General features: G+C 37.5%; 11 protein-coding genes across 20 annotated transcripts; 7 read left to right on the plus strand and 4 right to left on the minus strand.

Annotated features, from left to right (window-relative positions):
* Nucleotides 1–5,465: 5,465 nt before the first annotated feature.
* Nucleotides 5,466–7,343, plus strand: LOC130725828 (uncharacterized). The gene has a single exon (XM_057577016.1). It carries the CDS (start codon nt 5,466–5,468, stop codon nt 7,341–7,343), a length of 1,878 nt encoding a protein of 625 aa, XP_057432999.1.
* A 26,210-nt stretch (nt 7,344–33,553) lies between these two features.
* LOC130721838 (uncharacterized) lies at nt 33,554–36,534 on the plus strand. The gene is made up of 3 exons (XM_057572417.1): nt 33,554–34,440; nt 35,176–35,640; nt 35,725–36,534. Exons 2-3 carry the CDS (start codon nt 35,356–35,358, stop codon nt 35,869–35,871), a joined length of 432 nt encoding a protein of 143 aa, XP_057428400.1. The 5' UTR covers nt 33,554–34,440; nt 35,176–35,355; the 3' UTR covers nt 35,872–36,534.
* A 536-nt stretch (nt 36,535–37,070) lies between these two features.
* On the minus strand, nt 37,071–45,717 carry LOC130723403 (MACPF domain-containing protein At4g24290). The gene is made up of 8 exons (XM_057574442.1): nt 45,477–45,717; nt 44,809–45,093; nt 43,912–44,150; nt 41,263–41,464; nt 39,522–39,590; nt 39,250–39,436; nt 38,621–38,787; nt 37,071–38,160 (listed from the first exon to the last, which is right to left on the minus strand). Exons 2-8 carry the CDS (start codon nt 45,067–45,069, stop codon nt 37,465–37,467), a joined length of 1,821 nt encoding a protein of 606 aa, XP_057430425.1. The 5' UTR covers nt 45,070–45,093; nt 45,477–45,717; the 3' UTR covers nt 37,071–37,464.
* A 7,576-nt stretch (nt 45,718–53,293) lies between these two features.
* LOC130722252 (uncharacterized) lies at nt 53,294–54,265 on the plus strand. The gene has a single exon (XM_057572930.1). It carries the CDS (start codon nt 53,513–53,515, stop codon nt 54,062–54,064), a length of 552 nt encoding a protein of 183 aa, XP_057428913.1. The 5' UTR covers nt 53,294–53,512; the 3' UTR covers nt 54,065–54,265.
* Nucleotides 54,266–54,463: 198 nt separating this feature from the next.
* LOC130722250 (uncharacterized) lies at nt 54,464–57,762 on the plus strand. The gene is made up of 2 exons (XM_057572929.1): nt 54,464–56,691; nt 56,784–57,762. Exons 1-2 carry the CDS (start codon nt 56,547–56,549, stop codon nt 57,557–57,559), a joined length of 921 nt encoding a protein of 306 aa, XP_057428912.1. The 5' UTR covers nt 54,464–56,546; the 3' UTR covers nt 57,560–57,762.
* A 649-nt stretch (nt 57,763–58,411) lies between these two features.
* LOC130722248 (stromal 70 kDa heat shock-related protein, chloroplastic) lies at nt 58,412–61,648 on the minus strand. Its single transcript, XM_057572926.1, has 8 exons — nt 60,990–61,648; nt 60,630–60,882; nt 60,469–60,548; nt 60,235–60,377; nt 60,036–60,134; nt 59,691–59,880; nt 59,122–59,520; nt 58,412–59,026 (listed from the first exon to the last, which is right to left on the minus strand). The coding sequence occupies exons 1-8, from the start codon at nt 61,524–61,526 to the stop codon at nt 58,616–58,618; spliced, it is 2,112 nt and encodes a 703-aa protein (XP_057428909.1). The 5' UTR covers nt 61,527–61,648; the 3' UTR covers nt 58,412–58,615.
* A 544-nt stretch (nt 61,649–62,192) lies between these two features.
* On the minus strand, nt 62,193–69,220 carry LOC130722249 (shaggy-related protein kinase kappa-like). 2 transcript variants are annotated; one of them, XM_057572927.1, is made up of 13 exons: nt 68,938–69,220; nt 68,659–68,851; nt 68,425–68,556; nt 68,263–68,322; nt 67,884–68,156; nt 67,366–67,440; nt 66,059–66,115; nt 65,834–65,974; nt 65,677–65,727; nt 64,544–64,639; nt 63,371–63,454; nt 63,168–63,270; nt 62,193–62,551 (listed from the first exon to the last, which is right to left on the minus strand). In XM_057572927.1, exons 2-13 carry the CDS (start codon nt 68,830–68,832, stop codon nt 62,463–62,465), a joined length of 1,335 nt encoding a protein of 444 aa, XP_057428910.1. In that variant the 5' UTR covers nt 68,833–68,851; nt 68,938–69,220; the 3' UTR covers nt 62,193–62,462. The 2 variants fall into 2 exon arrangements, with proteins under 2 accessions (XP_057428910.1, XP_057428911.1); XM_057572928.1 differs by having other exon boundaries at nt 68,659–68,858; nt 68,938–69,199.
* An 874-nt stretch (nt 69,221–70,094) lies between these two features.
* Nucleotides 70,095–76,583, minus strand: LOC130722523 (regulator of nonsense transcripts UPF3-like). Of its 2 annotated transcripts, none has more exons than XM_057573272.1 (13): nt 76,188–76,583; nt 75,946–76,052; nt 75,769–75,864; nt 75,587–75,685; nt 75,409–75,473; nt 75,092–75,205; nt 74,201–74,345; nt 73,888–73,961; nt 72,150–72,558; nt 71,855–71,950; nt 71,635–71,759; nt 71,496–71,547; nt 70,095–70,941 (listed from the first exon to the last, which is right to left on the minus strand). In XM_057573272.1, exons 1-12 carry the CDS (start codon nt 76,316–76,318, stop codon nt 71,509–71,511), a joined length of 1,500 nt encoding a protein of 499 aa, XP_057429255.1. In that variant the 5' UTR covers nt 76,319–76,583; the 3' UTR covers nt 70,095–70,941; nt 71,496–71,508. The 2 variants fall into 2 exon arrangements, with proteins under 2 accessions (XP_057429255.1, XP_057429254.1); XM_057573271.1 differs by having other exon boundaries at nt 75,409–75,485; nt 76,188–76,582.
* Nucleotides 76,584–81,183: 4,600 nt separating this feature from the next.
* LOC130723385 (KH domain-containing protein At1g09660/At1g09670) lies at nt 81,184–85,595 on the plus strand. Of its 3 annotated transcripts, none has more exons than XM_057574406.1 (8): nt 81,184–81,333; nt 81,616–81,741; nt 82,039–82,124; nt 82,679–82,818; nt 84,116–84,250; nt 84,328–84,447; nt 84,793–84,936; nt 85,027–85,595. In XM_057574406.1, the coding sequence occupies exons 2-8, from the start codon at nt 81,635–81,637 to the stop codon at nt 85,183–85,185; spliced, it is 891 nt and encodes a 296-aa protein (XP_057430389.1). In that variant the 5' UTR covers nt 81,184–81,333; nt 81,616–81,634; the 3' UTR covers nt 85,186–85,595. The 3 variants fall into 3 exon arrangements, with proteins under 3 accessions (XP_057430389.1, XP_057430390.1, XP_057430392.1); XM_057574407.1 differs by having other exon boundaries at nt 84,331–84,447; XM_057574409.1 differs by lacking the exons at nt 81,184–81,333; nt 81,616–81,741 and adding an exon at nt 81,773–81,966 and having other exon boundaries at nt 82,062–82,124.
* Nucleotides 85,596–117,502: 31,907 nt separating this feature from the next.
* LOC130726583 (uncharacterized) lies at nt 117,503–122,677 on the plus strand. 3 transcript variants are annotated; one of them, XR_009014912.1, is made up of 10 exons: nt 117,503–117,675; nt 117,755–117,887; nt 118,631–118,700; nt 118,907–118,979; nt 119,942–120,639; nt 120,771–120,814; nt 120,889–121,114; nt 121,284–121,350; nt 121,442–121,529; nt 122,427–122,677. XR_009014912.1 is itself a non-coding variant. In XM_057577886.1 (10 exons), exons 5-9 carry the CDS (start codon nt 119,976–119,978, stop codon nt 121,490–121,492), a joined length of 1,011 nt encoding a protein of 336 aa, XP_057433869.1. In that variant the 5' UTR covers nt 117,505–117,675; nt 117,755–117,887; nt 118,631–118,700; nt 118,907–118,979; nt 119,942–119,975; the 3' UTR covers nt 121,493–121,529; nt 122,427–122,677. The 3 variants fall into 3 exon arrangements, 2 of the variants coding, with proteins under 2 accessions (XP_057433869.1, XP_057433870.1); XM_057577886.1 differs by having other exon boundaries at nt 117,505–117,675; nt 120,889–121,073; XM_057577887.1 differs by lacking the exon at nt 118,907–118,979 and having other exon boundaries at nt 117,505–117,675; nt 120,889–121,073.
* Nucleotides 122,678–127,298: 4,621 nt separating this feature from the next.
* LOC130723909 (kinesin-like protein KIN-6) lies at nt 127,299–133,697 on the plus strand. 4 transcript variants are annotated; one of them, XM_057575053.1, is made up of 20 exons: nt 127,300–127,740; nt 127,822–128,006; nt 128,654–128,777; nt 128,866–128,960; nt 129,393–129,528; nt 130,458–130,523; nt 130,670–130,732; nt 130,829–130,879; nt 130,993–131,075; nt 131,165–131,297; nt 131,683–131,728; nt 131,830–131,948; nt 132,026–132,160; nt 132,359–132,465; nt 132,539–132,590; nt 132,701–132,807; nt 132,876–132,945; nt 133,097–133,176; nt 133,255–133,358; nt 133,482–133,697. In XM_057575053.1, the coding sequence occupies exons 1-20, from the start codon at nt 127,351–127,353 to the stop codon at nt 133,499–133,501; spliced, it is 2,166 nt and encodes a 721-aa protein (XP_057431036.1). In that variant the 5' UTR covers nt 127,300–127,350; the 3' UTR covers nt 133,502–133,697. The 4 variants fall into 4 exon arrangements, 2 of the variants coding, with proteins under 2 accessions (XP_057431036.1, XP_057431037.1); XM_057575054.1 differs by having other exon boundaries at nt 127,301–127,740; nt 131,683–131,725; XR_009014390.1 differs by lacking the exon at nt 133,482–133,697 and having other exon boundaries at nt 127,299–127,740; nt 132,701–132,784; nt 133,255–133,359.
* Nucleotides 133,698–143,007: the final 9,310 nt, after the last annotated feature.

Below are 143,007 nucleotides of genomic sequence, written 5' to 3' on the forward strand. Positions count from 1 at the left end.
TCTCTTGCCACCTATAGACTCAGTTTTCACTGGTCCAAACAGGTCGATATGCAGAAGTTCTAACGGCCTTGAGGTTGAGACAACATTCTTTGCCTTGAAAGGGACTTTTGTGAATTTGCCTTTCTGACATGCTTCACAAAGAGCGTCTGAAGCGAACTTCAGATTGGGTAAGCCCCTGACAAGGTTTAGCTTGCTCAGCTGAGAAATCTTTCTCATACTGGCATGCCCTAACCGTCTATGCCATACCCACTGCTCTTCATTAACAGACAGAAGGCACTTCACATTCTGAGCCTCCAACTCAGATAATCTGATCTTATAAATGTTGTTCTTCCTCTTGCTGTTAAACAGAACAGAGCCATCGATCTGACTTACAGCCCGGCAGGACTTTTGATTGAATATAACATCATAACCCTTGTCAGCTAATTGACTTATAGACAATAAGTTATGTGTTAAGCCGTCTACCAATAAAACATTATCAATGCATGGACTACTATCTACACAAATAGTACCAGTACCAATAATTTTACCCTTTTCATTTCCTCCAAAGCCAAATTCGCCTCCAGGCTTAAGTTTCAGCTCTCGGAACATACGCTTTTCTCCCGTCATGTGACGCGAGCATCCACTGTCCAGATACCATGATTGGTGTTTCAGTGGAGCTATCAAGGATATCTGCAACATAGATAATCTTGTCCTTAGGTACCCACTTTCTGGGTCCTCTTTTGTTAGTTACCCCAAAGGTTCTGATCACCTTGGGTGTCTCAACATGATATTTTAAAGGAATATTTGCATGATATTTAGTCATAGAGAAAGATCCCTTTTTAAGAGGGTTTTTAGCAACTTCAGCAGGTACAGGATCAGGCAATATGGTACCAGAGGGAACAAAGCATTCATACAAGGATTTAGCTTTAGACACAGAAGGCTCATTTCTAATTGGTTTAGAATAGCCAATGCCATGCATTCCATTTCTGCTTACACCATAGATCATTGAAGCCATTAAGCTTCTATCTACGCTTTTAGCCAGGAATCTTTGAAAAGATTTTTCATACTTAGATTCATGCTTACTATCAGAGGCATCGCAGGCAATAACTTCTTCTAACTTTGCAATTTGATTCTTAAGCACAGAGTTAGAATTAACTAAAGCATGGTTATCATTTTTCAAATCAGATATGATTTTCTCATGTTCAGAAGGAGTTTTAGAACCAGCAGATAAGTTCTTTTTCAGCTTCTTATGCTTAGACAACAAGGAGTTATACTTATCCATGATATCAGACAAAGCATGTTTCAGTTCAGAGGTAGAGAAGGAAGCAAATACCTCATTTTCATCGTCAGAGTCTGGATCTCCTTCTGATTCTGAGTCAGAGTCAACAGCTTCCTTTGACTCTGTTCCTTTGTCTTTGACAATAGCCATGAGTCCTTGGACTTCACCATCAGAGTCAACATCCTCTGACTCTGATTCATCGAATGTCACCATCAGACTCTTCTTGGTCTTGAAGTGCTTCTTTGGCTTCTTGTCCTTCTTCAATTTTGGACAGTCACTTTTGTAGTGCCCTGATTCTTTGCACTCAAAGCAAGTGACTTCCTTGATTGATGACTTCTTCTGACCTGAGGATTCAGACTTTCCTCTTGCCTTTCCAGAGCCTTTGAACTTGCTCTGCCTGTGCTTCCAGATGCGGTTGAGTCTCTTGGAGATCAGAGTCAGCTCATCTTCATCAGAATCTTCTGATGCTTCTTCAGATTCTTCTTCTTCAGCTTGAAGAGCCTTTGACTTCTCAACCTTAGCCTTTTCAGATTTGGATTTCAAGGCTATGGACTTTTTTCTCAGATCTTGCATCTCTGAGCGCTTCAGCTCATGGCATTTCAAAATGCTGATGAGTTCTTCTAAACTCATATTCTCAACATCTCTCGTGAGCTCTATTGAAGTCACCAAAGGCATCCAACTTTCAGGAAGACACCTGATGACCCTTATGACGTGATCTTTTGTTGTGTAGCTCTTGTTGAGAGGACGTATGCCAGCTACAAGCAGTTGAAATCTGGAGAACATTTCTTCAATGGACTCATTTGGCTCCATGATGAAGGATTCATACTTTTGGATCAAAGACAATGCCTTTGATTCTTTGACTTTCTTGTTTCCTTCATGAGACATCTTCAGAGAATCAAAAATGCCTTTAGCAAACTCACGATCTGTAATCTTCTGGTACTCCTCATAGGAGATAGCACTTAGAAGAATTGCTCTAGCTTTATGATGTTGTGAGTACAGCTTCTTTTGATCTGCAGACATCTCTGACCTTGGGATCTTTTTGCCATCTGCATCAACTGGACGCTCATAGCCATCCACAATAATATCCCAGAGATCTGCATCGAAACCCAGAAAGAAACTTTCCAGTCTATCTTTCCAATATTCGAACCTTTGACCATCGAACATAGGAGGCTTTGCGTTGTAACCATCTCTTTGAGTTTCACTGGTGGTGGCAGCCATTGTTTTTCACACCGGCCCGGATCACTGAACACTGTTAGGTGTGGTAATCAGAACTTGCGCTCTGATACCAATTGAAGGTATGAAAAACGGTAGAAAGGGGGGGTTTGAATAACGTTTTCAGTACAAAACTACCACCTTAAAGATTTTAACAAATCTTTTCGAGAATTAAGTGCAAAAGATAGAGATAGAAAAGCACACAAGGATTTTATCCTGGTTCACTTGATAAATCACTCAAGCTACTCCAGTCCACCCGTTAAGGTGATTTCTTCCTTCTTAGAATGAAGGCAATCCACTAATCAGGTAAGAGTTACAACTGCACTTGAAACCTACAAGTGACTAACAATTACACTGACTTAGCTCACACTAAGATTCACTCTCTTAGTCTTCTCTAGGATCCGATCAACCTTGATCTCCTAAAGGAAAAATCAAACAACTGTTTGAGGTTGGTGTTTACAAGGGTTTGCTTCTGAATAAGCTGAGTGTAAACTAAGATAAATTACAAGATGAAAGAAAGCTTAGAATATTTTGAATATCTTGCGCGTGTGTTGCTTCTTGTATTCACTTCACTTCTTCTAGCCGCTTCTTTCAATCTTCAGCCTCTATATATACTCCAAGGATTAGGGTTGAGCGTTGCATGGGAAATGCTACCGTTGGAGGGCAGTTCTGGAAAATCCAGCTTCTGCTGTGGCTGAGAACGTTAGGTAGGTCGTCAGGAAGGTACACTTGCTTTTGTACTTGGATAGCGACTTGACCTTTTAACCTAGGAGACTTCTGATCAGAGGAATGCTTCGTATTGGAACTTGTGAAGCCGGTTGATCAGAGTCAGAGGGAAAGCACAGATCCTCTGACCATTGTATCTTCTGATTCTGAACTCAGAGGGAAGAACATGGCCTTCAGAGTTTCTTGCTTCTGGACATCAGAGTTTCCACTATTCAGCTTCTGGATCTTCAGAGTCTTCTACACCATCGGAACATCTGAACCTTCAGTGTTTCTTGGTTGTCAGAACTTCTGGATCATCAGAGCTTCTAGCGACTGAGTCCTCATCAGAGTTTGTATAGCTTCAGATCTTCTGAAGCTTTTCCACTGTTCATACTGAACATGGTGAATGCGAAAGCGTTGCTTGGGTTACCCTTTATACACAGTGCTTCTGATTTGTGTGAAATTGAGTCAGGGTCAGAGCCTGTAAATAGCACACTCAGAAAAACACGTTAGAGTACCACAATTGTTCATATCAAAAGGTTAACTTGTAATCATCAAAACATAGAGTTGTACTACTAGATCAAAACTTGATCTTACAGAGTTTGTATAGCTTCAGAACTTCTGAAGCTTTTCCACTGTTCATACTGAACATGGTGAATGCGAAAGCGTTGCTTGGGTTACCCTTTATACACAGTGCTTCTGATTTGTGTGAGATTGAGTTGAGGTCAGAGCCTGTAAATAGCACACTCAGAAAAACACGTTAGAGTACCACAATTGTTCATATCAAAAGGTTAACTTGTAATCATCAAAACATAGAGTTGTACTACTAGATCAAAACTTGATCTTACAAGGAGTAGCATGTTTGCTAAAATTCAGACTATATCAAATGGACGTCAAGAGTGCATTCTTGAATGGTTACCTGGATGAAGAAGTCTATGTGGAACAACCTAAAGGGTTTGTAGATCCAAGTTTTCCAGATCATGTGTACAGATTGAAAAAGGCTCTGTATGGCTTAAAACAAGCACCTAGAGCCTGGTATGAAAGATTAACAGAGTTTCTGATCAACAATGGTTATGACAAAGGTGGCATTGACAAAACCTTGTTTGTTAAGAAAAATGGCAGTGAACTCATGGTAGCTCAAATTTATGTTGATGACATCGTGTTTGGTGGCATGTCGAACCATATGGTGGAACAATTTGTTGAACAAATGAAATCTGAGTTTGAAATGAGTCTTGTAGGCGAATTAACTTACTTTCTGGGACTTCAGGTAAAACAGATGGAAGATACCTTATTCATCACTCAAAGTAAGTATGCCAAGGGAATTGTTAAGAAGTTTGGTCTTGAGAATGCTGGCCATAAAAGAACTCCTGCTGCAACTCATATCAAGCTTTCAAAGGATGGGAAAGGTACTGATGTGGATCCTAGTTTATATAGAAGCATGATTGGAAGTCTTTTGTATCTCACTGCCAGCAGACCAGATATTACTTTTGCAGTTGGAGTCTGTGCTAGGTATCAAGCAGAACCAAAGACTAGTCATCTCATTCAAGTGAAAAGGATCATTAAGTATGTCAGTGGTACAAGTGATTATGGCATTTTGTACTCTCGCAACACTAATTCAGTGTTAACAGGTTACTGTGATGCGGATTGGGCTGGAAGTGCTGATGATAGGAAGAGCACATCAGGTGGATGTTTCTTTCTTGGAAGCAATCTAATTTCTTGGTTCAGTAAAAAGCAAAATTGTGTCTCTCTCTCTACGGCAGAAGCTGAATATATAGCTGCTGGAAGCAGTTGCACTCAGTTGATGTGGATGAAACAAATGTTAAAGGAGTATAATGTGCAACAAGATGTTATGACATTGTTTTGTGACAATCTAAGTGCTATCAACATATCCAAAAATCCAATTCAGCACAGCAGAACAAAACATATTGATATTCGTCATCATTTCATCAGGGAGTTGGTTGAAGATGGTACTGTTACTCTGGAACATGTCTCAACTGAGAAGCAGTTAGCAGATATTTTTACCAAAGCTCTGGATGCCACACAGTTTGAAAAATTGAGGCAGTTATTGGGTATCTGTTTATTTGAGGAATTATAGCAATTAAAGGGATTTTTGTGTGCCAACGGCTATTTTGTTATTACTTCTGAGACACGCTTAATCAGGAATTTCCATTGTTTCTTGATAATCTCTTCTGCAACTTCCACTGTGCAACTTCCAATCTCTGAAACTCACTCCAAAACCGTCCATTCCTTTCTTGAAGACCCGTGTTTCCTTCTGTGTGTTTTCTTCACCATGAGTCAAGATTCTAGCAAGAAACTCACTCCTGAGATGAATGCTTACGGGCTAAAGGTAATGGGTCTGAAATCCAAAACCCCAAAATCTTCAAGGGTATCCAAATCCTCTCCTCATACCAGTGAAATCGCAATTGCTCAAGGTATCTCTCAACCATCATCTGATCCGCACAAGAAGAAAGGGAAAAAGGCACGATCCAAGTCAGATGCGTCCAAAGCAAAGAGGAAGATGGTAACGAGAGGCTCTGAGGCTACTCAGAGAGTGAATTCCGAGGCTGAGATCAACCCAAGTACGGGTGATGATGTTGATGATTCTCGTATCACTGAAGTGTTGGAAACTCCTCTCAAGGAAGTTTTACATGCAAATGTAGATCCAATTGTTCCATCACCAAGCAACAACCAATCAAGCCACGGTGTTGATACTGATTGCAACAAGGATTCTGATCATCTTGAGGAAGAGGTAATGGTTCCCATCTCTACTCCCTCTGTTGATAAAACTATGCATGTCGAGGATGTTCAGGATGTTATTGAAAACTCAGAATCTGATGAGGTGTTGATCAACACCCTTGGTGCTTCTGCTTCTGTTGCTTCAAAAAGGCAAAAGATGACTGTTGTTCGTAAGTACTCTACGCGTTCCTCTGGCAAGAAGTTAGGTTTGGGTTTGAGTGAGAACAAGAAGAGCAAGAAGGTCATTATTCTTGATGATGATACTCCTGTTGTCCAGAATGTCAAGAGAAAGGTTCACAAAGATAATGCTGCTCCTGTTGTTGATGAGACTCCAACTGAGGAGTTGGATAAGTCAGATACTTGTTCTGCTGCTCGGAAGCGCAAGATTGGGAAACGAATTCCAGAAAATGTGCCTGCTGCTCCTTTGGATAACATTTCTTTTCACTCTGAAGAGAGTGTTGGTAAGTGGAAGTATGTTTATCAGCGCAGGATTGCTCAAGAGAGGGAATTGACTGGTGAGATTCTGCATTGTCAAGAAATTATGAAACTTCTTGAGGCTGTTGGGTTATTGAAAACTGTTACTGAGATAGGTGGCTACTATGACAAGTTGGTGAGAGAATTTATTGTGAATGTGACTACAAATTGCACTGTTTCTGGGCATCCTGATTTCAGGAAAGTGTTTGTGCGTGGTAAGTGTGTCCATTTTTCACCTGAGATCATTAACCAGTATTTGGGAAGGAGCACTGTTGCCACAGGAAATGAAGAGCTGTCATTGAGTGCTATCACTAAAGAACTCACGGCTGGTCAGACTATGGTATGGCCTGCTAAAGGATTGCTGTCTTCTACTTATTTGAGTGTGAAGTATGCTATCTTGAATCGCATTGGTGCTGCAAATTGGGCTCCTACCACTCATAGCTCAGATGTTTCTTCAGGTTTGGCAAAATTAATTTATCTGGTTGGAACTCAAACTCAGTTTGATTTTGGTGAATATGTCTTTGCTCAAACTATGAAGCATGCTGAAACTTTTGCTGTCAGGCTTCCTATTGGTTTTCCTTGTTTAATTTGTGGGATTATTTTGAGTCAACATCCTCAAATTCTCCTTGATGATGAGGTTCCTAGCCAGAAAGCTAGTCTTCTCACTATTGATTCCAGGCTGCTAGCTGGTGCCCATGTTTCTGATGTTGCTGGTTTGGCTGAGATGACTCAGGGGGAGGGTACTTCCTCTCAGAAGACTCCTGAGACTCCAATTGCTGCGCTTATTGCTGTGTCTAAGATGCTTCAGGACACAATTACTAGTTGTACATTGAGGAAGAAGAATGTGGACACTCTCATTCTGCAGTTGACTAAAGGCAAGAGGCCTCTTGAAGACAATGCTGCTGCTCATGCTCAAGATGATGTTGGTACTTCTGATGATGATACTACTAGTGATTAGTGCCCTTGTTCCTTCATCTCTTCAATATGGTTGTACTATTTTGTTGACCTTTGTTGTTTCTCTGCACCCTTTGACAATTTCTGCTAATAAGGGGGAGAATGGTACTGTTGCTTGTTAGTACTGTTGTTTGAGTGTTTTTGTTCAGACTAAGTTTGATGTTGTTCAGTAGGGTGGTACGTTCATCATATGATGTGTGCTGTTGTGTGCAAATGGATGAGTTTGTTGTTTGGCTGTCTGATCATGTTTTAGCAAAAATTTGCCAAAGGGGGAGATTGTAGTTCTTTTGATTGGCTGCATTTTGCTCAAAACATGATGGGCAACCATATGTTCCAACATCTGGAGCAACATGGTGGAATTACATATGTTGCTTGTTCAGTCGTTAAAGTCAAGCTTGTTGTGAGGTTGCTAACTGTATGGTGATTCAGAAGTTTTTATCCTATGCTGTGCGTTTTATCTTCTGAAGGCGTGCTTGTTTTAATCTTGGCTGAAGTAACAAGATTAATATCGTATGGACCAAGTCTATCTCAAATTCTGTTTTACTTGGTTCTGTTATTTTATTCTGGCAAGATTTGATTCCATGAAGATTCTTTCCAGAAGTGTGTTAGTGGACTCTATGACGTTCAGCCCATTGAAGATCCAAGCCCCAAGTGAACGTCTATATAAAAGGAACTTGTAAACCCTAGCTACGCACGGATTCAGAGATTCAGATATTGATTTTAGGGTTTTGTTTGTGAGTCATCTTGTGAGTGTTGTACCAACTTAGTGCTTTAGTTCATCAAAGTACTGAGTTGAATTTGTTTAGTTGAGTTGTAATCTCATCAAACTGTTTTTGATAAACATGTCTTGATCACTGTGGCAGTGATTGTTAGGAGTTAGAGAAAGTTTTCTCATAGCTTAGAGGAGAAGGGCTAAGCTTGATTCACTTGTGTAATAGTGGTGAACATATAAGAGGCTCTATACTAAGGGGGAGTACTTAGGTATAGGAGGGACTTTTATGTGACCTGAGAACTATTATTTGATAGTGAATTGACTCCTGGATTGGTATCCTCCAGACGTAGGTGATGTTCACCGAACTGGGTTAACAACTCCTTGTGTTTTAACTGTTTGTTTATTATTGATACTCTGATTGTGTTTTGTTGTGCTACACATTGTTGCAACATTGTGTATCACATCTGTCCTAGGTGAATACGAATTTCAGAGGGTGGTCGAGGAGGTGATGAGGGTGGTTTTGGAAATAAAATTACATGTTAAATTTATAGCATTAGTAACAATTTCAACATCATTTTGTGCATACCTCCTCGACAATAAAGCAAGGACTTTCAATTTCCTCCATTTTCTATTCATCATATACTTCTTCCTCTTATCTTTGGGATTTCTTATGAAAAAAACTCATCCTATTTTTTTCTCCGTTCGTCTATTCCATGGTAAGTATTTTCAACCTTCTTCCATATTTTCCATACTCCTCTCTTTCCTCCCTTTTATTTTTCTGTTTCTCAAATCGTTATTCGATTATATGTTAAGGAACATTCACCTTCAATTTTTCTTTCATTTGAAACAACTATAGAGAAAAATAATTTATCAATCATGTGCAAGGTAATGCTTTCTATCTTAATGCAAAAAATAATTAATTTTGCTATGCATGCGCATTGGTTAGAATTTGTTTAATTTGCTCTTTTGAGACATTTCTCACATTATTTCTTTAATATATAACATTCTCTTTCACCTGTTCTTTGTGGCATTGTGTTTATCTTATTTTGATTTATTGTTTTCAGAGTTTTATTTCCATTTTTTATTTTATAATTCTCCACCACCACTGTATGATCGCAATATTATAAGTTTATTATTGGTTACATTATCCTCTTATCACTCCATTTTATTTTTGTGTAAAATGATTTATTTCATGTTTCATTATAGGGGTGTTCGCGGTTCGGTTTTAAAGGAAAAATTCATCCAATCCGATCGCTTCAGTTTTATAATTTAATCATCCAATCGTTTGTTTTTCCGAACCAATCGGATCCAATTTTTATCAGTTTGGATTGACTTGGATTTCAGTTTTTCAAAGAAACTAAAAATCTTCAAATAAATAACTAAATAGAAAATAAAATCATAAAACAAGAAGCACCGTAAAAGTTACAGAGACAAGATATCATTATTTTCACTATCATCAATATTGTATAAACTGAATTAAGTACGCACAGAATTATGATTGTTAAGAGATGACTGTAATTTGTAACACTACTGCATTTCATGGACAATATATAATTAACTCTATCTAAGTTGACTATCAAGCAATTTTACAATCGTATTGTTTTGAGTAAAAGGCAAAGAAGCAGAACAAGAGGGTTTCACTTTCCCTGAATGAAAAGCAGACATATGTCTCCTAACTTGAAAAAGGTTAAACACATTACTGTAAAGGTTTGAGTATACATGGAATAAAACAGTATAAGTATGGTTAAATGGGTAATTTATGTATGTCAAAATTTAAATAAAGAAATACTTTCGGTTTGGTTTGGATCGGTTCGATTTTGAACATGAGAACTGAAAACCAAACCGAGCCATTAACAAAATATCGGTTTTTGCGGTTTTCGATTTTTTTGGTTTTCGGTTTTTTAGATCGGTTTGAGCGGTTTTATTTGGTTTGGTTCGGTTCTGAACACCCTTATTTCATGATCCTATTATTTATTCATTCTTCCATTTTGTATTCACCATTATATATTGTTTCACCCATTTTTAAATCATGAAGGGGAAAGACGGAAATCCTTCAATTTATCTGCTTGGATTGATAAAATAGATTTTTTCTCCATTGTCCCTGGTAGGCGGTGGTTACCAAAGGTATGATCGAAGAGTCAAAGACAAAAAAGGGAAACGAGTTCAAACTTAAAAGTAATAGTCACATGAGACTTTATTCAAAAATAAGAGAAGCTTTTGGTTCTAAATAATTTTCGTAAATTATCTATTATTTTGGTTTATTTAATGTGGTGATTTTTTCCTATTATTTGATTTGAGTTTTATTAGAAGTGGTTCATTTTGTTGTTACATATTGATTTCTCTTCGAAATTAACATTTTGAATCAAAATATATGTTATTATTATTCTTAGTTATTATAAATAGAAACATTGATATGAAAAATGATCAATTAAATATTAATAATTAAACATGTATTAAAAAATTAAAAATACTGATTTAATATATATACAAAAGTTTGAGTGAATTTAAGTTTTATAATTTAAAATATTTAATTTTTTCATATTTAAATAAGTAAGAAATCATGGTAGATTGAAACAATTGTTAAAATATATTTACTAAAATGATACAAAACATAATATTACACAAAATTTAAATTGTAAATAACAAAAGTCACCCGTGCAGGGCACGGGTAATTCCACTAGTTAAATATATTAAATAATATAACCGTTGATGGACCAGGCAATTTCAATGGATGGGCAAAATGTATCTTGCCTACATGTGTTTGAAGGCACAAAATGGATACTGACTAAAAGGAAGCTTGAGAGATAAACATTAAATGAACAATGTGTGAAACGAACAAATTAATATCAACTTTTCAGTTGCACATTTCCTTAAAAGCCCCACGAGCTTGCTTTCCACTAATTCATTTTCAGTTACACATTGCCTTGAAGACCCCACGAGCTTGCCTTCCACCTATTCATGTTGAAATTTTTTCAGTTACACATTACCTTGAAGAAAGACTTACTAACCTAAAAAAAATTAATAACAGTAAAGCATCTACTTCAGTTAGATTAGTTTTGGTATGTCAATGGTCTAAATTTGCAGTCAATTTTTCTGCAGGAATATATCTCCAAACAAGGAAAGGAATAAGACATTTTTTCCCTTTCAATTTCTTAAACCCACAAAATTTTACAATTCCTTATAATAGCAGCTCCTAAGATAAACTAACATTAAATAATAGTGGCATATTGGCAATGACAGTTTCAGAAACTGAATAAAATTGCTAATGTCAGGAGGCTCTTCACCTACCTACATTAAATAAATAAAAATGCAATATATTAGATTGAACCATGCATCTATTGTATATCACTATATAAACAAATCAATCACACACTCAAATCATACATATATTGTTCCGGTATGGAACTATCCTCTCGGGCTAATCGATTTAGAACGAAAGGAATGTAAAATAGACCAATGAAAAGTCAAGCAAGGGCTAAGCAATTGAGAGCGATAAGGAACGAACAAGATGAAAAATGCGTGAAAATGATAGGATCTCGCCGCTTGGGCGGTCCTTCTTTATTTATAGTTGGGTTTTGATCCGGTTGGATCATGGGTTACCCGGCCCATCTAATACATGATTCGGTCAGCCTGAGTAATATACATATTGATCAGCCCATACCATACCACAAGCCCTCAAGACATTGAGGCTTAGTATAAGGCGAAAGTGTCTTTAATAAGCCCTCAACCATTAAAGCCCTCATGATGCAATTAGAATGGGCGTGTAAATCATAACATGTGTTCATTTGAGTAAAAGTAAATAATAATAATAACCACGTCAAACCAGCTCTTTCCCCTTCTTCTTTTCTTGCGTGTTCAACCTAACCTGTCAAATCTCTGAGCCTATTACCTGCTACGCCCTGACTGTGGAAAGAATCATCATTGCTTTTCCTGCTACAATTACATCAACAGATATCCACAAATATTTTGGAACTTGAGCCGCAGCATTACCGCGTCTTTAAATCCCATCAACATGATTACCATCATAAAAAATAAATGCGATTAAAAGCACATAAAATGAATTCAAACACAAAAGGTTGTGCCGTTCCAGCGACTCCTGGAACGTCATGATTGCCGGACTAAAATGTCCTTTCCACTTGGCCTTTTCAATGAATCACGCCCGTTCAAATTCAAATCCTTGATCGACGTGTCCTCTTTTAATACAAACATCAAACTTGACTCTTGAATACCCAAATGTAAGCACGTGTTCACTCATCTGGTAATCAATGTACCTTTTCATCTCACCCTTTCATCCTCCTTCCTTCTCTATATAAAGCCCCCTATTTTACCCCTCTCATCACTTACCTGCAATTCCTTACTACCAACGTTCTTTTCAAGTAAAACACAAACCCACACCCTGCTTCTTCTCTGCCAAACCCGCTTTCCTATTTCCTGCATTCGTCATCAACCAACCCAGCAAAGTCCTTGAAGTTCCAAACTTTCTCTCAGGTAACAATCTTCTTCCCTTTTCTTCTTTATTTCATACTTTCACATGAACTTGCGCATAAAAGTTTCTATTTTTGATACCCATAACTCTTTCTCTACCCAGAAACACTTCATAAACCTTGCATTGTAAACTAAAAACTTATACTCTATTCCTTCTTCATCTTACTTCTAAACCTTTCACTTTCAGGACACTTTGAAAATGGTTTCTAACCGTAAAGAGGCTTCTACTCCTAGTGTTCCACCTATTGCCGATTCCCTATGGGTGGCTAGTAAAATCAAAAAACAATTCTCTAAATACTCTACCCCAAAAGCTATCATAGATTTAGTCACTAAATACAACTTTAGGAAAGATGGCCTAGATGCACATTTGGACATAATTCCCTGCGCCCCTGATGAGCCGTGTTGTTTTGGGGGACCAGATAATCAGGGGCGAAACTTCACCTATCTCTTTGAAAACTTATTTTCCGATTTGAAGTATACTCTGCCTTTCTCTGATTTCACCTGTTCCATTTTAACCCTTCTGAATGTAGCTCCTACCCAACTTCATGGCAATGCTTGGGCGTATTTAAAAGCCTTTGAAATTTTATGCCTAACTCTAAAAATCGAACCCACCAGTAATAAGTTTTTCTACTTTTTTGAGACATGCGGGCGAAACGTTAGAGGTGAATACGTTTCGCTTGCTACTGCTAGGGGTTTAGGGCTATTCACTTTATTCAAAAGTCACTATAAACACTTCAAAGGAAAATTTTTCAAACTCCGTGAATCAGAACCCTGTAAAGATATTTTTTACTTTGATGACGGGAGTCCCCGATTTCCATTCTACTGGACGAACCAATATGAAGGCATCATCAAAATTTCCGAGGATGCCTTGACTGAATCAGAATTAGTAGATTGCCAACTTTTATCTGGCTTAGGATTGAACCTTGCAGATTTTATGGCCGCCCTTTCTAAGAATGAAGTGGGTAAATACATTGGTAAGACATCTCATTATGCATTTTACCTTTCCACTTTATATTAAAATCTTCTTATATTCTAACACCACTATACTGCTGCAGGTAAAATGGCTCGCCTTACTGAAGAAGATCTCCTCCGCTTTCGCCGTGAACAACAGGCCGCCCGTGAAAAAAGGAATCCTTCAAAGTCTGTTGCCGACCATGACACCAGCCATTCTGGCACAGAAGTTGGTCGCCCCGCCAAGAAAAAGAAAAAGACTGAAGAACCTGCCACTCAGAAGAACAAAGCTTCGAACCAGACTTCCTTAGAGCAATTTATGAACAGAAATGATTCGCCAGGGGCGAATAAAGGCTGCTCATCAAGCGCTCCGCCTATTTGCTGGAAGAACTTGCTGAAGGAGTTTGAAGAACTAACCTCCACTGAAGTAACTTCACTTTGGGATTCAAAGATATATTTCAACTCTCTGGTGGAGACAAACTTGGTTTTTGAAGCTGACCGTGAGAAGATGAGGAAGATGGGTTTAAAAGAGGCCTGCCAAGCTATGATGACCAAAGGCTTAGAAATTGCTGCAGTCGCCAAGATGATTGACCTAGAATCTAATGGATTCGATGGCCTCACCAATGCCAAACTTGTTGAAGAAAAAGAAAAAGAAATTGGGAAGCTGAAAGCAACGTTGAAGTTGTTAGATAAATCCAACAAAGCGAATGAGAAAAAGGCTGCTGATTTGGCTGTAGAGATTGAGGATGCGAAGAAGACTGCTGAAAATCACAAAGCTTCTATTCAGACACTAACTGAGGAAAATGACAAAGTGAAAGCTGACCTCGCCCAAATAACTACTGTTCATAACCAAACCCTGGATGAGAATTCTAAAATGAAAACAGAAATTGCTGAATTGCAATGTTCTGTTTTGGATCAATTTGAGGCTGGCTTCGCCAAAGCACTAAATCAAATCTCCTTTCTCAATCCTGACCTGGCGGTCAACTTGGAGGGTGCAAACCCTTATGCTCGTATCGTGGATGGAAAACTGATCAGCCCGGATAACGCGGATGGGAAAGGAGAAGAAGAAGAAGAAGAAGAAGAAGAAGAAGAAGAAGAAGAAGAAGAAGAAGAAGAAGAAGAAGAAGAAGAAGAAGCAGATAAAAATGAAGAGGATGGGAACGCCAACAACAACGAAGGCGAAGGAGAAAATCACTAGTTCCACCCCTGTTCAAGCATATGTTCTGCATGAATTATCCTTTAGTCTTTTTTTTTATTTTCTAAGTTAGTTAAATCTGCCTATGCTTTATCTTTATTTCTGTAAGTGTTGAGTCATTAGCTCCACAGTTTATCCTAAGTATTTATGTAATGTTTATCAAGCACTATTAATATGATGTGTTTTCTATATATCAACTCTCAAATTGTATAATTCTAATGGTTCTTCCTATCACATCTTAACTTAACATAGAAACCATTAAGTAATTCCTTCAATCTCAATAACAGGATTCATCCAATAACAACTAGATCAATCAGACAAATCAATATAATTAATAATACTGCGCTTTACTAACCTTTCAATCAGTAAGTTCAAAGTATAACTTAACATGAATAACTTTTACTAACCTTTCACCAAATTTGATCCGCCTTCGTCGTTTAGTTGAGTACATTATTCCCGCATTTTGCAGTACATAATGAAATATGCTTAAATGAATCTCGTCAAATGTTGTGAAGTTTAAACTTAATCAACTACTTTGGAATCATAAGGCCTTTGTGTACATAACTTAGTCAAATTTTTCATTTTTGACATAGTTACTCATGGAAATCAAAGTCAACATATTTGATTTCATTAGTATGCTCGCGTGGAGACTTGTGCTTAGTTTGGACAAGCTTAAATCCAATTTAAGACTGTGCTTATGAATTCGTGGCCGAATGCTCTTGTTTTAAGAGACTTACTTTTTTCTCAATTGTCTGACGTCGCCCAATTGATAGACCTTAGTTGATAAGTTTCCGCTATGGGTAAAAGAAATAAGTAAAATGATAAGCCCTTGATCATTTTAAAAAGGTTATGCCTCGTTAAAAACTCTCCCGCCTGGGGTAGAGAAAAGAGTGCATACCTGTTATTCATTAATAATTGATGCCTCGTTAAAAACTCTCCCGCCTGGGGTAGAGAAAAGAGTGCATCGAATTTAGTCTTACACAACAAACATAGTCTTAAACAATACAACCAACAAACGTAGACTTCAACACACACAAACTGAAACAACGAAACATAGTCTTGGATAAACATACACTGAAACAAACTGTACAAAACCAAACAAACCGAATGAACCACCCTGCACTTCAACTGTAATAATAACGGAGATGCTGTGCATTCCAAGCCCTTGGGACCCTTCGCCCCGATAACTCCTCCAAATGATACGCCCCTTGACCAAGCTCACGCAGAATCCTGTAAGGTCCTTCCCAATTAGGTGATAACTTCGAATCATCAGGCCCCTTTGTCTTCCTACGCAGAACCAAATCACCAACTCTCATTTGCCTCGGAACCACTCTAGAATTGTATCGCCTTTCCGACCTCTGTTTTACCATTGCCTGCCTCAAACGAACCTCTGCTTGCGTTTCCTCTGCTAAATTGAGATCAACCACTCTATTCATGTCGTTCTGCTCTTCATTATAAGTTGCCACCCTGAAAGTTACATCTTGTAATTCTGCTGGTATCATCGCATCTACGCCGTAAGTCAACTTAAAAGGTGATTCGCCAGTAGTTGATTGAGGAGTAGTATTGTACGCCCAAATGACCGTGATTAACTCTTCAGCCCATAATCCCTTAGCTTCGCCTAGACGCTTTCTAATTCCATTGAGAATGACTTTATTCGCTGACTCCACTTGTCCATTTGTCTGAGGGTGCTCAACTGAGGCGAAACGCATCTCAATTCCCATTCCTGCACAAAAATCCTTCACACTCCTGCTTGTAAACTGTGTTCCATTGTCTGAGACGATAGTTGCTGGAACGCCAAATCTGCAAACCAATTTTCTCCAATAAAACTTTTTGACTTTTTCTGCTGTTATTTTCGCCATTGATTCTGCCTCAATCCACTTAGTAAAATAGTCCACCGCCACCAAAATAAATCTGATTTGAGAACCTGCTGGAGTGAACGGTCCCAGAATATCTACTCCCCACATTGCAAATGGCCACGATGAACTCATTGAGCTAAGAGTCTCAGGCGGCGCCTTATGTAAATCTGCATAAATTTGACATTTACCACACTTCTTCACATATTCCATACAATCCCCTCGTAAAGTTGGCCAATAGAACCCTGCCCTGAGCACTTTCGCCGCCAAAGATCTTCCCCCTACATGACTTGCACACACACCTTCGTGAACTTCAAACATGATTCTTTCCGCCTCATCCTTAGAGACACATCTCAATAAAGGAACTCCAATCCCTCTTCTGTACAATTGATCGCCCAACAATGTGAAACGACTTGCCTCGCGAATTTGATCCTTAGAGAATGTCAACACATCAGAGCCTTCTGCCTCCAAACACTGTTTGATACGCCCCATCCAATCTGAATTCGCTAAAGTTAACACCATCATTGTCTCATCTTCTTCGATACTTGGGCTGCTTAAAACTTCCTGGATGACTGACTTATTATTTCCCGGCTTCTTGGTGCTTGCTAACTTTGATAGAATATCCGCCCTTGTATTCTCCTCCCGCGGAACATAATTGACCTGCACTGTGCCTATCTGCTTTATCAATCCCTGAGCTTCCAATAAATACTTAGCCAGCTGTGCGTCCCTCGCCTGATATTCACCCTGAATTTGCCTGGAAACTATCTGAGAATCTGTTTTAATCATTATGCTCTTGACCCCCATCTCGATCGCCAACTTCAAACCTGCAATTATAGCTTCATACTCTGCCTGATTATTGCTTGCTTTAAAGTCAAACTTGAGTGACTGCTCAACTGTCACGCCACCTGGCCCTTCTAAGATTATTCCAGCTCCACTTCCCTTGACATTAGACGAGCCATCTACAGACAAACTCCATTCGCCAACTTCCATATTTTTCTCACTGGAAGACATTTCATTAACAAAATCCACCAATACCTGTGCTTTAACCAGACCTTTCCTGTCAAAAGTGATTTCAAATTCTGACAATTCAACAGCCCAGGAAACCATTCGTCCAGCCAGATCAGGCTTTTGCAAAACTTGGCGAAGTGGCAAATCTGTTTTTACCACAATTGGAAAGCCTTGGAAATAAGGTCTTAATTTCCTGGCGGATATGATTAGAGCTAATGCAGCCTTTTCAATTTTTTGGTATCTGATTTCAGCTCCTTGAAGAGCATGACTCACAAAATATATGATCCTCATATCATCCTTATTTTCTTGCAACAAAACTGAACTAACTGCATTATCAGATATGGAAATAAACATTGATAATGAAATACCTGGAACTGGTTTGGCTAAAATTGGTGGCTTGGATAAATGATCCTTCAAACTTTGAAACGCCCTCTCACATTCTTCAGTCCACTGAAAAGTTTTGTTCTTCCTTAAGCATTGAAAAAATGGTGCTGACTTTTCCCCAGAACACGGAAGAAACCTGGATAAAGCTGCTATTCTTCCTGTTAACTTCTGCACATCTTTAACTGAGGTTGGACTCTGCATATCGAGTATCGCCTTACACTTATCAGGGTTCGCCTCAATTCCTCTCCTCGTGATCATGAAACCCAAAAACTTTCCGCTTTGAATTCCAAACGAACACTTTTCCGGATTAAGTCTCATGTTATGCTTTCTTAGTTCGCCAAAAGCTTCTTCGAGATCAGAACAATGCGCCACCATTTCCTCTGACTTGACCACCATGTCGTCTACATAAATCTCCATCTTCCGCCCCACCTGCTTGTCAAACACCTTATCCATCAACCTTTGGTATGTTGCTCCCGCATTCTTCAGCCCAAACGGCATAGTTTGATAGCAATAGTTCGCCTGATTTGTCATGAAAGCTGTTTTCTCCTCGTCAGGCTGATACATTCTTATTTGATGATATCCTGAGTATGCATCCATGAGGCTAAGCATTCCGAATCCAGATGCCCTATCCACAAGCTTATCAATATTCGGTAAAGGATAAGAATCCTTAGGACAGTGCTTGTTCAAATCTGTATAATCTGTGCACATTCGCCACTTGCCATTAGCCTTCTTCACCATAACAACATTCGCCAACCAAGTTGGATACTTTACTTCCCTAATGAACCCAGCCTCCAGTAACTTATTTGTTTCCACCTTTACAGCCTCTGCCTTTTCTTCGCCCATCTTTCTTTTAAACTGAACAATAGGTTTCACCCCGGGATTTAAAGCCAATTTGTGACATATAAATTCCGGATCGATTCCTGGTAAATCTCTTGCACTCCATGCAAACAAATCCATATTCTCAGATAATAATTTTACCAACCTGTTTTCCTGACTTGTAGTTAAATTGACACCAACTTTCAAGGTTCGCTCACCAATTTGGATCGCCTTAGTTTCCTCTTCTGATTTCATCTTGTACTCACTGAATCCTTCTCGAGGATCCAAAATAATTTCTGACTGTTCTAAATCCACCTCATAGACTCGATGCCCCTCTTTCACTGCTTTCTTACCCATGTTCCCATACTGCTTAAAACTTTCTGAATAACACTTTCGAGCAACCATTTGATCAGCCTTTAAAATTCCAACTCCTCCTTTGCTCAATGGATACTTCGCCGTTAAATGTCTTGTAGAAATGATCGCCCCCAATCTGTTTAGTGATGGCCTCCCAATGAGTACATTGTACGGTGAAGTACATTTTACTACCAAAAACTTAATAGCAAATGTCTCCGCATTCTTCCCTTCTCCAAAGACAGTTTTCAATTCCACATATCCTCGAACAAATACCTTTTCTCCAGAAAAACCCACTAAAGAACCATCATAAGGCAACAAATCAGATTCATTTAGCCCCAACTTTTCAAAAGCGTCACCATAAATCAAATCCGCCGAGCTTCCTTGATCCAGAAGTACCCTCTCAATTTCATAATCAGCAATCCTCAGCATTACAACAATTGGATCGTCTTCGTGAGGCTGTACTCCCTCAAAATCTCGCACAGTAAACGTTATATCGGGTTGATTGGTTGCCCAACTTCCCCAATCGTTAGAGTAAACAGCATTAATGGAGTGAACGTACCTCTTACGAGCTGAATTAGTCATTCCTCCGCCACGAAATCCACCAAAAATAGAATGAATTCGCCCCTTTGCTTTTCCATCCGATTGCCTATCTTGACCACCACCCTCAATCTCTTTTCCATCTTCGGTTCGTCTTGTTGAAGTTCCTGCTTCATCTGAATTGCTTCGCCCCTCCAGCTGCTTCATATACCCAGCCTTTATCAATTTATCAATCTCCTTTTTCAAAGTAAAACAGTCATCAGTATTATGCCCTGAAATCCTATGATACTCGCACCACTTCTTCTTGTCCACGTAACCCGTTGACGGCTTTGGCTGCCGTGGAAAACGAATAACATTCGCCTCCAAACACGTGTGCAAAGCTTCAGTCAAATTAACCGCCAAAGGTACTGCACGGTCATTTTGGTTCCGAGTCCACGTCATCGAATGTCCTGGCCCACGCACTCCATACGGTTGAGCATGATTTTTGAAATGAGAACGGTTATCAAATCGGCCGTCATAACGGTTACGATTATTATACCCTGCGTTGCTACGTTCGGTCCATCCCTTCGAATATTGATCTGCAACCGCTCCCTTCTTCGTCTCAAACTGCTGTTTCTGCCCTGGAACTGCTACATTCGGGCGGTTGTTCTTGATCCGATCACTCTGCTCCTCCCTGATGTACCCTTGTACCCTTTCGCGCAAATGCACCATTGTCTCCACAGGTTTTCTACTCAAATTACTGTTCAAACCACCCGGCTTCAAGCCCAATTCAAAAGCTGCAATGCAAATTTCTGGCATTTTATCCTCCAAATGAACAGATAATTGATTGAAACGCCCCATGTAAGACTGCAAAGTCTCATTTGGTCCTTGACGAACATTAAATAATGTCGTCGGAGTTACTTTTTGTGCACGACTAGTAGAAAACTGAGACAAGAACTTTGTAGATAATTCAGTGAAATTGACAATTGACCTTGACGGTAGAGTTGTAAACCAAATCATCGCCGATTTCTTAAAAGTTGATGGCAACATTTTGCACTTCAACGCGTCTGATGCGCCTACAATGACCATTTTCGTGTTGAAATACACTAAATGGTCCTTTGGATCTGAATCGCCATAGTAAGAGTCGAGTTTCAATGTCTTTAAATTGTCTGGGACGGCAGTGTTCGCTATTTCCTCTGTAAAAGGTTGAAAGTCCACCACCGTCTCAGCCATTCTTCGATCGCCCTCTCGTAAACCCTGAGTCTGATTGATATCCGTAAGTTGATTCTGTAACTGTTGATTATGTTGACGAAGTTCATTGAGATCGTCCATGATCCGCTGAAGAACATCGGGAGGAACATCATTTTGTTGAACATGATTCCTCTCTCCGTTCGCCCCGGATCGAGTCACCATTGCGGTGAAAATTGAAGCCTAGGAAAGTATCCAGGGCCCCACGGTGGGCGCCAATGTTCCGGTATGGAACTATCCTCTCGGGCTAATCGATTTAGAACGAAAGGAATGTAAAATAGACCAATGAAAAATCAAGCAAGGGCTAAGCAATTGAGAGCGATAAGGAACGAACAAGATGAAAAATGCGTGAAAATGATAGGATCTCGCCGCTTGGGCGGTCCTTCTTTATTTATAGTTGGGTTTTGATCCGGTTGGATCATGGGTTACCCGGCCCATCTAATACATGATTCGGTCAGCCTAAGTAATATACATATTGATCAGCCCATACCATACCATATATGTTAGACTCCATTAATGACAACTTAGTTAATCTCAAAACTACTTTTTTAAATTACTTATCTTTTATGGCTTAGTTTCAGGAGAAAAGAGGAATAGGATTGGCAGCGCGACAGAGATTGAGGTTGGATTGAGAGAAGTAGTTGAATGCGGGCATGGCGACATATTTCTGAGCGAGACAAATAGGAAAGTTCAACAGATCGAAAATGAAAACGTGAAATGAAGATGAAAGGGAGAAAATGAGGGTAGGAGTGCAGTTTGACTTCATTGAACGGAAGGAAAAGGAAAAAATTAGTGATTGTAGGGAAGGAGAGGTGGACTAGAAGGGAATGTTGTTGGCAGTGATGGCGGAAGAGAAACGACGGTTGTGATCGGATCCTTCTCTACACTTCCCGTACTCAAAAATCCCCATCACTTCTTTTGACACCTGAAATTCGATTTGTACATTACTGATTCGCTTCTTCCCCATTGAAATTGATGATACCCTATTCTTCTCTACAACCATCACCACCGCAACTTAAAACTATAATTTAAAATAATCAAAATATAAAACCAAGTTTTTATTTGTACTATTTAAAAAAAGCTTAAATATGTTTTTAGTCTGGTCAAATATGGGTGGATTAAATTTAGTCCCTCAAAAAGTTTTCATAGCTCTTAGTCCTACATTATTGAAATAAGAGAAGTTAGTTCATGTTGTACTTTTAGTGGTGGTTTTTATGTATTAGCAACAATTTTTAATCTACACAAATTACAAATTATTCATTTTTTATTTTCTTAGCTGTTAAAAATGCCACAAAATGTGATATATATATATATATATATAAATAAGTGAATCACTTTCAACCATTTCATTAATATTGAGACTAAAAGTTATAAATTCTTTAGGAAAATCAAATATGATTCATCCCTATTTTATAGAAACTACAAAATATATTTAACCCAAATCATGAAAACAAATATCATTAATGTTTATAATTTAATTTTTACAAAATATTATGTGCTTTACTTTTTAAAGCTACCATTATAATAACTTTTAAAATTTCAGTCCTACTATTATCATTAGTGCATATTTTAAAGTTATTACCTTTCTTTACCTTCATATAAATTTAAATATCACAACTAAAAAATATAACTTAAAAATTCTTTAAAAAAATATAATTTAAAAAAGAACCCGTGCAACGCACGGGTTTAATTTCTAGTACATAAGTAATAGCATAACAATAGTATAGAGATTTAGAGTCTTTAAGGTAGCTCATAGTTTGGCCCCTAGACAGATAACCTTCCGATTTGTTTCAATGTTTGTATTCGGTCGGATTTTCTGACTTATTTATTTCAATGTAAATTTTGGTTGACAGTAAAAAAAAAATTCTTTGAAGTAAATGTACAGACTATACAAACGTTAACTAACTATAAAAAATGTATACTCTATTCCTTCTTTCAATTTACAATCAGAATCACTAGACTTAATTACTAGGAGTAGAGTTTAATTTAACTTATTTACACTAATATGCAATTATTTCAGTGTCAGCTTAAACAATTATGTGGTTATTATGTTGATTAGGGTTTCTCTAAATGATTTAAGCAAAAACTTAGGTTAAATCACTATAGTCATATGTGAACTAATAATATTTAGACTTAATACATCAGAAGGCCCCTGGAATTGTAAAAGGAATCAAATCCAGAGCCTGCAATTTTTTTTCATCAAATTGGGTCTCTAGGAAATTTTTTTTTAATTCATTTAAGGAAAAAGTGTGTCTGATGCTGAAGTGCCTTCAATTTTAGCCTACTCAGCTTTTCCACGTGACATTTTAAAATTTTTTTAATTGAAAAAATTCTAAAACTTAATTTTTTAAATCCAACTCATATATTAAAGCATAAATAAAAAATAAAAACTTAATAAAAACCTAAATCTAATTAAAAAAAAACCTAATCTAATAAAATACTCTCTCCTCCTCATATAAAAAAACCTAACCTAACAAAATATAATATAAAAAAACCTAATCATCTTCTGGAACCTTCCTCCTCCACTTTCTCCTAATCAAAATTCAATTGAATACAAAACCCCTCGTGTCCCTTTCCCCTACCCTGTAATGCTACTGAGGAAAAAACCCCAGATTGAAGCTCTAAGAGAGGAAGAGGATTCTGGGATGGAGGCTTTGAAACAAGAAACGCAGCAGCGCTATGGTGGTGGTGCGATTTGTTGGGCTTGGCGGCACTGGCGAGGACTTCAGAGGAGGCTTGTTTGACGGTCTCGGTGGATCTGGTGAGCATCTGGACGACTTGCTTGAAGGAGGTGTCAGCTTGCACGAAGGTAGTCGGGTATGGGGTGGCGGATTCGGATCTGGTGATGGGTTTCTAATGAAGGTAGTCGGGCATGGGGTGTCAGCTTGCACGAAGGTAGTCGGGTATGGGTGTCAACTTGCATTGTTGCTGGCGCTGCTGCTGCTTGAGCTGCGAGGTGATGGGAGAAGGTGGTGGTGATGGTTGTTGTTTCTTGGGGATTTGGAATCCATGGTTGACTGGTTGTTGTTCTTGGTGATGGAGGAGGAAGGAGAGCTTGGTTTCTTGTCTGGGTTCAATTTGGGGATGGGGAAGATTTGTAATTGGGTTCAATATGGGGATGAAAGGGTTTAATTAGGGATGAGTTATAATTAGATTATTAGGTTAGTTTATTATTTAGATTATTAGATTGTTTAGTTAAGGATTATTAAATTAGGTTTTTTTTTAGTTTTTAATTTTTTTTCTGATTAAGTAATTGAGTTGGAATTAAAAAAAATTAATTAAAAAAATTTATAAAAGCCACGTGTAATTGATGACTAGGACAAAATTGAGATCTGGCAGCGTTTGGCCTTAATTGAATTAAAAAAAAATTCCTAGGGACTCAATTTGATGCAAAAAATTTTCAGACCCTGGATTTGATTCCCTTTACAATTACAGGGACCTTCTGATGTATTAAGCCTAATATTTAAGATAAGTGAAATTCACAACTCACTTATTTTAAATATTATTGGTCCAGCCAAAACTTTTAATTTAATTAACCTAAACTCTTTTAAGTTCATTTACACAACTCTTTTTATAAATTTTAAAATTTTATTTTTTGCCATCACAAATAACTATTAGTTATTTTACGTACACCGATGATACATATAGATTAAATACAAAGTAGATATGATCATATGATACGATCCTCTATCTATGAGACATTAGGGTTAGTGAGAAATTCCCAAAAAAGGGTAGACATGATATGATGAGTGCAAAAGGGAGTAAATGGGTACCATGAATCCATGAATATGAGCCTAGAGTAGGATGGTAAATAATTGGATGTTCCACTCCAGCTATGATATTATAGAATTGACCTTGATGTATATTGTGGGGCTTGAATTGGTGGAAATCCATGTCACATTCGAATGGGTTTGTCCCCCCCCTGTCCTTCTAGTAATATCATTGTCACTCATGCGCCCTCTTTCATTTTTTTTTATATTAATCTCTTTAATTTGTAGATCGATCTCAAAGAATACTGAATACATATATTACTTTCCAACTCATTCTCCATGCTGCAGATATATATCATTCACTCAAAGCTTTGCTTCCTCATCGGAATAGAGTAATCAGATTCCTATTTTATTTAGTCAATTACATAATCTTATGTCTATCGCATGATTTTAGAACCAAATAGTGTGCATATACCTATATATATATGTTCTGTTTTTGGTATATATATATATATATATATGTGTGTGTGTGTGTTCTGGTTTGTAACTCTGTATTGCACATGCTTCTAGTTCCCCTTAGATCAGTTAATTGCATACTCCTCTTTTAGTTTATTACTCTATGTACCTCTTTTCAATTAACTGCCTTGAATTAAACATCTCCGGACTGAAATTGTCTTCCATATAACCCATAGGATATGGCTACAAAAATCAGCAGATACAATAAGATTTTAGGTTTTCTTAAGGATTTTAACCTTCTTGAGAAAATAGCCAAATGTGAAGCTGTTACCAGTTTATTAAATATTTTTCTTATATATATGATATAATTTGAGAAAAAAAAAAACTACTGGACGACAACAGTTACAAACGTGTACATAAACAAACAAAAGAAAAGTAAAATTTCAGAAAATAATTAATAAAATTGTAATTATTTTATATAGAATAGAATCTATAAAATTTAAATAAACAATATCTTTTTTTTGATAATATAAGTAAACAATATCTTGAGTTTTATTTTTTGCATGATATTTATTGTTTTGTTTAAAATGCCCAATAAATAATAAAAAGAATAATTATAATTTAAGGGTTTCTTTTATTTATTTTAAAAATATATAAAATTAACTCTTAATAGATTTTATCTTTCCGATGTAAAAAAAAAACTCTTAATAGATTTCATATAATAGCACCTACTTTTGATTTTGGTCAAACAAACACCTCTTATATTTTTGAACCCAGCATTTTCTGGGCCCAATTTGGATACCTCAACATAACAGCACGTTTTTTTCTTTTATGTCCAGATATGATAGAACGTCTAAAATTTAAACATTGCGAAGCCCAATCATGTATAGTAACTAGCTAGGCCTGATTTGCATGAGTTGGTTCATCTGTTTTTTGGGTCAACCAATAACAATTCATTCAGACTCTTTCGAACAAAACCCAAAAAAAGAGTGTGACAATTCTTTTTCCACCATAAACACATCTATTTTGTGTTATTTCCCTTAATTAAAAAAATAAAGAATAGATTTCCATAATACCTTTTTCAACGGGAGAAACTTAGATCAAGTTCCTTAAATCCATTTTATCAAGTTTACCAATTATGTGATGTCACATGTGCAACAATTTCTAAATATAAATGTCATTTATTAAGAATTTATTGTCAAAATTTGAAAAATTACACATAAACTTGATAGAATTGAGGTAAGGAACTTGATCTAAGTTTTATCCTTTCATAACGTGCTCGTTTTGTTGATGGCTTTTTTTGTTATTATCAAATAATCAGATAGTCAATGGCAATGCAATTAGACATGGACACTCAGCACTAGGGATTGAAGAGTATGTGTGCATTGGGTTCATCGAGATGAAAACTCAACAGCAAATTGACTTGCTAAGTATGGGCACCTTTTGTCCCCGTGTGTTCGTTTTATTTCTCAGCCGACGAGTGAACTTCAGCTTCTTCTCCTGAAAGATTCTCTAGTTGTGCCCCTGTTTCTTTTTGTTCTAAATTATTAATTTTCCGATGTAAAAAAATAAAGACATGAACACATGCAACGCATGGGTGCCATAATTTTTTTCAGAATTTATAATTTTTTCAACGATATTCAATATAATAATGCGTCATTGATACACAAAATAATAACCAAATGAAAATTATAACATACATTTTTAAATTCACATCACATAATTTTATTAGTTGGGACATTAGTTGAAACGTAATATGAATGGAATGGAAGAAAGATATAAAAGGAATGTGAAAGAAAAATTAGAGTTGGTATTGAATTATTGTATGGTATCGAAAGTGTTACAGTATTATATATTTTAAGGGAAGTAAATAAAAAGGAGAGATTACCATAATGTGAAACTTGCATGAAAGGAGCGGCAAGTTGGGGGTGTCATCATGAGCTGAACCGGCAGAAGTAGAAGCAGGGGAAAAACAGAGCATGAACGTGACAGAGATGTGAGTTTTATCATAAAACATTGGTGGTGCATTGCACATTTGCACATCATGCTCATGAGTCATGATCAACTTAACCAATTATACTATCTTGTTTGGATTATGAAGAAATTCTTTGTTGTAAAAGTCAAGGTTGCTTAAGATGGACACTTTTATGCTTCAATCTGTTTTTCAACATTTTCTTTAGTGCGCTTTCTTGTCATGGGGCCATATCTTCTTTTCTTTAAAACATGTCTTACATGCAAATGGCAAACAGTGTGTGTAATTTAATTCTTTTTCAAATAACTGAAAAAAATTGACACTCTTATTATTTGTATTACTTTAAATGCAAGTTCTGAAAATCTGAGAAGTAAGGACCCCACAATTTGTCCGTGTCAACTGGTCAATAATTATTGATGGTAGTTCTTACATTTGTCATCTAAAACCAATTGATTGTCATCCTATATGGGACTGAAAGTGATGTTTGTGTCTATTTCCCTCCCATTCTCCTCAAATCCATCTCTTTTTACCAGTGTTATGAAGTGCATGTTTTTTTTTAACTTTTTTACAATTGATCAGTACATTTTTTTACAGGCAAATGTTAGTGGTTAGTTGTTAGTAATTATAAATGCTCATCATCAGAGTTCGAATCTTGGACCTCCATCTCCAACACTTATTTTTACCCTTAGCTCAACCAAGTGAGCTACCCGTCCTACCCGATCAGGAAATGCATGATGTTAAAATTTTGGTGTACAGTCACAAAACCTAAAAAAAATTGTTTACGTTCATCTTGGTTTACGATCCTGTATAAGATAAGCATTAATATTTCTCAACTGGTGTGATTGTCTTGACAAAAGATATTTAAGCTGAGCATTTGTTTTGAACACAATTAAATTTATTATTTGTTAGGTACCAGATTAAACAGGAAATAGAAAAGGAAATAGACTGGAAATTGTATTGATAGTGCATTGAATCATCTGGTGGAAACCAGAAGCAGTGTTTGAAGAAGGTTACAAGAAGAAAATGCAGAAAGTAAAGATAATAGAGCAAATTCGAGAATGCTCCAGCTCTCCCAAGTCCTAGCCAAAATCAGCCTACCTCACTCTCTCTCCGTAACAAACTTATATTTCCCTAGCTAGCAGCTGTGGTCCCATTCTCATCATTTAGGATCTGCCAGCTCACATGTGGTTATTTGGGGAATCATAGCTTCTAGAACATTAGTCATCTTAGTCATCAGATGTTGCTTGGGCCTCCTAGTATAAGTCTTGCCAAACCTGGGCCTAAGGTTTGGGTTTGCAACATCTCTCCCCCCTTGAAAACTCAGCTTGTCCTCAAGTTGATGGTCAGGAAATTGGTCCAGCAATCTACTGAAATCTTCCCATGAATCTTCAAATGTAGGAAGATTTTTCCACCTAACTAAGACCTCAAGATCCCCAGTTCTGTTTTCTCTGGTGTCCATTATAGCATTTGGTTCAACCTTCAATTCTCAGTCTTCAGTAAGATTAGCTGGTAAAGGCTGGCTAATAACCCCTGCATTCACAGCTTTCTTGAGTAGGGAGATATGAAAAACTGGATGCACTTGACTTCCCTCTGGTAGTTGCAGCCTATAAGCAGCAGGGTTGATTTTTTCTATGATTGGATAAGGGTCATAATACCTTGGGCTTAATTTCTGATTACTTCTCTTTGCCAAACTCTTGAGCTTATAAGGCTGAATTTTCAAATATACCAGATCTCCCACCACATACTGAACATCCCTTCTATGCTTGTTAGCCTGTTGTTTCATTCTGTTTTGTGCCTTTTCTAAATTACTTTTCAACTCATCTAGAATCATATTCCTTTCAGCAGTCAGCTTTTCTACTTCATCCACTGATGTCAAAGAGTCATTCCCTCTAACAATCACTGGAGGTTCTCTTCCATATAAAGCCTTGAAAGGAGTGGTTTTGATGGCAGAATGGTAATTGGTGTTATACCAATATTCTGCCCAGCTCAGCCACTTAGGCCACTGTTTAGGTTTTGATCCAGTTACACACCTTAGGTAAGTCTCAACACATCTATTAACCACCTCAGTTTGCCCATCTGTTTGTGGGTGATAGGCATAACTGAATTTCAATTTTGTACTAGCTAGCTTGAACAATTCTGACCAAAATGTGCTTAAGAAAACCCTGTCTCTATCTGACACAATGGAAGTAGGAAACCCATGTAATTTCACGATCTCTTTGATGAACACTTCTGCAACTTCCTTGGCATGATAAGGATGTGAAAGTGCAATGAAATGTGCATACTTTGTAAATCTATCTACCACTACCAGAATAATGTCCTTACCCATTGCTTTAGGGAGTCCCCCAATGAAGTCCATGGAGATGTCTGACCATCCTTGAGAAGGAATTGGTAATGGTTGGAGATATCCTGCAGGGTTAAGTGCCTCATATTTGTTCCTCTGACAGACTTCACACATTTGCACAAAGTTCTGAATGTCTAATTTCATGCCTTCCCAGTAAAAGAGAGCTGAAATCCTCTTGTAAGTTCTGAAAATACCAGCATGACCTCCTATAGATGTGTCATGAAACTCTTTTAGGATGGTGAGTATTTTACTTGAGCCTTTAGGAGGAACAATTCTGTCTTTGTACAGTAGTTTTCCTCTCTTTAATTGAAAACCAGCAAAAATGTTCCCATGGGTGGCTATCTCTTGCATGATTTTTCTGTACCTTTCATCTTCTAATAGCTCAGCTTCTAGATCATCCCATTCAGTACATTGAACTGAAGAAATTGCAGAGAATTGTAGCTTTCTTGATAAAGCATCAGCTGCTTTGTTCTCCACCCCAGGCTTGTATTTAATTTCAAAGTCATAACCCATCAATTTGGACATCCATTTTTGTTGATCTTCTCCCATTAGTCTTTGGTCTGCTAGGAATCTCAAACTTCTCTGGTCAGTGTGTATAACAAACTTACTGCCAAGAAGGTAATGTCTCCATTTTTGCACAGTCAGTACTACAACCATTAATTCCCTTTCATACACAGATTTTGCTTGAGCTCGGTTGGATAGAGTCTTGCTCATATAAGCAACTGGCCTCCCTTCTTGCATAAGGACTGCTCCTAGCCCTTTTCCTGAAGCATCTGTTTCTAAGATGAAAGGCTTATCAAAATTGGGTGGTGCAAGGACAGGAATAGTGGTCATCACTTCCTTCAACCTGTTAAATGCCTTGGTTGCTTCTTCACCCCAAGTGAAGCTATTCTTCTTGAGTAATTGGTTGAGGGGCTGTGCTAGCTTGCTGTAGTTCTTAACAAATCTTTTGTAGTATCATGTCAATCCTAGGAACCCTCTTAGTCCCTTTACCTCCTTAGGAATTGGCCAATCCAACATATCCTGAATCTTACTAGGATCAGCTGCAACACCTGCTTGTGATATGACATGCCCCAAGTAAATGATCTCTTGTTGACCAAAAAGCACTTCTTCTGGTTAGCAACTAGATGATTCTCCTTCAAAACTTGTAGGACAATCCTTAGGTGTTCCTTGTGTAAGTCTTCATTCTGGCTGTAGATGAGTATATCATCAAAGAATACTAGCACAAACTTCCTCAGATAAGGTCTCAACACTTGGTTCATGAGAGCTTGAAATGTAGATGGAGCATTTGTTAGTCCAAATGGAAGAACCAGATACTCATAATGACCCTCATGGGTCCTAAAAGCAGTTTTGGGAATATCCTCTTCCTTCATCCTAATTTGATGGTATCCTGATTTTAAATCTAGCTTAAAGAAAACCGCAGCAGCACCAATTTCATCCAACAGTTCATTAATAATAGGAATAGGGAATTTGTCTGGAACAGTAGCCTTATTGAGGGCTCTATAGTCTACACAAAGTCTCCACCCTCCATCTTTCTTTTTGACAAGAATAGCAGGACTACTGAAAGGACTAGTGCTTGGCCTAATGATTCCAGATTTCAACATGTCCTTAATCAGCTTTTCAATTTCATTTTTCTGATAAAAGGGGTACCTGTATGGCCTGATGTTGGGAATTGAAACCCCATCATGTAGTTGTATAGCATGGTCAGTAGCTCTCCTTGGAGGTAGTCCCTTTGGCTCCTGGAAAACTTCAGGATACTCTTCTAGAATTACTCTCATTCCTTCTGAAATCTCAGCTACTGTTTTTGTTTCATCTTCCTTGCACTTATAGGATAAGTAGTATCCTTCTGCTGCTAGTTGCTCTGTGATTTTTATTGATTTCCAGTTAGCTTCCACCTTGCACTTAGATGGTTCCCCTTGCAGAACCAGCTTCTGCCCTTGAGAATACCATTGTATAATAAGGTCCTGAAAGTTTGCTTCAATATTTCCCAGGCTAGCGAGCCAATCCATTCCCAAAACCAGTTCTGTTCCACCCAATCCCAGTATGAAAAAGTGTTGCATAATTGGAATTCCCTAAACTTCCAGTTTCAGGTTCTTACACACTCCATAATTTCTTTCTTTGGCCCCATTCCCCACCTCTACAACATACTCAGAAGTGGCTATGACTGGAATTTCTAATTCAGCCACCAAATCTTGTGAGATAAAGTTACTCGTTGCCCCACAATCAATTAGAATCAAGATTTCTCTTTCTCCTATTTGCCCCTTGACTTTGAATGATCTATTAGAGGTCAAGCCTTCCTTACTGTTCAAAGATAGCTGAAGAACCTTGCCTTCCAACACGAATTCTCCATCCTCAGCTTCCTCAAACACTTCTTTTTCTTCCTCCTCCTCCTTTACTTCCATGAGGATTAGCTGGTAATTTTTCATGGAGCAAACATGTTCCCTTCCCCACTTTTCCCCACACTTAAAACATAATCCCTTTCTACTTCTCTCTTGTAATTCATTTTGGCTCAATCTTTGTCCTCCATTCCACTTCTTTTCTAGGGGTTTCCCTTCAGTTTCAGAGTTTCCAGGGTTTACCTTATTCTGTGCTTGCTTCCCTTCATTGTCCTGATTTCCAGCTCCTCCTTTGGACTGAGAACTTACATAAAAATTTGGAAATCTTCCTCTGTTTTCCCCAAACTGGGAAAATTCTTTCCCCTATCCCTCCTTTGTCTTTCCACCCCCTTTTGTCATCCTCTCTGGATTTACCCCCTTTAATGGCCATATTCTTTTCTTCTAACAACAGGGCTCTGTCCATCAGCTCTGCCAGATCTTCAGCAGGGTATAACTTCATCTCCGCCTTGATTTCTTCTTGCAATCCATTCAAGAAACCACCCTTCAGTACTTCACTATCAACATTCCTCATGGGTGCTACTACCAGCTCAAATTGCTCATGGTACTCCATTACACTCCCCTTCTGTTTGATACTGAACAAGGGACCATATGGTTCTGAACCAGTGTTGGTTGGAACCTGCGAATCAGCGCTTGTTTGAAAGGTTCCCAAGCTCGTTCATGGGTTTGCTCCTCCCACCATTGGAACCAGCTGAGTGCTTGGTCTTCCATGGCTATCATGACGAACTCAATTTTCTCACCTTCCTCCACTCGGCTGAGACGGAAGAACCTTTCGACCTTCGTGATCCACCCATATGCGTCGTTGCCGTTGAACATCGGAATGTCCACACGCCGTCCGGTTATAGCCCGCAAATGGTTTCGGTGGTGACGGTGTTCGAAACGCTCTTGACTGCGAGTCACAGAGTGTGACCCGGTTCGCGACCCGGTTCGTGACCCGGTGTCAGTTCCTCGAACAGAAACATAACCATCCACTCGTGATGGTCTCCGATGACGAGGGGTGTGAGAGCGGCCTCTGGTTCTCCGTCGATCGCGACTCACGAAGAGTCGCCAGAGCTCCTCGAACTGCTCTTGAGCCACCTCCTTCATCTCTGTGAACGAACGCTCCAAGTTATCCACTCTCGACTCCATAACGCCGCGGGTAAGCACCATACAAGCTCCCTTTTGGATCGGGAGCTCTGATACCAATGTTAGGTACCAGATTAAACAGGAAATAGAAAAGGAAATAGACTGGAAATTGTATTGATAGTGCACTGAATCCTCTGGTGGAAACCAGAAGCAGTGTTTGAAGAAGGTTACAAGAAGAAAATGCAAAAAGTAAAGATAATAGAGCAAATTCGAGAATGCTCCAGCTCTCCCAAGTCCTAGCCAAAATCAGCCTACCTCACTCTCTCCCCGTAACAAACTTATATTCCCCTAGCTAGCAGTTGTGGTCCCATTCTCATCATTTAGGATCTGCCAGCTCACAGGTGGTTATTTGGGGAATCATAGCTTCTAAAACATTAGTGATCTTAGTCATCAGATGTTGCTTGGGCCTCCTAGTATAAGTCTTGCCAAACCTGGGCCTAAGGTTTGGGTTTGCAACATTATTCCTTCATTCTTTTCTGTAATTACTGTGTTTTGGGGATAAATTATTAAGAAATTAAGGTGTTCTTGTTAGTTAACATAAAATTCTGCACATGGTAATGGTCATTGTTTTCTTGACCTCTAGTCTAGTGGTTCTGACAAAAGCAAAGGTTTAGTTTATTTTGTGGTAAACATGAGGAAAGAATAAAAGTGGTCAACATCACCGCTTTGCTAGCTTTGTTCCTTTCTCCCGATATAACCATTTCTTTCTTCACTTCAATCATGGTTCTTCTGGTACTACTTAGCTGTCAAGTGTCCAACTTTCATTCTCTCACTCTCTTTTACTACATACTTATGATCATTACTATTATTTACTTATGTTGTATGAATTGGTATTTGCATGATACTGCACCAGCCTTTTTCGATCTATTCTTTTAATCAGGGGAGATTTTATGAGATTATGAAAGATTCACAGTGCAATCTTTCTCATGATTACAATTGAAAGAGAGGGGGATTCTAAACATTAGTTTTACTATCAAAGAGAGAATATAGGCTTTAGTCCTCAAGCCTCGAGTTTCTTTCTCATGATCTTTTAGCATTTCCCGACTTCAATAACTGTTGTGTCAATTTTATAGAAATAATTATGTTCATCATGACAAATTGTTGTTTCTCAATGCATATAATTATTAGATTCATATTCATGTAAGGAATGTTGTCATTTGTGTTAGGAGTGGTTAGAAATTATTGGTTGCACTTGTCCCACCATTAGCCACTATTCACGTGACTTAAAGGCTTGGATTAACTACAACAACAACAACCTTAGATGAATGAAATCCAATCTTTAAATATATGACTACTTTTAGATTTTAAAAGCACTTAATTGAAAACCAACTCTTGTTCTGCCTCTCCGGACAGCAAGCCCCATTCCTTTTTACTTGTTTAAGTTTGTTTCTTCTGACAAGGTATAGTATTCAATAAGATGGACATAGATACAAAAGTGTACCAATAGGATTATCATACAAGTTTGTCTTTACTTTTTTTATTGGCTATAAAGCTAACTGTGCTGAGCATCATGTTTATGTGAAGCATAATCTCATAGAGAAGTGAGCTCTTGCCTTCAAAGATACAAGTTAAGAAACTGAATGTAAGTTTATTCTCTATGGTTAATTTGCATTATTTTCTGTTTACTCACTTGATATGATGGGCATTGTGATAATCTTGCTCTTAATGTCTCAACTCCCAATGGCCTTTCTAAATGTTTTACTATGACATACTCTGCTGCATTTTCTGGGAACTTCAACTTCTGCATCTTTCTTACATGTTTTAGAGTTTCTGTTTTGAGTTTAGTTTGTAATCAATTTGTCTGGCCTTTGTGCAATTTGTTTTTTCGTCATGATTTAAAGCATAAGGTTCTATAGCATGATATGATTACTTTAGGCCATGATTATTTCATTAAATTTCTTTACTTGAAGTTTTCATGTTGTCCTGCCTTATAGGACTCCACATGGTTACTCCAGCAGTGTCAATGAATTATTTTCTTACTAATGCCTTTAAAATTCATGAGTACTTTAATTTCTCTTCATTTTTCCTGTTTTTAAACTCATATTTGTAGATGCTAAATGATCCATTAACTTAATAATGTAGTTTTGACTTTACACTAAACTCTAGTCTTAATTGTAGATCACCTCATGATTTATTTACTGGAGCACTACAAGTTATCCTGTGCTTGGCGATGTTTGAATCTTGCCTTTGATGATGAAATTGTGGCATAGATGCCTTATAAGAAACGTTTGATGTTACTTTGCATCTTCAGCATTTTCCCATTCTAATATGAACAACTTTCTCTACAATTCATGCTTTCTATTTTCATTTGTTTCAGGACAGAATTTCTCTTCAAATTAACTTGTATTTAAGAGATCTTACAAGTCGCAGCCTCATCTGATTTGGCTTCCATGACACTTGTTATTTGCTGCCAGAAATTCTTTATCTTTTCCTTTTCTCATTAGAAGAACAAAAGCAAAACAGATTGAAAACTAAGGAAAAATTAGTGATAGATATCATGAGCGATTTAAATAGTGAAAGTTCAAAGGCGTGGAACATATACACAGCTTCAAACCCAGGTCCATCACAAACAGGAGTTGATGAGGAAGGTCCATGGAATAACTTTGGGACATCAATGAGTGCTATTTCTCTTGGATTTGTTGCCACAGCCATTTTGATTTCAATGTTTCTAATAATGGCCATATTTGAACATTTATTTAAACCTAGCCAACAGTTTTCCATGCTGAGAAGGTATCAGGAGAACTCAGTAGTACCAACCAGAAAACAAGGAAATGCACAACCCGTAAGTCCATTCACTTCATGATGTTTTACCTTATTTTATTTCTATCTGGTCATGTTACTGACTCAGTGTGTATGTTTATGACAGGCTTCCTCACCTTATGCAGCATCTGATTTCTCAGTGTTGATGCCAGGGCAGCAGTATCCTACATACATAGCCCAACCAGCTCCTCTGCCTTGTCCAAGGGAAAGGATTTATTGGCCTTCTCACGAACGTCAATTTGTATTTAATTAAGAGAAAATTTTGATAACCTACAAATATTATCAGTGAATTTCTGTAAACAGATTCTTAGAGACCCACCAAGTTGTGTTATTTCATGCATTATGAAGCGGGCACATTATGAAGCCTGAACCCTTCATAATGTTTTACCTATGTTCTCTTTGCAAAATGACAAACTTCACATGCATTGTTCTTGGTACACCATAATTCTTTCAACAGATGGGTGACTTGATCTCATATGCCACAAATTAGTATCTACAACAAAAGAAATACTTTTGACACAGGAAATGAGATGTGTGTGGTGTGGGAGATTTTGGCTGGGGGAGGGTATATACAGGCCATTTTACATTCTAGTTGCACCAATAATCTTTAAGGCATTGGAATGCTGAATTAGACATGAGTGAAAGTGAAAAGTTAGTGTACAATTTAAGGTGGAAACTAAATTAGCTTTGTGATTGAGAGGAGGTTAAATTGGAAATTAGGCAAAAATAGAGCATGTGTTAATACGAGAGATGAAGAAATATGTATGACCACAAAATAGATGGCAATAACATAAGTGCCATTTGGAAGATTAACTAAATTTGGCGTTTTCTCTTATAGGCAGATAACCATGTAAGAGAAACACAAATATTGTCTAGGATCTACTCCATTGGAGTTGCATTACCATATCAGTGTCTTTTGATGCTACCATATTAGTAAACTGGTATTTCTTGCATTGGAGTTACACCTTTTAAAATCTCATTCTCACTTGGCGCCCACCTCACACTTCCCTCCAGGCTTTGAGGTAAATAGAATAGACTTTTAATTACTTTTTTGGTCAGCAGATTATATTTTAAATATTGAAGTAATAGAAAAGCCAGTCAATATCTATGTTTATTTTAAAAAAATATTCTTTAAATATTTTAGTTTATTTGTCATCATAAAAAGTATATTAATTTTTTAATTCCATTCTTATTTTTAATATCTTTATCAAATTAAATGAGATATATAAATAAATTAAGAACCCAAACATAGTAACCTAAAGCTTAAACACTATTTCAAGTGGCATTTCAGTCAAACAGTTATACTATGATCAAATAAGTTTATAAAGTAACTACATAAACTTTAAATTAGCTAAAATACTATGCCTAATTCATTCATATTCACCACTTCTTGTTCACTCCACTCCACCATAAGAAAAGTTTTGCTTAAGAACCAGCCAACTCAAATCAGTATGAGAATACCAATAAATATGACATAGCTTTTAAACGTATGGTAATTCGCCAGAGGCCTGTGGAAATGATTTCTAACACTAATTATCAGAAAGTTATTGTGCTAGGCATGTATACGTGTACATTGAAAGTAGAACTCCATTAGGAGTTTCACTCGTAAATAACTTGCACTTATCCCTACAGATCAGTCTCATCAAACAAATCTCCCTTTCTCTATCTCTTCGTGGACTTCATATGTGCATACACTATAAGAAGGCCTACACAATTGATTGGCAAAACTAAAACCAATGTTCTTGATGATAACTTCCTGCCCCTCTTCTCTCCCAACCTTCCACTTCTTAAAAATGAACACTAAGTTCTGCTGAAGGCAAGACCTAAAAAGAGTAGTATAAGTAAGCTACTGATCATCCAAGTCCAACATCTCTTCATCTGGTAATACCATAGTCAACAAAGAATACTTAACCCGTAGAGAAACTCTTCCCTTCTCAACAACAAGTCTAGCTCCGGAGACAACCCAATAGCCAGGATTCTCCTGCGGTCCTCTGGACATCTCAGTTGTGTCAACAAATTTGAGAAGCTTGGGAGCTTGGACCGGAACCGGAGGTCCGCCCGGATAGACAGCAGAGTTTATATTAACATCTGCAGCACGTGGAGGCGGCTTCTGAAATGTTGCTGTGAAGTGTTGGCTGATTAGAGTGGATATGAGTCCTGACTTGGCTCCCAACCCAGGAGATCCATCCCACTCAGGATGTTTTACCTCTTTAGCTCCCAATACACTTGAGAATCGAAGTCTTAAGAAGAGTATATTTTTTATGCCATAATTCTCAACTTGCAATTGTGCCCCAGTTACTATTGAAAGATCCTCATCAGATTCTACAGGAGCAGTGCAGACATGAGAGAAATTCTTCCATTGAACCTTCTCATAGAACCTCCTATCATAGGACTTCCGCCGGAAGTTTTCATTTGGATCATCAACAAGCTGGAAGATTTTTGGAAGAGATGAAAGATGCTGCAAATGGATGGCCAATCGATTGCTTTTCTTACCTTCAAGATAGAGACGGAGACCGGTCACTGGCCTCTTGCCTACATCAACCTGTTATAAACATGACGAGTATTCCAGGCTTTAGCATAAAGGATACAAGTTACCAATACCATAATGCATGAGCTGAGGATGCTTTCAAGAACCTTGTGATAGACTATTAGAACAAGAAATATAGTACTATAAAGTATAAACCTAATCAAGTTCCACCCAAAAACAAAATGAAATAGAGAATCAAAACAATCCATGACCATAACATTTAGAATGCTGGATTGATGAATGTTAACAATTGAATATACCAATAGTTTTAGCTTATACCACATGAAGTAGAATGACGCATCTTTGTTTTGTAAGACTAGGTTACACTGCATGCTAATAAAAATAAATCATAGAAGCTTCTGAACACAAACTTTCCTCCACATTACTGAAGGACATGGACTTCATTTATTTTGATCCATAGAGGCATAGCCACTGAATAACTAGATGCCAAGGACTAAAAAGAACAAACATTTACCAGAGTGGTGTTCACATAGAGCTTTGGCCCCATGAAGCTAAACTGTAAAGATGCAGAGCTCCGCTGCTTCCATTGTGGACCAAGAGGAAGTTCACTGAATACAGGTGCCCACTGCCTTGGCAGCTGAAATTCCAAGAATTGGTGGAGCTCTTCAATTGGTGGTTTATCTGCAAGTATCAATGCACAATGATGAAACATTTAAAACTGGTTAATTTAATTTACATGGAACGAACAACAATGAAGACAAACAAATAGAAATAATGGTGATCCATGGAAATTTAAATTTTAAGGAGCAGAAATCCCAGACTCGGACAATGCAACAATGTGGAAGCCATCAATATTTGATATTGCAAAGCAATACTTCTTCAATATTATTTGAGTCCTGGTGAAAGCCATCAATACATCTATTCACACCCTTAATGCTAGCACACAGATTTCTCCAACAAAATATCGTTTGTTTTGGGAAGTTGGATATTGAGTATTTTATATGATAGCATGTTAATTTCAAGGCAACCGAATGATTAGTGACTACAACATAATAGGAACATAATAGGAGCATTCAATTCAAAGGCAACCAGCAATGTTACCCACATAGAATATATGCAAATAAAAATAACAATTTTGCTCACATCGTAAATAAAGGTTTATGGCATGGCTCAAGAATCCACTCCCTGGCACTCCATTCAATAGAGATGTAATTGGAATGAAGGACATTGAGATCACATCAGGCTCCACCTGAACAGTCTGCAACCACTCATGATGGGACAGATTCCTGTCATCACTTCCGCCCCTCCTCTTGTAAATGCTTACAATATCCTGACATAGAAAATAAAATAAGGACAATGGATATTTTAAATATATATAGTGAAAACATTTTCAAGGTTAAATGTTCTAAGCTCACCTCCTTATGTGAATAAGAACTTGATGGACTAATATTAGCAAATGTTAGCCTCTGCTCCCTGACTCCAAACTGAAAGGAAGCAAAATTGATTAGGTGCCTCCAACCCAACAGTGGTGAATTAACATTACAAAGAGGAGATTAGCATTTGAGATCAATTTAGTTCGACACAATGATTCACAAACCCCACAACTAACAATTAATTTATTTGAATGCACAGATTGTACATAGACCTCACATAGTTTTCACTAGTGTCTGTTCCCTTTGTTTTTCCATTGTTTAACAATAATATATGGGGACAGGTGGCCTTGGAACCCATGGTAAATGCATGATATTGAAGCGGAGTAAAGTGTAAGACTTCACCAAATCTCAGAACCATTCACTCAGAAGAAATAATGTTCTCATGTTATCATGAAATGAGCAATATCTAAATAGCAAGATGAACAATGATTTATCCCTGGGCGCAGACTCAAAGCATTTTTTTAGCCATCCACCGAAGCCTACAAATCCTTGGATCTAGGTTTCAAATTCTGTTTTTTTAATTCCGGAAAACAAGATATGGCAAAAATGGCACAGTACTAATTTACTGCTTTTACAAATTTATCTTTGATTCTTTTCCATGGAAGTTCTTTATGACAAAGAGTGTTATTGTTAAAAAAGGAAAATATGGGAAGTCATGTTGATGTAGAACCTAATTAACCTAATTGTTAAAAAAGGAGTACTCCTCTTAGCAAGATATTCATGTGAAAAACCTAACGCACTCCCTTAGGTGTGGAGTACTCTTCCAACTTAATACCTTGGTTGCAGAATACAGAATGTTCTTCCACCTTAAGTGCTTCCTTTAGAGACCATGAGTACTCCTCCAACTCAAACTCAGATACTCTCTGAATAGAAAAGAGAATTTTATTCAATCATCTAACTCCCAATTACATAAACACCTAATGGGTATTGAATATTCATAACCCAATGATAATTATTAGAATTTGGGTTAGGGCTAACTCTACCCCAAATCCTAGCTAGGAAGGTGAGGATTGTTTTACCCTGTAGATGGACTTATTTGGCCATATCTCTAGTCAATGTGGGACTTCTCAAAACACCCCCTCACGCCCAGGGCTAGACATCTGGAGTGTGAAGTTTGCAGTACTGGACATTTGTAGGTGGCCCATTTATGGGTAGCCTAATAAACGGATTCATGATACGCTCTGGTACCTTCTCAGAATTTGGGTTAGGGCTAACTCTTGCCCAAATGTTAGCTTAGAGGTGAGGATTGCTCTACCCTATTTGTCGACTTATTTGGCCATATCTCTGATCAATGCGGGACTTCTCAAATAAAATCATAAATAAACTAAACTTTGAAATAAACCCTAATTAGATATATAATATTAATAAAATCTAAATATCCAATCAAAGATAACATTGTACAAAAATTTCAAATTCCTATACATAAGGAAAAATACCAATGTCCTGATAAAAACATAATAAATCCTAAACCAAATATCATAATTAACATAATAACTATCCAAGGTACAATATTATTAAACTTGCCAATAATATAAATAATCCTAATTCTATTTTGCATCACATGCACTGTTTCTTTAGTCATTATCTGTATAATTTGTGTATGCAGCATGAAAAGCAAATACTAAAATCAGAGACGAGAAGGTAAAAGAAAGATGCATCACAATGATTTTCGATCTTCTGATTCAAAATGTATAATGAAAAGGAAAAGCATAGTTTCACAAACCTTATCATTAGGGAAAACTTGATCAGAAGCAACACTGTATTGGCCATTGGCATCCATAAACCTCCTATCTGCCATCTCTTTCAATCTTTTCTGAACGTCAGCAGGTTGGAGAGCTGATGAGTGTTGCTGCTTCAAATATATTACATCCTTTCCCCCCATCTTCATACCGACAATAATATGGGTGCCAAAGGTCTCAATGAACCTGGGACAATTTGCAAATGTCAATAGTTGGCAAGAGTCCCAAATCAAAATATAGCTAAAAGAACTGCAAGAGTTAATCCTAATAGAATTAAATAATTTTTAGGACAGTCAATTTAAGTTGTTCCCTCTAGTTAGACTCAGCATGATTGGTGCATTCAGCAAACATAAACAAAAGTTTGACACTAAAAAACTAAATGAAGAGAAGATTACATATCCAAATCACTCTTAATCTGATTGTAACTATTTATTAAGTTTTTATGTTCTAAATTTAAATGCAAACAGACAACTGAAACCAGAAAATAAACATGGCAAAATAGGTTTCTATCAAGTAAAATGGGTTTATAGCTAGCTCAAATCAACAATAACCCAGCCTAAACATCATCATTGTTAGGAACCCAAAGAAAAAAGGTGAAAGATTGACAGAAAGAACTAAAATATTGAAATAATATTATTGAAAATTGAACAAGGAAATAGAGAATGGATTCTACCTAAGGGCTTCTCCTTCACAAAGGATCTCTCCTTTCACTCTAAAACTGTCAAATGGACTGGATAAACCCCCCCCCCCAATCTGATTTCCCCTTATTTATCAAACCACTCCCTTACCTTCTAATTGACTCTCTCCCTTCTAACAAACTTCTAACCTAATTAATGAGCAAGCTTATTTATAGAATAATACTTGTCCTTATTAGATCCTATTGATACATCCTAACAATAACCCCTCCCCCCCCCCCCCCCCTCTCTCAAAAATCCACCTTGCCCTCAATGTCGGAATTTAAATTGATAAACTTTGCACCATGCTTTAGATGCTTCTTCTATCGCTTCTTGAATCTTGAACATGCCCTTCGGCAGTGAGAAACTAGAACGCCCCCATGGCTTGTAATTCTTCCACCAAGCCTCGAGCCAACCACATTGCTGCTTTGTTAATATTTTCCGGGATATGGGTCCAAACCCCACACATCACTTCTGGTGTTAACCTGCCCAAGAAGAAACACAATTTCTTGTTTGTGAGTGCAGTTGCTTGAGTCCCCCAAGACTTCGAATTATTGCATGTACTCCTTTACAGTTCCCCTGGCTGCAAGGTAGGCATGCACAAATATACATTTCCCTTGCTTCTTCCGCTAAATCTCTGGGTCAGCGCTGTCATGACGTCTTACTATGTTAGTTCCAGCTACTTCAAAAATCAAAACCAGTGCAATACCATCTCAATTCTCATCCGTGCTGATAAAGATGAGTTGTAACATCTTTGATGCCTTAATTAGCTGAATCTCAAAAAACTTCTCGGATTACGAATCCATCCCAATGGATCCTTCCCATCAAATTTGCGTAAATGTGCCTTTATTGTCCAAGAATGGGCTTTGTCATAACCCATGACATTCCATGTCAGCACATTACCTTTCAAGAATTAGTGGGTTGCTGGTTCCTTCATCTTCCATAGGTATCCTCTGCTACTGTGCTAGTTGTCCCAGCAGAACCTTGATGTCCTTAATTCCGTCGAGAGCCGCTTTTATCTACCAATCCAAAGTTACCTTCTTCAGCATACCTGCTGACTCTTCCAATGCATGGCGTGATCCATCGCTCTCAATCTTTGAATCCGGCATGTCGGCATGTCAGACCAAATTGTTAGGGCTTAGGAACCCAGACAAGGAAGATGAAAGATTGATAGAAAGGACTAAAAATGGAAATGTATTATCGAAAATTGAACATGGAAATAGAGAATAATTCTCCCCAAAGGCTTCCCCTTCGGAGAGGATCTCTCGTTTCACTCTCAAACTATCAAATAGACTGAATCCCCCCTTCCTAATCTGATTTCCCACTCGAAAAAGTTTCTAACCGGACTAATTTGTTAGCTTAATAACAGAGTAATACTTGTCCTTATTTTCTCCTATTGATAAATCCTAACAATCATGACACACATTAAGTTGTTAGATGAAAAATGTTATTAAGCAATAAAAAAAAACTAGGTTAACTAAATGAAACTGAATCTCATTGAAGAATTGTTCAGATAGATGCAGCCACAGATCACTATTACTACTATCTCCCTTGATAAAGATTAAACACAGGTCGGTAACCTAATTCATGCAGTCACTATAAGAAATTTTAAACCACATGTGCTTAACATATAAAGGTGAAAATACATATCACAAATATATAAATCCTGGGCGTAAAACAACAGTAAATATACCTTCACTGAATTCTTGTAAAGAATATATATCTACTCAATTATCTTTAAAGGACTTCTCTATCCAATCTTTACATAAAGTGAGCTAAGGGCCCATAGAACCTCAATTCATTAAGAAGCTATACATTAAAGCAGGTACCACTGTCCACAATTCCAAGAAATGACCACTATACTAAAACTGGAATTCAGAGGGCGATAAATATCTCACTTGACATGGAAATAAAAAATATTTTCACCAATTGACCACAATTTAACAAAGATAAACTCACCTTGATAATGCGGGTGGGTCCCATGATGCTGGTACAGCTTTTTTGACATGGTCGCAGAGTACCATCTGAGACTTCTCTAATGCAACAGTGTAAAGTGTAATTAACACCCCATCAAAAGCGAGGGCTTTGGTATTGGCTGCATCTTTCTGCCAGCTACCAGAAAATTCAAACATTGAATTGAAAAGCCCTGAGGGAATTTTTCCAGTCAAAGATAACTCCTGATTGAACTGCTCTGACATCTGAAAAGAAGCGAGCAGTCAGTGACAGGGAGACGATGTACGCATTGCTTAAAACTTAAATTGTTGGCAAAAAGAAATCACCATCACCACTGTTAAATTAAAAACTGTAAACAAAAGAAATATTATGTTCTTTATTGAGTGGTTTGGACTTGGCACATTGAGCCAACCCTCATTGCCTTTGGGCAGTAAGTGTTAAAGCAAAGCAACAAGGACACATTACTCTGAAAACCAATTTCATCGCCAAATGACCAAGCGGAGAAAGCTACAAACAAGAGACAATAAACGAGAAGGGGCATTCGTTCTGATGAAATGAGCTGCTTTTCTTGCAGTATAGTTTTGACAGTGATGACAAGGGCACTTGGGAAATCTATGGCTAAACTGCTAAAGTAATGGCCTAATTGCATTTCATTTAATTCAAAACTAAATTTCCATGATAGTAAATTAGTTTGTTATTGTATCAATCTATCTATCTATTATCTAGCAAAGGAAAGTGTATTACAGTAAGGAGATCATAAGCAAAGCACTGAGAAACGAAAGAAAGTGTGTATCATGATGCATGAAAATGTTCATAACTTGTTTCTACATAATAGCCAAAAATTTAGTTCAAGCAACGCATGTTTTCAGAATTTGCGTCTAGAAAAACAACAGAAAAGTTTACCTGTTGAAAAGACAGAACGTCAGACCTGAACCTAGTACGTTCCCCTTTGTCACATTTTATTGATTTGGAAACATTTGATATTGAAACTCCACCAGGTAAAACCAAATCTCTTACATCATGTTCATCTATTTCAATCAAACGTGAATCTATGGAATCTCCTTTACAATACTTGAGTCTTAGATCAGCGGATATATCATAACCACGCCCGATGGATCCAATTGCAATCGCAGCAGCTTTATGAGCTGGATCTTTAAGTGCCATAATTCAGCACATCAGTCTCCTTCACTGAAATTAAAACCAAATTCCACAACTCAGGACTCTGAGGTCAGTTTAATCAGAAAATTAGAACCATCAATCTACTGTCTAAAACACACAAATCATCCATATATATTTGAACTGTTAATGGTTACTTGGGTGAGTAAATAAGCTTAAGACAAGACACTAGGAGATTTATCTCTAAACAGAAACATGACAAATTTTCAGGATAAGTTCATGCAAAACTAGTAAAGCAATTACCCTTTATGCCACACCAGAAATTAATAAAAAAAAAATGATTTATGATAGTGCTGCACAAATGAAAAGAAAAGGGCATGGTTACATTTCATCAAAACAAACGCATTATTTAGTCAAAACTTGTAAGAAAGCAAGATTTGCAGCTTAAAACATACATAATTACTGACTGTGCATGAGATGAGAGCTTATCACAGTTTCTGGGCTCGGAATCGGAGCGAACCCCGTGGAGATGGAGGTAGATACAATTGCTAAGCTCGATAATTGGCGATCAGTTCGTGTTTTCTAACTGGGATTTCGAAACCCTAACGTAAAAATTCAATTTTTAAGGGGAAAATGCAACCCTGTAGAGGGAGAGGAGGGGAGAAAGTTGAGTTGTAAATGAAGATTTTATTTTATGGACTCTCACATTTTACTTCTAGCCAAATTAATTAACTAACTAATCTTTTCAAAAAAAATTAATTAATTAACTAACAATAATCAATATATTTTATGGTTAATTGTATTTTACTTTCTCATCTATCACAATGGTGCGATTTGAATGTTTTTTTTATAGTAAAGAAACAAAGCAAAAAGTTACGCCCGGAAATGTTTCTCAACAAAATGTTCTACAGGCTTATAGGAGAAGAGAGGTGAATTAAAATGTCATTAGTGGTAGAAGCCTCAATTTTTTACAATAAAATTTGTTGTTGTGTTCCCTTCACAAGGCAAATGCTGCAAGGAAGTCTTTAAGTGCAACAGTCATTTGATAGGATCAATCACGGAAGAATCGCAGCTTTCACAAGTTAGATTGCCAACAAGGAATTCAAAGAAACCGCCACACATTGATATTTCCAACAAAGAGTACGAAGGAACTTCAAGATACTTGGCAAAAGAATAAGGCTTAAATATGTTGGGAGCCCCTATAAAATAGGGGTCCTTTGGTTTAAGCCCCTACAAAATTTTTTCTTGGGAATAAGCCCCTAATGAGAAAATAATATATAGTGATAAGCCCCTGTCGTCAACTTCCGTTAAAAAATATATGAGTCAGCAAACGGAGCTGACGTGGACCTTTGCCACCTCATCAAGTGGGCCCACAAGCTGCTGACGTGGAAATGAGAAGAGAAATATGAAAATGCCAAATGTGGGATTTGAACCCAAGACCTAGAGCATAATGGGCAACATCCTTCCCACTAGGCTACAAGCTGCATCTTTAGTATAAGTGCAAAATTTAATATATATCTTATTTAAACTGAAGCTGCTAATATTTCAACCAAAAATTTAAAAATGTCCTAAGCATGATTTGAACCCAAAACATAGAGGTTCATGGAGGAGGCTCTAACCACTAAGTCAATGCCTAATTTATGCATGTATTTTTAGCGCAAAACTAAATATATATTTAAAAACAAACTGATAATGCTAAATAAATTTGATGTGGTAGTTCTAAAAATTACATTTTTAGGCTCTTATACGCTCTTATATAATGTATCAATTGGAGTTCAAAAAAATATAATGTATCAATTTGAAACAAAATAAAATATTAAATGTAAATAGAAAAACATATTTACAAAACTTTAAAACGTAAAAAAGTTAAATCTTACAAATTTATTAGAGTTCATATATTGACTTCTTTTAAGTACTAATGAGTATATATACTGAAAGAACAAAATAATAGTTTTTTATGATTTAAGTGGGGTTGAATTCTTGTTCTTTTTTTTACATAATATATATATATATATATATATATATATATATTGTTGTGCGCATGAATAACAAAATGAGCTAGTGGCTCAATTGTAAGGACATTGAGTATGATCCTCCATGTATGGTGTTCGAATCCTGATTATGGTGTTTTTAAAAAAAATTGTAAGTTTAAATGAGATATATATCAAATTTTGCACTTGTATTAAAGATGCAGCTTGTAGCCTAGTGGGAAGGATGTTGCCCATTATGCTCTAGGTCTTGGGTTCAAATCCCACATTTGACATTTTCATATTTCTCTTCTCATTTCCACGTCAACAGCTTGTGGGCCCACTTGATGAGGTGGCAAAGGTCCACGTCAGCTCCGTTTGTTGACTCATATATTTTTTAACGGAAGTTGACGGCAGGGGCTTATCACTATATATTATTTTCTCATTAGGGGCTTATTCCCAAGAAAAAATTTTGTAGGGGCTTAAACCAAAGGACCCCTATTTTATAGGGGCCTCCAACATATTTAAGCCAAAGAATAAATGTATGAAGATTCTCCACACATTTCTTCTTTTTTGCCAAGTACACAAACTCGATAGCCAATAAGGTAAATTTGCTCACTCTAATAAGGTATATTTGCTCGCTTCATGTTTAATTTTTTCACATTATACTTTGCTATATTGTGGTTTTTTTTACATCGGAAAGATAAATTGCGTCCGTTAAGAGGAATCGATCTCTGGACCCCCCTACCCAACACATATGTACTCCAGCTCTTACCACTTGAGCTATCATACGAGGACATGAAGATGAAGACATGTTGTGTTTAGAATAATTTCTCAATTTTATGTTTCTCTTAATATACTTTGCGAGTTTGCCTTGTGTTTTAAAAATACTATTGAGTCATGGGCATTTAATGATGCCATGGTCTGTTAGAAGTAATGCAAATCAAGTCTTAGGGTTAGCAATTAATGTTGTGTGATTAGTGGGTATTAATTGCTATTAAGCTTTGGGTTTTAGCATTGACTATAAGTAGTCATGATGTATATAGAATACACAGGATATCAGAAATAAAATTACTCCCACTTTTACTCTCTCTCTCTCTCTCTCTGTTACTGCATCATTTACTCTTGAGATTCTTGTTCCCGTTTTCTCCAACAAACTGGTATTCAGAGCCACCGTCCTCGACCTGTGACTGAGTGCATCGTCTCGCTCCGGCGTTCATCACGGTGGCTACCACCGCGTCGTCTCTTTTTGATTCGTTTTGCTTCTGGGTTGTTCTTGATTCTGGATTCGCAATAAAGCGATGACATCGACGAACACAGGCATTCCGATGAACCTTCCGGTTCTCAATGGGAAAAACTGGAAGAGGTGGAGCGTTCAGATGAAGGCGATTATGGGTTTCCAAGAAGTTCTGGAAATTGTTGAGAATGGGTTCCCTATTCTTGGAGAAGCACCCACTGAGGCACAAACCGCTGCGCACAAGGAGAATAAACGGAAAGATTTCAAAGCTACTTGTCTTCTTCATCAAGGTGTTGATGAAGCTCACTTCGAGAAGATTTCAACGGCTAAATCTTCAAAGGAAGCATGGACGATTCTGGAAACATGCAACGAAGGGGCTGAGCAATTGAAGAAAGTTCGCTTGCAAACGATGAGAAGACAATACGAGCTGATGCAGATGGAATCGAACGAGAAGATTGCTCAATTTTTCAATCGGGTGATCACACATACGAACGCCATGAAGGCCAATGGAGAGGTAATGATGGATCAGATTATCGTGGAGAAGATTCTGCGAACTTTAACCCCAAAATTCGATCATATTGTTGTTGCAATTGAAGAATCAAGAAAGCTCGACACTCTGAAAATAGAGGATCTTCAAGGTTCTCTTGAAGCACATGAGCAGAGGCTCATGGAGAGGTCCACTGACAAGCCTCAGGATCAAGCACTGCAGGCCCAGACTTCCAAGAAAGGGGGTAGTTTCAGGGGTGGATACAAGAGTGGTCGTGGTAAGGGTAAAGATACCAAGTATGATTCCAAGAATAGCAACTTGAAGAATCAGGATCAGGACAAGGCTGAACACAACCCTGATGAAGAATCTGACAAAAGAGGTAGCTCCAGCAACTGGCGTGGAGGCAGAAGAAAATTTGATAGGAAACGTATCAAATGTTTCAATTGTGGCAAAATTGGTCACTTCTCATCTGAATGCAAAGCACCTCCTGGTCAAGGTTATGCTCACAAGGACAAGCAACATGATGAAGCAAATCTGGCAAGAGAAGACCGTGAGGTAACTTCCACTGAAACACCACTCTTGTTGATGATGGTAACTAGTAATGTACTAGATGGTGATGATAGATGGTGTTTAGACTCTGGCTGCTCAAACCACATGACTGGACATAGAGATTGGTTAATAAATTTTGATGAGAATAGAAAAAGTAGTGTTAGATTTGCTGATGGTAGAGTGTTGCATGCTGAGGGTATGGGTGATGTAATGTTTAGTGATAAAAAGGGTCAACAAGTATTGCTAGCTGAAGTTTGGTATGTTCCTAGCATGACTAGCAATCTGATCAGTTTGGGGCAGTTAGTTGAGAAGGATTTTGATATTAGCATGAGGAAAAGGTTCCTGGAAATCTTTGATCCTTCAGGGAGGAAGCTATTGAGAACTAAACTGTCTCCGAATAGGACATTTAATGTGCAACTCAAGGCTTTTGAATCTCAGTGTCTAAATGCTTCAGTTCTGGCTGAGGATTCCTGGCTATGGCATTGGAGGTTTGGACACTTGAATTTCAAAGATCTCAGCATGATACAAACCAAAAAGCTAGTAACTGGCCTCCCTCACATTACATTACCAAACAAGGTGTGTGACTGTTGCTTGATCAGCAAGCAACCGAGAACTTCATTTAGTGACTATACACCCTCAAAAGCAAATGGATTATTGGATGTAGTATACTCTGATGTGTGTGGTCCATTTTCAGTTCCATCTTTTGGTGGAAGCAAATATTTTGTATCCTTTGTTGATGATTGGAGCAGAAAAGTGTGGGTGTATCTCATTAAGCTGAAGAGTGAAGTTTTCTCTATCTTCAAAGAGTTTAAAACTCTGGTAGAGAAACAATCTGAGAAGTCAATCAAAGTTCTAAGGACTGATGGTGGTGGAGAATTTACTTCAAGTGAAATGGAAAGTTTCTGCAAGGATCAAGGCATTATACATGAAATAACAGCACCATATACCCCCCAACATAATGGGATTGCAGAAAGAAGAAACAGAACCATATTGAATATGGTTAGGAGCATGTTGAAGACTAAATCACTACCTCATAGCTTCTGGGGTGAGGCAGTGTCCACAGCAGTTTATGTTCTCAATAGGTGCCCCACAAAGAGACTTCAATCTAAGGTTCCAGAAGAAGCTTGGTCAGGGATCAAACCTTCTGTAAACCATCTGAGAATTTTTGGATCTCTATGCTATAGGCACATCCCAGATCAAAGAAGACAGAAGTTGGATGATAAGAGTGAAGCCCTAGTGTTTGTGGGATATAATTCTACAGGGTCCTACAAGTTATACAATCCCGAGACTAAACAAGTGTTATTTAGTAGAGATGTATACTTTGATGAGGCAAGCTCATGGAAGGACTTGAAAGAACAATCACCAACCATGACCAAGGTGTTGCTTGACTGGGAAGAAAGAGATTTAGTGCACACTGACTTACAGGAAATTCCAGCTGAGGTTCAAGACCAAGCTCCAATACCACCTCAAGTGAATTCACCAATCACTCCATCATCCTTGAACAATAGACCATCAAGAATTAGAAGTCTTCCTCCGCATCTCAGAGATTTTCAGTTGTTCAGAGATGACACTATTAATGAGGAGGGAGATCTTGTTCAACATATGGCATTATTAGCTGACACAGAACCAGTGAGTTTTGAAGAAGCTCACTCACAACAAGTTTGGTTAGAAGCCATGAAGGAGGAACTGAGGTCTATTGAGAAGAATGATACATGGAAACTCGTGACACTACCTATCAACAAGGTTCCTATCTCAGTTAAATGGGTCTTTAAGGTAAAACTTAAACCTGATGGAACCATAGCTAAACACAAAGCCAGATTAGTTGCAAAGGGATTTATGCAAACAGAGGGTCTTGACTATTCAGAGGTCTTTGCACCTGTTGCAAGACTTGAAACAGTGAGACTATTGGTTGCATTGGCAAACTGGAAGAAATGGACATTGTGGCAGCTAGATGTAAAATCAGCTTTTCTCAATGGTCCACTAGAAGAAGAAGTATTCATAGTACAACCTCCAGGCTTTGTTGTGAAGGGAAGTGAAGAGAAAGTTCTCAAGCTGAAGAAGGCTCTTTATGGCCTCAAACAAGCTCCTCGAGCTTGGAACAAGAGGATTGATTCCTTCCTCATCAAGACAGGATTTCTGAAATGTTCTGTTGAACATGGTCTCTATTTCAAGGGACTTTCTGATCAAGGAGTTTTATTTCTTTGCTTATATGTAGATGATTTACTCATCACAGGAAATAACTCCTCAGATATTGAAAGCTTGAAGAGCCAATTAAAGAAGGAATTTGAGATGACTGATCTGGGCAACTTGTCATATTTTCTGGGAATGGAGTTTGTACAAACTGAGAAGGGCATGTTTATGCATCAGAGAAAATATGTGATGGAAGTGCTCAAGAGATTTAAAATGTGGGACAGCAATGGATCAGACATTCCAGCTGAGGTAAATCTAAAGCTTGACAAATGTGAGAATGAACCTTTGACTGATGCTACTATGTATAGGCAAATGGTGGGGAGTCTAAGGTTTATTTGCCATACTAGACCTGAAATTTCATTCAGTGTTGGTATGATAAGTAGGTTTATGAGTGAACCAAGGCATTCTCACCTAGTGGCAGCCAAGAAGATCATGAGGTATCTCAAGGGAACACTATCCTATGGCATTTTATTTCCTCATCAGGATGAGAAGGTCAAGCTACAACTCGTAGCTTATTCAGACTCTGATTGGTGTGGAGATTTAGTGGATCGAAAGAGTACCATGGGGTATGTCTTTACCTTTGCAGGTGCTCCAATTTCTTGGTGCTCCAAGAAACAGTCAGTGGTTGCTCTCTCAACATGTGAAGCAGAATATATTTCTGCTTGTTCAGCAGCATGTCAAGCCTTATGGCTTCATACCTTACTCCTTGAGCTGAAAATTGATATTGGAGACTATGTGGAGCTACTAGTAGATAATAGATCTGCTATTGATTTGTCCAAGAACCCTGTGGCACATGGCCGCAGCAAGCACATAGAAATCAAGTATCATTTCCTTAGAGACCAAGTAAGCAAGGGGAAGGTGAAGATTAGTCATTGTAGAACTGAGTTACAACTGGCAGACATCATGACCAAGCCTTTACGGGCTGACAGATTCAAGGAGCTGAGAAGATTGATTGGTGTTACTTCTACTTGTTAGAACATCTCAAAGTTGAGTTGGTGAAGTAGTGGATAGGATTGGCAGGTTTTTTTAAGCATGTAAATGCTGTTTTTTTTACTGTTTTGCATTATGGGGGAGTGTTAGAAGTAATGCAAATCAAGTCTTAGGGTTAGCAATTAATGTTGTGTGATTAGTGGGTATTAATTGCTATTAAGCTTTGGGTTTTAGCATTGACTATAAGTAGTCATGATGTATATAGAATACACAGGATATCAGAAATAAAATTACTCCCACTTTTACTCTCTCTCTCTGTTACTGCATCATTTACTCTTGAGATTCTTGTTCCCGTTTTCTCCAACATGGTCAACTGAAGGTGCAGTGAAAGGTTTGCATATTTATTATGTCAGCAATTGCGATCCACGTGTTCTGCAGGTTCATACTTTGTGTTGTGAATACCTCACGAAGCTCCTTCCTGTTCCAAGGCATCAAATCACCCCATCAAAGCTGTCTGCAATATTTTAATCAAGAGCATGCATCTTAGTTATGAAATTGAAAGTAAAAATGTTAATTATAGATTGAGGGTTTTTAATTTCTTATTTATAGCAAGATATATATTGCGTGCAAAATTGCAATTTGTTATACTTGCAAATGTTTTTGGTAAAAAATAAGAAAGTAGAAAATTGGTGTTCATCTGCCAACCCAACCCACTCCACTAGGAATTTAGTTAGTTTTGAGTAAAGTGCGATCCTAATATAATTAAGCTTGATTTCTTGATATAGATGAACAGATTAAAGTTCCAAAATTTAACCTCCCCAAAAGTCCAAATCTACCTCAATCACTTACACATATCTTGTCATGTATAGTCAATGTGCGCTCCTCTCAACCACATGTAGTATTAATATTCAATATCTTTCCTTGCCTGCCGTATCAGTCAAATAATTGGTCTTGTTTCTCTTATAAATTTTATAGCTGGATGATATTAACCTATCCTTCCTTCCTTCCTTCCTGCTCCTGCCCTCTCTACTCTAGCAACTAGCAGGACTAATATAATTCCTGTGTGTGTGCAGCTAGCTAGCTAGTTACCTCCATATAAGTTAATTTTCCCCTCAAGGCAGCTGGCAGAAAATGAAGGGGTATTCCAAGATTAGTACTACTAGTGGAGCAACCCACAAATCAAGATCCATTGATTTCTCAGATTTGTTCTCCTCATTTCCTCAAACCCCAAAAGCAAGAACAAAAACAAAAAGTACTAGTACTGCTCACACAGCCAAACTACCTGAGGATGAGGAACAGCCTAATTATATCTATGCCAACACCCGTGAGGGAGAGGCTGAGGGTACTGACAAGACGAGTAGAGATGAAAATGGAGAGAGATTCGGAGTGATACTTGGCAGGAGTGGTTCAGTTTCTTCAGCAACGTCGACTGGATTTCAGGCCACAATGAAGAGGGCTTTCTCAATGAGAAGATCTTCATCGGTTTCAGACAAGTACTGCAGGATCCATGACCAGTTCATCGTCAACGTAGCATCATCATCATCATCATCCCCTGTTACTGTTAGAGATCATTATGATGATGATAATAATAACACAATTGCAGATCGATCTACCAACAACAACAAGCACAGGGGGGGAGGAGGCAAGATCCTTAGAGCATGTAAGCGCCTGCTTCGGCTCTAGTACTGTGTGTACCGTAGTACTCCTCCACTCCAGTCCTCTTATCATTCCCTATTAAGAATGGATGACATCGGATCTACTTTCAAGCTTTAATTGTTGAGAGAACTCACCACTCACAACTACGTACGTACTGCCAAGTCTTTTTCTCCAAAATATATATTTAATTTCCATAATTTAAGTACAATTGATTTTCAATAACTTTAACTTCTGTCTGTGTTAGTAACTTAGTATATATGCTACTTTCAAACTTTTATGCCTACTTTCACTAGATAAGAGAGTTGAGGTGAGTGAATGAATTGAACTTGTGGCTGTTTGTGTTTGTGTGACGACAATTAAAGTACTCCAAGTGCGAAAATTTAACTAATTAATTTCTGTGTGTACAAATTAATGTATGTAAATGGAAAATTTCAAGATCTGAAATAATCTTATGAACTCCGTAGGGTGAGTAATGATTGTAAAGCAGGGATTGGAGTAAACTCGATTTTAATTCAATTATATATAGGCCTCTTCCTGCAGCATCAAGTCACACAACACACAGCTAGAATCCCAAGAGGAAATGTTTGATCTCAACTCAAGTGTGCGAGGGTTTCAATTAGAATAATTAATGTCTGTTTAACGTTACTTGTTGCTTCAAGTTGCAATTGCAAGCAATCAAGCCCTCCATCTCAGTGTGTGAAATATAGATCTAAAGCAACTCTAACCATTGTATGTGTGAGGTCGATCTTTTGGATGGAAAATCAAGTGCATGGTAGTGTTTGAATGAGAATTATTGAGATTGAACAGCAGGGAATGGGATTGTCGATCGTTAGAGGGCAGAGTGAATGACACTTCCATTCCATAGAAAAATGTCATTTGTACTACTTGTTTAGGATAAAGTGGTTGGTTAGGGAACAAATCCTTGTTGAGAGTTAAGACACGAGAAACTGAATTTGATAAGTCATTTCAAAGGCGATACTATGAAGTGAAATCAAAGACCAAATTCGAACAAGCACTTGTGTAGAGTTGAAGAAGAATCGCAAAAATATGCTTAAGTATTAGAAATTGGGAGACTTATATCCAACCCAAAAACTAGCTCAAGAATTGAGGGTTGCTCTACCATTTATAAACACTTGATTGACCATATATCTCGCCAATGTGAGACTCTAACACACCCTCTAACACCTAGGGTTGGACATCTGGAGCGTGGGATGAACATCAACGGGTGACTCAAATATGGGAGGTCTTCACAACAAATGGATCTAGGACAGACTCTGACACCATATTAGAAATTGTGAGGTCTATACTCAACTCAAAAGCTAACTCAAGAATTGAGGCCGGGTTGCTCTGCCATTTATAAACACACTTGATTGACCATATATCTGGCCAATGTGAGACTCTAACATTAAGCTCCAAGCCAATTCGAGATCATACCCATACAACTCTCAGGCTAAGGTCAATGAGCTCTTCATATCAAGTTAAGGCAACAATTTTCGGGGTTGTTTGAAGTTATACACAGATTGAAATTTTCATGGTCAAAGACAAACATTCGGAAGCACATTCCCATGTCCAGGGCATTTACCCATGATCAGAAGCATCCATACATGGTCAGAGTTACTAGCCCACGCTCTAGAACAATTATTGAAGTTGAAGGAAAGACACATGGTTCATAAATTGAGTTCGAGCTTCATGGTGAATGACATAAGATTAGGCATCTTGCTTTGTTTTCGTATGAAAGATTAGAGTAGTAGTTATTTTATGGACACTATAAAACCCAATTCAGGAAAAAAAAAAAGTTGGACATCCTAATACTAAACACTCTAAAAATGTCTCACATCTATGGTCACGACAATGATTACTAAGAGTTGCAAGCATTGTCCTTTCCGCCGTAGCTGCACAAGAACTTCACTTTGTTCTTGTTTGATCTCCCTCCAATTTAGTGTTTTCTTTCTATCAATACAAATTTTTTTCTTTGTGTACATTTGCAAGTTTTTCTTAAACTTTTGTTGAATTTTGTTTTGACAACATCAAGACTCCTTGAAATGTTGAAGCTCATTAAGTTACCATACTTTAATTAGTATTCACCAAAGCATTATTTCTTCAATTTATCACCTGATAGTAAGTTACATTTTTTAAGGATTGATCTCGGGACTTTCTCATCTCCAACTCATATATCTTTCAGCTATCTTTGGGGATTGATATGTTGCTTTTGCTAATAAGTAAATATAATGTTATGAATAAGGTTTTATTGGCAAATATATGTATTAGCCGATAAGGGATGAATAAGATAGGAAGAGTTGAATTATCCCTTGAATTTAGGAGGGGAAGTTGTTGAGAAATAATAGGAAGGAAAAAGCCAAAAAGCAGAAATAGCAAACCAAATTCATCCATTCACCTTTGTCTCTAAATCCTCTTCATCCTAAAATCACTCACCCGCCGGTATTTTGAGTGATTCAAGGAAGAATCAAATTTAAAATTTTTGATCGGAAAAGATAAAAGAATAAAAAAAATGGGGGATGAGTCGCCGAAGAACAAAGTGAAGTTCTTGTGCAGCTACGGCGGAAAGGTTCTTCCACGACCCTCCGATGGGGTTCTCAAGTACGTGGGCGGCGAGACTCGTGTCATCTGTGTCCCTCGTGACATCACTTTCTCCGGTATAATGATAATGATATTCCATTCATCTCCTCTGTTTTCATTTCCTCTGTTTTTCTTTCCTCTGTTTTCATAAACAGTCATTCATTTTCAGAAATGATGAAGAAGGTGAATGGCATGGTTGATGGTGAGGTAGTCCTCAAGTACCAGGTGATCCCTGAAGACCTTGATGCTCTGGTTTCGGTTAGAACAGAGGAAGACATCAAGCACATGATTGAGGAGCAGGATCGCCATGAGAGTTCCGGTGGACCGCTGCTTCGTGCTTTTCTCTTCCCTTCCAAGCCTGTTACGCAACAACTCCAAATCCAAGTGCCACCTCCACCATCATGCGAACCTTATTTCATAGAACAACGTTATATTGATGCCATCAACGGCATCATTCGTACGAGCCCAAGGAGTTGTAAGGTAACCCCCGCTGCTTGCTCAGCTTGTTCTTCCCCCAAATCAACCTCCCCAGATGCTCACACTGTTGAATCGCCTCCTCCTTCATTCCTGAGTTCTGTTGCTCGGGTTTCAAATTCAATGCATAAAGTGCGAAGCTCCCCCAGTTTAACCAACCTCAGTCAGCATGATCATAGTACTAGTCATTACAACCACCACCATCACCATCCTGTTGCTGTTGCTTATCCATCATCATGTAAAAACCTACAAGAGGCCCATCTTGGCATGGGAAGACCGCCACAAATGATGGCAGAAATGAACACTAAAGGTCCAACAGGTCTTAGTTACTACTACCCAGCAACCAGAACCCACAACAAAGGCGGCTATATGTACCAAGATGAGTCTGCACCACCTAATGGTCATTATATGTTTGAAAGAGTTCACAGTGTGCCCAGGAGTCGAAGTCCTCTAAAGTCCATATGGGACTAGCAACAACCAATGTGCCTGTGCTGTGGTACTCCCTCCCCTGCCATGCAGCAACAAAATAGTGCTCAATAAATTAATTGTAAATATTAATAATGCCTTCATTTTTTGTTTTTTTCTTCAAATTTACTATGATTTAAGAATGTAACTACCATTTCAAAAAAAAAATGTAACTACAACTAACTTTTCATTTTGTGTGTTGAGTTCAACTGTTGTTTAATGTAAAAGATCCTTCATGTTACTTTCTGTGGTTTTTATCAGATTATTATAAGAGCAGAGAGAGAGAGAGAGAGAGAGTTGTTAACTAAGTTACCGGCTTTTACTGAACTTGAAACATGTTACCATTTTTTATTCCTTGAAGGAAGAGCAAATCGTTCGAAGTAAAAGGTATTATCTTGTTTTCAAAGAACAAAAGACTGGAAAAGAACCTTGAACTTTCTTACACAATAGCTGATGATGTTTGCGTCTGTGAGGAACGTGAAGCTAATTAATACGCATTTTATGTAAATTTAGAGAAGGGCTAGACTTTTTTTTTTTTTTTTTGAAACTAGAAGGGCTAGACTTAACCTAATTAGACTTACATGTCGTGTGATTATTTTTTTTCTTAAAGATGGCAATTTTTTACACCTTGTTTTTACAAGGCAAAATACTAGTCTAGCCAATGCCAATCATGTTACTTTTGTGATCATCATGTTTACTTGAGGGCGACTAAAATAACTGCCAACAAGCAAATTCATGTGTTTCTTTCTTCCCACTCAACTCACACGAAGCAACGAAATATTAGCAATTTTATCTTCTTATTTAGGTATCGGTAAAATCGCTTATATTGAATCAATAAGACATTTTTCAGCCTATGGATTTCACCCATAATATTACCCGTATTTCACAAACAAAATTTCCAAGTTACAAATACGAGCATCAATAAGCACCCTATAAAAGAAAACCCGTCTAATTTTAAATGGAAAGACGTCCACAGTCCACTCCATTCACAAAAATCACTAAGAATTTAGCACCAAAAAGAAAGAAAGAAAAAGAAAAGTATTAGATAATATTCTCTATAACTCATTTAGAGTCGGTAAAATCTGCATCGATCACATCCCCATCGGGTCCCTTGCCTGATGATGGTGATTCTGAGGAGCCAGACTCAGGGCCAGGTGGTGTAGGCCCTCCTGGACCTGTAGCTGCTCCTGGCTGGTTGTAGAGGGACTGACCAATCTGCATAACTTCCTGATTCAGGGCAGCCATGGCATCTTTAATATCTTGGGTTGAACCACCGGAAATTGCATCTTTAAGCTCTCCCAGTTTGGCTTCAACCTTCTCTTTCACAGGGCCAGGAACCTTGTCTCCAAGTTCCTTCAACTGTTTCTCAGTCTGGTACACAACAGAGTCTGCTTGGTTCTTTGTGTCGATTGCATCCCTCCTTTCTTTGTCCTCCTTTGCAAATCTCTCAGCCTCCTTCACCATCCTGTCCACCTGCATTTCGTACAAGATAACATCATTATTAGGCAATTCAAACAAAGAAATACTACTAACAGTTTACACAAGTGAATGACAGTTATAGGAGATACCTCATCATTAGGCAAGGTGCTAGCTCCAGTAATGGTAATATCTTGCTTTTTCCCTGTGCCCTTGTCCACAGCCGTGACAGAGAGAATACCATTGGCATCAATGTCAAACTTCACCTCAATCTGGGGAACACCACGTTGGGCCGGAGGGATACCGTCCAAGCGGAAGCTACCAAGAGATTTGTTATCCCTAACAAATTCTCTCTCACCCTGGAGGACATTGATCTCTACACTGGTCTGACCATCAGCAGCAGTGGAGAAAACCTCTGATTTGGAAGTGGGAAGAGTAGTGTTCCGCGGGATGATTTTCGTCATTACGCCACCTAGAGTTTCCAGACCAATGGATAAGGGAGTAACATCCAACAGCACAATGTCACTGACATCCCCAGCCAAGACACCAGCCTAAAAACAATTCAAAGATCACAAGATTTTCATCAACAGACATTATGCTACCTAGAAAACAATATCTCCACCAAAAGCTTTAATGCTCAAACAAGTTCTCTCACCCATTCCCCTCCCCTTAAAAACCCTGCAAAAATTAATCAGCCCTCAATGAACACAGGTAACCCCACCTGAACTGCAGCTCCAAGGGCAACCACTTCATCTGGATTGACAGTGACATTAGGGTCCTTCCCAGTCATCTTCTTCACCAGTTCCTGGACTGCAGGGATACGTGTTGATCCACCCACAAGAATCACCTCATCAAGATCCTTAAATGAGAGTTTTGCATCCCTTAACGAATTTTCCACTGGCGTCCTAAGCCTGTAACACAATTCATACAAATATTACTAAACCAGGGCATTTTTTTAGCATTAGTAAAAGAGATTCAAGCTAGCAGCAAAATTATATCAGCTTGAAAACCAATTAGTCACATTAAAAGTAAGAGCACTTAGGAAAAATAGATTCAATATCATTACCTGTCAAGGAGATCTGAACATAATTCCTCAAACTTAGCCCTTGTAAGGGTGGTCTCAATATGCTTGGGGCCATCTGCTGTTGCAGTTATGAACGGCAAACTGAAAACGCAGACAGCAGTATTTCAGTAGTTTGCATTAAGCTAAAGAGGGGCTCAAACTTTTGGAATGGGTGAAGATTGGTCAATGGTATGGTAAATACCTGATGTTAGTTTGAGTCAATGATGAGAGCTCCATTTTAGCTTTCTCAGCAGTTTCAGTGAGACGCTGAAGAGCTTGTTTGTCTTTCAAAAGGTCTATACCTTCATTTCTCTTGAAGTCTGCAGCCAGCCAATCGACAATTCTCTACAGCCAACAGATAAGATATGAGAAATGTTAATCATAAGATAAACCAAAGTATAAGATTTGTAGTTTAGGATGGTAAAACAAGTCTAACCTTATCAAAGTCATCACCACCTAAGTGTGTATCACCAGAAGTAGACAAGACTTCAAACACTCCATCACCAACCTCAAGCACTAGAATGGAGTTGGATAGAAATCAGGCTTAATAGAAATAAAAAGAGAATTGAAGCATGATGATGTGGTTGGAAAAGTTACCTGAGACATCAAAAGTACCACCTCCAAGGTCAAATACCAAGATAGTTTCATTGTTTTTCCTTTCAAAGCCATAAGCCAAGGATGCAGCAGTGGGTTCATTGATAATACGAAGAACTTCTAAACCAGCAATCTTGCCAGCATCCTTGGTAGCAGTTCTTTGGGAATCATTGAAGTAAGCAGGGACAGTAACTACTGCCTTGGTGACTTTATCATTCAAAAACTTGGAAGCATCATCTACAAGCTTCCTCAAGACCTATAATATAATATAATATAATATAATATATGACAAATGGACAATGAAATGAAAAATGAAATAGCTAGCTAATTAGTGCAGTGCAAAACAGAAAGCTGAAAATGAACCTGAGCAGAGATTTCTTCGGCAGCGAAACTCTTGCCAATAGCGGGGCAATCGAGCTTGACGTTGCCATTCTCGTCCCTGATGACCCTGTAAGAGACCTGCTTGGACTCTTCGTCGACCTCGGACATCTTCCTCCCAATGAACCTCTTGACGGAGAAAAAAGTGTTCTCAGGGTTGACCACGGCCTGACGCTTGGCGATTTGACCAACGAGCCTGTCACCGTTTTTGGTGTAGGCGACGACGGAGGGGGTGGTTCTCTGGCCCTCGGCGTTGGTTATGATGGTGGGTTTACCACCCTCCATGGCGGCGACGGCGGAGTTGGTGGTTCCCAAATCGATACCGACGACTTTCTCATTGACGACTCGGAGAGTGTGGGACCTGGTCCTCCTGGTGTGGTTAACACTGGTCTTGAGCTTTAGAAATGGAAAGGGTTTGTAATTACAAGTGAGTGCTTGGCCTAAGAAAACAGTTCGGGAATTGGATTTGTTGAGTGGTGTGGTGAAAATGGGGGTTCCGAGACCGTGTATCTGAGCAGCCATGACAGAGTGATAGATAACCCTAAACCCTAATTTGAAGATGCAGAGTAGAAAGAGATAGATAGGGAGAAGGAACAAGGGTTATGTTATGACTGAGGAATGAAAGGATGAGGGTTGGGTTGGGTTGGGTTGGGTTGGGTTAATATCATATGTTATGTTATGTTATGTGTGGTGCCACGTGGGTAGGTACATGTATGTATTCTAGAATCATCTCCTGCATTCCATTCCATTCCATTCGATTACCTTTCCCACTTGCTCCTTTTTCATAGATAGCTAAGCTAAATTTAGTTTTAATGTTTGTGACAGAAAGTCTATCCGTCACAAAGTCCTTGTCAGCGTCTTTGCGACAGAACCAAAGTTTGCCAAGGATAAGAAATCCATCCCAAAATCCCCCTTAGTCAAGTAGAGCATAAAAATCAATCAATGTTGAAAGAATTTTTTACAACCATGGGGAGTTTATAATATTTGTTCTTTCATATTGAGCGGGTAGGTGGGTCACCATGAAGTTGCCAACTTATACTTATAGGTTGGTAATGGTATCCTATAAGAGATGATAAAGGATGGATTTACCAAAAATACCTCATCATACGTCGGTTGTTGTACATCAAACGTTTAGAATAATTCATAGTTTCATACCTTAATACTTACACTAGATCAGACCATCACGCCTTATATCTCACTTAACACTATAAATGTCTTGTTTCATAAGATGTCCCAACGAGGGCATGAGAGTAACAGGTAGCACATATATGAAATAAATATACATGAAAATGTTGCTTCCTGAGCAGAACAGAAAACAACTCTTTTCACAACAAATTCAAAAAAAAAATTTGAAAATTGTCATAGTACATAATATAATCCTATATAGGTAGGAACTCTTTCTCAGATGCACCGCAAATTTACAGCCTGCTAGTGACAGGGGAGGAAAAATTAAAGTTGCTAGGAGTGCAAAGCCATAAATAAGTTCTGCTTGCGAGCATGCTCTGGAATTAGCCGATTGATTACGTCAGAGGGGATACCAGAAAGTTCTGCATGAATGAGCATACAAGTCAAGAACGGCATGGCAGGGGGTAAAAGACCAAAGTATCAATGCAATACTCCATCAGTTTCAAAAGATTTAGCCTAATGCTTAAAAATATACTAGATGGTAACGGGTAAATTAGTCAAAAAAAATATACAGGAAAAATAGGAAATCAAAGAATATGAATAATAAATGCAAAACCAAAAGGCTCAAGGATGGGGGAATGGGGACAACAAGGACAAGAGATTCTCTCATAAAGACAAGGCAGAAAACGTTGTTTGGTGCACTCCTGGTCCTGGCTAACGACATGGTGGTAAGTGATGCTAAAATGCCTATAATCATTAGGTAAAATAAACCTCATTTTTATTTGTACTGTACGTATTCAGAATTTGCATCCCCCATAAATTCCTTTATAATCTGAGTTGGTGACCACAAAACATGGGACTAAAACCTTTTTTTCTTCATTTTTCTTTCCTATATGGGAACACAACTTCGTAACAAATCACGTCCATGTTATGAGACAACTCTACTAAGGGTTTACTGCTTTAAATAAAGCTCTTTCAAAGAACTTCAATACTAGATTTGTGTGAATTCTCTGAGTTTGAGGTAGTAGTTTAACTTACCCTGAGGTTTAAAATTAAACAGCGGAGGAAGGGGGCGACCATTAGGAAGGCGGGTGTTCGGGTCCCTCAACTCATCAAAGAAGGGATGAATGCAAGCTTCCAACTGCAATGTCAGCATCAAATAATTTAATGATAATGGTACTTCCAAGATGAGAAATTGAGAATAGCATACAGGAACAAAGAAACAGAGAGGCTAAACTTACAGCAGTACATCTCAAATTAGGAGAGTACTGAAAGAACCTACAGACAAGATCCACTGCTTCTGGGGGCAAACGTTTCTGAAAGACCTGTCAAATTAGAATAGTATAGTAAATCACTCATGAAAACAAGAATCCCATTTCAAAAAAAATTACAAATACTTAGCATATGCTCAAAATTGATTGGCTTTCCAAACATGTGTATCTATAAGGGTTTTGAAATATGCAGCCATAACAATCTTAACTTCTAACAAAGTACTATGCTGTTAACCCCTCCAGAACAAGGAACTACTAAACGCTGTCAATATCTACCTACACTAATCTACAATTTTTGCATTAGTCTCACATGATCCTTGACATTTGTCATAACTGGTCCCATCCCATGCCAGGCCAGGCCAACAATCCAGTGCGGCAGACTTATCAAACTCAAATAAATAAGCTGACTACCCATACTCAACTCTACCTAATGCCACAACAACTCAGGAACTGAACCACATTAACCTACTACATGTACCCAACAGGTCCCACACACATACATGGATCAAATAAATATAAAATGCCACAAGAATAAATGTGAAAAAAAAAAAGAAACTATAGAAAAAAATTCAGAAAGACTTGGCACTTGGCAGATTAAAATAATATCATAATAGAATGCTCGCACAAAGAAGACAACTACATGAATACCAATTTCCTACCCAAAATGTAAAAAAGTAGACAGGAATGTTTTTTTTTTAAATGGAAAAATAAAAGCTGCTGGATAGGAGAGAGAGGTATTAGAATATCATATCTTTGAGTAATTTAAGGTAATGTAGATTACTCTTTTTTTTTTGGCCTTTGACGGGTGTCCCTACCCCCCTATAAGGACAAGACTAATCCGTTTGGAAAACTGTGGCAGTCCCTTCCAACATATAACTTTCCCAGGGTTTGAACTTGTGTCTTCACCCTTATGAGAGTCTAGCTTTGCCTACCACTAGACCAACACTCTGTTGGTAATCTAGATTATTTTTTAGATTGGTTCCTTTATTTCCTAATTTATATTGATTTATTTCCTTATTTACTTAGGATTATAGGACTTAATTAAATACTAGCTGATCTGTATACAGAGTTAGCATAAATCCTGAATTTCTACAAACATTCACAGTAAACTGTAGAATGTTATCAAAGCACAAAAGAGTGAACCTTGTGCCATGGATGAGGCTTGATCTGTGGAAACTTAAATTCAGTATAGTTTGGGTTCATGCATTTTATCTCCTCCCTGGTTGGTGTTCCCAAAACCTGAAATAGAATAACTGAAGTATAAATTTTGTGACTCTTTTGAGGGTATAGTGAATTAAAAAACGTGTACGACATTAGCACTACCAGAACTAGAGAAATCTAAATTACAAAATGTTAGATGTAAAGAAGAATTTGCTTTTCAAACCAAGAAGAGTTATTCAAGCATCAAAAAGCATCTTTACTATGAAGGCTGGAAATCACCGCACAATATATATTATATATATATATATAGACACACACACGCCTTTCCTTGAGCCAGAACACAGAGGAAATGTCAAAATTCAGTAACATAAATGATTTCTGGGTTCTGGCAGACCCACCTGAATATACTGAACACAAAGTTTAAATAAAGTTTTCACAAATTCATTGAATATTCGAAAATTACATAATTCTAGGATAGCCCAATCCAGATTAGTGGAGCTTGGAGGGGGTAGGAGAAGAAGAAAAAGAGGAGAGAGTGGATGGGGTAGGAGAAGGGGGTGGCTTTAGTCCTCTCAGTGGATCTTTTGATGCAGCAAGGTAGGTTGGAGAAGAAGAAGAGTTAGAGGTTAGGATTCTTAGTGTAAGTTCTGGGTTGTTCTCGGTGATGATCAAATAGAGGAAGGAGGGCAAGGTTTGAGTGGAAGGGAAAATATAATTTTATAGTTACAATAAAAATAGTATTTGGTCCCTCAAAAATTTGTAAATTTTGGTTTTAGTCCCTATTGACACATTACTCATCATGTCATCTGCCGCATCATCTTCCATTCTTCCCCATGAGGTGGCGGATGATGTGGGCATGCCACATCAGCTCTAGCCAACACAAAAGCAAGTCACATGAGCTTAGGCGAGGACTAAAGCCAGTTTTCTTTTCTGTAACCGTAGGGACGGGAAAAAAAATCTGACGAAGGACGAAAACCAAAATTCAATTATTTTACAGGGACCAAAAACATAGTTAACCCTAAAAAATTCACAGATTTATTGAATATTCAAAAATTATATAATTCTTGGACAGCCAAATCCAGATTAATTGAAAAACACAGATTGTAAATTGTCACCTTGATGATTTCGACTAGTTGATCAACTCCACTCTCTCCAGGAAACAAGGGCTGCAAATTAAGTTGAACTTCAGGGGAAATGAGAAAGACAAAAGAGAACAAAGGAATGATTAAATTATAAAAATACTGTCACAGATTTATTCTAGCATCAAATTACCTGTCCGAGAAGCAACTCAGCCATTACACAACCAGTAGACCATATATCTATGGCAGTTGTATATTCGGTGGCACCAAATATAAGTTCTGGAGCACGGTAGTATCTTGAACAGATGTAAGACACATTAGGTTCTCCTTTCACCTGATGAATTAGAACACGAACAAAACTTCAGAGAAGAAAAGATGGCTTCCAGCAACCACCAGTGCACTTAGCTCAATATCTTACCAACACTTTTGCACTCCCAAAATCGCATAGTTTCAGCTGATGAGTGTGTGGGTTCACCTGACATAAGTAACATGGATTTGAGTACAGCAAATCATAAATGATACACGCACAGGTATACCCGGCCTATATTCTATGAGAAATTACACAGTGATTGCAAGTCTCCTAAATATCCAAGCATCAGATACAACTCTTAAGGTGGACTATTTCCAAATGCACTCTCTAGTTCAACACTTAAATAAAAAAAAAAACGAGTCCGAGTCTTCCATTGTCATGGAGGAAAAACAAGAAGTATCTATTATCTAATTAATCCAGAAATCCCCTGCTTTCCCTACAAGTCAGATTTCTTACATGGAGGACCCATGGCTTTCTCAATCATGCAGTTTTAAAATTGACATACAATAATAACTACTCAAAATGGAACTGTTCCGTACTTCCTTATAATAGTTCTAAAACCTCCATATATCCATATTAGAGAAGAATAGGCTCCAAGAGAGCAAGATATTACAAATTTTAAAAAAGGTTGGCAATTTAAATATTGGGGTTTCAATAATTTTAACCAGAAAAAAGTAAAACGAGAATACCAACGTGCATTAAGTTGTGACATATATACTCTTTCTATTATAAACCATTGTTCTACAGCTTGTGCCTCCATCTAGTAGCTCAAGCTTTTACCTTGACACGCTAGTTGAGCTTCTTAAACCAAGTGTTTAGGACATGTTACTAGTGATAAAAGGGAGCGTTTGGAAGAGTTTATTAAGTTTATCATATAAAATAAGTACTTAAGCAGGTGTTTAGTTAAGCTTATGAAAATAAGACCTACCTATAAGTTTTTATTTTTGAGCTTATGTTGATAAGTTTCTCATATTAGCTTAGATATGAGCGCTTATATCTACTTATAAGCTTTTTATTTCAATAAACTTATGAATGCCTATACGATAAGAACTTATTAAAATGAGTGCTTAAATAAGATGTTTATTTAAACGCACGCCAAGTCTAATATTGGGCTTTCAACCCTTATGCTTTTAGAAGAGTTTGATTTGGACATGGACAATTAATTAGGCAGTATACATGAAAGCCAGCTTCAATGAAAGTATGAAACGATCCAGTTCAGTGCAAACTTTGAAGAAAAGTTTAAGATAGCACCCAACGATTAAAGTAAACTATAATTGAAAAGTCTTTGGAAGAGTGATTTACTTTTATTTGCAAATGCACATACATGTGAGGATATAGGAGCAAGTAGGCATGCATACATTTCATTGACTAAACCTAACTTAACAACATATCAATAACTCAAATAAACATCTTACAAGTAGGTTCTGAGGTTTGATGTCACGATGACAGATGCCAATGCAATTATGAATATAAGCAAGGGCCCTGCATATCTGCGGCCAAAATCAGAGAAAAGAAAAAAGAAATTTATCAATTAGCAAAGAACTAATAGGAATTTGATCTGTGTAAATCACACAATCCTCTATCTTTCATTTATTGTGGAAATCTATTACCCTTTACCATATAAAAAAAAGCAACATCATTATGATTTTTTTCTGGTTTTGAAGATCTCTTTGAAATGTACTCTTATGTGAAACTGGAATACAAATTCATCAAATTAAATAAATCTAAGAATGAGAAACGCAATATGAAAATTTAAGAAAAACAGTTAAGCAGGGTTTAAAAATTAGCTTTTCATGGACCAATCATATATTATTTTTAATAAAATATTACATCAAATATTTCGGGGGATTGCACTCGCTTTTCATACTAGTTTTATACGTATTTGCAGCTTTCTGTTCCCACAGATCTAACTGAAGAGCAAGCAACTACATACCTGGTAAGTATAAAGCTTTACATATATTAAAGGCATTCGCTGGTTAATCCGGCTATAGTTCCTTGCAATTCGATTGACGGTTTCAGGAACATATTCAAGTACAAGATTTAAGTAAAGTTCTTCTTTGTCGGTGGTTGAAAAGAAACAATGCCTGAGGGAAACAATATTTGGATGATCCAACATTTGCATAATCTGCAACTCTCTATTTTTGTAGCGCTTGTCCTGTAGAACCTTCTTGATAGCTACGATTTCTCCAGTTTCCCTACATTTTGCCTGATACCAAAATTAATGCAATGAAAGAGGTACACGTATGTGTTACATTAACAGCATGATGATTAGAGAAGATATAAAAAAAAGAAAGTAAGGCGTTGAGGCTCACTTGAAAAACAACACCAAAAGAGCCTGTTCCAACAACGTGCTCCGAAATATAAGTAACATTCTGTGAAACCAAAGAAAAGAAAAGAGAACTAGTTGTGAATAGTTAAAATATGACACGAAGAGGAAGAGCAATCTAATAGCAAATAAGGCAGATTATTTTGACCTGTTTAGATTGAGCATTTGGGGCGGCAATGCTTGTTCTTATGACATGGCCTGTTGTTTGAGCACCCACACCATCAATGATGTCAGGCTCAGGCTCAGGCTCAGGCTCAGGCTCAGGCTCAGGCTCACTCTCCTGCAAACAGGATAGGAAAAAGGCAATAAGAAAGAAAGAAATTGTCCTTAAATAAGTTATGACTTATGAATGAATGAATGAATCAGGAAGCAAGTTACTGACTCTGCCAGTGCCATCATCAGGGTCGAGCACCTTGTCTCTCAACCTCATCTCAAGCATCTCTCTACCAAGCCAATCCACAGAAGTAGAAGTCGAAGTCGAAGAAGAAGAAGAACCTCCTCTCACCACAGACCTGGAACTGCCAACCCCACCATTTCCAAGGCTAGCAGACGCCATCACTTTCAAATTTCAATCACTACAAACTTCAATTCAATAATCAGATCTAATCCAATCCAATCCGTTAAATTAATATGAAATGAATCAAATCAAAATCACACTCACCTCGAACCACTGCAATTGCAATTGCATTTTACTTTCATCGATCGCACGACCCGATCGTTAATTCAATTCTCTCTTAACTCTTTCTCTCTCTCTCTCAAACTTACTTTCTTCTTTTCCTTTGGGTTTCTCTCTTACTATTCATTCCTTCATTTCTACTTTTTCAAAGGAAATGATTATAATTACTCACACATACTACTCACTACTCATCCATCCTCTTGCGTACGGATCACAAAATTAATCATACCCGGCCATGGATATCCTTTTTTTTTACAGCATGTCTCATACCCATGGATATCCTTGCACAATAAAACAGACTCATGAGTAAAATTACCCGTATTAACATAAACAAATAAATTTATTTAATAATATTTTTCTTACAATTCATTATGTTCATAATTATAACATCCATTGTAATGTAATGAGACTAACTAATGCACTGATTTAAAAAAAATTAAACAATATTTCATATTTACCCTTATCTCTTTCATCATTATATTAATTGTATTCCATTATCTCTTCAATGTTATCTCAGTCTCTCTTTGGATAAATATGAAAAAATATAATAACTTTTTCTTGCAATTAGTAAAGGGTCTTATATTAAGGAACGCTAATTTCTTTTAAAGGAACGGAGTTAACATGATAAGTATGTGTTTATCTATAAGAGCTTAATTAAATGCAGACTTCAAAAGGATGATTGGTGCTATGGGGGAGTGTAGGGCTCACTTTAATTAGGCATAGTATTTCTTTTTTGAAAGAATTAGGCATAGTTTTTCAAATATTGAAAAAGTCACTTTTAGCTCCTCTAGAGTGAAGATAACATTTTTAATAAAATAAAGTAAGTAGTAACAACCTTCATGATTGATAATTAAAAAACATAATAATTTTATTGTATATTTGTAATTATATGATCACAATTTTATTATTTAATTTCACAATCAATGGCTACGATAGCTTAATTTTCTATATATAGTAGAAATCAAATTCATGATACGGAGGTCTCCAAATGGATACCGATCCTCCGTCCCTCTACATTAAAAATAAACACTAGAGTTATAGGCCAGCATAGATGAGTTGGATTGGATGTACTCAGTTGTGGTGTTCTGGTCCAACCTAAATAGTACTGATAAGCTCTTTGAGAATTGGACAAAATGTACTAGTGTCTGATAATCTTAACAAGGATTTATAATTCAACACTTGTGCTGGGAGATTGGTGATTCATAAAATTAACAACATAATCAAGACCCAGCAATGTAACAGCTATGTTCTGATAAGACTGACATAGGCAACACCATACTGTACAATGATTTTTTTTAACAATCAATATCCACACAGTAATAACTCCCACAAGACTCTTCTTAATCCTTATTAACACACCATCGATGGCATATTGGTATCAGAGCTCTACATGAAACTCCGCTAACTAAAGACTGTATACCCAAGCCTGCAATGTCATCCATCAAGTGTTCCTTCGTAGTTGAGCAAAGCTAATCCAAAAATTATCCAGGATAATAAGTAAGCGCCCGCATGTATTTGGCAGACAATAACAAGGGATTGTATGTATGCATTATATAGAGAGAATCAGCTGCCCAATACCCCTTACCAAATAGAGAGTTTTATATATAGGAACCAAGGAAATAGATGCACGATACCCTGGATATATATATTTACACTAAAGCTACTGAAGATAACTGTGTCAACTTGCCACTATATGCATAGCTATCCATAATTCTTCAAACAGGCATCAACTTGTACCACACGTCTCCAGACCAGGGTTTTCATTTCTCACTTTACCAGCAGGAGCTATCTTCAATGAAGTTATGTCTGAATAATTTAAGCCAAATCAAATGCATCACAGTACTTTCCTCACTTGTATTCTAAAAGAATTTTTTTTTACCACACATGCTCGTTTACTCAAAAGAATCTGTCAGCCAAAATTAGACAGAATCCAGCAGCTAGCAAATGCATGCTCCAAAATTGTAACTTGTAAGTCAGCAAAGCTTACCACTGCAAGGAAAAATCATCAACTTTGATAGAAGTAAATACAAGATAAGTAACTTAAAACAAACATGAGCACTTGAAAAAAAAGAAAGATATTTTCCATACTGAATTAATAAACGTATTGCAACCATTTCACTATTATTACAACTTCCAGGGGAAGGTATAAAAGTGAAGGGCCACTAGAAAAAAGGAAAATAATAAACAACAGCTTATGACGCTTAACAATAAAATCACATAATAAATAAGGTCAAGAGGGAAGTATATCATCCATGTTTCTATTAAAACCATAGTAAACCACTCTTTACAGTTCAAGCAAAATTTCATGAAAGCAACAAAAATATTATGGAGAAAATTGGATGCAACAGTAAAATTCATAGAAAACTAGTCATGCTAGATTCACAGCTATATGGAGTCATAAATACTATTGTAACTTGTTGATGCCGTACTAAGAGATTTCAAAAGGTCATAAAGAGTATTGCTTAGGTATGTCCTAAGAATGGCTCATCGACAAGCATCATTCTAAGTTATGCAATTACGGGCTTAAAGGAAATGCATCTCACCAATCTAAATATTCTAAGTCCCAGAACTTGCTTTTTGAACCCAAACTTGTTTCTGCAATTGAAATAAGAGATCTTGATCATTTATATATTGAACCAGTAAAGAATACAGTGTTGCCGTGCAGAAACCAAATTTAAGTACCTCAATGGAACCATAAGCAGAGGTAATAGATTTTCTAGGATGCTTCCCTTCACTTGAAATTGAATATCCATCAACATCCTTCACCCCATACGTTGGTCCACGACGACCAAAATGTTTATTGACACCTGAACAATCATGAGCAGTGAAATTTAAGCAGAAATCAACCTGAATGTAAGAACAAGAATATCAGAGATTCTTCTTATCAAAGCCAGAAGCCAACCATTTTCTGATGAATGACTGGTACGAACACTTCCAAGAGATTTCACCTCCCCACTTCTTGCACTTGGTGTGTTGTATTTTAACTCTGTTTGACCTCCTGATTCATTTACAAGTAAAAATTTCAACTTGTGAAGAATACGTGAGAAATTTCCGCAGACAATGGTATTATTTTGCACATTAACATGTTTGAATAGTTAATGAAACGAGTTTCTCAAGTCTATCCCCGTTTACAAAAGCACAAAGGACTAGTCCATAATTGCCAAAACAAAAAAACATGTAATGAATAAAACATGTACCTTCCAAGGGATCTACTTGTGAGGAGGCAGAGGATGACAAAGAATCATCACCTCCATTGGAACGATTTGTCCAAACAACACGATCAGGTCTATCCTTATGTCTAACACGTCTCTCCTGCCTCTCACTTGAAACATGCAAATCATGTACACCAATCCTATTCTCTGGTGTCCCATTGGTGCCCTTCAAAATCTGCACAGGAAAGGGGCGACGGGGTTGTTTTTCTTTCTCTAGATGAGATGTTTGAATTTGCTGCTCAGAAGAGATCCTGGAAGACTGACTTTGATGCAAATCCTTATTTGAGAGTATGCTTCTTATAATCCTTCCACTGCCTTCATGCCGATGATTCTGTTTCGGAGTTGTTGAACCAATCATCGTTTGATGCCGTGATATACTTTCTAAATCAGATACCTTCATATTAAGAAACAAAGATAATCAAAATGAATCCAAAACAGAACTTTAGCCATAACATAACACGAATCAATACCGTGGTTATCAAATCGAGATACGTATCATGTATCAGAAGACCCTAGATTCTGAATCGTGAATCGTATCGTATAATGTATCGTAAGGTATGGATATAAAAAATTTAACTCATAAATTGAATAATAAACTGACATATCATATAAATACACTTCAATATAATTAAAGATTCAAGCCATTAATAAAACTAAACCATGTAAAAAGATTATAATAGTAATAATATATGAATTATTTTAATTTATATTATTAAATATAATTTTAAAAGAAAGTATGCAAAATAAAAACACAAATTTATAATTTTTTAGAGTGAGATAATCATAAATAAAAATTTTGAAACTGAAACATGATGAAGAAGACAAGACCTTGGACGTCAAATTATTATTCAATTTGGCCTAAGGGTAGCTCACATGGTTGAGCTAAGGGTAATTGCAAGTGAAGGGTCAGGGTTCGAAAACATTTGCCTATCAAAAAAAAAATTATTCAATTTGGCCTAGTGCATAGTAGCTTCTAAATAAAAATTTACAACTCGGCTTTGAATATTTTTTCGTAACATAACATCTTTCCGTAACAGAAACATCTCTCCTCTTTCTTCGTTTGCTAGAAGTTCAAACGACGACAGCGCAAGCGAAGAAGAGTTTAGCAACAGCGCCAGGAAGCCCAGAGGACAGTGGCACCACCAAAGACGTGTTCAGGTGACGATGCAAGAAGGCAAAGACAGAGGATGGTCGTGCACTCACGTTAACCGCACAAAACCGGGTCAAGTAACGGGTCTGAAACAGTAAATAGGTCGAAAGCACCCTGGACGTAGTCAATTCCTGTATCATGCGATTCACAAAACCAATTTGATAACTGCGATTCGCAAGCAATTCATACACAAAACAATACAAGCATGCAATATGCATCGCTGAGGGGCAATTCCGGATCGTATCAGGAGGAAGTATCATGTGATACGTTCGATACTAACTACCCTGATCAATACTGAATTACTAACTCATCATATGTTATACCTTATTCAAGTAATTTAGTTGCTCCCAATCAGAACAAGAAAAATGAATAGCTCTACATTCAGCCAAAGTAAGGGCTGTCTCTATTGGTACATATCGACCTTAAAAAAGGGAACCGTAAGCATACTGCATTTTCTTTATCAGATGAGCATTTTAGTCATCATGTGCTTAATAAGGGGTTCCTGATCAATCCTTTGAAATCTTTGCAGCTTATAAATAGAGTTGAACTATGAAGACAAAATCAGAATCTTACATTGATTATTTCTCTTTCTTTCCCTTTAAGAAGCAGTACTTTCTTCTTCCCATTATCATTATTTCCAGCAACTCCTGAAAAAATGGACAGAGTGGTAAACACGTTATTGACAAAAAAGTAAATGGTTAAGTAAATAAGAGAATAATGAAAACAGAATATTTTCAGGGAATTGGAGACGCCACCTCCACCCAACCTTAGCACACACTGCGAATTTAAATTAAAGGAAATGTCGACTCCAAGACAATATATAAACTCCAAAGAAAGCAAATAGAAAATTATCATATGAAAATTTGAACATAAATATCAACCTTACCATTCTCATCAGAAGTTTGATTTCCATCTAACAAAGCCATATTCGAAGTTTTATTTGAAAGCTGCTGATCACCTTGCCTCGAAACCAAAATATAAGTGGGCTTGTCTAAAACTGTAGAACTTTTTCCTGGGTCTCTTGCAACATACTGTTCATCATAAAAGTAAAGACGTAGACATGTTAAAACGCAAAAGAGTGGGAACCAAGTGTTAACACCTCATGTGTGTGCACAATCAATTCCAGCTAGAGAAGTATCAAATAATGATACCATTCCAGAAACAGAGTTTTAAAAAATGCAAAGATCAACAAAAGTTTACAATTTCGGATGGCCTAGTTTTCTCATTTAACAAAATACGGATGCTGTTTTCTGCTAGTTTTAAAATGCTTATATACACACTCACATCAGCACTAAACATAAATAAAAGAGGAATGTAAAAGCCCCACCTTCTCCCTAAAAGAAAATTCAGGTCGGAAAATGAGTCAAAGGGAAGTTTATTAAAACCAAACATGCATGTATGTATCTCGACAACAGGACAAGATAGACCTGTTAAAAGTTCTGCTCAAACTATATAAAAGTGAATTTTTGGTGTAATACAATTTCCAATGAGCTAAGCCTATAACTGAAGGACCAGAATACAATCTTCATCAAGAAAACCTCGTACATAAGGTAAAAAGTAATTTTACCTCAGTCAGTTCTAGAATTCACCTAATCAAGAAATTGAAAATCTTTTTGAATCAAACACACATTCAAAGCAATAAAAAATCAGAAAACCCAGGTGATTACAAATAAATTATTCATTCCAGCTACCAAATATGACTGTGATAGTAATCAAAAAGACTATTTCTTTGAATGCTCAAGAGAAAACTAAAGCTACAAGCATAAATGCACATTACCATTGTGGTGGAAACCCTTTTCTTTCCAGAACCTCGTCTTGATGAGGCGGACCTAGGACTCCCATTTACCGATGTGCCAGCTCTTCTACTCACTTTTCCATTACAGAATGGTCTCTGCAAACATGATGTAAATTAGCTAAGCAAGATATCAATGGAGCTCATAGATAAAACAGAAAAGAAGGGTATTTGTGAGGGGCTCGCTCAGAACAAATGCACTCACTCCCATCTCCACACACATGCGCTCAGAAATACAGACGTAATGACAATAGATAGCCAAATAATTTTGGGTAAAATTTCAAAATCATATGCAAAAATACCTGATGTCCCTTAGCAGCTCTTTTTTGGCGCACAAAGTCCATCAGTGGTGTAACTATAGGAATATCTTTTGCAGCACCTGGTAAAGGCCAAATAAGTACAGAATACAGAAATAGAAGACTACAATACATGCTTATTCTGTGTAGGAGTGTAGTAAATTGTCTGGTTTAAGTGACTAACCAGATCGTTCTGCTTCCCTTTTGTCCAATTGTATCTCGGCACTAGGAAGATTCTCAACAGGCTTGGCAATTAGTTCAAGAAACTCCAGATACTCAGAATCTATATGTTGATCATCATGTAAATAGTTTTATGAAAAGGAGGCTATTGAGGACATGTAGCAGTTATAATTGAGTAAATGGTACCTTTATATATGGTTCCATCACGGGCATCCTTTTTAGAGCAGTGTCTGGGAACACGCTGTGAAGGAGCATATTCAACAATCAGTTTGAACTGAGTTCCTGGGAAGAAAAAACAGAACTAGAACTGAATAGGTTTAGCAAGATGATGTAGATGCCTAATGAAGGGATGTGATTAGTTACCCTTTTCGTTAAGAAAGACATGTCCATTGAAGAAGTAAGCAAAGTCAATAACGTCCTCTGGGGTGTTGAAGTCAATGTAGGCTCTAGAATATGATATATGCTTGTGGCTGAAGATCCAATTAGAATACATAAGAATGAAAATATATATATATATATATATAGGAGAGTTGAGTTAAGAAAGAAGGAAGGTATCTTCCGATGTATCAAAAAAAAAAAGAAAGAAGGAAGGAGAGAGGGAAAACCTGAATTTGGCAGGACAGAAAGAGAGCCAGTTGTAGCGGCCAAGGAAGGCGGCGTCAATTTGGGCGACAAGGGATGCCTGAGAAAGGGTAGGCGGCAAGTGCCGCAGCACCACCTTTGTCCGATCCAACATACGTAAACCCTAGAAGGAGAAGAGGAAGAGGCTTCGACACTGCTATAGTAGTAGTTACCGACGATTGGATTAGATTGGATTGGATTGGAGAGTAATATGAATATCAGAATAATGAAGGAGAATCTCGCTTCATCTTCTCATGGGATGGAAGATTGGAAGCGATCGATCGATCAATCAAAGAATAAGTGTGTGCCCTAATTTCACATAACTAGAAAAGGAAAGGGTAGTTGCGTTGCGAGTGATAAATAAATATAAATAAACCATATACGCTTCGTTTCGTTTGCGTTTTACGCTTTTCTCTCTTTCGCTTTGCACTTTTTTTAATTTGTACCAGGTCGTCTCTTGTCTTCACGGGAGAAACAGATTCTACTAATTTAATACGTCATTTATTTTTCAAATTATATTGTTGCTTTACTGCATATCAATTTTAATTTATCGTCAAAAATATATATTATCATCTTAAACATCAATTTTTTTTTGGTAAATTATGTGGTACCCTGAATTTATTTTGGGTGTGGTACCCGAACTAGGTAATTTAATAGATTATTATCATATTATTCAAGGTAAATACTACATCTTTAGATTTTACTTCACTTATCAATTGACTTTATCTCATGAAATTCATTTCTTAATGAAAAGTGGACGAGTGGTGGAAACGAATGATGATGTTGGAGATGCGCGTAAAATGATCATGGTTAATGGATGAACAAAGCTAAGAAAACACAACTAGCATATCTCATGCACCTAAGAATGGAACACTGCATTACTATAATATAACAAAATCAAAATTTTAATCGATACATGAGTCTTTATTATTGAACCAACACATTTTGAGTACCACACCCTAATCCGGCTTAAGGTACCACAGCAAGCACTTTTTTTTACAGCATTATACATCAAAATTTAAGAAAATGATTGATGGCTCGAATTATATAGTTCACGAATGACGTTATCTTATGTGGAAACTCTCGATCCTTTTATTTGAGTTTTTTTATCAATTTTTATTTTTCATTCACAACTTAGTTTTCCTCTTGTAACAAAAAAAAATCTTTCTATTTTCCTGTTCTTGATTTTACTTTCAATCCCAATGGGAAACTGCCCGAACCTTTATCTTGTCAAACGTTGGACTTTCTAGAACAGTAATTAAGACACATCTGAGTGAGTCTGTGATCAAAAAACTGGAAAAAGATTAGCAACATGAAATGATTACATAGTGAATGAGGTGCAACCATGTTCCTATCAATTTGTCTTATGGTCTTGCAATTTCAGCCTGCTCTATTTTATTGTTGTTTTGTTGGCAATGGCGGCAAGAGATGATATATGTGCCACAACAATGAGGTGCGAATAAGTTGCGTATCTACGACACTAGAGATTCAAATGCCTGTTTTACCGTTGATTATTTAAGAAAACATATATACATATATGCATATATTTTTAAAATGAAGGATTCAAGCCCTTCGTAAAATTCGTTTAGTATGATTTCGAGCCAAATAGCATTACTCTAAAATTTAACTCATTCCCTTTAGTGAATTAGTCAATATTCATCGCACAATCACTTATATAAGTATTTAGAGATGTGTGGAACAATGGGGGAAACAATGCTTCTTTGTGATTTGTGGTCACTCTGTCATGGTCCTGGTGCGTTGGAGTATAAACTGGCAAAAAAAAACTTAGACTTTCAATTTGAAACGTGGTTGAGAAGTAGAGAGTAATGTGTAAGATATGTCCTTGTGACCTTTTGACCTTTTCCTTTTTTATAAATTAGTGGGTTTGAGGATTTCGAGGTGCAAGAGTTTGATGTTGAATGATGATTTACAAGGTACAAGGATCAAGGAGGACGAATCCAATAGACCTCCTTGAGCGGCAATTCTTAAGGCATGAGACTATTGGTTCATGTGGGTTATTGATAATCTGTAACAGTCATCAAGCTCTCTAGTTGTGGGTTACGATTAGTAAATGGATCAAAGATCATTTCACACAGAATAAGATTATTCTAAGTTGTAGGCCTAAACCAAGTTGGATGGGTTTTTGGTAATCAATTTTCTACTTTATCGCGGCCATCCCTATGATGATCGTCAACATTAAATGTTCTACTAGGCGGACTACGCCGACGAGATTCTTCTAGGTATCACGACGTGGAGCCCTTATTTGCCTTTACAACTTCTCAATATCAAGCAACCAATGGTTTCAACTTTCAACCCTTTGAAATTCGTGACATCTACGGTCAATGAAGCATACTTGATTATCCTGTACAATATGATATTGTTCACTGGGCATCGAAACAATACTCATTCATTTCAAACTGAACAGTTACTTTTTGTTTCATATTAAATACTCATCTATATATATATATATATATATATATGTAAAGGAGACTTGAGTTTTTTGCATTAAATACATCAAGTCATTCCTACCTCTACATTAAAATACGTGAAAAATAAAGAATTTCATTTGCAATAAATATATTAAGTAATAAAATTAAAACTGAATAAATTGTAATGTCAAAAACAATTCAACTACCAACATTAAATAATACATTTATAAACTTATTTATCTTCATTTTTATAATTATTTATATATTAATTATAAATTTTCTATACATTTAAGTAAAAGCTAAATACAATGTGATAAAAAAATTTAAACATATGTAGTTAAAATATTAATTATTGATCTCAAGTTGAGAAAAAAATTAAATTCATATAGAGTAATATATTTTATATAAAATAAAGATATGAAATATCAGAAATAGTCAATGATTAAATGCTTTTTTGTAAAGATATACTTAGAATTTTTTAATAATTACATGTGTTGTTAACCAAAAGAGGAGCGTCTTCGCCGCTGGATCTTGAGTGCTCGCTGGATTCTCCGCCCTGGGAGTTGGAGGTCCTTATTTTGAGGGACCGTTTAAGCTCGTTGTAGTTGTTTTTTTTTTCCTGTAGTTTTCCAAAGGAACAAAAAAAAATATAGATTATAATGTTGTTTTGTGTTATTTTATAAAATAATTTTACATACATAAAAAACTAATATATTATAATTATTTAAGTCTTTTAGAATAATCTTTTTATATACATTAAAAAGTGTATAGAGTATACACAAAATGATATTTAGAATAAACTTTTATTAAATAATTTTTTTATATGGAAACATTATTTATGATTAAAATTAATTAATTTTATTAATAAAAAATTAGCAAATAGTTTTAAAATAAAAAAGTGCCGCAATAATTTATTAGTAAATCATTTATAAAAATATTTATAAAATTAACATTATTAAGTATGACGTGGATATAAAAAAAGTATGACGTGTGTGTATTTTTTTCATAATTTTCTTGAATTATAAATTTTGATATATTATATATCAGTAAAAAAGATCAACTTAAGTATAACAGAGAAAAATAATTAAGGCTAAAATTAAAAAATAATTAATTTACTAAATAATATTTTAGAATATTAAAATTTATTGTATTTATCAAAGTTAAAGTTAATTAATTTTTGATAAAAAGTATAAGAAAATGTTGATATAATTTATTTGGTGATATTAAACCTTATTAATTGATTTAAAATATTTGAAATGCACTTTATAATTTATTGTTAAATACATCTTTAAATTGTTAAAATTATTTCAATGCAAATTATTAAATTTGAATAGTACTCATTATTTAAACAAAGAAAACTCTAATACTCATAATGAAATGTTTTAACACAATTATTTTTATTTTATTATAATTTATAAGTAAAAAATATTTAATATATACATAATATTTTTATTTTAACTATAATAAATTTTATATAATGTTGATAAAATTGTAAAAACACCCGTGCAACACACGGGTTTTATATCTAGTCTTAAGGTAAAATCTCACTATACGGGTACAAGATTGGACATGAGTAAATACCCATAAAAACTAGTACATATGAGTTCAAGTAACATAGTATCTAGCTCGGTCGATACACACACAACAAACATTTGTAGCATATTAACAAACTTAAAGTTTATAACTTACTCCTTTTAAAGTTATAATTGTCTAACTTACTACTTTTAAAAAATTAAGTTTGTAACTAACAATTTTTTTAGATGAATGAATATCAAATTACAAATTTATAGGTATATAATCCTTTAAAAGAAAAAACAAAGGCTCAACTTTATTGCTCAAGCCTTTTAAAATTTTATATTTAGTTGAATGATTTCACTCATTAAGTATTTAGATCATCTTTGTATTTTTCATTATTTTTTATTTTATTTTATTATAACAATTATATTTTGTGTGTTGGAATTGAAAAATGTAAACAGTGAAAGTTATATTTTCGCTAATAAAATTGCAGGTAATGACTACATGTATGAGCATATAAGTATCTAAATAGTGTGAAAACTAAATTCAAATTGTTACATACGCAAGTATTGAAACATATACAAGTAGTTTTTGAAAACTCAAATAAGATGGTGAGTAAGATAATACCTTACCCATACCATATGCATTGCCATTTCAAAATACACATCGACATAGACTAATGAAAGAGTGAGTTTATAGCATTTTGAATAAGATTGTATCGTGGCCTTGACTATATGTAGAGTTTATTTTGATAAGAATTTGCGAATGATTCCGTGATAGTAAAGCTTACATGTAGTACATTCTTAGGGAATCATGAATTTCCCGAATATAAAAATATTCCGAGTTTCCAAAGATGCTTACGGTATAAAAAATGGTTAAATCCTGTTTTGTTTGATTTGTTAGGTTAAAAAAACAGCATGTACTATATAGTATACACACGTGACGCATGTTACTATTGCTTCTGTGGTGTGGTGGGGAAAAAACCAGCAACACACAACGTAAAGCCGTAAAGGAAAGGAAATAGTAACGCGGTGAAAGTAGATTTTGGTGTGCGAGTGAGAGTGAATATAAAGACTGAGGCGCACACACATTAACCTTCTCTCTTTCTCGAAATCCTTCTCTTCTCTTCTTCTGTGGTAGAGGAACCAGAAGGGCTTTGCGTTGTGCCTCCCTCACCCTCACAACTGTAAGTCTTCTCCTTCCCCTCTTCTCTCATGTTTTCCGCAATGCGCCACTCACTCACTCACATAGTCTCCGTTTTTATTGACTTAATTCTCTTCTCTCTAACATTAACATATTACATATGCTTTGCTTTGCTTTCTTCGTTCGTTCATGCATCTGGCTACAATAAATACCTACAATACAACCTGAATACTGTTTAGGTCTACTACTGGCTGCATTTCTATTCTATACATCTGGATTCTAACTAGGTTTTATTTTCTTTACAAATTGGCGGGCGGCACAACAGAGCAGAGTAGATAGAGCAGATGGGAGAGAGGATCCCATCTGGGACTTATTTCCAGTTCCCTCCTCCCGGACCCGGACTTCCTCCATCGCCTATTAGGTCCTCCTCTATTCCTTCAGATCGCGAAAGGTCCTCCCTCACTCACTCACTCACCTTTTTAATCATTTATTTTTAATTTTCTGCCTTCAATTAATCACTCCCCTTGTTGCTAGTTGACAAAAATAAAGCGGGTTTTTCTTGTATACCTCCTGTGTGCATCTTTGTTTCGCATTTGGCATCGACCAATGCTATTTTATTTGTCACTTTTTATAAAGAGGTGGCTGGTACACTTGTTTTGATTCATGTCATCTCCAGGTTTGTGCCTTGCTACATCTGTTACTTATATGTTAATGTCTAGGTGATGTTACTGTTGAAAATAATTTGCAGATATTTGGCTGAATTATTGGCAGAGAGGCAAAAGTTGGGACCATTTGTGCAAGTTCTTCCACAATGTACCAGGCTCATAACTCAAGGTTTGTAAACCATCATCTATCTGTGCTTTTAACAATAGTTTCTTTGATTTCTGATCTTCGTAATTTGATGTTGTAGTGAACTTTATATATATATATATATATATAACAAAAAAAACCTTTTACTTTTTGAATTTTAGTTTGTATCAATTCTTTGCTACCAATCAGTGCTGGCAACTTGGGGAACAACTGTTCAAGGTTGTTGTTCAATCATCAATGTGGGGGACTCACTAGTCACAACTAGTTCCACATAATATTAATAATTATCAGACAATATCGATGTCATTTTAAGAACAATAAGAACATATACGTAAGAAAATATGAATGATTAGAATAATTTAGATTAGATGCCTGTTTGCTAGACTTGTTAATCCTGATTTTTCATGTCCTCTTGGTGCTCGAGATCATGTAACGGTTTTTCTGTAGTGCCATTTTTTGTCATACCTTCACTATGTAGATTTGGTGGCTTTCTTTAGAGAGACCTACCCACACCACTTCCACTCTTGTATTCTTTAAAGATTTTGTAGTTTTTCTCAATTTCAACTGTGGCTTTGCAGAAATCAGACGGATAACGGGCTTTAACCAAGGTTTCATTGAACATGATAGACCTGAGTCAGACAGTCCGTTTAGGTCCTTAAGTCAACATCCAAATAGTAGGCCAATGGATTTGGAGGGATGGCCTGCTGTACCAATTGAGGTAATGCTACTTCATACCTATCTCTAGGACCTGTACAATAGTTCTTGAATTTTAAAATCATTTCATATTTATTGATCATCACGTGCATCTACTTTGGTGTCTATTGTCCTTTCTAAACAAAAATTTATTGGAAAAATAGACATGTGGCAATTTCAGCTGTGATGTGTGCATGATGAACTTTAAAAAATTTATCCAACATATCATATTCCAGTTGGGGAAGTTTCTGTTTGTTTGAGCTATTGGCTTAATGATTTCATAATTGCATAAACATGTATATATCTGCAGTTGTCTCTCTCTCTCTGTCACCACCTTGCATGATTTGTGCATTTTGTTTTCCATTTCTCGTGTAGAGAAATATGCAAGCATAAAATTAGCATTTTTATCAGTTTCAACTTTAACTAGAGAGTCCTATAATTTAAAAAAGATATCTAGTGAGAAACAGCTATCAGATGAAGTTGTTTATTGGCATGGCTAATTCATTTCTGAAATTTTGCAAACTGGAAGTAAGACACATACCTGTGCAATAATTCTTCTTGCCTGGTGCTAACATGATGCCATTATTGGGGAAAGAAGATAAAATCAGCATTTTGTGAGCTCTCTCATCCGCCTTCCTCTCCCGGGAAGTCCTGTGGTATTTTCCACTCAGAAGGGATATTCCTTCTTTGCCAATCAGATATTGGCTCACAGAATTCGGCAAAAGATTATATCCACCTGCACATTTTAAATGATACTTTGCTACATAGTGACATAGTGTTGCAGGTCTTCAAAGGGTTTGTATGAGAAACATTCATTTATTGGAATGCAGAGTGTAAGTTCTTTTTGAGAATATTTCATCACTGAAAATATCCAGGTTAAATGGCAGTTTGGTGCATTACACATAGAAGAATTAGGAATTTAGCACTTTGATTGACATTTTTAAAATGTTGATTTTAGTTTTTAGCTTTTAAAAATGCTTTTATATACCCCCTTAATCTTCCTTGGACCAGTCTGTGTACGTCATATATCTTAATCTTCCTTGGACCAGTCTATGTGCTTGCCAACCAGCTCCTTAACTTTATTAGGGAAAATTCACTGTACCTGTTTGTTGCTAGCTTTTGGTTCTCTGGAGTGTTAAAATCATAGAGGCCTTAGAATACACATCAAATGAATAAGTGCTCATAAATGGTCACTATACAAATTTTAACAATTCTTTTTTACAAAACTGTGAGAAAACTTGGGGGCAAGTGAGTTTTGCTTGCTATCACAACTTGTGTTTGTAAAGGGGGAGTTCTAAACAATACCAAATTTCTTCATGCAGGACAATGGAAATCTGCAAAGAATAGCATCATTTCAAGCACCGCCTATGGGTTGGCCTGGGACACAAGGAGTTCCGACGACACCTGTAGTGAAGAGAGTTATCAGGCTTGATGTCCCTGTAGAGAAATATCCAAATGTAAGTAAAATAACATGTTATTTAACTACAGTTTATATCCTTTTTTTTCCTTTCAATGTATTTGACTTCAACCTCAGCAGTATAATTTTGTTGGCCGAATTTTGGGACCTCGCGGGAACTCATTGAAAAGAGTGGAAGCCATGACAGAATGTAGGGTTTATATCAGAGGCTGTGGCTCTGTGAAGGATTCTATTAAGGTAAGTTGGTTTGTAAGTATGCGCTATGAAGAATTATGTAGAGCTAATATGACTTCTTTTTTTAAATCATAGTTATTAGTAACTTTACTATAGATGTAGGAAAAGCTTTTCCATAATTATTAGTAATTTCATCCCAGAACACACTACTCATTATCCCACTACACTTAAGCTCAAGGCAGTTGTTGTCCAACTCGAGTGGTTGCTTCCTTCACCTTTTTGTCTTACCCCCTCCCTCATTTTTATGCAATTACTAAGAATATCTGTTTGGAGTTCTCATACAAGTAAGACCCCCACACCACATGTCATTTTTCATGTTGTGTTTCAACTTCCCTTTTTTAAATGTAGGAAGAGAAGCTTAAAGATAAACCTGGATATGAGCACCTTAATGAACCATTGCATGTGTTGGTGGAGGCAGAATTTCCAGAGGATATAATCAATTCTCGCTTGGATCATGCGGTGGCGATACTAGAAAATCTTTTGAAGCCTGTGGTATGGATATATTGTTATAGTGAATTGCGTAACTGTGTGCCTCTCTCTATCTCTCTCTCTCTTTCTTAATCTTTGTTAATTTGGCTGCAGGATGAATCACTTGACCATTATAAGAAGCAGCAATTGAGGGAGTTAGCTATGATCAATGGTACTTTGAGGGAGGAAAGTCCAAGCATGAGCCCGAGTATGAGTCCAAGCTTGTCACCATTTAACAGTACTGGAATGAAACGAGCCAAGACAGGAAGATGACCCTAATATGCTTGTTTACAATTGGACCATACATTTTTTTCAAGCTCTTAGAATTTGGAGGTGGCCTTTTCACTCCATAAACTCTGTCGGGCTTGAATCTCCTTGAGCACCTTGCAAGGATGACTGATGGTTCTCTGACGGCTATTCTTTGGTGTATTAACCGCCACAACATTGACAGTCATTTTGTTGAAGTTATAGTATTAACTAATTTGCAGGTGCTACTTAGTAGCATACTCCTAGTTTGATTATTTTTTTCATTTGATTTTGCATTTGTCTAATTAAGTTACATGCGTATGTCATATATGCATGGTATTGGATTTTAAGCTAAATAAAACATGTGGAGTGGCTTTGATTATTATATTGTGACCTGAATATTTTTGGCATCATTATTCAATAATTGTCAATTCGTATTTTGAGCTTGCAAGTGATTTTGATTAGATTTATGCAGTGATATTTGAACTTGAACAAGTGCTTTCTTTATGATAAACAGCCATAACGGCAACGTATGGTATGGCTCCTGATTTTATCTTTCATTATTTGGGCAATGCAGTGGGAATGAAGGATATGGAGGCCTTGTCCTGCCTCTAATATCCTAAAGACTGGCTAATATAGCTTTTTGTTCATGCGTCACACGAGTGATTTTATCCAAAAAGGTTCAAGACAATAAACATGTATAATTACTATGAAATATTCCATTGCTTGACTTGAAATTGAGATGGACTTATGATGCTGTTTTGACAATAGATTATGAATGCAAACCCGAAAACAAACATAGAGATGGTGTTCATGTCATGTTATTTTAGAAAGCAAATGCCCTCAAAATAGAACAGAGATCACTCATCCATGGATGTCAAGTCTCAGAGATAGATAGATTTGTGAGAAAGAAAACATGTTTAATATTGTAGGATTTGATTACAAACAATGAATTGAGGTTGTAGTCTGTCCCTATCCTAATGGAGTGAGTTAGTCCCTTAGGCCGAGCTCAAGCTCCAAGTCATCATCCTCTTCAAACAACTTCAAAAGACGAGCATATTGCTCTTCCCTTCTCTTCTTCCGCCACCACTTAAAAAGCATAAAAGACAAGACACAGAGCAGCACCGCCACAATTAAGATAATCAAAATAATCATAGAAGAAGAAGAAGAACCAGTATGAGTAGTGCTGTTGCTGGCAATGGCATCATCAAGTTTAGAGTCATCAGAAAAACCTGAAGAAAAAATAAAGATATTAGCCAGATCGCTAGCGAGGGACGGAGGAAGATGAAGATGAAATAGGCATAGATTGGATTTGTAATAAGACAAGAGACAGAATTAAGTTGATAATTTTTAAGCAAGAGAAACAGGAATGAATACGCATCGCATGAAATCGAAATCGAAATCAAAATCAAAATAAAATGAAGAAAAGCATTAAACATTGGAGATACGAACCGAGAATGAAATGCAAAGACAAGAAGACGAAACTCAGTGATCTGCTTTGCCCTTTTCCACTCCTCATCTCCGATCGCATCGAATTCAAATCTGTGCGTGCGTGCGTGCGTCTTTTCCTCTGCATTTGGCTTCGGACCCCCTTTGCTTTACCTCCTCCGCCCAATATCATATAACTAAGTTATTACTCCCTCCGTTCCTGATCTTTTGTTGTTTAAGGTTCTGCACATTGTTTAAGAGTGCAATCATTGATATATTTGTTGACATAAACATCCCTATTTAATGTAGAGTTAAAGTGAAGAAAGAGAATTATAGTTATTGGTTTAGAAACTTGTTATGATTTTGATTGGTGAAAATAAGAGGTGGTAGGTGAGAGATATAGTATTAAATGAGGGTATATATGGAATAAATTGAGAAAAAATGCATTGGGTTTATAAAACAACAAAAATTTTGAAATTTAGACCAAAAGTTAAAACAACAAAAGAATAGGAACGGAGAGAGTAAGTAATTAAGACTCCGTTTACACGGGTTTTATTGTTACACTCTTACACTCATTATTATCCATTGATTTCTTTTAGATCTAATGATTCAAATTTATCAACACTAGTGAGTCACGTGCCACTTACTATTGCCTCTTCTCACCTTCTTTCTCATCCCCAAATCCAGAAAAACACCCAGACAAATTCATCTGTCACTCCAAACTCAACACAATTGCTTATAAAAAACTCCAAACTCAATCAACAATTAATTCCAAATAAAAAATGTGTCGTTGTACTTCTATGAAAACATCTGCCCAGAAAAATACTCGTCCATGGTGGAGGTCGAACGTGTCACAGCAGGCACCGCCTCCTCGACGATCACCAGACCCAACCGCCACTCAAGCTCATCTTCTACACCCGCACCGTCCATGAAAGGAGACCCTCACTTAGCTCTGAGTCCTCGTGATTACTGGCACGGTTCCTTAGCCCCGCCGCCACCATTCACGCCCTTGGCCTCTTCTCTTGCAATAACTATTCTCGTCCATTCTCAACCCGCATCTCGCCGCCTAGATCGCGATTCCATAGGCTCCGGGTGCCAGAACCTGAGCGTCACCTGGATCAGGGCGCTTGCAGCGAGAACCCTGTTTTGTATTTTGATCAGTTTTGTTCTCCTTGCCCAAATCTGAAATGTCTGGCATGAAATTCTCATACCGGTGGCTATTAAATAATTTTGATCAAATTTTGTTCAATTTTGAATGTTAGGTGACTTAGATTTGAAAATCTTATGAAATAAACATGAAGGAATTTCATTTTGAGGACTGGGTGAGTGAGATGACCGTGTTGCATCACCAGCAAGAGGGGAAAGGGGTGACGGTGGTGGATAATCACAGTGTTTTTTTTTTTTGACGGAATAATCACAGTGTTTGTATTGAACAACTTGGAAGAATTGTAGAGAAAATTAGTAGAGGGATATCACGTGAGTAACTAATGTTAACAAATTAGAACCATTAGATCAAAAAGAAATCAATGGATAATAATGAGTGTGAGAGTGTAACAACAAATCAGTGTAAACGGAGCCCTCCTCATTATCAAGGTGTCTTTTCTTATTAATTTTCTCCCTCTACGATGAATGATATATGAATCAATTTTATTCTTCCACTGACTCATCATTTTCATTTCAACTCTTCCTTTTCCAAACCATTTATCATGTTATGCACATTTTTGGTACAAAATGCATAAAAGGGGAAGAAAAAAAAAAATACAATCTAACCCCTAAAGAAATAAAATAAGGTACACCTCAAGTTTTCATTTAAAAGCAAACCAACATTTGAAGAAGGTTTTTTTTGGTACATAACATTTGAAGAAGGTTGATGCAAAGCCACAATCCAATTCTAATGCAATAAACTAAAATATTTAATTTAGTTGCACTTTTCGTTCCTGAAGTATTGCATTTGTGCGATTTGACTCCCTAATCTTCAAAACGAGCGATTCCAGTCCTCACATTTTGAATTTAAATCAAGTCACTTCATCCAATTTCCGCCAAATTGATAACGGAAATTGCATATGTGTCACTCATTAATGAGCTGGATTGACAGATTTGCCATCTGGATACCACTTCATTAAATAAATAAAACAACTAAATGAAATAATTGAATAAAAAACAAAATTACTTCAGTAAATAAAATAAACTATGTGTGTGTTTGGATCAGCGTTAGCAGAATTGGATCTGGCTAGAATTGGATCTGGCTAGAATTGGATCTGGTAAACGTGAGTTTGAGTGACGTGATTTATGTTTGAATACATTTATCAAGAATTGATTTCCATAATAGAATTTCGTTTGGATAACTTTGATTAGAATTGATTTTGATTATGAAATGACCAAAATGGGTATGAATACTTAAATCATTATATAAAAATTGCACCATTTTTTCAACTGTATATTAGTATGAATTAATTTAAAATCTAAATTCAATAACTTAATTATTATATATGAATGCTGTAAAAATTGATTTCATTAAATTAATAATAATATATGAATGCATACTACTCAAAACTTTCAAATGATATGAAATGGACGATAGTAATTATCAAATTAGCATACAAGCAAATATAAAGTAGCCACTAAAAAGTACATTAAGAAATATAAATTATAGTGTCATTACAACTTGAAAAATAACTATGATCCTAGTTAATGTTGTTGGACATTACAATTTGATCTCTAATGATGTCTCGAACATGATCCATCTCTGGTGAGGAAGATATGCTTAAAACCGATGAGGACTCCGAGTTAACATCACGAGGTTGATTATGATTGTAACACTCCATTTTCCGTTATTAGGTTATTTATTATTTTATTTTAATTACTATTATGCTATATGGTAATTTGATGAATTATATGATTTTCTTAGATAATTAAGTGATTATGTGATATATGGAGTGAGTAAATTATTTAAATTATATATGAGTGATATATGTGATTATTATTTAAATCTTATGTGATATAGTATAAGATTTAGATAAATAAGGTTGTTAGGTTTTAGTGTGAGTAATTGGGAGTGAGGCCCATTAGTATGACTATTTAAGGGATAAGAGTAAAATAGAAAAAAAGAGAAATCAGAATTTGAGAATTAGAGAAGTTAGCAGAGTAGAAGAAAAGAAGCGTGAAAGAGAGAAGAGGAGAAAAGAGAAGAAAAACCTAGACTTTGATCTTCAAGAGGTAAGAGTTTGGATTCATGTTCTATGGATTAGTATGATAGTGGGTAATGATAGTAAGCTTGATTTAGGAACCCTAGGATGCATAAGTTCCCAAATTGAAATAGTTAGGGTTTGATTTTAAGATGAATTTTGGGGGTAGAAGATAGGCGCCCATGATGCGCGGGTTGCGCGCGGGAAATTTACGAGATCTTGAACCCTTTTTCAAGCTGCTTAAGTGGCCGAATTTGAAGAAGTAGTCTTCATAAAAGTTGTAGCCCTTTCTGTTATGAAACTTTTGCCGCTGGTTTCACGTCATTCTGACGTCTGTAGCTCGAGTTATGTGCGTTTTAGTGAGGATAGGTTAAGTTGTCTCGTTTCTCACAAACTGTTGTTAGTGTTAGATTTTTCCTGAATTTTGTACTTCGAAATTTTAGACTTGAAAATTTACAGGGATTTACAAAACGTGTATAGGAAACCATGATAAAAATATTGGATTTTTCTGAGTGTATTTGAGGTATTTAAAAATTCACCTAGGTTGCTGTACAGTTTATAACCGTTTTGAATAAAATGAGTCATTTTAGGTGTAAATGTTGTTTTTGAAAAAAGATGTGGTGCGCGCGTGTGGTGATGCACAAGGGTCAGTGGCGCGTGGCCAGGCTGAGAGTTGTGCACGAGGGGGGTGGCGCATGTAGGTAGTGGTGTGCGCGGTAGTGCGCGCATGAGGGGATGGTGCAGGGAGATGGCGAGTTTTTGGGGAAAATTAGGAAGAATCTAGTTTTTGTATAATAGTTACAGAACATGTTATATATGAATTATATTTAATTTACATATGTTTAATAGTTCATTATATGATGTTATTTCTGAATTGATGTTATGTTTGAGATGCTAAGTTGTTGTGATTGCAAGTTGTATCCATGTAATATGTGTTTTGTGCAACTGGTGATGAGGTGATGAATATGCTAAAATAATTAAGACTTGGAGATGGTCTGAATATGCATATGTTAGTTGAGTTTTGCACAATGCACTGCATAGTTGTCAAGAGGCAATGTTTGCTAGTTCTCGTGGAGACTAGTGACTTGTCCCAAAACTGGAGTGGTTTTGAAGCCTAGAGCGAGGGCTTTATTGGTGGTTATCTGTCTGGAGTGGACGCGGTGATACCGCTAAGGATAACAACTTTGGTACCAAAGGCATTTGCACGGGTCTCACTTGAGTCATATGTGTTAGAGAGTTGTTGATGCTAATTAATGATAATTGTGATATTTTTTGAGATTTGATGTTGTGGTAATTGGAGACAATAATATTTGCTTCCTTGATGCTATGAATTATGGAGTATTGTCATAATTGTGAGATTGATTGATTATATTAAATTACATAATTTATTATTTGTTAGTGGAGTGTGAAGAATGTATGTGGAACGTAACATAGATAAGCTTTTACATTATTTATTATTATGCTTATCCATATGATATGAGTTCTCACCCTTCTATTGGAATGATGTTCTATGCGACATCGCTTAGGTACTGAGGATAGTGGAGCTTCTCGCGAGTAGTCAGAGGAGCTAGTCTTTAGATATGTTTTTAATTAGTGATGTGAGTCATGCTCTATTATGTAACACCGGGGAAACGCTTAGTTTGTAACTTGATGTTAGGAGATACTTTTTGAACACTCTCTTATTTATTTTTGGATTGTGTTTTATTTTGGAGTTGAAAAATAAATCCGTTGTGCTATGCATAAGATGTTATGACATTAAATTTAGAAATTTATATATTTATTATGAGCATGACAGGTGTTTTTATTAATGTTTTGGAGAATGAGTGTGACACCCTCTGTGTTATGCATTTTACTCTGATTTATGCTATAATAATTGCGCGGGGTTTAGAGGGTGTTACAATGATCATCTGTGTCAACAATTATGTATAGTCATGGTTGCACAAACTAGTTGAACTTGTGTTTCAATTTTGTATTTAGGCATCTTCCGCAAAATTGCAAACCTATTCTTCCAAACACCAAATGTTTTTTCTATTGTGCACCTTAAGCTTGAGTGATAATAGTTGAATATCTCATTGTGATTCGAAAATCCAGATTGACGCCTAAAATCAGGAAGATGATAACGTTCACATCTATAGGGTCCAAGGTAGCCCTTTGGTGTTGGGTACCCAGCATCTACCAAGTAATATTTACCTGAAAATAAGAAAATGTTTAGATGGTTTTCTTAAAAAAGAGAAAATTAGTACAACCATACAAAATAACTCACCACTGAGAGGATGTGAGAAGTTCATGTTAGGATTTGTGACAGCTTGGTCAAAAACACGAGCATCATGAGCAGTACCCTCCCATCCAGGTAACACAAAAGTAAAACACATGTTCCAATCACATACAACCATTATATTTTGGGTGGGATATCCTTTTCTTCCAATAAATTTTGCTTGATCACTAGGGGAAACCACACATGAAATATGTGTACCATCAATTGCTCCTATAGCATTGATTGTGTGGTCAGCATTCTTGGAAAATGGTCAATAACGTTGATCATTTTGAAGTTTCGACTGACTATCTCGAAACATATGATCTTGTGGCCTAATGTATGCCATTGACAACTTAAGACAAGCGGTTAGTACATTATGAAAATGTCTACTCACAGTTCCTCCTGAGTGTTGAAACATTTCTTGAGTCATTCTGTTATCTACCCCATGACCAACAATACTTAAGAATATTTCAACCATCTCCTCAACCCCTGTACGAGTAGTGGGCTTTAGACCATGCCCAACTAATTATGTGCAAAGTTGATAGAATATGTGTTTTTCCATCCGAAACATTTGATAGCAACGAATAGGATGACCTTGCAAAATTTCTCGCACCCATGAATAACCTGTCTTATCACAATCTCTACATGGCTCTTTACATAAATGATGAATTGCATACTGACCAATAAGTGCACTCACACAATAGGCTTCTTGCATAATTTGCTCATCTTCATCAGTATCAAGCTCAACTATTTCATTCCAATTATTCATTTTAAGTCACATTCACCTGTATAACATAAATAATATTATAACATAAGTTTATATGAGACCATAAACAACAAAATCATTCTGTAATCCACAACAAAGATAGTACATAAAAAAGTAAAAAAAAAAATTAGTAAAAAGATATACTTTTTCCTTTCTAAATTGTTTTACATTAGTGGAAATTATTCCGCAAAAATACAATACTGCCGTCTTCCCAATTTCCTTTTTTCACTAGCTATTCACCCTGTGGAAGCATAAGAATTGCATTAACTCCACGTTTACAAGTTAGTACTGTCTTTGGGACCACTCATTCTGTTCTTGGCGTCATGGAAATGGCCAAGACATGCACACATGATATGGTAATACCAGAAATGTATATTCGTCCAAAACATGAACCTCCAATTCAATTAGATGAAATCAATACTCCTTTGCCAACATTCAAGTTTTTTATTTGCCAAGCTTACTATGTAGAACTGCCAGAGACACTGAACTTGAGAAGTTGTACATAGCATGCAAAGATTGGGGTTCCTTTCAGGTCTGTGGCAACATATCATTTCAGATATATATAGAACTAGTGATTACTTTTACACTTTGCAATAAGATATTAGTGAATACTTTTCCATTTGAAATACATAAACAGACTTCCATTTCAGTTTATACAAAGAGTTAGTCCCACGTCGGTGATATTATTTTGATTTTGCAAATGGTCTAATTAGAGTTAAATCATGTCAATTATGAAATTTGCAGCTCACAAAAACAAGTCACATCTAAATATAAACAAGTCACTTCTAAATATGCTTGTGATAATGGTCATTTTGTTCAAATTATGAATAATCTAACATGGGGAAATTTCATATGTTACCAAGAAAGTTTTTCTCGACCAAGGCAGTTCTGCTGACATCATATATGGTGACGCATTTGAAAGATTGGGCTTAAAGGAGTCGGATTTAAAGCCATATATGGGGTGTCTGGTAGGATTCACAGGCGATCGGGCCAAGGTCCGAGGCTACGTGGAGTTGGACACTGCTTTTGGTGAGGGTGAATATGTGAAGAAATTTCAAGTAAAGTATTTGGTTCTCCCGTGTAAGGCGACGTATAATGTGCTTCTAGGGCGTGATACTTTGAACAAAATATGTGCAATAATTTCAACCGTCCATTTGACAGTGAAGTATCCGGCTTGCAATGGAAAGGTGGGAATCTTAAGGGTGGATCAAGAAGCCGCCCGAGCATGTTATGCACAAAGTCTGGAACTTTATGGCAAGAAGGCAGCCAAGGAGGCACATCGCGTCACGAAAATTTTTCCACATGAGAATTTCAATTTGGATCCTCGGGATGATTCGGAAGAGTTGAGACCTCAGCCGGCGGAAGAAACCAAATCTGTCCACCTATCTAGGCGTGCTTTGAAGATTGGAAGTACCTTGTCAAAGGAACAAGAGGACCGATTGGTTGAGTTACTCAAAAATAAATAATTTGGATTTATTCGCATGGACAATTAAGGACGTTCCAGGCATTGATCCCAGCGTTATATCTCATCATTTGTCAATTCAGCCAGGAGCAAAACCTGTTGTACAAGCTCGTAGGCGGATGGGCGAGGAAAAGGACAAGGCAGTACAAATAGAAACTCAAAAGTTGCTCGACGGAAAGTTCATTAGAGAAGTCCAATATCCAACATGGTTGGCAAATGTTGTTATGGTGCGCAAGGCTAATGGTAAATGGAGAATGTGTACAGATTACACAAGTCTAAACAAAGTTTGTCCAAAGGATTCTTATCCGCTCCTAAGTGTGGACAAGTTGGTAGATGGGGCGTCTGGTAATGAACTGCTCAGTTTAATGGATGCATACTCCGGATACAACCAAATAATGATGTATCGCCCTGATGAGGAGAAAACGACGTTCATGACAAGTCAGGCGAACTATTGCTACAGGACGATGCCTTTTGGTTTGAAGAATGCGGGGGCGACCTATCAGCGGTTGATGGACAAGGTTTTTGTAAATCAAGTAGGAAGAAACATGGAGGTATATGTTGATGACATGATTGTTAAGACTGTCAAGGGGGGCGCCCATCATGAAGACTTGGCGGAAGCATTTGCACAGATCCGGAAGTATAATATGCGGTTGAATCCAGAGAAATGCTCCTTTGGAATTTTAGGTGGCAAGTTTCTAGGATTCATGGTCACATCAAGGGGGATTGGGGTTAATCCCGACAAATGCAAAGCTATAGTAAACATGAAAAACCCATCCAACATTCGTGAAGTTCAGAGATTAACAGGACGGTTGGCGGCCTTATCTCGCTTTTTGCCAAAAGCAGGTGATAGGGCGGCGCCATTCTTTGCGTGTTTGAAAAAGAATACAACTTCTCAGTGGACAGGGGCGTGTGAGGAGGCCTTCCAGCAGCTTAAGGAGTTATTAGCTTCACCCCCTATGCTAGCTAAGCCAACGCCCGGGATTCCTTTAATTCTCTACTTGGCGGTCACCGAGGCGGCGGTTAGCACAGTTTTGCTTCAAGAAGAAAACAAGCAGTATAAAATCATATACTTTGTCAGTCACACGCTGCAAGGGGCGGAAGCGCGATACCAAAAAATAGAAAAGGCGGCTCTAGCAATACTAAAGACAGCCAGACGACTTCGGCCATACTTTCAGAGCTTCCAGATAAAAGTCAAGACAGACATTCCCTTGAGGCAAGTTTTACAAAAGCCTGATTTGTCAGGGCGACTAGTGAGTTGGTCGATCGAGCTGTCGGAATATGACATTAGTTACGAACCGAGAGGACAAGTCACGATCCAGAGTCTGATTGACTTTGTGGCAGAGTTAACGCCCACAGAGGGTGACAAAGAAAATGCAGAGTGGGTACTTTCGGTGGATGGCTCGTCTAATGAATCAGGAAGTGGGGCAGGCGTGTCGATCGAAAGCCCGGACAAAATGTTGATTGAGCAATCACTAAAGTTTGGGTTCAGGGCGAGCAATAATCAGTCTGAGTACGAAGCATTAATAGCAGGTTTGAGACTCGCCATTGAATTGGGAGTGCAAAAACTGTATATAAAGGGTGACTCACAGTTGGTAGTGAAACAAGTACGCGGTGAATATCAGGTGAAGGATCCGCAATTGTCCAAGTACCTAGAAATTGTTCAAAGGCTTATGCAGGCGATTGGACATGTAAGGATCGAGCACATACCAAGAAGTCAAAACGAGCGTGCGGATGCATTGGCTAAACTAGCTAGCACTGGGCGCCTCAGAAACTATCAAACAGTCATACAAGAAGTTTTGCCTCATCCAAGTATAGACATGGTAGAGTTCAAAGTGGCGAAGGCTATAGGAAATGGAGAGCCATCTTGGATGGATCCAATCATTGAATTCTTAAGTCAACAACCGCAAGATGAAAGCAAAAACACAAAGGAAAGAAGGCGCGAGGCTAGCTTTAATACTTTGGTGGGTGGACAGCTGTACAGGCGGGGAATTATGTCTCCAATGCTTAAATGCGTGGACACCACTAAGTCTCAAGAAATAATGGCTGAGGTGCATGAAGGAGTATGCTCAAGCCACATTGGGGGGCGGTCTCTGGCAGTTAAAGTCCTTAGGGCGGGATTCTATTGGCCAACCGTCAAGAAAGATTGCATGGAGTATGTGAAAAAGTGTTCGAAGTGTCAAGTTTTTGCCGATATACACAGGGCACCACCAGAGCAACTCACAACAATGACCGCCCCATGGCCCTTCGCCATGTGGGGAACGGATATTTTGGGACCCTTTCCAAAAGCAAAGGCTCAACTAAAATTTATTGTGGTGACAATGGATTATTTCACCAAGTGGATAGAAGCTGAGGCACTGGCCACAATTACTGCAGCCAAGGTACGGAATTTCTTGTGAAGGCGTGTTGTGTGCCGTTTTGGAGTTCCAATGGCACTGGTTATGGACAATGGTACTCAATTTACCAGCACATTAACAAGGGACTTTTGTGCTGACCTTGAGATTGACATGCGATTCACTTCAGTGGAACACCCTCAAACGAATGGTCAGGCTGAGGCGGCAAACAAGATCATATTAAATGGGTTGAAAAAGAAGCTTGATGAGGCGAAAGGCTGGTGGGCGGAGGAGTTGCCCGGTGTTTTATGGGCGTACAATACCACGGTACAAACCAGCACTGGAGAAACACCGTTTAGGCTAACCTATGGTTCAGATGCCATGTTACCCGTTGAGGTAGAAAACCAAAGCTGGAGGGTTACAAACAGAAATGAGGAAGAAAACAATGATAACTTAATTGCAAACTTGATTATGCTCCCAGAATTACAAAGAGAGGCGCACTTGCGTAATGAAGCTGGAAAGATTAGGGTCGCCCGAAAGTATGCAACTAAGGTCGTCCCTCGAAAAATGAAGGCGGGAGACTTGATGTTGCGCGAAAGGACGCTAACTTCAGGAAAGAACAAGTTAACACCCAACTGGGAAGGTCCTTTTAGGATTAAAGCTGAAGTAGGCGCATGGGCGTACAAGTTAGAGCAATTGGATGGTGTGGCAGTGCGCCGCACATGGAACGCCTCTAGTTTGAGGCAATACTATAGTTAAGAAAAGAAGGTCGCACTCTTTTTTCCTTGAAAAAGGTTTTTAATGAGGCGACCAGTAAAAAGAAGGGAGGAAAACTCTCATGTACGGGTCTATGAACCCTAGTTTTTGTTAACAGAAATGAAAAATGTTTTAAAGTTTGATATTTGTCACAATTGGCGAGATCTAACTCATAAACATTGTTAAACAAATTTCTTATGGTGATGATCCAAAATGACAAAAAGCTTTCGCAATCAGAAAGTGTCATCACTGAGCAAACATAGCCTTGACAATTCTAGTGGCCACTAGAAACCAAGCCCCGTCCGTAAAACGACTAAGGCCAGTAAAATGTGCCTAAGCCTTGGTTCTCATACCAAGCCAAACACCTCGCCAAAAGGCGCGTAAAGACTCAGCAAACACGCTATAACGAAATTAAAATTATTGAGCAAAATATGACTGAAATAAAAAAGGGAACGAACGCCCAAATGTCATGCGTCATTACAACATAAAGGGCAGAGCCCGAAGTTCAAACAAAAGCAACAAAAGTTTTACAAACTTGAAAAATATTCTTAAAATCCTATTCTTGATTATTTGCACTAGCAGTAGGATCAGTCTTTTTCACGCCCTCGCCCTGAGTTGTTTCACTGGCAGCAACCTTCTCCGCATCCTCGCCCTCACCTTCATCGTCGGACTCTTGCATAAAAGGAAGATTGCTCACGTCAGGATCAGGATCGCTGATAAGTGCCAATTTTACGTAGTTTTCCATTGTTATTAAGGCACTTATCTATGTGATTTATGGAAATTATCTTGCAAATTGACCCCATTTTGATTAGAATTTATAGAAATGAGAGTTTTGATTTAGAAGATGTTTTATATATGATTCCAATCTCAATTGTTGGTGTAGGAAGGTGATTAGGAAGAAATACAAGAGTTGATAGAGAAGTGGATAGTTTTGAAGGCTTCTGTCAAAGAGGCGCTCAGCACCCTTGAAGAGCGCTCAGCACCATTGCCACAGAAGAGGAAAATGGAAGTTCTGTCAAAAGGGCGCCCAGCACACTTTAAAGGCGCTCAGCACCTTTTCAATAGATAGGGTAATCTGTGCAAAATGCGCTCAGCACATGAAAAGTGCGCTCAACATGATTAGGGCGGTGGCAAAACCCATCAGTGAAGGAATCAGGGTGCTGAGCGCCCAGAAAACATGCTCAGCACCCTGTACACAGATTTTATATAAAAAGACCAAAATCCCATCAGAAAGAAGAACTTCTTGGATCATAACGGAAACCCACCACTTAGGGAAAGAGAGAACTCGAAGGATAGTATCAAGGGAGGTATAGGAGACTTGGGAGAAGGCTTTGGAGCCGATTTCATCGCTGGGGAACCGTCACGTATTCGGTTTTTCATCGTTCTTCTTCTCTTTTATGATTGTAAAGCTATCCATGGAAATGGATAGCTAATTTCTCATTTGTTGGGATTAGAACTAGTTGTTTTGATACTCATGTGATCTATTTGATTTCCTTTCATGCAAATTTCATGTTTCTATGCTAAAGAATCAATGGTTTTCTCTTTTGCTTCATGCTACATCTTAGGTTTGATCCCCTTGGGTATTTTGATTGATTCAAACTTGTTTAGGGAACTCACACGTTCTTGAGTCTGAACTAGAGTTAATCATATGTTTCTTTTCCATGATTCAATGATTTTTACCTTGTGCTTCATGCTTGTTTAGGATTGATCACCTAGAACATGAATTTAGATTTAATAGGATGGTGGGAACTAACTATTTAAATCTGAATTAGGTAAAATCATCTAATGATTCTAAGGTCTAGGGATAGGGTTAGATCATTAGTCTATTCAAACATCTATGCTTAATGCTACTCATTATTGTTAATCGATCAAGGGATTGAAGGTTAATATAGGGAGTTGATAATCTTCTACACCGGGGGACTGGGTAGTAAGATAAGAAATGGTGGGAGGAATCAATTGCATAGAACTATATTTGTATGTGAATCAATAGAATACATAGAGGTCAAACAACGAAACTCTAATCCCAGCAAAACTATCTACCTTGGTGAATCCAACTACTTTACCTGCTTTCTTTATATTTTCATGTTCTTAAACAAACCCCTAATATCTCTGTTAACCATCATTTGAGTCTGTTAGCTATTGAACGGCATAAGTATTACACCTCCTTGTGGATACGACAAAACCCTTTACTATACTACAGTTGAGTCTTGAGAGATTCAAACGTAGAGTGGTAAAAAAATCTTTCATCAAAATGGCGCCGTTGCCGGGGAGGTGTGCCAATACTAATTGCATTGCAATAGTTTTCATTCTTGAATGATTGTGAATATAGTGTATAGTTTTTGTTTTCAGTTTAACTTTCCTTGTTGTTACTAATCTCTTGTGTTAGTTAGCTAGTTCAAGAGGAGAAACAACAAGAAGCTTCTGAATCACTACTTTCAAAATGTTTCAATCATCTCAAACATACTATGCCCTTGAAGAGGATAGGATTTCAAAGCTTGAGGATACCTTGGTGCAATTCATGCAATTGTCAATGATTCATCAAAGGAATACTGAGACTTCCATCAAGAACTTGGAGGATCAATTGGGAAAGCTAGCTAACATGGTAGCTGAACATGGAAGAGCAATGGTTGAAGCACAAGTGGAAGAAAGTGAGGAAGAAGAAGAAAAATCAAAAAAAGAAGAAAGAGATCCAACCCTTCACCATTTACCGATTCCTTCAAGCCCTCCACAGGTAAAACATGATGAGGATGAGGTAAGCGTTGAAGATTTTGATAGCATATCACATCACCAATGCAATGATGAAATTATTAATGTTGAGCATATTGACTCTGTATTTGGTGATAGGTTTGATGAACAAGTTCCATCAAATTCTTCAAAGAACTTTAAATTTGCATTCATTCATATGCATGTAAATACCTTGGAATGTGAGTTGAATGTAGGTGAATTGGGTTTGATTGAGAAAAGAAAGAAAAAGAATGAGTTTCTGATGGCTTGGAAAAACTTTGTTAGAAAACTAGGTGAAATCCAAGTCAAAAGGCCTAAAAAAAGGAAGGGGTTATACTATAATCCTTGTTTGTGGTCACCATGATAGTGCTTGCGTCAAGCTAATGACGTTAAACAAGCGTGTAAATTCAGGTTCCCTCTGACACGATTGTCTTGCACGATGCTGGGACAAGAGGTTCGACAAGTCTGGAGGGTTTGCACCCAAAGAAAGGAAATCCACTATCTCAAGATTCAGGAATTACAGACACTCATGAACACCTCAGTTCATAGTTCACTTCCTAATCTACCCAGTGTATTTCTACTTAGAATGTCAACCTAAGTATGAGAGCCCCTCTCACTTCCTCTCAATCACTACCACAGTGATTGGTAAACACAATGAACAATCAGAGTTTGAATGTAATCAAACAACACAGAACCCTTCTTTGCTTTATAGAATCAGTGAGCAAAGAGGATTCACAAATAACAAGAACGAAGCACAATAACAAATCCTAAAACACTCGATCTCTCTCTATCAGCTTCGGTCCTCTTCACGTTTTAGGTCTTCATCCTTTTATAGACTTCAGCAGCGGTAGCATGGGCTTTAGGGTTGGCACGGGCTGAAGAAACAGATATCAGTAACAGCAATTCAAAAACACAATCTTGATAGATTCGGTTTCTTATTGCACAAGTAACGATAGAAACCAATCTTTTAGCAAAGATTGTTTCAACAAATAACAACCCCACAATTAAAACCCTTCTAGATAGCTACTTGCTCCTCAAGTAACTCAAAAACATATCTTCAGTAAATCTTCAGAGGGCCCACAACATAAACACAAGATGAGGACTGATGCCCTAGCTTCACGAGGTCAGATGCCACGGCATCTGCTTCGACAATCGGTTGTTTTGACAAAATGCATGGCAACATGTTCCAACAATCTCCCCCTTTGTCAAATTTTGTCTGAAACAACTCACAATCAGAGAGGATAAAAACTAGAGAGACAATTCTCCCCCTTAGTCAGAGCTCCCCCTCAAACTGATGCATCTACACAACCAACTACCATACTTCAGAAGACATAGTCGGAACAAACCACTTAGCAGCACAAACACAAAACCAAAGGTACAATCAGCATTAGCACATGATGACACCAAAATAGATTAGCTTGAACATCATCGTATCAGAAATACTACCATCAGAAGCTGGCAGCACATGATCAGAAGCACTACTATCAGAAGTAACGTATCAGAAGTAACGGTTCAGAATCAAACATAGCCATTGTCTTGAACTTGTCTTCAAAATTAAACAGACCAATGCTAGCACTATCAGAACACACATAGCAGAGACAGAACTCCACAGTAGAAACATAGGTCTTCACAAACTTCTGAAAACTCAAACATCTGAAAACTCCTCACAAACTTCTGAAACCTCAAAACAGCTGAAAACATCTGAAAACACTGTTCTCAAACTTCTGAAACTTGAAAACAGCTGAAACCAACTGAAACATCTGAAAACACTGTTCACACACTTCTGAAACTTCAAAACAGCTGAAACCATCTGAAACATAGATCTTCACTTAAACATCTGAACATAAAACACATGCATACTACTCCCCCTTTTTAGCACAACTTTGCAAAGGGTGCACGAATACAGCAGAAACAAAACAAACTAGTCTTCAGAACTGGAGTCCTTTCCTGATCTTTCTGCACTTTCCTCTGCTCACTCTTCAGATCCTTCCTCCTCTTCATTACTCACATTCGGAGCAGCAGCACTTTGTTCACCATCTTGACGTTCTTCTTCTTGTAGCTTGAGTAGCAACGCATCAACTTTGAGCTTCCTGGCAGTGCTCACCCTGATTGTCTCCTGCAAAGCCTTGGAAACCTCCAGTAATTCAGCAATGATGGCCTTAGCGTCAGATTCAGTCACAGGAGGAGCAGATGTTCTGCTGGTTGGTAAGGCAATGTCTAGAACATGTGGCTCCATAAACAAACGGTGATCCAAAGTGATTGGAACTCCACGAGACATAGCCACATCATCTGCCCTCAGAATCTGAGGATGTTGCTTTAAGATTATCTCAGTAAGAAGTGAAGGAAATGAAACAGGCAGCTTCACAGCACAAGTATCAGCATGCTTCAATGTCTGCTCAAGCACAAAAGTTCCAAAGTCAAAAGCCATAGACTTGCCAATCATATAGATCAATTTGGCAAGCGTTGCAGAAACACCAGAAGTATGTTGAGTAGGAACCCAATTCACAGCACCAATCCGGTTAAGAATAGCATACTTCACACTCAGATTTCCAGTAGACAACAACTTCTTGCTGGGCCACTTCTTCACATGACCGGCAGTAAGCTCCTTGGCAACATCATCCATGGACACTTCTTCATCAACAAATTCAATAGCACTTCTTCCAAGTGCTTGATTGATCACAGCAGGTGAAAACAATACACATTCAGCCCGTACATAGACTTTTCTGAACTCTGCACTATCAGGAAGTCCCACATCAACAGAGAGATTCACCAGGAACTCTCTCACAAGCTTCTCATAGCACCTTCCAACATTCTGAATAGTCTTCATCAGACCTGCTTTCTCAATAAGTGCAATAACATCTCTGCATTCAAGAACATCAGAACCAACATCCCTTTCCTTGGCCATTCTCCTCTTGCAAACAAACTTCCACTTCTGAACATTCTCTTCTAAGTGGAAAGACACTCTATCAATAGGGACAGCAGGAACATTCTGAGGAACACGCTTACCAGAAAACTTCTTTTTATCAGAAGATCGAATGTCCTGAACACCGACTTCAACATCTGACTCAGAGTCTTCAACTTCAACTGGAATCTTCCTCTGCTTCTTCTCAGTGGGAGCCTTTGCTTCCTTTTGCTTTTCCTTACTCTTCACACTGGCCTGTCTGGATTTCTTTGATGGAGTAGGTGTGATTTCAGGAGAAGAAATCCTTCTTTTCTTCTTCATTCTCGCAGCAACACTATCAGCAAAAGTCTCAGTCAGAGGAACATCATCAGAAGCATCATCAGAGATGTCCTGAACAGAGGCTGGATCAGCATCCTTCGAAGAGGATGAAACAGAGATATTAGGCGTGGTAGCATCGCCTGAATTTTCATGAGAAGTGGAATCCTTTCCAGGAGTTTCTTGAGCAGAACTTTCCTTAGACCCAGTTGCCTCAACATCAGCCACAACATCAGGCACAACATCAGGAGGCGATTTCACTGGAGAATCTTCATCATTGATTTCTTCTTCGTCAGGAACATCCTCAAGGATAGAAACATTTGGGGCTTTGCTGTTCTTGACCTGTGATTTGTAGACCTTACATGTTGGGTTTCTTGATCGCATCTTCTTGGAGGCTTTCTTGGACACAGAAGACGGTTGAGAAGGATCACTCTTCAAACCCATACACTTGACTCCTTTAGCAGTTCTTTCAATCTTGGCCTTGACAGATTCCTTCTTTCCTGAACTTTGAGACATGACGAATCGAGAGGAAATACAAACAAAGTACAGAACAATGAAACAGATTTGCAAATGAGAGATGATGAGTCTTGAAGAAGATAGATGCACAAGCGGTTGAGAGAACACAATTTTCCCGTTGGAGGTAGTTATAGGATATGTGAACCATGAAGTAACTTTCTCTCTGCTGATGTCACAACGGCTGTTAATGATGACCAAGAATAAACTAGCCGTTGACACACTAGGGCACGCTAATTGCTATGCATCAGAAAGACAAATCCCTAGACTTCCTCTTAATTTTTCAAAAGTGATAGCATCAAGGGGTTTTGTGAAAATATCAGCCAACTGCTTGTCAGTTGTCACATGATCCAAATTAACAATTTTCTCCTCCACCAAGTCTCTAATAAAATGATGTCTAATGTCAATATGCTTGGTCCTGCTATGCTGTATAGGATTCTTTGAAATATTAATTGCACTGAGATTGTCACAGTACAATGTCATGACATCCTGTTCAACATCATATTCCTTCAGCATTTGCTTCATCCACATGAGTTGAGTACAACTACTTCCTGCTGCAATATATTCCGCTTCAGCTGTAGACAATGAGACACAATTCTGCTTCTTGCTAAACCATGAAATCAAATTATTCCCTAGGAAGAAACAACCACCAGATGTGCTTTTTCGATCATCTGCACTACCTGCCCAATCTGCATCACAGAAACCAACTAACGAAGAATTTGTATCATGAGTATAGAGAATACCATAGTCACTCGTGCCATTGATGTACTTGATAATTCTCTTGACTTGTAGCAGATGACTAGCCTTAGGAGCTGCTTGATATCTTGCACATACACCAACTGCAAAGGTGATATCTGGTCTGCTAGCAGTGAGATACAACAAGCTTCCAATCATGCTTCTATAGAGACTTTGATCTACATCTTCCCCCTGTTCATCCTTGGAGAGTTTGATGTGTGTAGCAGCAGGAGTTCTCTTGTGACCAGCCTTTTCAAGCCCAAACTTCTTGACTAACCCTTTAGCATACTTGCTCTGTGATATGAACATAGAATCCTCCATTTGTGTGACTTGTAGTCCTAGAAAATAATTCAATTCACCAACTAGGCTCATCTCAAATTCAGATTTCATTTGTCGGACAAAATGCTCCACCATTGAGTTCGACATTCCTCCAAAGACAATGTCATCCACATAAATCTGTGCTATCATGAGCTTACCTTTGTCATTCTTCACAAACAGAGTTTTATCAATTCCACCCTTGCTGTAACCATTGCTTACAAGAAAGTCAGTTAACCTTTCATACCAAGCCCTAGGTGCTTGCTTCAAACCATACAAGGCCTTCCTCAACTTGTACACATGATCTGGATGATGCGGATCTGTAAATCCTTTAGGTTGTTCAACATAGACTTCTTCATTCAAATAGCCATTCAGAAAAGCACTCTTCACATCCATCTGATAAAGTCTGAACTTCAAGAGACAAGCAACACCTAACAAGAGTCTTATAGATTCCAGTCTAGCTACTGGAGCAAAGGTCTCATCAAAATCAACTCCTTCAATCTGAGTATATCATTGAGCAACAAGCCTTGCTTTATTCCTTGTGACTGTTCCAGTTTCATCTGACTTGTTCTTGAAGATCCACTTAGTGCCAATGATGTTTACTCCTTCAGGTCTAGGCACTAACTCCCACACTTCATTTCTCCTGAACTGCTCTAGCTCCTCTTGCATAGCATTTATCCAGTATTCATCAGTGAGAGCTTCATTGACATTCTTGGGTTCTATCTTAGAGATGAAACAACTGTGAGCAATCATACTCCTGGATCTGGTAGTCACCCCTTCTTGAAGATTACCAATAATGTTTTCTTGAGGATGATTCTTCTGAACCCTAATTGATGGAGCTTTGGTTGATGTGATATCTTTGTCTTCCTTTTCATCAGCACTTGTTTCTGACTCGTTGTCGAGGGCGGTTGCTGGAGCATCGGCTGGAACATCTGCATCATCATCATCTTCATTCAAAACTGCTTCTTCCTTCTTGCTTGGTTCATCATTCACAGTCACATTCACAGATTCCATCATGGTCCTTGTGCGAGAGTTAAAAACTCTATAGGCTTTGCTGTTCATAGAATACCCCATGAAAATTCCTTCATCACTTCTAGGATCAAGCTTCCTCTTAGGATCACGATCTGCAAGGATATAACATTTACTTCCAAATATGTGAAAGTATTTTACAGACGGTTTTCTACCTTTCCATAGCTCATACTGTGTGGAGGATGTCCCTGCCCTGATGGTGACTCTATTATGTATGTAACAGGCAGTACTCATAGCTTCAGCCCAGAACTGGTGTGGAATCTTCTTAGCATGTAACATTACTCTAGCTGATTCCTGGAGAGTTCTATTTTTCCTTTCAACTATCCCATTCTGCTGTGGAGTGATGGGGGCAGAAAATTCATGGCTAATACCTTCTGTTCCACAGAACTCCAAGAATTTTGAATTTTCAAACTCCCTTCCATGATCACTTCTGATTCTCACAATCACACAGTCCTTCTCATTCTGAAGTCTCATACATAGATTCTTGAATATTTCAAAAGTCTCTGATTTTTCTCTCATAAACTCAACCCATGTATACCTTGAAAAGTCATCTACACAGACAAACACATACCTTTTTCCTCCCAAGCTTTCAACCTGCATGGGACCCATGAGATCCATGTGAAGCAATTCCAGAACCTTTGTCGTGGTCTGATGCTGGAGCATCTTGTGTGGCACCTTGGTTTGCTTACCAATCTGACATTTTCCACATAGCTTTCCTTCTCCCAAGCTCAAATTGGGCAATCCCCTTATTGCTTCATCTGCAAGAATCTTTTGCATGCTCCTGTAGTTGAGATGTCCTAGTCTTTGATGCCATACATTCACCTCATCTTCTTTAGTTAACAAACATCTGGAAACATGAGCTTTATCTTCTGATGTCCACATATAACAGTTGTCTTTTGATCTGACTCCTCTCATCACAACTCTCTCATCATCAGTGGTCACAACACATTCTATCTTATTGAACTTCACATCATATCCTTGATCACACAGTTGACTTATGCTGATTAAGTTGGCTGTTAAACCATTTACAAGTAACACATTGTTCAAGTTTGGAGATTCTGTGCTAACAAGATTTCCTACTCCCTTGATATTTCCTTTAGCTCCATCTCCAAAAGTAACATAGTTGGTGGAGTGACTTCTGATGTCTTGCAAGAAGTTCTTGTTTCCTGTCATGTGCTTTGAACAACCACTATCAAAATACCAATCTTCCTTTGATGATGCTCTGAAAGACGTGTAGGCTACCTGACATCTGACTTCACCCTTGGGCTTCCATTGCTTCCTCATCTGAACAGGCTTTTTATCGTGCATCTGAGGATAACCATATAACCTGTAACAGTAGGGCTTTATATGACCATTCTTACCACAGTAGTGGCACTTCCAAGGTACAGTTTTATCAAGCTTAAGCCGGGGTTTCACATGCAGAGGTACATGTCTGGGCAATGAATCTGACAACTGATAATTTCTAGGCTTCTTGAATTCAGTTTGTTTCGCAGCAGACACAAATTTCTTTGAACCTTTCTGATTTTCTTTGTTTGCAGTTCTATAGTCAAAGCCAATTCCCTTCAAACTCCCTCCTTGCTTGCTAGTTTCCTTCAGAATTTCATCAAGCATATCAGAACCACTGTTCTACATTCTAACAGATTTGTGAGTAGCTTCAAGCTTTCTTGTCAGAGTTGCCACTTCCTCTTGAAGTCCTGCATTAATCAACACTAGATTAGCCTTTTCCATAACATCAGCATTATTAAACTTACTTTGCCATTCCTCCAGATCTTCCTTCAGCTTTGTGCTGAGCTCTTTCAGCCTTTCATTCTGAGAGACAAGTTGTTCTATCTCACTTTGCTTTTCTCTCACAAGTTTACATGCTTCTTCCCACTTGATGTGTAGCAGCTTGTAAGTCTCAGCCAGTTCCTCATCTGTAATGTCCTCATCACTTGTATCAGACTCATAGACGGTTCCAGAGAAAGCATTGACTTTGTTTGCAGATATCTCCTCCTCATCTTCAGTGTCTTCATCTGACCAAGTTACCATCATACCTTTCTTCTGCTTCTTTAGATAAGTGGCGCATTCAGATCTGATGTGACCATATCCTTCACATTCATGACACTGCACTCCTTTATTCTGACCAGATTTTTCTTCTTCTTTGGTCTTCCTCTGTGAATTAGTAAATTTGGGTTTGTTATCGAACTTCATGTCCTGGACATTAGGCCTGGTTCTTTTATCAATCTTTCTCAATGCTCTGTTGAATTTTCTTGCTAGCATGGTCAGAGCCTCAGTCAGATTTTCACCCTCACAATCTTCATTATCACCTTCATCAGTGTTTGACACAAAAGCAATACTCTTATTCTTCTTCTCAGATTTTCCACTCAGTTTCAACTCAAATGTCTGCAAAGAGCCAATAAGTTCATCAACCTTCATGTTCTCAATGTCTTGAGCCTCCTCAATTGCAGTGACTTTCATAGCAAACTTCTGAGGAAGAGATCTCAAGATCTTCCTTACAAGCTTCTCATCTGACATAGGCTCTCCCAAAGCAAATGAAGCATTAGACAAGTCACGGACACGCATGTGGAATTCTGAAATAGTCTCTTCTTCAGTCATCATCAAATTTTCAAACTGAGTAGTAAGCATCTGAAGCCTTGACATCCTTACTCGAGTAGTTCCTTCATGTGCAGTTTTCAGAATTTCCCAAGCATCCTTTGCCACAGTACACGTATTGATCAGCCTAAACATATTTTTGTCAACTCCATTAAAGATAGCATTTAGAGCCTTTGAATTTCCAAGAGCAGCTTCATCTTCAACACTGGTCCATTCTTCTTCAGGTTTTTCCACAACAGTAGTAGAGGTGCCTTCAACCTCAGCCTTAGTGGGGTGCTTCCAACCCTTGACAATAGCTTTCCAAGTCTTGTTGTCAATTGACTTGAGAAAGGCTGCCATGCGAACCTTCCAGTAGTCATAGTTAGTACCATCCAGAATGGGTGGCCTATTAACTGATCCTCCCTCCTTGTTATCCATGAGAACTTGAATAAAAACTCCCTGGAGCTCACCCAACCAGAACAGGGTGCCTGCTCTGATGCCAATTGTAAATTCAGGTTCCCTCTGACACGATTGTCCTGCACGATGCTGGGACAAGAGGTTCGACAAGTCTGGAGGGTTTGCACCCAAAGAAAGGAAATCCACTATCTCAAGATTCAGGAATTACAGACACTCATGAACACCTCAGTTCATAGTTCACTTCCTAATCTACCCAGTGTATTTCTACTTAGAATCTCAACCTAAGTATGAGAGCCCCTCTCACTTCCTCTCAATCACTGCCACAGTGATTGGTAAACACAATGAACAATCAGAGTTTGAATGTAATCAAACAACACAGAACCCTTCTTTGCTTTATAGAATCAGTGAGCAAAGAAGATTCACAAATAACAAGAACGAAGCACAATAACAAATCCTAAAACACTCGATCTCTCTCTATCAGCTTCGGTCCTCTTCACGTTTTAGGTCTTCATCCTTTTATAGACTTCAGCAGCGGTAGCATGGGCTTTAGGGTTGGCACGGGCTGAAGAAACAAATATCAGTAACAGCAATTCAAAAACACAATCTTGATAGATTCGGTTTCTTATTGCACAAGTAACGATAGAAACCAATCTTTTAGCAAAGATTGTTTCAACAAATAACAACCCCACAATTAAAACCCTTCTGGATAGCTACTTGCTCCTCAAGTAACTCAAAAACATATCTTCAGTAAATCTTCAGAGGGCCCACAACATAAACACAAGCTGAGGACTGATGCCCTAGCTTCACGAGGTCAGATGCCACGGCATCTGCTTCGACAATCGGTTGTTTTGACAAAATGCATGGCAACATGTTCCAACAAAGCGCTTCCTGGGAGGCAACCTAGTGTTTTTATTGCTTTTGTTATATTCATGTTTTTATGTGTTTTAGTAAGTGGTAATGTGATTTTGTGAAGCTTTGATTCATTGTGTGCTTTAACGTGCTTCACAAGTTTTGATAGATATATTGAGTGTGTTCATAAGCTTTGGAAGCAACGAAAATGATAAACTTTGAATTTGAGGAGGTGACTTGTGAAAATGCATGAAATTTGAATGGAATTTGGATCATGTGAAATTTCTGTTCAAAATTTGAGTTTGGGGGTTGCTACAGGTTCAACTAAGTGTTTATCATGCATATGGATTGATGGTATGCAAGGTTTGTATGAATTGTAAAATCTGAGGTATGTGGTTGTGTGGTCTTAAGTGAAAAACAAGTCCCACTATGGTATTTTCTTCATAAACTGTGCAAAGTTTCTTCCTATTGCTTGTGAACCATCTCATAATGTGTTTTGAATGTCGTTTTTCAAGTTTTAGGATAAGTTTTAGTGAACTTCTTGATGGTGTGATGGAATTGCAAAAATGAAGGTCTATTTGTGCTTGTCATGTCCATGGAGTGAGTTATGATGTCATGCGCTTCAATTGTGTATCTAAAAGCTCTCAACAAGTTTTAAATAATGTTAATATATGGTTTTGAGGCCTAGCATGAAGGAAATGTAAGAAGTTCAAAATATAAGGTATTGAGTTGTGAAATAAGTGAAATTTGACCCTAAATGGAGCTTAGAGTGACTTTTGTGGGAAATGTGCTTCAATTTCTAATCTTAAGTTATGCACAAGTTTCATAGGGTATATAAATGTGTTTGAACCAAACGGCATGTGTTAAAATTGTTTAAATCAAAATTTGGCCTATTGAGTTGTGGAAATGCATGAAACTTGACTTTGAAGCTTGGATTGTAAATCACTGATGAACTGAGCTTGAGTGTTGATTTTTAAGGCTTAGACATGTTTCATATGATGAATGGATGTGAAAGAATCAATTGGCATGCTCTGAAAATTCAAAACTCAAAATTTGACCTACACACTTGTGATTTAAGAGAGTTTTGAGTTCTTGTGAAAATTGTTAATTTGATCTTTTGATTTTGGATTTGTGATTGAAAAATTGGTTTGAAAAAGATTTGAGCAAGTTTAAATGAGTGTTTAGAGGGTACTAGTGAAGGTGAGGAGTGAAAACTTAGTCTAGAACAAGAATTGGATATAGCACTTATGAAAAACCTGAGTTTTCAACTGCAACACCATTATGCAGGTCTTATTTCTGTCCAAAACACGCTTAGCGTGTTATTTGGGGTGCTTAGCGCCCTGAATTTTGCAAAGCATAATGGATTCACTGCCATTTTAGCGCTCAGCGCTAGGTTTGGGCGCTCAGCGCTACCCCTGAAACAACAATACATGCTTTACTTCAAATGTACATAACTTCTTCATTTCTTATCGGATTTAAGCAAATGACCACTCTTTGGAAAGATCTTGAAGTCTATTTTCATATGAACTTGAGTTTTTACTATTATAACACTTTTATTTTCTCATTTCTCTCTTGTATTCTAACATGTTTCAAGTGACTGTAAGGCAGATTAACAATAAAATCATACAGTTTGGCCTGAGGACAGTCCATTTCTCAAGGAGGGAGTGAGACATCAAGGATTTGAGTAGTGATCTTGGATTCAAAGCATTCACATCATGAGGGAGTCCACTTTACCTTTTTTTTAGTTTCTTTTTTAATAGTATAGTTTTTTTCTATAGATAACACTTGTGCCCTAGATTTCATGTTTCTCTGACTGTTTTCAATACTAGCATGACTATTGTGAGAATCCCTTGATCTGTACTTAAAATGAATTGATTTTAGTGATTCTATGATAGAAGTTGTGTTTGCACTCATTGATGTCATGACTAGATATGATTGCATTATTCACTTGGAATTCTTGAAGCATAACAAGAAAATTACTTGAAAATCAGGGTTATTTGAAACTTTTTAGCCTGTGAGGGAGTGTTCCTATACATTGTGAGTTGAGAGAGCATCACTTCTTTGCATGGTTGATTTTGTTTGAGTCTCTGATATCATTGGCTGCATGGAATTGATAGGAAAGGATCAAGGCATATTTTGTTATGTATATATAGCTACTTAGCTAAATAGCCTTCCTATTTCAATAGAAGTCCATTTGTTACCCCTTTGAGCCTGAATGTTGAATGTTTTGTGTATTGTTCTTCACTATAACCCTATCCCTAAAAGAAAAACAACGACTTTCCTAAGCTCGATAGGCTAAGAGAGCATTCACTAGTGTGAGTTGTATGCAAGTTGGGGGGAGAAGGCTCTTGAGCTGAATTTTTTGTGCAATTTCAGATTCAATGTATTTGTAAATATTTTCAAATGTGAGTATGCTTGAAAAGAAAGAAAAAAGGGCAAAAATAGAAAGAAAGAAAAAAAAGAAAAAAAAATGCAACAAGAACAAAAAGAGAATAAAGAAGAGATTGATGAGAAAACAAAGGGTTGAGTTGAATTGAACATGGTGAATGGGAGTTGGTTTAAAGCAAGTTGAGGGGAGTGAATATCATGAATGTAAAGTGTGATTTCTCTCTTGCCTTGTTGAGTTTCTTTGCATATCCTGAAAAACAAAACTCTTTGAAGCCTAGCCTCATTACAACCCTGTAAAGACCTTAGTGATCCTTGATTTCACATGTAGTTTTGATGATTGAGGAGACAAGTAACAATCTTGACTTATGTGATTCAGTGATGTACATGAGCGAAACACAGACCTTGCCTGATTTACATGCTATATCCTGACTCGATTGAGTGGTTCCCTGATCAAGAGTAATTGACTGCATGCCTATTGAGTTTCAGGTTGCATAAGTAGTTGTATTAATGTCATGCATTCTCTTGTGGGCATCATGTTTCTGTTTTGGATCATTGATTCAATCTTTGTGAGATCTTGCAAATTGAGCTTTGAAAAAGTTTAAGTCATGCTTGTTTGATTTAAGTCATTACCTTTTGTTTGAGGACAAACAAAGTGCTAAGTTGGGGGGAGTTGATAAGTGCCAATTTTACGTAGTTTTCCATTGTTATTAAGGCACTTATCTATGTGATTTATGGAAATTATCTTGCAAATTGACCCCATTTTGATTAGAATTTATAGAAATGAGAGTTTTGATTTAGAAGATGTTTTATATATGATTCCAATCTCAATTGTTGGTGTAGGAAGGTGATATGGAAGAAATACAAGAGTTGATAGAGAAGTGGATAGTTTTGAAGGCTTCTGTTAAAAAGGCGCTCAGCACCCTTGAAGAGCGCTCAGCACCATTGCCACAGAAGAGGAAAATGGAAGTTCTGTCAAAAGGGCGCCCAGCACACTTTAAAGGCGCTCAACACCTTTTCAATAGATAGGGTAATCTGTGCAAAATGCGCTCAGCACATGAAAAGTGCGCTCAGCATGATTAGGGCGGTGGCAAAACCCATCAGTGAAGGAAGCAGGGTGCTGAGCGCCCAGAAAACATGCTCAGCACCCTGTACACGGATTTTATATAAAAAGACCAAAATCCCATCAGAAAGAAGAACTTCTTGGATCATAACGGAAACCCACCACTTAGGGAAAGAGATAACTCGAAGGATAGTATCAAGGGAGGTATAGGAGACTTGGGAGAAGGCTTTGGAGCCGATTTCATCTCCGAGGAACCGTCACGTATTCGGTTTTTCATCGTTCTTCTTCTCTTTTATGATTGTAAAGCTATCCATGGAAATGGATAGCTAATTTCTCATTTGTTGGGATTAGAACTAGTTGTTTTGATACTCATGTGATCTATTTGATTTCCTTTCATGCAAATTTCATGTTTCTATGCTAAAGAATCAATGGTTTTCTCTTTTGCTTCATGCTACATCTTAGGTTTGATCCCCTTGGGTATTTTGATTGATTCAAACTTGTGTAGGGAACTCACACGTTCTTGAGTCTGAACTAGAGTTAATCATATGTTTCTTTTCCATGATTCAATGATTTTTACCTTTTGCTTCATGCTTGTTTTGGATTGATCACCTAGAACATGAATTTAGATTTAATAGGATGGTGGGAACTAACTATTTAAATCTGAATTAGGTAAAATCATCTAATGATTCTAAGGTCTAGGGATAGGGTTAGATCATTAGTCTATTCAAACATCTATGCTTAATGCTACTCATTATTGTTAATCGATCAAGGGATTGAAGGTTAATATAGGGAGTTGATAATCTTCTACACCGGGGGACTGGGTAGTAAGATAAGAAATGGTGGGAGGAATCAATTGCATAGAACGATATTTGTATGTGAATCAATAGAATACATAGAGGTCAAACAACGAAACTCTAATCCCAGCAAAACTATCTACCTTGGTGAATCCAACTACTTTACCTGCTTTCTTTATATTTTCATGTTCTTAAACAAACCCCTAATATCTCTGTTAACCATCATTTGAGTCTGTTAGCTATTGAACGGCATAAGTATTACACCTCCTTGTGGATACGACAAAACCCTTTACTATACTACAGTTGAGTCTTGAGAGATTCAAACGTAGAGTGGTAAAAAAATCTTTCATCAATCGCCCACAATCTTGCCATCCACGATCTTCTTCATGAAACCAAACGTAGACAAATCAAGTTTCGGATAAAGAATCCGAAGTTGCTCTTTGGCGCTGAGATGACCCAAAACGTATTGGCGAGAACTCTTCACTAAGAGTGTCTCGTTAGTTTTTTGCAACTCAGCCTTCAACTTGTTTATTTCTTCTTCAGCAGTGTGAAGTTTGGTTTCAAGAATCCCCTTGGCAGCCCTCTCCTTGGCAAGATCCTCAGTCGCCCCCTGCAGTTGACGGCGGACGCCGGCCAAAGCATCTTCAGTTTGTTTTTGGCAGTGTCAGCGCGCTTGGCGGCGGTGTCCGACTCAGTCTTCAATTGCGCATACGCCACCTTAGCATCCTCAAATTTTTGCTGGGCGCGGGCCTTGTCAGATTCAATATTCTTCAGATGAGGAAGAAGACCGGCGGCACAGCTGGCAGCGGCGAGCGCTTGGTTCACGGCGAGGGTCACAGCGGCTCGGACGCCCTTAGCGGCCACATCATGCGGAATTTGAGTGTTGAAATTCCTTTCTACAAAATTCAAACCATTGAATTTGGGGTCAAAGACGCTCTGAAGAGCGCCGGAGTCGCTCCCGGGAACCGTGTCTCGAGAAGATTGAGGGGCAGGGCTGGCGGCAGCTATCAGGTTGGCAAGGGCGCCAGGAGTGTGAGTCGGGGGTAGAGGGATGTTGCTGGAAGACTTCTTGTCTTTTGAAGCCTTGGATAAGGCATCATTCAATGTTGTTTGCTTGGGGTCACTCCTGGAAGAACTGTCAGATTTTTGACGTTTGGGGTCGCGTTCATCAACCAAGGGTGACTTATTCTTCCTGTCACCCTTTGAATCTTTCTTTTCGTTCTTCCTTTGCCCCTTCGCAGCGTCGACCTGACTGGCGATCAGGGCCTGCATGCTATCAGCATTAACACCGCCCTTGGACTTGCCCATTTCAGCTGCAAATAAAAAAAAAAAGAGAAACAGAGAAGAAGGGGGTTAGTACCGGGCGATCGGAGAAAGCTCATTACAAGGCATGCATAATAAATCCAGACTTACAAAAAAATTGCGGAAGTTTCTCATCTCTGACGGCTTGAAGAAGGTCGGAACAGGAAATTTGAGGAAGGGTAAGAATGTAAAAGGCGACTTCTCTCTCTTCCTTGGTCAGCGCCTCAAGCACGACAGTAATGTCCCGCCGAGGATTCACGGTCCAGTGAAGAGGAAACAATGGGCGGTCTTTCTGATCAAGAATGAGGTTTGGAATGTCGGGCGAATGAACGATCTTGAAAAACTTTTTTTGCCAATGTTTGAAGTTACTTTTCAGGGGTTTGAAAATGGCCATGTTAGGGCGGGCTGATAAAGGAACAAAGGACACACAAGAAGGCTTGGCAATGCTAGTTTTATGGAAAAATAAAAATAAAGGGTAGGTGGGGACGACGTTTAGTTGTTCACACAACAATTCAAAACAACGAATGAAGCCCCAGGCGTTCGGTAGAAGTTGGCAAGGGGTGACATTCAGGAAGGTAAGGACGTCACAAATAAAACTGGAAAAAGGAAGTTTCATGAAAAGCTCGGTAAAAATATACCCATGAAGATAGAACCAGGCGGGCTCTCCGTTGGCTTCGTTAGGTTTGAGGGTTACGACTTCGCTGTCATCACAGGGGGCGACGTTCAGGGCTAGATCGTCATTATGCCCGGTTTCAGGGTTCACTCTGGTGAAACCTCGGGCGTTAAGACGATTGTTGTTCAACGCTTGAACACTGTTCCAAACGGAACGAAAGAGGCACTTGTCATCCATACACTTATCACTAGTGCGCCAACCTTCAGAAGTAGAAGGGTTATCGGTGGAAAGGTGAGAGGTTATAGAGGCCGTTCTGTCTTGGGCGGGTTCCGAAGAAGAGGGCGAGGTGTGGGACTCAGAATCAGAGTCAACCATAATAACCTTTTGGTTATTAGAAATTTTGTCATCAAGAGAAGGAGAACAAGAAAGGTTTTTGGCAAACATTTTGGAGAAACTTCAAAAAAGGGAGATGAATGGAAAAGAAAAACAAGAAGAAACAGTAAAGAGAAAAGAGAGGAACTGACCGAAGATAGGAGAAGTAATGGGAACGCAGCGAGCAATGGTGGTCGGAATATTGAAAGGTCACCGGAGTAGCAAGCGGCCGTCAAATGCAGAGAACTTCAACAAATGCAAGGGTTGAAAGTAAGGAGAAGTAAAAGAATGAAAAAATGAGGATTTGGGGTTTATATAGGGAAGCCAGGTAAGGAGAGAGAAGGAAAGTGGAAAAGACACGACCATTTTAAAACGTTTTCACAAATCGAGGCAATCCCTCGAATCCCGCGTGAAAAGACTACAGCAGTTGAAAGCTAATGATGGCAATTTTTCGGTAACAAAGTAACGGTAGAAGAAACGGCACGAGTCAAGCAATTTGGGCGACTAGGCGTGAACTTCATAAGACAAGTGGACTCCAAAAAGGGTGGTCTCTTGTCTTGTGGGCTAGGTCAGGCTAGGCGAGCTCACTACGGGAAAGGTGGCGGGGGAACATTTCTATCTTGATTAAGACATTTCAGTTCCAGAAAAACATGGAACTTCATGTCTTGTGGGCTTATGGGCCGGGCGGGTCGTTATAAGTCCACTGACCCGCCCGGTAAGGCCAGCAGGAAGGTGATTAGGACATGGACCCCAGCTTGAGGATGTGGGCCCGAGTTATTTTGTCTTATTATATTGTACACATGTATTTATCTTGTTCAACATAGGGATTTGGGCCCTGCATGTAAGGCCCAAATCCATGAACATTCTAGATAATGATCATTCCTACTATAAAAAGAATGTCTTCACCTTGTACTAGGGACCTTTTTCATCATTTATGATATTATTTCCTTATTTACGTATTACTTACCTCTTTTAGCTCTGCTAGGGTTTTTTAAGGGTACTTTATTACCATTGTCATACCTTAGACAAGAACAATTCTAAACACTTTTGACAAAAAAAAAACTATCATTCAGAGATAATATATTTTATATAAATTAGAACTGAAATAAAATAATTTTTTAATAAATAATTAGTACGTTCCTGAATGATAACTCAAGTCGCAATAGGAAAAAAAATACGTACTAATTGAAATTAAACAGGAACATAGTAATTTGTCTATGTTGTTGGTGTGTCTTGTTATAGAAGGCTAAAAACGTGACAACAATTGGAATGGGGTAGTTTGTCTCTATGTTGTGTTTTGTTGACATCCCACAAGTTTAGCATTAATTAATAAAAAAAGGAAAGTTTTGTGTAATTTTGCCGCTAAAAACTGTTTTGCGTTCTTCATCTCCACTACCCATCTCCATTTTCATCTCTACTCAGTGAAATCCTGTGCAGGTGTTGATTTGTTTGTTTCTCTCTCTTCTCATTGCAGATTTTTTTAGGGTTTTGAGATTTGAACGTCTTTTGTTTGCAGATCTGAGGGTTTTGATTGCGACTTGAAAAATGACCATTGTTCGGAAATGCGATTCGGTTCAAATCCAGCAGAGGAGTTTGCTTTGATCGGTGCATTGGCGAGTTCAACTTCGCTGTTATAGACATACCGAAAGGTTTGTTTCGTGCCTTTCTCCTTCTTTTCTTCTGGTGGCTTTTCAGCTCCTCGTGTTTGCCGTGAATGAAGGAACAACTTGGGTTTCGTTTCTTCAGCAAAGCATTGATGTTCTTGTTGTTTTCTGCTCCTCATTATATGCTAATAATTCATTTGTGCTTGATGTTGGGGTGAACGACCTTCATTTTGATGAAATTGAAAACTAAATGATTTGCATGTTGGCTTTTGATTCTTGGTAAAGTATATGAACGATTGTTTATGGAAAGCAAGCACAATTAATGGTTGCCTTTTGGAATGCCAAATACACTTAATTAGGAAACTATACGTTCTTGGGATATATAGTATTCAGAAATAGGATTGCACAAACCGAATTGCATAGCTGAGGAAGACAACTTGGGGTTTTAATTTGATCTTTTGAGAAAATGAGCTACGTGCATGATTTAATTTCGTTGATTTTATATATGGGGGTCAACCATGCTTCACTTACAAACTCTGCTTTTGTCATCCGAACTCTTGGTAATTATCTTTATAAGTTACTGATACTTAATTTGAAGAAAGCTTTTGTGTATTAGCTGAAAAAGATTTTGTAACCATACTATTATTTCTTTTGTTCTTATCCAATGCTGATGCAGTTAGAACTTACAAGTGGTTGGCACAATATTGGTTAGTCAATAAGGGCCCAGGGATCATACTATCTACTTGGGATTCTATTGTTCTTACCTTCTATTGCTCTATGCTATGTAGGTGTTGATTTTAAGATCAAGCTGCTCACGGTCCGTGGAAAGAGGTTGAAACTAGTTCTATATGGACACTGGTAATCTATAGTTAAATGTCCCCCTTCCGTTTCATGAAATTAGATCTTTTTATTGCCTGGCCTGGAATCATGGGAATTGGATGCAAACAAATACAATGAAATGTTCCGTACATGCTCATTCTGTTGAATCACTTATCCATTGACCTAAGTGACTTATTGAAATTTGAATAGTATGTTGAGGACTAATAAAATTACATCTATTGCAGCTGCACAAGAAAGGCTTAGATTTTAGAACGCTAACAAGTTCTTACTATAGAGGAGCACAGGGAATCATTCTTGGTATGCTAAAATGATTTTTGTTTTCTTTTTCTTTTTCTTTTTGTTCTAAGTTTGACTATGTAGTTTTTTTTTTCTTTTTGTTCTAAGTTTAACTATGTAGTTTCACAGTCCCAATCAGTTTGGTATTTTTGGTTATTGGATTGGTTTGGACTATTGTGGTTTTGATTAGAAGAGATATGAAGCTTGATGGAGTCTTGGGAAGAGGGTTTTTTCGTTATTTACATCAATTCTCTTCGTTCTTTTAGCAAGAGTTGGTGTTGATAACATTTTTCCTGATTTCTGTCTTAATTTTGAACTTTTAATGTAGTTCTGATGTAATTTACTAAAGATGCATAAACTCTAAAGCTTATGATTTCTTCTCACTCTTGTTTGTCGATTTATTAGTCCAGCCACCTCTGATTGCACACTGATGTCGGTTGGGAAAAAAGTATAGTATTAATTATGCCGATTGCACCTATATACTAATACAGTAGTTAATTATTACTAGTGATCTTCTATATAGTGATGTTTTTCTTTTTAACAGCTGTTCAATGAACAGTGTAATTGCAACTTTTCCTTTTCTGTGAACATACCATGTATACCCCTCTCGTACTGATCTTAGTGATGCTTTTCTTTTTAACTGCTGATGAATGAACAAGACTGCAACTTTTCCTTTACTATGAACATACTATGTATACCCCTCGTACCAATACCCATACCAAATACCGGAGCGTATGGCGGACCCGTTAACTATGGTTTGAAACTTACTTGTGTTGTCGATTTATGGGATGGGAAATATAGTTAGGAAGTTAATACATTGATGGAACCATAGTTTTTATGATGGATTTTGCTTGGATGTAACACTCATATTTAGTTCTTGTGTGAATTCTCTATGCTACTCTTTTGTGCTTGATTATCAAGGGCAGTGTGGATAATCATTAATTTAGGAGTAATTTATGGTTTAACTATTCTATTTGGTACAGTGATTCTTAATCTCAACCTCTTGCTAAGGAGATTATGGATGGTGATGCCGGAAGTTGGGCGGTGGAATTCATAAGGGGGCGAATTCCAAACAGCACTATACTGAGAGTATTGGTTCGCACCCTCGCTGTTGCTCCGAAGATGGACTCATCGTACTTCAAGACTATGATCCTTGGGATGCTTCAAGAGTGTTGTTGGAGTGTCTCAATTGAGGAATACATGCTTGAAATTATGGAAATCCTCGAACGAAGTCTTGATCACGAGGGTTCTCCCATCAGCGCTGCCTTTCGTGCCGCATATTGTACGGTGGCCGTGGAATGTACTCTTAAGTACCTTGAGGTAGATCTCTCTAGTCCTAAATACATTGACGCTGTTCAGAGAATATGGTCAGGAAGGGTTAGGCAGATGAGACCCTCTTCTGGTGGTGAAAGCCAATGCCCTTTGTTCTCTGAGGAGTTGGAAAGGTGGATGACAGAGATTGAGGCATCCCTGATAGACACATGTATCAGAGATCGGTTGGCAGCCTTAAAGAACACTAGAGTCGTGGCCATTCAAAAGCTCAAGATCTTTTTGGCAGAGTCCTGGGATAACTTTGACCCTTCCTTTCTTGAGCAGCTGGCAGGGGAGAATGATGTTTTTCTCTCCAATGTTGCTAAAGGGTGGTGCTTGCCTCCACAGGGTCAGAAAGAGCAACAGAAAGGTCATTTCTTATTTAGACTTTCTTTTTTTGTGGTAAATTATTTTCCTTTTGTAAACACACAACTTACATTGTTAATTGTTATAAGCACTTTTAAACTAAAATGAAAATTTCCTTCATTTTGTATTCAATAGAAACTGCTAATGTTGGTGACCGTTCTCCAACAACTGCTGATGAGGTAACCATGTCTGTAACTTGTTATTCTGATGGTTGATTTTAAATTAGTATAATACTTATTGATTTCTTTTGCAGTGGAAGAAGTTTGTGAATCGCTCCTGCAGTGGGACATCATATGGTACTCTGCTGCCTAGCCCTAAGATGAAGAAGGTTTCTCCTTTAAAGGAGTATGATGATTCCACAAATGTTATAAAAAAGAGAAGAATAACAAAAAGATGGAGTCAACTAGAAAAAGAGACTCTACTAGCTGGGGTAAACAAGTATGTGGCTGTTCTAACTAGTTCAACAGTAGTTTTGATTGGTAAGAGATTAAGTTTAACTAATGTTCAAACTAGTTCAACAAGTATGTGGTTGTTCTAGTTAGTTCAAGAAGCAGTAAACAAGTACTAATGTTCTAACTTGTCTGTTTAGTTTTGACTGATAAGAGAATATGCTTAATTTCTTTGTTTCTTTATGTTATCTTGTTTCAGATTTGGTGAAGGTAACTGGACATTCATTTTAAGTACTCACAAGGATGTGTTTAAAGGGAGAACTTCCGTAAGCCTATGGTTATTTTTCTGTTTGTGGTGTATATGTTACTTTTTTTAAACTTGTGTGCATTTGATGTCAATCAAATGATTTTTTTCAGGTCGATTTAAAGGATAAATGGCGAAACATGAATCTGCATACAGGCATTTGAACGAGACTTTGCCATGACCCGCCCTAAGAAGAAGAAGGTAATGTTAATCATTTCAATTTACTTTTGATCGGCGAAAAATTTCAAAGGATGAACATTCCTGAGGTATATTTGTAGGAGTTATGATACATACACACCTCCACCCATTTTCCACCTTTATTTTCTATCTATTTATCTCTCCTTTATCAATCAAATCACATATTACATCTTTATTTTCTCTCTCCTTTCTTCCCATCTCTCTCTTCTTCCACCTCTCCACACCTCAAAAAAATGAGGTGTGAAGATATAATTATTGATATTTGTAGTTAGGTTCATTCATGGTATTTATTTTAGCCCAATTATATCAATCATATTGAATAAAGAATTTGAGTTGGCTTAGTGTGAAGTTGTTGCTCAGTTTTATTTATGCTACTATATTGAACTTTGATTTGTCAATTTCCTTAAAATGAATTGATATTATTTGGTTTCTTTCTCTTCCTGGTGAGTATTTAAATTTAATGGCACCAGCTGTTGGAATATTACTATTAGGGAATATCTTAACACAAGACGATGTTAGGGACTATGCTTTTATCAGTTATTGATATTAGAGTAAATATGCTAACTTTTTGAAAATATTCAACTTAGTACCTTTATTTAATTTATCCAGCATCAGAGTAGGACAAGTTTGTGTCCAACTGTAGGTTAATCAAGGACTCTATTACTTCATTTGACTGATAACTATTGACATATAAGTTGTGGTACTTCGTGGGTGGGGTGTGTCAAGTGACAATATTTTGAGTATAGAATTTTCTATGTTGTGAGTTTACACCCTCTTGTTTTTCGCTAAATGGTATGTAGTTATTATTCTCTGTGGCATATTTCTTCAGTAAATTATTAATTATCACATACTCAATATTTTCATTGAAGCTGACAGCTATTCTTTTGTTTCTTTTTCAAGGGGTCTTGGTATCGAGCCAGATTGAGAAGGTAGATCTAATCCATTGTGGCTGGGGCAGATTAAGTGAAGTTTGAATTTGAGGACCTGTTATTTGTATTACGTTTTAGTTTACTTACTATAAGCTGCAACAAGCACCTCATAAATAATGAATAGCATATAAACCAATTTCAAGTTTTCCAACGGATCAATTCTATTGTTCCAAGGAAATAAAGCAACATAGTTATACGTAATCATTCCAACGGTTATAATCCTATACTTGGAATGAAATAATGGTAATCATAATTGGATTTAATTGATTTTATTATTATTTGATTTGCTGTTAACCATAATATTTGTCAATGGCAGTTGGGTATGTTGAAATCAAGGTTGTAAAGATCGGGATCCTACTTAGGTTCGAGAGGGGGGTGAAAAATCATAGATCGGAAGATTGGGATCGAACCATAAGATCCTATAAGAAATGAAAATATGTACTTAGTAAAATACACACATGTAGAAATTTACACATGATGAAAATAATCTGATTCACATGAAATTAATTTTGAAATTTATGATATACTTCCTAATTTCGTCTGAGTACCTCTTCTCATCTTTCCTTGCGCCACCGTGTGGAGAGGCTAATTTCGTGTCTAAATTCCTCGTCAACGACAATAGCCCTTGTCACCTTCCCTTGCGCCGCAGTGTGGAGAGGCTAATTTCATCTCTATATTCCTCATCAACGACAATATCTCTTCTCATCTTCCCTTGCGCTGACGTAGGGAGAGAATATGTTGAAGTCGACCTAGCGATGCTGAGAGAGTGAGGAGGAACAAAATAGTAATCGGGGAGAAGGTGATCTCATCATCGTCGTGACCAACGAAAGAGATGAGTTTGTCGTCGTTGAAACAGGGAGGGAGCAACAATCCGGATGGAGTCGGGTTGGGATCAAGGGATGGCACGAAACTAGGGAAATGGATGGGGAGCTTCACAACCATGGAGAAGATAATCAACTTCAGAAGATTTGAAACGGTGAGCCAAATCTTGGGATTGAGGGAAGGGGGAGAGTGGGTGGAGGAAGAGGGGTTCTGGTGGTGGAGGTAAATCAGAAACAGTAAGACATATCTTGCAATTGTACTTATTCATGAGGAACAATAAACAGGGGTCGACATGACCAACATCTGAAGAGGCCGTGAGAAACACGAATTGAAAGAGATGGAGAGAAAAATATTTTTGGAAAAACAGCTGATATCTTAATGAAATTAAGGAAAACATTTATGGTATTTGAAATTAAGGAAAATAATTATGGAAAAACTTTGAATGTCAACTTTAAATTTATTCAGTGATTTCGAAAAGATGAATCAGATTTGGGGCTAATCGTGTGGCCAATTTTACTGGCATATCGACATTTAATGCTTGAAATAGTCAAACAATCAAAAGAAATGTTTACTGGCCAATTAATGTCGACCAAATTTCAAATTGTTTGATTTATGTATTTACTTATTTATTGTTTAATGTCGACCAATAAAAAATTAAGGATTTGGACCAATGAGAAATAGACATGTGGAAATTCAATGAAAACATCCAATAAAAACATGACATGTGGAAATTAGAAAGCATTATGTCCCACTTTGGTGGATGGGTTTTATATATTATTAAGATAAACATAATAACAATAATAATTAAAACTATATTAACACTAAACGAGTCGTTTCAAAAAAGAACCTAACCTTCTCCGGGGCTCTGCATCGCCAGACCAGCTTCCACAGGCGTGACGGTGGCTGGTCAGTCTCTGTTACCAGCTTGTAGGCAGACGCAGCCGTGTAGCGTCCATCGTTTTCTCTATGCCACAATATCTTGTTCCGGCCCTCTGGAATCTGTGGAATCAAAACCCTGCTAATTTCCTGCTTAATCTCATCAGGCAATTGTGTATACAACTGATTAAATCGCCACGCACCATGATGCCTCAAATCTGCAACCCGCAAGCTAGTATCCGTAATATGGACAAAAGGAATATGTTGTGCTAACAACCCTGTGCCCAACCAGTTGCTGTACAATAGTGAAGAGTCCCCCGCTCCTAACCGGGGTCGAAATCCCAACACTACCGCATCTCTAGCCTTGAGGATTCCTCGCCAGATATACGACTCCCCATTCTTATGGTTCGCCTGTAATATTGAGTTCCCCTACAAGTATCTTCTTGCATAACCTTCACCCACAACGTGTCCTTCTCATGGAGTAAACTCTACACCATCTTCCCTAGCAAAGCCTGGTTATTCTGTCGTGCACACCGAAGACCTAAGCCACCCTTATCCCGCGGTTGCGTGATGTCTTCCTAAGCAACGAGGTTCCAACTCCGATTGTTATCACCCTTCGACCAGATATAATTGCGTACCATCCTATCCACATGATTGCACACCACTTTTGGGAGCCAAAGCGCTTGCATAGTGTATACCGGCAATGAAGTCAAAACTGATTTTGCCATACACAGCCGACCCGCCTTGTTGAGCAATTTGCCCTTCCACGACGCTAGCCTTGTATTCACTTTCTCTATGATGGGTGCAAATTGGGACCTCGTAACTCTCCCCTTTAGAAGAGGAATTCCCAAATATTTACCAAGGTTGCTGGCTTTACTCATTCTAGAAATGGAAGAGAGAACCCGTTGTTGTCCACTCGCCACATTCTTGGAACAAAACATGCGTGATTTGTCCAAGTTTACCCGCATTCCAGATGCCTCACAGAAAGCATTAAGAGTCTTAGAGATAACCTGAACTTGCTCCTGATTGGCTTGACAAAACAATAACACATCATCCGCAAAGAAAAGATGGGAAATGCATATCCCTTCCTTTGTAACACGGATTGGATGCTATCTTCCCTCTTCCACCAAACACTGAATTTCAATGGCAAGCCTCTCCATGCAAAGAACAAACAAATAAGGGGAGAGTGGATCGCCTTGCCTGAGCCCTCTTTGGGGAGTAAAGGACTCAAGCTTGGAACCGTTCCACAAGACCAAGAGATTAGAAGCTTGCACTCCCCACATAATCAGAGCCACTAGTTGAGGAGGGATCCCAAAATCATGTAGTGTCACCCGGAGGAAGTCCCAATCCACCCTATCATAAGCCTTCTCCAAATCAATCTTGAAAGCTACCAGACCGCCACCCTTGAATGAGTGTAGATGGTATGCATAACTTCCTGTGCTAGGATAATGTTGTCCCGTGTACCTCGTCCTGGGATGAAGCTCCCTTGTAGTGGTCCCACCAAATCTTTAAGCAAGGGCCGAAGACGATTCACTAGCACCTTTGTGATCACCTTATAAGCCACATTGCACAGGCTTATTGGCCTCAACTCCTTAAGGCGGCTAGGATTCTCCACCTCTGGGATAAGGACAAGCAAGATATCTAAAAGTGCTGGATCAGAGCGCCCCTCCTGGAATGCCTTAGCCACCATCTGATGCAAATCACCGCCGATAGTGTTCCAATATTTCTTATAAAAGAAAGCTTGAAACCCATCCGAACCTGGTGCTTTGAAAGAATGCATCGCCATGATCGCATGCCTGACCTCCTCCAAACGAACAGGTTCAATTAGTTTCCATCTCTCACTTTCTGGTATGGTAGGCGTCCTATTCTCCATGATAGCATTCCTTGTGACCTGTACATCATTAGAAAACAAGTTAATAAAAAATCTCCTTGCTTCCTCCTGAAGCACGCTAGGATCTGTGCACCAAGTTCCATCTTGGAGGAAAAAGCCATGAATTTTATTCCTCTTACGGCGAATGACTGTTTGGAGATAAAAAAATTGGTATTACGATCTCCAAACACCGCCCATGGCTCCATAGATTTTTGATACCCGAGAAGTTCCTCCTGAAGAAGGATATCATCATACTCCTTTTGAAGTCCCCTCTCCAATCTAGCCAATGATTCTGAGGAGCTCCGATCCAACTCCCTTTGGACACCTTGTAAGCGACTCTCCACACGCCATTTACGTTTTTGAATGCTTCTAAAAACCTCCTTGTTGAACTTTGTGGCAGCGCTTTGCATATTCGAGAGCTTCTCCTTAAGTGGTAGCCCATGTCCGCCCCAAGCCTGCTTTACCCCTTCCTCAAACGAAGGGTGTGTAAGCCCAGGCTGCTTGAAACCGCTGCTTGAAACCGAAAGGGACGGGGTTGCCTCTCACCTTGACGTGCCTCCAAGCGTACCAGAACTGGTGCATGATCAGAGTATACCCTAGTCAGATGTTCCACATACCCCTCCAAAAATAACACTCGCCATGCCATATCACCCAATGCCCTGTCAAGACGCTTTGCCAGTACACGTCTACCATTCACACGCCTCTCCCATGTAAACTTCGACCCGGTGAAGCCCAAATCTATGAGAGAGCACGTATCAAGCATTGCCAACATGGCCATTGCTCGTTCTTCATTGAAATCCCCACCCCATACCTCCGACAGAAATTTCATTGAAATCCCCCAAGACTAGCCAAGGGTTTGAACATGTTTGTCGAAAATTTGCGAGATACGACCATAGCTCCTGCCTGCGTGTAGAGTTTGGGCTACCATAAACTGTCGTACACACCCACGCAGCAAGCACGGTGACATGGAAGGTCCTAGTGATTGGAGCAAGTAGCCAAATCCCACCACTATGGCCAATCGCTTCAACCTCTTGAATAATTTCATAGCCTTGTTGCTGCCAGAAATTTCTAACCCGCTCAAATTTGCAATGTGTTTCACAAAGTGCAAAAAGAGAGGGCTGTAAGTTCGAACCAATTCCTTAGTTCTCCAATGACCTCACCCATGCAGCAAGCACAATTGAATAGCCTAATAATTTTTTATTTATAATAAAAAAATATAGAAATTATAACCCAATTGAATGATGAGTTATTTAACTCAAACTTTCTCATAGGTTAGTTAGACAACCCATAAACATTTAATGATAGCTTAATTACGACCACGACGACGATGGACGACCCTAACGCTTCCCCGCACACCGTGACTGGTCGGAACCCTCGCCGGGAAGCTTCAGACGAAGTCGCGCCTCTTCCTCACGAAGCACAAACACCGTCAACATCGCAAGAGAAGGAAAGCCTAAACGTATTTCTCAGGATCCGACCCATTCCCATTCTATCACAAGCTCTGCGAGCTAGACCTAAAGTGGCGCCGGCGTGGCCTAAGAAACCAATGAGGAAGAACATACCACGACCGAAGAAAAAGAGCACCGCCGTGTGCTTATCGGTTCAGGATTCCCAGTCGGTGACGCTATCAACTCCCTCGAGCCTGCAGGTATCGAAGCGAATAGAATCAGTGACTTATGGGGGTTTCTCTCACGTTTTTTCTTCCGATTCATCCCAGGTAATCGTAACACTATACAAACTCTCACACATTTTTCGTTATTCTTGGTTCCCCTAGCTAACAGTGAGATTGGGGTTTCAGTCTCTAGTGTATGATAGAATGGTGAGACCCATGGTGGATGAATTCCTTAAGGGTAGAAGTGGAATGCTGGCTGCTTTGGGGCCTAGCGGGTCAGGGAAGACACATACTGTGTTTGGAACCCCAAGGGATCCTGGAATGGTTCCTCTTGCCCTCCGCCATATTTTCAACGAGACTGAGCCTTCAAGGTATGTTGTGCATAGGACAAGAAGTTGACCCTTAAAACATGTAATTCCACTTTTGTCTTTATTGTTATGTTCCATAACTATTTAAAATGAAACAAGTAGTTTTATATCATCCAAACCTTTAATTTTTCAGTGATTATAACTGTAAGCTTAAGTTAAGCTTTCTGCAAAGGTATTCAGTGCTACTGTGCTAGTAATATGTAGTATGAGTTATATTTTGTTATTAACGGTAACCAAACACAACATTTTCAGCGTTGGAAATTGAAGTTTATCTAGTGCATGTTTGGATACGCGGTAGAAAACCACCGTAAGATCACAGTGGATAGAAGCAACTTTCTTTACCTTTTGTGGCTGTGTGATAAATGACTTTATTATGGTTTTTCACCGTGTATCCAAACATGACCATAATTAATCAAATATGCCGGTATGCATATCCGTAAAGGCATAAAGAGATTGTAGGATCGAAAAAATAAGTGACGATGATGAGACGAGGGAACACTCAATTCATAACACACACTAATTCGAAAAAATATATGACGATGACGTTGATCACAGTTACATCAACTTTTGAAAATCTTTTGCAACTATGCTTAAACATTTATGTTGTGTACTTGAATAAAATGTCAATTTCGTCATGGCGCAACTTGCAGGTCATACTACTTATCAATATTTGAGATATATACTGAACGAGGTAAAACAGAGAAGCTACTTGATTTATTTCCGAATGGCAATGAACTAAGCATGCACCAATCCACTGTAAACGGCCTGCAAGAGGTTATAGCTGTTCATCTCCTCAGATGTATATATTATGTAATGTGGTTTGTGATAATCATTATTATATTTATTGGGGTTGTGTGAACAGGTTCTCATCTCTAATGCTGAACAGGCAGATTCCTTAATAACAAAAGCAATGTTGAAACGAGCAACTGCAATGACAAACACCAACAGTCAGTCCAGGTAGGGTGTAAAACAGGAACATTATGTTTCACTCTCCTCTTGAAAATATCTTTGATAATAGAATTAGGTTGTTGTAGTATGCACTGGGTTTGGAGGAGGCTTGTGCCACAATGGAAACCTCCGTGGCAATTTTTAAGCTATGCTTTAATTTGTAATACGTTATCTTGGGTTAGCATTCTATATTGTAGTCACTTTGCTTCTCACAGAGATTCGATTTCATCCAAAATGGACAAGAAAGAAAGGGAAAGAAAGAAGAAAAATATTGACCATGAAGTGCATCTCTGGATATTTTGAATAAATGTACCGAAATAGTTGCTAGTTCAGTTAATTTTTTATAGGAGGGATTACAAGTTTCTTATAGAAATCGTGATTTTTTAGTAACTTTCTCTAAGATTATACAATCAATCATTTGATATCTTCTTCTACTCACAGCCGCTCACAGTGCATCATTAGCATTCATGATGTTCCCCAAAAATGTAAAGGAGTTGTCAATTCTAAGTCAAATGGTGCTGTTTTGACTATCATAGATCTTGCTGGATCTGAACGAGAAAAAAGAACAGGGAATCAGGTTCTTTCTATTTTTCCCACACTTTATGAGCATGTAGGCTTGATTTTGAGCTTTTTGCTTGATGAACTTTAGGATATAGTGTAAATATTATCTCTTAAATGTGGTATCACTTTCCTTCTTTGTTGTGCTTTGTAAAACAGACAAATTCATCTTCGTTAGCTAAAACTTCTTACATAACTATATGGGCCAACATATACTATGAGCAGTTATTTTATTACATAAATCAGAAATTATTAATTTATTATTGATGTGTATTGAGGGACAGCACAGGTGTGTTTGATGTATATTGAGGGACAGCACAAGAAAAATAGCTTACTAGCTTAGTACAAGTAGTTGAGTTGCGTTACAACTTTTTGATTTGTTTGCTGTTTTGTGCTCGAAGCACGACAGAAGTAATTTGAGGGAGAGAAGGGGTTGAAAGGATGGAGGAGGTGAGTTAAGTGAGAAAAGGGGACTCAGGGAAGAGATAGAAAAAGTTTGATCTTTATGGCTTTTGGATGATGAAGTGTGTAAGACAGGAAGTTGTCTTTTGATTTATTAAATATTAAATTTTAAGACTTTTGTCTGTTATTATAACTTCAATTTTTGGGCCCTTTGTCCTGTGTCCTTTTTATATCAAACATTGAACAGTTACGTTTGTTTTGTTTAGTCCTTTCTAAGTAACCTAGGCCTTCACTAATGATTCGAGTACATTTCTTAAAGGTCTCTGGATAACGTATCGTAAACTTTATAGGTGATTAGGAGAATTATGTACAAGTTTTTATAACCTGGACTGCATTATTTCTTGGGTCTCAAATGCAAGATTGATTACAGTTTGCATATGAGGTTAACTGATGGATGCGATGGATCCATTCAAACGGATAAAGTTTGCTTGTTATTGTAAATATTTTGCATCTAGCCTCATCCCAACTTTCTTTGCAATGTTGTAGGGGACAAGATTGCTTGAAAGCAATTTTATCAACAACACATTAATGGTGTTTGGCTTATGTTTAAGAGTATGTAGGCTTTACTTCTAATTATGAACCTACGTCATTGTACAATTGATCTTACCCTGCCATCATCAGTTGAGAAATTTTTTATTTATTTTTATCTTCTGTCTTTACCTTCCCTCATACTTTGTGTATGGCCTTTTGGATTACAGTCCTTGTTGGAGCACCAGAAAAATCCAAAAAAGCCGTTGCAGAAGCACTTCCAAAGCTCTATGGTAATGTTTAAGCTATCATGCTTGTATTTTTATCTCTTCTAAGAATTAGTTTTTGGACGATAACTTGGAATTTGCCTTTTTCTTGCCCTACTACAGTTGACTAGGTATTTACGAGATTATTTGGAGGTCAGGAAGCGGATGGCATTGGTATGTAGATATTAGTTTCAAACTTCATTTTCTCCGAACTGATTGGAGTCACTCCAAACATATTAATCATGCCAATACCTTATGATGACTTTTATTTTTTGCTGTGTACATAGATTTTAACAGCAAAGTCAGGAGAGGACGATTATCTTGATACATCTTACCTACTGAGACAAAGTTCTCCATATATGGAAATCAGGTGAAATTCTTCATTTTCATTGCTTAATCTAACTTGAATTTCATATTTATCCCAGATTGGTTCTAAGTATCTCTGTTAATTTTTGTTAGGTATAATGTAGTTGAAGCACCAAATATGGTTCCCAGTAAAAGGCATTACCAAGCTTCCATAATGGATAACGTGGATCCATCACCTTCTTCAGAACAAAAGAGAGTTAGAGTTGTTAGTCAACATACTGTGCAGGTTCACTCTTGCTTCCTTTCTTGGCTCCTCATTTTTTAAATTAGAGATATTTTATAGCCACAGAACTGTATCAAATGTTTTGTAGATATGTTCTATTGCTGATATGCCAATTGGTGTATGAATAAATAGCATTAAGATCTATAAAGATGGCAATGGCATTAGTATTGACCAAAATGATGATATGCCACTTGGTGCATTCTTTACTCTTGCAAAGTTGTACTTTAGTATGATCAAAATGATGTTCATATTCAGCTTTATTTGTATGAAAGTGATTTTGCATGTGTGCTGAACCATTTTAACTCTGGATTTGGTTAATTTAATAAATCTGTTTTCTCCTTTCAAGTCCACTTAATAATCCATTGTAGTCTCATTTTGTCTTCTACAGAATGAAAAAAAAGATGTTGAAGAATGCAACACTTATAAGGAAGGTAGTAGTATAGTTATCTATTCTGCTTTTTCACTTTTTCACTTTTTTGTTTGTTTGTTTTCTTTATCAATATTTGAACATTTGAACAATGAACATGTATGACAGATGCTTCAACCGTATGCAAGTTAGATGCATGTGATGACAGTGAGAGATGCCATACTATTTTTAAAAATTTTGCAAAAGTCATTTGGAGTTGTTTGAAGCAAAACAACTCCAAATTAAAGGTAATGTGAGGTTATTTGCTCAAAGTACATGGAGTTAATTTTAATATGAATAATTTTTTTTTACTCTTCATAATCAGGCTGTAGAAAGAGAGTATGAAAAGGTCAAAGAAAGCCTCCAGGCTGTAGAAAAAGAGTATGAAAAGGTCAAAGAAAGCCTCGAGGATGAAAAGAAAAAGAACATAGAGCTGGAAAACCGGTTGATCGAATTGAAGGTTAGTTGGGGTAGTTAAATTGATAGAACCTGTTTCTGGTACTCCTACTTTCTTTTGTCATATAGTTATTTCTTGGTTGTGGGTTTAATATGATGTTCTTATGTGAATTTTGCATTCAATAGATTAAAATAAAACTGTTATGCGAGCTTTTGATTGCAATCTTATTATTCATGTTATTTAGTTGTCCCTTTATTTCAGAAAACAATGCATACAAAGTCATCATCTGATAATATACTTGACCAGTTAGATGAACTTACTCTTGTCACTTCCTGTATAGAAGAAGTAGATCCAGATTCTGAAAAATGGTTAGCCTCGACCCATAATTTTCCACGTTCAACTTGTTTCTCTTAACTTACATATATGCTTGTTACTTTATAGGGAAGTCTCAATCTCTTCATCTTCAAAACCAGAGCATAATGAAGCTTCGAAGGTGGATATTCGCATGTGAATTTTGCATTCAATAGATTAAAATAAAACCGTTATGCGAGCTTTTGATTGCAATCTTGTTATTCATGTTATTTAGTTGTCCCTTCATTTCAGAAAACAATGCATGCAAAGTCATCATCTGATAATATACTTGACCAGTTAGATGAACTTACGCTTGGCACTTCCTGTATAGAAGAAGTAGATCCAGATTCTGAAAAATGGTTAGCCTCGACCCATAATTTTCCACGTTCAACTTGTTTCTCTTACATATATGCTTGTTACTTTATAGGGAAGTCTCAATCTCTTCATCTTCAAAACCAGAGCATAATGAAGCTTCGAAGGTGGATACTGCGACTAGTGTGAGTTACTTTTTAACTTACTCGTTAGACCAGATATTGTGTCTTAATTGGAATCAAATCTTTCCATGTTCTCAGTTTTTTCAATAATGCATTTTCATTTGGTTAGTTCTTTCTGTTAATTTTCCATGTTCTTTCTATGAGATACCTATAGGATCCTGTTCTTCAGCTAAGAAGACCAACCAAAAAATGGTCTGAAGTGGAGGTAGCCACGTTTCTAAGTGCGGTGGAGAAGTAGGTTCTCATCTGCTTTTACATTGTTATTCTATTTTTTAATACTTTTTTTAATATTTGATTTCATTCTCTTGTTAGGTTTGGACCAGGACAATGGAAACTGATTGAAAACTTTCATAAAAGTACATTTAAAGACAGAACAAACAAAGATTTGAAGGATAAGTGGCGAAATCTAACCAAATGTATGTATTTTTTACCTTTTAAAGTAGAATCTTCACTGATATACTTGACAATGATATCATGTTTAAATTGTTTGCTTAAATCTTTTAGGATGAAACATTATAATGAAATCCTTCATACTGCAGGTAGGAAGAAAAAAGCGTGAGAGGTTCCCACTACGATAGTGTGAACGAAGGATCATACAAGGTCTTGTAAATTTTTTCTCTTTCAGTATATATACAACTTTTTACTGTTGATAAATGTAACCACAAATGTCATCTTTGTATGCGCACTTCCCACTCAAATTGTGAAAGTTTTAAAGCTTAAATATTAAGAAGCCTTTCTCTTTCTCTTCCTCCCAATTTGTGTTTCACTTTTATTTTGTTCCGCTGGTATAAGTTCTAACAGACTTCATCATTTGGAATCTGTTATAGCTGCACAAATTCATGCCATCTTTGTATGCGCACTTCCCACTCAAATTGTGGGAACATCAAAAGCCATTGATCACATTCATAGTGGGATGAGGTACAACATAACTAGAATTGAACTATTTTCACAAGAACAAAAAATACAAACAATTACTAATGAATTCTTCAATTTATTACTATTTTTTTTACCACATCATATGCAACTTACGTCTTAATTTATAGAGTGTTGAGTTGAAGGAGTCACATACGACTGCTTAAACTTTTAGGTGCTTGAACCATCCTTTTTTAAACCTGAAAGTAAAATTACATGTATAATTACATTCATTACATAAGCATTTACCTCCAATTGTTAATAGTAAGAGTTTCTACCTCTTCTTTTCGTTTTCTAGATATTTTGCTTGCTGACACAATAGTTTTTATTCCATCCACGGAGACATCACCGACAACCTAAAATAAAATAGAAAAAGAGTTGCCACATTACTCAATAGGAACCGAATAACAATGTCAATGTTCAAAAAAATTAAAACGCTAGGTACTTCATCATTTAAACTTTCAACATCAACCTCTTCTGGTGATTCACCTCCATCAGCAGATTCAAAAAATGTTGGACATGTCCTAATTGTGTGTCCTCTACAGCGGCATTTTGAACAAAGTCTCTTACTGCCTTTCTTCTTACAGGGCGCCCCTTTAGTCTTAACCATAACTAGATCACCAACAAAAGTCACAACACCTGAACTGTTTGATTTAACGCGCTAACACTTCTGAAATTCCACAACAAGCTTGTAAATTTCATCCATCACTTGGGAAAAATATTCACGTTCTCACACGCCACCTTACTCAAGAGGTTGCATGCAGCAGATAACGCACCTCTACGCAACCTTGACAATCTTTGTGAATCAAGATCATCCGTGTAATTTTTGCATATCATCAACTTTTGCTGACTTAGTCCACCTCTTACCGATCAAACTATCAGGAATTTCATTAGCATCTCACTCTTCATAGCAGCAATGATGTGACAGCAAGGAATGCCACTATATTCAAACTTACCACAGTCACAAAAATATTTTGATTGGCTCAAATCAACAATAATTACATACTCATGTCTTCTATTGGAAAATTTAGTCATCTTAAACTTTACAATGCCACCCACCACCGACCTTTCAACATTTAATCTACCGACTTCTTCAATCTGAGCTATTACTTCCTTGAACTTCTTTTGTGTAAGTACTTTTGCAAATCCAACTTCAATCTAAATAAGATGAGTTGTCAATACAGGATCTGAGTACCATGATTTAAAATCAGACTTCAATTCACTGAGTCTGTACTCTTTCACAACCCTCTCAAAATTGTGCAAAAAATCACTAAGACTATTTTTTGTCTGCACATACATCTTGATAAATGAGTTTACCCCATTCACATATTGATGTGGTCCTTATGCCAGCAACGAATTTGTCCCGCAGAAATGCACTTGCTCACATGGACTTCATATCATACATGTTCTTCATCTAACTATTTTCCGATAGACCATATTTTTCAACGATCTTAGCCCACTCTAATTCAGACCTGTCATGTGAGAAATTTCCATAGATCAAGATCTGAAAATCTTCCACAAACTTAGAATTCTTCAATTTTTTTACTGCATTTTGTTGGATGTGCCAACCACATAGCATGTGTGTTCAGTTAGGAAATTTAATCCTAATAGCTTCCCTCATAGAGACATCTCCATATGTAATAATAGCTTTAGGATGTTTGTTAAACATTGCTTCAGAAAAGCAGTCCAAAACCCACTTGTAGGTGTCTATCGTCTTATCCAAAACTAACGCACAAGCAAATAGAATAGTTACTCCATGATGGTTATACCCACAGAAAATCACCAAAGGCTTGTTTTCCTCCTATATGAGCTATCAAAGGCAATAACATCTCCAAGAGCATGATAAGAGCAGGAGAGAAATACTCATCCTACTCACTCAGTCACTCCATCTCATTAAAACAACTTATCTAGATTTCCATCACATGTTTCAATGTATTTGTAGAAAAAAAAGGGATCATTTTCAGTCTTACCGTGAAAATATGATAAAGCGGCAACTCCATCTCCATTATATATTCTGCTCTTCTTTTGCTTGTCAACGTGATTGTGCAGGCCCTATTTCAAGAAGCCCAATAAATCATGCCCACCTTTCTGACCATCATCAACCCTATTATGTGACATGTCCTAACACCATGTAATTTCATGTTATCAATTTGGGCCTTGTCAGCATCACTCATTGATAAGTGCGAAATTTACTCAATTTTTCATGTTGATTTTAGCACTTATCCCTTCTAAATGCAAAAAAACTCTCTAATTATCCTTCAATAGGTTAGAATAGTAGATAATTACTTTTTATATAGATAATATAGTAAATATGATTTTGATAAGTATTAAATCCTTTATTTTTGTTTGTAGTAGAAAGATCAAAGAGATCCAAGCAAAGGAAGATCATAGACCAAATTGAAGATTTTAGCTTAAGCCAAGAAATTCTGGCTTAAGCTAAAGAAGAGAATGTAGAGTTGGCTAATTTGAGGAATGCTGGCTTAAGCCAAATCATGGATGGCTTAAACCCAAAGATTCATGAGATCGAAGCACATACGCTAGGTATGATGATTGAGATTTTGGCTCAAGCCATATCTATTTGTGCTTAAGCCAAAAATAGTTACCTAGCCTTGAAGGAACATTTTGGCTTAAGCCAGAAGTGGTTGAGCTTAAGCCTAAAAGTTGCATAAATTTATTATAAAAGCCACGTTCCGATCTATTTTCGGAGGTAGAGACCCATTCACGAAAATCAGAGAAAAAAACACAAATCCATCACTTGGGGAAAGGGAGTACTCAAAGAAGATCATCAAGGAAGAGCTAGGAGGCTATAGAGAAAGCTTTGGAGCTGAGTTCATCACCGGGGGACCGTCTCAGATTCAGTTTTTCATTGTTCTTCTTCTCTTTTATGATTGTAAAGCCATCCATGGAAATGAATGACTAATTTCTCATTTGATGGGATTGGAACTAGTTCTTTCGATGCTCGTCTAATCTATTTGATTTCCTTTCATACAAAATGTATGTTTCTATGTTAAAGAATCGATGGTTTTCTCTTATGTTTCCTGTTATATCTAAGGTTGATCCCCTTGGGTATTTTGATTGATTCAAACTTGTGTAGGGAACTCGCACGTTCTTGAGTCCGAACTAGAGTTAATCATATGTTTCTTTCCATGATTCAATGATTTTTACCTTGTGCGTCATGCTTGTTTTGGATTGATCACCTAGAACATGAATATAGATTTAATAGGATGGTAAAAACTACCTATTTAAATATGAACTAGGTATAATAATTCTAAGGTCTAGGGATAGGTGTTGAAAGGTTTTTACCACACGTACTCTGGAATCCCTTTCAAGATTCAATTGTAGTATAACATAGGGTTTTGCGGTATCCGCATGGAATTGGTAATACTAGTCGTTCAATAGTTTTAGTAACTTAAGTAATGGGGTTTCATAAGATTTTGAGAGGATTTTTATAACAAACTGAAAATAAAAACAAAGAAAACAAATATAGAAAACAACAAGATAGAGAAACTGCTAGGATTAGATTTCATTGATAAGATCTTCTGTATCCTATAGATTCAAATACATATCAAGCCTATGCATATGATTCATCAACACGAGTTCAACCCTACATCATCGATCTATCGCATGAGTGGATAACAATAACTCTCTAATCCTAAACATTGATTTCTCACATGATTAAGAAAGAAAGTTATCATGAAGTTTAGGTGTTCAACGACTAACATAACTAACTCTATCTCTAGCAATTAGGACTATTAGGTGATTAACTCTATTTCAGACTCAAAACGATATAGCTCTCGCTCTCATGTCGAATCAAGCAATATGTTCTAGGTGCACAAACTAAAACATAACATGAAGAACAAGAGAAAATCACTAAATCATAAGCAAATGAACATGATAGTATATCAGCTGAATCAAATATAACACATAAAGATTTATCAACTACACCTAACCCCAACAAGAGAGATTAGTTATCCATTTCCATGGATAACTTTACAAACTTGGAAAAGAAACGAGAAGAACCGAAGACTCTCTGATGTCTCGCCGTCGAATCCGGCACCCAAGCCTCCTCTCCAAGTGATCCTAGCTTTCTCCCCCGTTCCCAAGGTTTGGAAGTGGAGAGAAATGAAGAAAAGATGGAAAAATTCGAACTTCCCCTGTTCTGTCCTGTTTCTGGCCATTTATAGACTTTCTGCCGCCTTATTTTCGTTCGAGCGAGATTTAATTTCGCTCGAGCCAGTAGCTTTCTTCATGTGTGAGTTTCCTGCACCGCCACAACTCGCTTGAGCGAAATATCATCTCGCTTGAGCGAGATCTTCCCTGGAATTTGGCTTGAGCGAGTTCTTTGCTCTAAAATGGATTTCTTCACGCTTTTGTTTATTTTCTTCAATGAAATCTTGATGTATTCTCTTTAATATCCATCCTACATCAAAAATAGAGATTAGACTCTAAATTCAACATAAAATCTACAATAAATATAATTATTTACTAAACTACACAGTTGAGGGTTAAATTAATATGAATTACACACTTTTATCATAGATAAGTGCCCAAAATAATATGGAAAACTAGGTAAATTTGGTACTTATCAATAGGGTTAAATCATTAGTCTATTCAAGCATCCATGCTTAATGCTAATCACTATTGTTAATCAATCAAGAGATTAAAGGTTAATATAGCTGAGTTGAGTATCTTCTTTGTCGGAGGACTGGGTAGTAAGATAAGAAATGGTGGGAGAAATTGCATAGAAAGATATTTGTATGTGAATCAATAGAATACATAGAGGTCAAATAATGGAACTCTAATCTTAAAAAAATTATCTACCTTGGTGAATCCAACTCGTTTATCTTATTTATTTATGTTTTTATTTTCTTAAACATACAATAAATCTCTTTTGTAAACCATCATTTAAGTGTGTTAAATATTTAACGACATAAGTATTACACCTCCCTAGGGATACGACAAAACCCTTTACTATACTACAATTGAGTCTTGAGAGATTCGAAAATAGAGTGGTAAAAAAAATCTTTCAACACACATCTTTCCAGAGGGAAGAATTGTGATCAACATGAAAACGTATTCTGACTGGACAACTAACTCGGGTGATGGACTTTGTGATGACAGGAATTTATATGGTCTTTTTCCCTTTATTTTCTTGAATTTTCTTTAGGTTTTCTTATCTTTTTAGTTCTTAATTAGAGTCTTTAGTTATATTTAAATCTTTTAGTATTTTAAAGTCATCATTTGCATTATAGTCCCTTTTCAGTCTTTTATTCTACATTTAGTCCTTAGGATGAGTCTTTTTGCATTTTAGTCATTGGTCTTGCATGTTAGAGGAATTGAGGGCAAGAATGGAATTGGAGAAATTCTAACATATGTTGAATATATAATCTAAACTCTTATCACTTCATGTGCATTTTTTAATGTTTTGTTGTTATAAGATAGACTTTATGGTTCATTTATGCTTTGTTTGGTCGTGGAGAGTTAGAGTAGAGAGAGATGAGAGGAAGAGAGATAGATGGAGGGTGGGAGAACTAACCTTTTTTGGTGTGAGAGAGAGAGGAGGGAGGAGAGAGGGGAATTTTGAGGTGGGACTCTCTCAAATTTGGAGAGAAAAAGAACAGTAACCGTAGTGACTCTCTTTTTTTATTTTATTTTTTCGTTACAGGAATTTAGTGGCGGTTTAAAATCGCCACTATTTGCACCTGACAACAAACTTTTTACTTTTTGTATTTAAAATTGATTTTGTTAATCCAAAGTCAACTTTTTTCTCTCTCTTCCACATCATTATTTCTCATCTCTCTCTTCTTTATCTCTACCATACCAAACAACCCAATAAATCCACTCTATCTCTCACCTATTTCTCTCTACTCAACTTCTCTCTTCTCTACTCTCTCTACTATATCTCTCTTTTCACAACCAAACATAGTGTTAGTGTGCAACTCTACATTTATTGCTCATGAAGGGATGTGTTGGAATCTTTTGGAAAAGGAAAGACAAAGGTTGATGAAGGGAAAAAGGCTTAAGGGAGGTTTCTGGAGTTAGCATTGAATAGAATGAAGGTACATGAAGGCTAATGATGATCCTTAATTGCATTGAAGGCAAAATCTTAAGCTGCTGAAAGTTCAAGAGTTGTTTAGTGTGTGATATGTTTCTCATAGAACATCTATGTGTTTCTCATATTTGACGATCCGACTGGTCAAATTGAAGATCTATGTGTTTTGATTAACATATCAAATTTCAGCTCTACCTGACGGCTAACGAAGCCACACATGCTATTTTACAAAAATATGTCGGAGTTGTCAGTGTATGCACGCATGTGCGTGCCAGAAGTGCACGCACATGCGTGCAGAGTCAGTAGCATGGAAAATATGCACCCATATGCGTGCCAATAGTGCACTCACATGCGTAGGTCATCAGTTTTCTGCTATAAATCTCACACTTTGTAATCTTAGTGGATATGAGATCTTACGACTGAACAAATAACTTGTGTAAGGTGTTTTAGACCTTCACTAAGGCTTCTTGTCAGGTTAGGAATTATGTTTTCCTTAGTCATGTTTGACTAAGTTTTCTTTTAGGATTTGGGATGTGAATCCCTAACTTGTTTATGTTTTAGTTTCTGAGTTTATATGGAATAAGGTTTTCATCTATGAGTTCATGTTCCCTTCTTCAATATTTGCTTGAGTGCACACAAGTTGTTTTACTTATTCTTTGCACAAATGGAAGTTTGGTTTAGAATAGGGGACCTGGGATGAGACTTATTAGAGCACTTGAACCTTAGTAAAAAGGGTGAGGTCTAGTAGTAATAGAGATGGGATAGGGCTTATTAGAGCACTTGCACCCTAAAATGAACTTAATCTTCAACTAGATTACTCATAGGTGATGAGGAATCAGACTAGTTAGGCTATTTGACTTGAAGAATCAACACTTAGAGAATTAGGCTAGATCAACAATAGAATGAATTCCATTTTGTATTCCATATACTCTCATTTCTCTCAAAACATAACTTGTTTTGGTGAAGCTAACCTAAGTGCTAGCTATTGACATAATTTCTTCTTCAATTTAGCAAACTAAGTTCTCAACCAACCAATCAAATTATTATTTGTCTTTCCTTTTCTCTACTCTAAATAACTCTTGATCTTGTGAATTGGTACTTCCCTAATCCTTGTGGTTCGAAAATCTTTTATATTACTTCCATCGATCCGTCCACTTGCGGAATTCATATCACTTCGCCTCCTTGACATGGTCATCCCTATTCACATGTTTGCTATCTCTCACCCTCTTTATTACATACCAATTGACGGCTTACAATATTACCATTCACATCAGGATAAACATCATCTTTCCTTGACACAAATCCTAAGCATTGTGCATACTTTTCATAAAAATCAATAGTATCTTCCTCAAAAATAAATTCAAGAGCTCTTATATCATCAGCTGTCAAATCTGTTATCTTTTTAAATCCTTCACCAGCATCATCATCATTTGTGGGTAGCCTGAGTAATTAGGCACCATACTCATTCTTCCAATGAATATTTTTTCACCAATATTAGTTCCTGTTAACACAGTGGCACCAATAACATTCGGCAAAAGATCATTAACTATGAGGCGAGTTCCATTGCATAACCCAGCCGACTGGTCTATATTTCTCAATAACATTATTGGAGCCCCTTTCTTCAAACTCAACTTGTGATTTGGAATTCCAGAGCACTTTATATCATTTAAAAACTCAGAAGTAAACCACTCAGAGTGTATCTCTGAATCCGCATCAGACCTGCAAGCTGTATCTGAACTGAAGTACTCTTTTGGTTTACCAGGAATTAAGTTTAGGATAAAATCATCCATCATCTGAACTGATTCAAGAGTCGAACATAATATGCATCTTTCTTCAAAAAACTTGTAATCCTTCATGTTAGTCAAGAGATTTGGATATGCAAAATTAACCAAATCACGAATAGGATTATCACATGGCTCAACTAACAGATCAGTAGGTATGTCTACATTAGCTTCTCCACTCTCATCTGATTCAAATTCACCATTGCCAATCTAAAGAATCCAATCAGCAAATGCCTTTATATCGGCAGCAAGCTCCGGGGATCCAGCAGTTCTTAATCTCATATTTGCAGTTAACTTCAACACCTTACAGTGCTTCCATAATTGAGATGAATTGATGGTAGATTTAACAATATCTTGTCTTGACCCTTTCGGGATAACAGGAAGAATCTGCCTAAAGTCACCTCCAAGCACTACCACTTTGCCACCAAATGGTTTTTCTGCGTTGCTTTCATCCTGTACTCTCATCAAATCCCTCAATGTTCTGTCCAGGGCTTCAAAACAAAACTTGTTCAACATGGGCGCTTCATTCCATATAATCAACTTAGTCTGCAAAAGCAAATTTACCCGTAAGCTTCCTTGTTTAATATTACATGTAGATACATCATTCACCTGTAGTGGAATACACAATCTTGAATGAGCAGTTCTCCCCCTGGTAGTAATAACGAAGCAATACCACTGGAAGCTACATTCAGAACAATCAATCCTCGGGACCGTAGAGATGCTGACAATGCGTTCCAAATAAATGTTTTCCTTGTTCCTCTGTATCCATATAAAAAGAAAAAACCACCACAATCAGACAAAACAGATTCCAATATCTGATTATAGACCTGCTTTTGTTCATCTGTCATTAAATTTAGCAAATTTGTGCACTTGGCAGACATCTCATCTCTATCGTAGTTAAGTTCATCTACTATGAACCTATTTTCAAATAGATGTGAAGGTATGAAAAACGGTAGAAAGGGGGGGTTTGAATAACGTTTTCAGTACAAAACTACCACCTTAAAGATTTTGGCAAATCTTTCGAGAACTTAAGTGCTAAAGATAAGAGATAGAAAAGCACACAAGGATTTTATCCTGGTTCACTTGATAAATCACTCAAGCTACTCCAGTCCACCCGTTAAGGTGATTTCTTCCTTCTTAGAATGAAGGCAATCCACTAATCAGATAATTGTTACAACTGCACTTGAAACCTACAAGTGACTAACAATACACTGACTTAGCTCACACTAAGATTCACTCTCTTAGTCTTCTCTAGGATCCGATCAACCTTGATCTCCTAAAGGAATCACCACTAAGATTCACTCTCTTAGTCTTCTCTAG

The sequence above is a fragment of the Lotus japonicus genome, chromosome 6 (assembly GCF_012489685.1).
Source record: "Lotus japonicus ecotype B-129 chromosome 6, LjGifu_v1.2".
In the NCBI taxonomy this organism is placed as follows: Eukaryota; Viridiplantae; Streptophyta; class Magnoliopsida; order Fabales; family Fabaceae; genus Lotus; species Lotus japonicus.

Bases quoted from the DNA above. Each gene is read 5' to 3' on its own strand.
- LOC130725828 (XM_057577016.1), top strand. From the start codon at position 5,466: ATGAGTCAAGATTCTAGCAAGAAACTCACTCCTGAGATGAATGCTTAC.
- LOC130721838 (XM_057572417.1), top strand. From the start codon at position 35,356: ATGAGCGATTTAAATAGTGAAAGTTCAAAGGCGTGGAACATATACACA. The intron at 35,641-35,724 runs GTAAGTCCATTC...TGTTTATGACAG, and splicing joins AACAAGGAAATGCACAACCC to GCTTCCTCACCTTATGCAGC.
- LOC130723403 (XM_057574442.1), bottom strand. From the start codon at position 45,069: ATGGCACTTAAAGATCCAGCTCATAAAGCTGCTGCGATTGCAATTGGA. The intron at 38,788-39,249 runs GTGAGCAAAATT...TGATACTTGCAG, and splicing joins CATAAACCTTTATTTACGAT to ATAAACCACCAATTGAAGAG. The intron at 38,161-38,620 runs GTAAATGTTTGT...TGTTTATAACAG, and splicing joins TCTATGTGAACACCACTCTG to GTTGATGTAGGCAAGAGGCC.
- LOC130722252 (XM_057572930.1), top strand. From the start codon at position 53,513: ATGAAGGGGTATTCCAAGATTAGTACTACTAGTGGAGCAACCCACAAA.
- LOC130722250 (XM_057572929.1), top strand. From the start codon at position 56,547: ATGGGGGATGAGTCGCCGAAGAACAAAGTGAAGTTCTTGTGCAGCTAC. The intron at 56,692-56,783 runs GTATAATGATAA...ATTCATTTTCAG, and splicing joins TCGTGACATCACTTTCTCCG to AAATGATGAAGAAGGTGAAT.
- LOC130722248 (XM_057572926.1), bottom strand. From the start codon at position 61,526: ATGGCTGCTCAGATACACGGTCTCGGAACCCCCATTTTCACCACACCA. The intron at 60,135-60,234 runs GTATTTACCATA...CTGCGTTTTCAG, and splicing joins TTGACTCAAACTAACATCAG to TTTGCCGTTCATAACTGCAA. The intron at 59,881-60,035 runs GTAATGATATTG...ATTGTGTTACAG, and splicing joins TGTTCAGATCTCCTTGACAG to GCTTAGGACGCCAGTGGAAA.
- LOC130722249 (XM_057572927.1), bottom strand. From the start codon at position 68,832: ATGGCGTCTGCTAGCCTTGGAAATGGTGGGGTTGGCAGTTCCAGGTCT. The intron at 67,441-67,883 runs GTATGTAGTTGC...TTTTGGCCGCAG, and splicing joins TAAAGCTTTATACTTACCAG to ATATGCAGGGCCCTTGCTTA. The intron at 63,271-63,370 runs GTAAGTTTAGCC...CTGACATTGCAG, and splicing joins CTAATTTGAGATGTACTGCT to TTGGAAGCTTGCATTCATCC.
- LOC130722523 (XM_057573271.1), bottom strand. From the start codon at position 76,318: ATGTTGGATCGGACAAAGGTGGTGCTGCGGCACTTGCCGCCTACCCTT. The intron at 75,486-75,586 runs GTTAGTCACTTA...GGCCTTTACCAG, and splicing joins AAGGGAAGCAGAACGATCTG to GTGCTGCAAAAGATATTCCT. The intron at 74,346-75,091 runs GTAATGTGCATT...TATGATGAACAG, and splicing joins AAAGGGTTTCCACCACAATG to TATGTTGCAAGAGACCCAGG.
- LOC130723385 (XM_057574406.1), top strand. From the start codon at position 81,635: ATGGGAGAGAGGATCCCATCTGGGACTTATTTCCAGTTCCCTCCTCCC. The intron at 82,125-82,678 runs GTTTGTAAACCA...GTGGCTTTGCAG, and splicing joins TACCAGGCTCATAACTCAAG to AAATCAGACGGATAACGGGC. The intron at 82,819-84,115 runs GTAATGCTACTT...TTCTTCATGCAG, and splicing joins GGCCTGCTGTACCAATTGAG to GACAATGGAAATCTGCAAAG.
- LOC130726583 (XM_057577886.1), top strand. From the start codon at position 119,976: ATGGATGGTGATGCCGGAAGTTGGGCGGTGGAATTCATAAGGGGGCGA. The intron at 121,074-121,283 runs GTATGTGGCTGT...ATCTTGTTTCAG, and splicing joins CTACTAGCTGGGGTAAACAA to ATTTGGTGAAGGTAACTGGA. The intron at 121,351-121,441 runs GTAAGCCTATGG...GATTTTTTTCAG, and splicing joins TGTTTAAAGGGAGAACTTCC to GTCGATTTAAAGGATAAATG.
- LOC130723909 (XM_057575053.1), top strand. From the start codon at position 127,351: ATGGACGACCCTAACGCTTCCCCGCACACCGTGACTGGTCGGAACCCT. The intron at 130,880-130,992 runs GTATGTAGATAT...CTGTGTACATAG, and splicing joins TCAGGAAGCGGATGGCATTG to ATTTTAACAGCAAAGTCAGG. The intron at 132,161-132,358 runs GTTAGTTGGGGT...CCTTTATTTCAG, and splicing joins ACCGGTTGATCGAATTGAAG to AAAACAATGCATACAAAGTC.